Below are 114,517 nucleotides of genomic sequence, written 5' to 3'. Positions count from 1 at the left end.
GACAGAACCAGCCCCCGTCACACAGAACACACCCGGGCCAGACCCGGCGAACACGTCCTCAGCGTGTCCGTCAGGGGCCATCTCCTGAGAGAAAGGCAATTTGTCTGTCCTTGTTGTACTTCGCTGGTGACACCATCCTCCTGTGCCCAGACACGGAGAAGCCTGCAGCTGCCGCAGCTGTGACCCTGGCTCTAACTGGACCCCACACACGCTGTGAGGGCAGAGACCCCGGTTCTGCCTTTCTTAGCCTCCAGAATGGGCCATCGCCGTGGGACCCAGCCCTGGGGCCACGCTGCTGGAGACGGGCAGAGGAAGACATGCCCTGCGGACATTTATCATTATTGGGTGAATAAAATAAAGAAAAGAAAAGACTCCCTTGCACTCTCTTCTTCCTTCCTCCTCGTGCTGGGCCAGTCCTCGGTGTTTCTAAGCGGAGCCCGACCCCTGCTGACTTCTGCTGGAAGTGGATGTCCCGTCAGCAAGGCGTCTGCCCCACGCCCCGCCCACCATATCTGTGGTGCGTCCCCCCACCCCGAGGCTGAGCCTTGCCGCCTGATGTCCCCACGCCATTGTGTGGGTCTTCAAACAGGGGCCGGTGGGGAGGGGGCGGCGGGAGAGGCCTCGGACTGGGCAGCGCAGGCGCCAACACCTAAGCCTGTCTCAGGGCTGCAGCCGGTGATGGGGAGGAGCTTAGGGACAGGCCCGGCCACCCAGCCACCGACCCCAGGCAAACACTGTGCTCTGCTCATCGAGCAGAGAGCATCGTATTTCCACCAAAGCAAGCCCTATTTTAGACTGGATTTTAGACTTTTGGATACGATTCATATCGTTACATGTTATGGGCTGAGTTGTGTCTACTCTTTCCCCAAAATTCTGCCAATTCAATGATTCTGCAGAGATCAGAGGTGGAATGAAAATGAAACTATCCTGGTATCAAGCGGACAGCCAAAAAGCCGGAGGCATCCGTGGTCCCCAGGAGCAGCTAGGGAGGAACTCAGGGGCTGCATTGCCCGTGGTACCTGGAGAGACCCCCTGTTAAGGGCTCAATTGTGTCCCTCAAAAAAGATCTGTCGGAGACCTAGCCCCCGTTACCTGGGAATGTGCCTGTATTTGGAGACAAAGTCTTTGCAGAGGTAATTAAGTTAAAATGAGGCCACCAGGGTGGACCCTGATCCAATCTGACTATTGTCCTTGTAAGAAGAGGAGATGGGGACACAGACACGCACAGAGGGACAACCACTCGAAGACACAGGGAGGAAACGCCATCTGCAAGCCAAGAAGAAACCGGCCCCGGTGGCACCTTGATCTCAGACTTCCATCCTCTAGACTGTGAGACAATGAACGTCTGTTGTTTAAACCCCCAGTCTGTGTGTTCTGCTACGGCAGGCAACCAGCACAGCATGTAAAGCCATGGGTGTGAACACTAAACGGTGCACACCTGCGGGGCTGGGTAGGAGGCGTGTCGTGCAGCTCAGTAGCAGACCTGGGCACCATCAGCTGCACCTGCCTCCCCTGCCCTGCATGCACGTGTGTGCATGTGTGTGTGTGCGCGTGTGTGTATCTGTGCGTGTGCGCATGTGTGCACTTATTTTCAAACATTATGCCTAGAAATCTGACTCACCGAGGACAGGTTTTTGTAAGGAGTAAAGGAAGGATGCAGGAACCCCAAACGTGCCCCTGCTTCCTGCCTTGGGGAAGAGCAGGATCCTACAAACATGGGTTGCTGAGCGCCCCAAACTCCTGTCTTCTCACCCCCACACATTTCCCAGAGTCCCCAGCAGAGGCTCGGGGGGCTCAAGAAGCAGCTGCCCTCACAGTCCCCAAGTCCCTCACATAGCCCACTGCCCTCAGCCCCTGGACGCAGAGGCCTTGGGTGGCCTTGCCCAGCTGCCTGTCAGGGGAGTCCAGGTCACCACCTGGCACTCCCAGGGAGCCCAGTCCTCAGGGCGCAGAGCCTGGCTGGGGGTCTCCATTCGGAGCCACACTTTGGCCCCGGGATTCCTCAGGGAAGGTCCTGCAAACAGGTCCCACTGCTCCCTCCCACTAATTCCGGCCTCAAAGGAGCCCGGGAGAGGTAGGTGGGGGTGGGGTGACAGTGGGCGTCCCGCCCCCGCAAAGTCAAAGCCTGGTCTCCTCCAGCCCACCCATCGGAAGCCAGTGGTCAGTACCTGTAGGCGCCAGGACCAGGCACCTGGAGCCCCAGAAAATCACTGGAATATTAATGCTAGTGCCACGGGAAAAGAATTCGGCCAAGTGTCTGAGCACAAGCTTAAAATCCAAACATCAACAGCTTTCACTCACACAAACATCATTAGGAGATCCAAGGACAAAAAACAGCGCATTTACAATGGCCACGGGACAGGAAAAGCCTGGGAGTCCCCTGGCAAGCTCCCAGGAGAACCTCAAGACACCGCGGGGCAGACGGGGCCGGACGGGCGCCTGGATTCATCAGAGTCAGCCCCACGGAGACGCGCTCTCCCGGTTATGCCGCAAACCGATCGCGATCCCAGTAAAGTCGGGAAAAGGGTTTTTAGGGAGGGATAGATGGATTCCGAAACAAACTTCTAGGGATAACTAAGAAAGCCCAAGAAGAATACTGGGAGAGAGGGAGAGCACAGCCCAACAGGGATTAGTTTAATCTTCGAAGGCCATGGTAATTCAAGAGGAAGCAGAGCCTACTTCAGACAGGGAGCTAAGGGTGTGAATGCAAAGACCAGAATCAGCCCAAACAGGTGTGCATGTGTGCATGTCTGTGTGTGTGTGTGTGTGTGTGTGTGTGTGTGTGTGTGTGTGGTAATAAAAGAACACCAAGCAGCCTAACACAAAAATTATTATCCAATTATTTAATTGGAGCTTCTGAAAGGTGAGGCGAGAGACAAAATAAATTGAAAAGCAATGGTCAAAATTTTTCCAAAATCGATTAAAACTATAAAGAATCTCAACAAACCCCAAGCACAAGAGGTACAATGAAAATTACATAAGAAAATTTATCATCCAATTGCTAAAAAACCAGCAATAAAAATAAATTATAAAAGCAGGGAGAGAAAAAACACAAATACCATACAGAGGAGCACATTAAAGCAGAACTTAGAGAGAAATTCATTGTGCATTAAATGCCATTACTAGGAAAGAAGTAGGGTCTAAAAATCTATGACCTTAGCTTCCACCTTAAAAACTAGAAATATTAAAGCAAATTGAACCCAACACATGCAAAAGAAAGGAAATCAGAAAGATCGGAGCACAAATCAATGAAATAGAAAAAAAGGAAAAATAATAGAGAATCAATGAAACCAAAAGCTGGTCCATTAAGAAAAATCAGGAAAATTTATAAAGCTCCAACCAAACTAATCATAGAAAAATAGAGAAGCCCCAAATTACCAGTATCGGGATTGGGAGAAACAGCATCATTACGGAGTTAACAGACATTAAAATAATAAAAAGGCAACATGATGAGCAATTTTATGCAAACAAATTCAACAACTTCAATGAAATAGAAATTTTCTATTTCTATTCTACAAACTGCCAAAGCTCAATCTAAAAATGTAATCCGAATAGCTTTATATCTATTAACAGAATTGAATTTGTGGTTCAAAACTTCCCCACAAAGAATTACAGACTCAAATAACATCACTACCAAACTCTGCCAAACAATTAAGGAAGAAATAATACTAATTCTAAACAAACCTTTCCAGGAAATTGAAGAGAACTTTTACCAGCTGATTCTATGGAGGCCAGCATTACCTCGATAACAGAACTAGACAAAGACATTTCAAAAACAGGAAACTACAGATAACTATTCCTCATAAACACAGATACAAAAACTAACAAAATTTTAGCAAATCAAATCTAATGATATGTAAAAATGGTGACACATCCTTACCAAGTAAAGTTTATCACAAAAAATGCAAAGATGGTTTAACATTTGAAAATAAAACCATGTAATTCACCATGTTAACAACTAATAAAGAAAAACTGATCGTCTCAATAGACGCAGAATTTTTCTTTTATAAAATCCGACATTTTTACCTGATAAAAACTCTTAGCAAACTAGGAAGAGAAGGGAATGTCTTCAATTGGAGAAAGAGCATCTACGAAAAACAACAGCTATCACGATACCTAACGGTGAAAGACTGATGCTCTCCCAAGAGATAGGGGAAAACACCCAACATTGTCTTGGAGGTTCTAACCCATGCAATAAGGCAAGAAAAAGAAATAGCATTCGGATTAGAAAGAAAGTAGTAAGACTGTCTCCATTCATAGATGAAACAATCACCTGTGAGGAAAACCTGATGAGATCTACAAAATAACCTCAGAATTAATGAATTTAGCAAGATTGTAGAATACAATATCAATAATCAAAAATCAATTGTATTAGCAATGAACAATTAGCAATTAAAATTAAAAATAATATCACTTATACTAGCATTAAAAACATGAAATACTTAGGGATAAATGTGACAGAAACATGTAAGTCCTATTCACTGCAACTGTAAAACTGTGCTTAGAGGAATTAAAGATGACCCAACTAAATGAATAAATCTGCCATGTTCATGGATTGTAATACTCAATACTAGTAAAATGCCATGTTTCTCCAAATTGTTCCATAGATTCAACGTAATCCCAGTCAAATTGCCAACGGAAATCAGCAAGCTACTTCTGAGACTCATATAGAAATGCAAAGGACCTAGAACAGCCACACGACTTTGAAACAGAAGAACAAAATTGAAGGACTCATACTCCTTGGCTTCACAACTTGTTAGGAAACTGCAGTAATCAACAAGGTTTGCTGGCACCCAAGAAGAGGCACAGATTAATGGAACAAAACAGCTAGTCCAGACATTACCCACACATAAGGAAAACAGGTTTTCACAAACGTAGGAGGTGACCCACTGGAGAAACGATAGTGTTTTTAACAAACCGTGCTGGAAAAGTTGAATATCCATACGGAGAAAAATAAACTTCAATCCATACTTTATTCAAAGTTATCAAAAACTGGAAACAACCCAAATGTCCATCAACATGAGAGCAGATCAACAACAACAACAACAACAACAACAAATATATATATATATATATATATATCCACAAACTACTACTTACTCAGCAGTAAAAAGGAACAAATTAAATATATGCAACTGGCCAGGCACAATGGCTCACGCCTGTAATCCTAGCACTCCAGGAGGCCGAGGTGGGTGGATCGTTTGAGCTCAGGAGTTCGAGACCAGCCTGAGCAAGAGCAAGACCCCGTCTCTACTGAAAATAGAAATAAATTCGCTGGACAACTAAAAATATATATATAAAAAATTAGCTGGGCACAGTGGTGCATGCCTATAGTCCCAGCTACTCAGGAGGCTGAGGCAGGAGGATCACTTCAGCCCAGGAGTTTGAGGTTGCTGTGAGCTGGGCTGACGCCACAGCACTCTAGCCCAGGCAACAGAGACTCTGTGTCAAAAAAAAAAAAACATACTCAACTATGCAGATGAGAACACTGTGCTGAGATAAAGAAGCCAGAAGCAAGGAGAAGGCACTGGGCAATTCTGTCTATGTGCGCCTTCCAAAGAGACAAATCTGCTCTCTGATGATGGAAAGAACGGTAGCTGCTCGGGGCTGGCAGTGGGAGGGAAGCGGCCACAAATGCACCTGGAAACCTTTCCAGGGTGATGGAAATCCACGTGTTGATTGTGGGGCTGGTCACATGGTCACATACATTTGTCAAAGCTCATTGTACTGTTCACTTAAAAATGGGTACATTTTATTGTCTGTATACTTCGAGAACGTTGACATAAAATATTTTAATTTTTTTAAATAAATTGAGCTGTATGAATATGTTAGGTGGGTACTGGTAGGGACCGCCCCGAGGCCTCCCCGCGGGCTGGGCAGCGGCACACCCACGCCCGCACCTGCAGCCCGCATTGTATCTTTGTGACAGTTACAGGACGTGAATGATTTTCTTCACTTCTGAGTGGTCCTTCTGGAGCATCACTTGGGGGCGACGCTATAATTGGGTTCCCGAGATGCAGGAACCAAACTCTGAAGTGGCACCGGGCATCCGGGGTTGTGACGAACGAACTCCAGGCTGGCTCTCCGTCCTGCGCTAGCACGATACCCGGCCGTGGCGTGGCAGGTGCAACCCGAGCCCCCCCCCATCCTGAGTCTCTTCCACCGGCCTCGCCCATGCCTGCCCAAGCCCAGCTCCAAGCACAGTGTTTTGATCGTAGTTCCTGCTCCACACGCTGTGCTCACATTAAATGCGAATGAAATAACCCCCTGAGTATAAGTACTTATCATTTTATTTCAGTGGTTGTTTTTATTGTGGTGATAAAACTAATATAGCCCAGTTATAGCACCCTTTATAATATTACTATGTCCCATAATTTGTCAAAGTTCTTAACTGGTGCATTTATGAAAACATATTTCCATTGCACTTGCAAAAGGCAGTAGTAAAATCTAGTAATTTGGTGTAATCTGTTTTATGTGCTCTTAAAAATCCAAATTCTAGGCCAGGTGAAGTGGCTCATGCCTGTAATCCCGACACTCTGGGAGGCCAAGGCGGGAGCATCGCTTGAGGCCAGATGTTTGAGACCAGCCTGAGCAAGAGTGAGACCTCATCTCTACAAAACATAGAAAAATTAGCCCGATGTCATGGCACAAGCCTGTTGTCATAGCTACTTGGGAGGCCGAGGCAGGAGTTCAAGGTTGCAGTGAGCTATGATGACACCACTGCCCTCCAGCCTGGGTGACCAAGCCAGATCCTATCTCCCTCCCCCCCCCAAAAAAAAGAAAAAAAAATCTAAATTCTAGAAAATTGTTTTCAGATAAATCTATTTTATTCAGCAGATGTGTTCTGGGTCACAATTGTATGAAGTGAATTTGAGTGAAGTTAGTCCCACAGTGTGAATAACTACCATGTAAGTTCTTCACACGTGGACACGTTGTATTCTATTAAGCACAGCACCTGCACTATCTCGTGCAATCCTCGAGGCAACTTCTGACCTGTACAATAAAGAATTCACGTAACGTGCACAGATTACAACGTAGCTGGCTGTAAAGCTGGTGGCTGCCATGTGGCACCTGGAATTTATCAGCCTTTGCACTTGACCACCGGTACCCTGAGCCAGGTGAGCCAGCGGTTCAGGGCCTGCAGCATCTGCACCCCGGGGACTCGGTATGAATGCACACGCTCGGGCCCCCTGCCCCGCAGACTTGCCGAGTGAGGAACTGCGGGTGGAGCCCAGCCTCTGTGATGTAACAGGCTCTCCCGGTGACTCTGGTGCAGCTCGAGTTGAGAACCGTTGCTCTAAGGGAACAACCGAGCTGTGTGAAGGAAACCGCTGCAAAGCCCGTACAAAGAACGGCCCGTGGAGTTGGCGGGCAGGTGCTCATGCCATGTTTGCTCAAAGGCCGGGCACCCATGTGAAGATGATTCCATGACTCCATAATTACACACACACACACACACACACACGCATGTACACCATTAATATTAGTTAAAATAGGGACAATTGATACAATTTGAACATACAGCATGGATTAGGGAAATTATAACAAATTATATCAATGTGAAATTTCTTAATTTAATTGTGCTGTGGTTATGTGAGAGAATATCCCTGTTTTTGCAAAATATGCAATGAAATGCTTAGGCATATCTTACACTCAAATGGTTGTGAAAAAAATATATATATACACTATATATAGGTATACCCTCTATAGATACTATTCTCTCTCTCCCTCCCTCTGTCCCTCTCTCTCTCTCTAAGAGAGAACAACACAGCAAGTGAGGTAAGATGCAAGCTGTTGCTAAGCCTGGAGGAGCGTATACGAGTTTCTTTTACTATTCTCCCAACTTTCCTGTAAGTTTGAAATGACACAAAAATAAATTACAGGACATCAAAAACACTGAAAGAAATGTAAGGAAGTGTCCGAGGGCTAATGGCGTGGTGTCCAAAGACGAGCGCAAAGATGCCACCAGCCGCGCAGGATACAGCAGAGTGACCGCAGCGGATGGAAACACACTGGCTCAGAGAAGATCCCGAGGCCCCCGGACGCCTCCTCTTAGAAAAAGAGGTTCGGCAAAACATAATTTGTCGCAGTTTGAAGCACCTATTAAACTAACACCTCCTTTATAAAATTGGTGATTAAGCCTTTACTCTGTCTCTCTAGGAGGAAATGTATTTCATGGGAGCCAAATAAATCCAGGCTGATAAATGCAGAAGGGTCAGTAGAGCTAGAAAAAGCCCATTTCTCAAGCCGTAGCTGCAGCAGGCTGCACGGTGGCCCCGTGACAGCGGGCCCCACTGGCTGCAGGGTCAGCGCTGACAGTGGGCCGGCCAGAGAGACTGTTTCTTCCGCTGTAATGGAATAGGGAGTGTGTGACACCACAATGTGAATTCTAGCTAAGAACATCACCATGAACCCCGCAAACTGCTAGCTGTAACTTCTGTGGCGACAAGAAATACGCAGGACCTAGAAGGACAAGCCCCAAGGGCACAGGAGAATCCAGAAGGTGGGTCAGTCTGCCGGCGGCCGGCCCAGGCTCCTCACAGCCAGTGACGTAAGAGGACTTTATGGAATAAAGGACAGAGAGGGTGAAGGGGCTTCCACAAAGCTGCCCAGCCTCAAGCTTCAGAGCCTGCACTGGCACAGGCCCCTCGCAAGGCCCTGACAAGGTGCGCACTCATTCCTGCGTTCTGTTTTGCAGAAGTGAAGCATGTTAACTGTAATCACGCCTCTGCCACTTTCCCCTCTGATTTCCATTGGACACATGTCCCCTCGTGTTGAATGGCATTAACGTGGCCACAGGCATTTTTAGAATCTGTTTCAGGGAGCACTGATTAAATTGAATGAGGGGTAGATGTAGTGGTTTGGGTTTGATAGAGTATTTGTGCATGTCACTGGTTTCCAGTAACTTCCGTGTATAGTTCAGTTATTGCTGTCTGTTCTGAAGTAGGACTCGCTTCCAGAAACACCCATAGCGTGATGACATATAGGTGCAGGGTCAATGGTCAAGTCCTAATCAGAACTCGTCCTGCAGATCCAGCACATTGTGTGCAGGAGAAGAAATGAGGTTGGAAGTGCATGGGGGCAGCTGGTAGCCCATGGAAAACTATCTCAATCATCAGACGTGTAAAATCGTGAGAGAGGATTCTCCCCGATGCCCCATCAAACCAGTATCTCTCCTGCCAGGGATAGGAGGATGCAGCATGTATAATTTTTGACAGGAATCACATGCAATTTGATTTGTCAGAGCACCTGTTAGTAATGCATGCTCCTGTAGCAGCTTTGTAGACAGCAGTAAGTCTGCATGTGAAAATTAATGTTTTATGCCCCTGCCCGTAACTAATAAACCATTGCAAAGGGACAGTGTAATTATGTTACGAATATCCCCATATAAAAGCAGAGGCAACCAAAGAGAATATTGGCCCCCAAAAAAATGTAGAAAAAGAAATATTAGAGAGTTGTATGAGGCAGTGAATTAGTAACAATATTGTGATAGTTTTCTAGATTGTGTGCTGTTTGTTAAATTTTCATTTGTAATTTTATTGACATTTTCTTATTCTAAATATTGTTTTAACATAATTTTATATTCATAACGCTGTATGGTATTTCTTTTTAAAATATTTTAAATTTAATTTTTTTAATTAGAAATGGGGTCTTGCTATATTACCCAGGCTGGACTAGAGCTCTTGGGCTCAAGGGATCCTCCCGCCACAGCCTGTGGAGTAGCTGGGCCCAGCCTATGTGCTTTTTCTTAAAGAGGCCTGGATGTTGTTTTCATAATGTACTGTTCTTGAGGAGGCCCCACGTTTAGGGACATAACCCCCAGATGCAATGTGTGACCTTGACCAGCTCCGCAGAGCATTGTGGGGTGAACTGAAGACGCTTGCCCTCTGAGTAACTCAGGGGAGGGCAGGAAGGGCAAAGCAGAGCTGTGCAAGATGGCAGGTCAGGGCTCCCTGGGAGGTCTGGGAGCCCACTGGCCAGCCTGGTGTCGGGGATGGGAAGGAGAGGCCGTGCCTGAGACAGCACTCACGACGCGAGAACCTGCGCTGGGTGTCAGCCCCCAGTGCACCAAGGAGCCAGAGAGGATACACGGTAGGATAAAGCCTCACCTGTAGACAGCCCTTCCTCAGCCACCTGCAGGGACCCCCATCAGGGAGGGGAGGGGGAGGGGGAACACCCCAGCTGGGGCGGCTGGCGGCTTCCCACTGGAGCCTACAGGGTATTAATATTTATCACGTTGTGTTTTGTGAGAGTTTTACACAGCAATCCTTATTTTATAGGCCTTTCCTAGCTCTCTTGAGGGAAATTTGAGAACAAAGCTTTAGTACACAAACTCTCCAAGCTCAGCCGGAAGCCGGCTCCCATCAGCCACCCTCTGTAGGTCCAGCGGTCCTCAGCCCGGGAGAAAACACCGCTACACACCATGGGGACTGGCCCGGTGACCTCGAGTTTAAAGGACTCGAAGCAGAGGCTATTTCAGAAGCAATAAAGAGATTTATTTGCAACTGTAAACCAGCTTAAACTACTAGGGGAGAAAGACTGGCGTGTGTGATGAGGACTGTGAACTGTCCAGCTCACCGCAGCGCGTGCATGGAGCCACCTCCTGCTCTTTCGGCCTCAGCTCACTCTGGTGCATCCGACTGTCTAGCATCGTCTTCATCAAAATTCACATTTCCTGAGGATGCAAGGACACGTGAATAGATTTCTTTTTTTTAATTTTTTGTTGCATATTTTCCCAGTGAACATACTTCATATTTGCTTGGTGCTATTCGGTAATCCTTTGTTCACTAACATCTTTTGCAACAGAAATTATTATAGCTATGAAGCATTCACCAGGCAAAATGGAATGTTAAATTTCACCTTATACAGACTTTTACAGTCTTCCTTTTGGTACTAGTAATAAAATAAGCAAAAGACTTAGCAAAGTAAACTAGTATACTAAAGCAAAGTAAATGCTAAGACAAGAATATCCAGGTAAGGTTGGTAATTATCTTACGGCTGTATACACGGTCCCAAACAGCCAGCTTTCTGGATGGAGCATGTGTTAATAATTATTTGGCCCTTATAGTAATTAAAAGAACAACAGAAATTTACCACATTCTTACAAGATGTTATATTTAAATGTTTCATAAAATTTAGAAATACTTTTTAAGTAAACTCTGTAATTCTCACAGCTGGCAATGTTAAAAAGGAAATGAATCTCAGGGTAAATCTCTGACGTACGTGAGATTCATGATAAATAGATCTTAAGTTTTTATCATTTTGATAAATCACTTTAACCTCCTAAGCCCAATTTTTAAAAAAAAATTCAGTCCATTTCCCACTTAAGGCACTGCTGACACCTTGGACTGGACAGTGCTCTGTTGGGGGGGCTGTCCTGTGCGTGGCAGGTGGTCACCATCGTCCCTGGCCTCCACCCAGGAAGGTGGCAGTAGCACCTCCCTCACTAGCCTCGCCAAGTCCCCAGACACTGCCAAAAGTGCCCTGGGGGCCAAAACTGCTGAGTAAGGTGATGCTCTTCTGTCCACGGCTGTTTCTCACATCTGCAGTCTCAGGTGCCAGCTGGTACCAGACATCAACAACTCGGCCCAGTCCCTCCTGGCGGGGTGCTCGGGACTGTCCCTCCTCACGCCTGTCCCCTCCCTTCTCCTCCCACTGCAGTCTCTGGTGGGTGAGGTCATCTGAATGGCCCTTGCCTCTGGCCTGGCCCGGCCCGGGCACCATCCTCTGCTGGCCTCAGAGGAGCTCGAAGGCAAGCCTGGCGCAGACCCCCAGAGGCCCCTCAGCACCCCGCACACGCCACCGCGCTCAGGGGCAAATGCAGACGCCGCCCCGTGCTGCCAAGAGAGAGCCCGGGGGAAGGGGCTGACCCCACCCACCTGCTCCCCGTCAGACTCTGCTCTCCGCCTGCAATCTCCCTCATGGTGTCACCCACTCCTTGTCACCTCTCACCCCTTGACTCCCCTGGAGGGTCCCCGTCCTGCCCAGGCGAGTCGTCACCTCTCCTGCCTACGTCACAGCGTGTCCCTGTCACTCCACAATGAAACCGCTGATTCCTCTGTTCCAGCTTCCTGTCCGGCTCCAGAGGATGGAGCCCACCCTCAATTCCACACCTGCCGGCCACACCCAGCGTCTACACCCGGTGGTGCTGCAAGGCTGCCAAGGACCCAGGCACGGAGCACGCTGAGTGCCATGTGCACATTAGCCTTTGTCCTTGCAGAATCCCGTGGGCGTCCTACCTGCAAGGGGTCCCTGCCATCCCCCTCACGCAAATGAGAGCAGCACAGAGGATGCGTGTCACATGGCTGCCAGCTCACAGAGCCAGGGCTCCACCCGGCCCCACGCTGGGCCACAGCATTCCAAGTACAGCATTTCGGCATGTAGGGTGATCATTGCTAACAAGTCTAACTACCTGTGTTTGAGGCATCTACATAGAAAACTGTTTTACATGATTTAATTATTTCAGATATTGATTTCGAATGAATGGGAAATGTTTTCGCTCTCAATTTACAACAAAGACAAGCTGAGTTGAATGGGGCCCCAGACCCGGCGACGGCAGGCGGGAGCCAGGCAGGAGCAGGTGGCACCCCATGCCCCGCTGCTCCCAGACCGCCCTGTCCCTCTCGCCCAAGACACCCGCTTCAAATAAGGTGGAGAAACTGGGTCAAGAGAAGAGACTCCTCTCTGAGCTTTCCGGCAGTGCTCACAAGCTCTTGGGGAAAGATTGTCAAAGATTCTGGGAACCTGAAGCCTCAGTCAGACTTGAGACTGAATCCCTGCCCTGCGACCCGGCAGAGATGGAAGCTTCTAGATGAATCTTATATCCAAACCCACTTAAAAAGCACAAGTTCCCAACACCATTAGCCCTTAACCACACTCCTGCGCCTCAGCCACGGCAAAGCTACGTAACACAGCAGAGCTGCGTTCTTCGTTTCTGGCGGGGCCCGGGGCTGGCCCTCCCGCAACGGCAAGCGTGAGAACCCCACGCCCAGCTGCTCCCCACCGTGCCCCGGCTCTCAGGAGTGCCCAGGAGGGGACCACGTTCCACCAGGGCTCCCACAGGAGCTCACAGTGGGCTCCCGAGACCTTCCCCGAGTCCCACTGCTCAGCCCGCACCCTCCCGTGCGGGGCGGCGTCCTCACCCTGCTCCGCGTCGTAGCGGAACTCGTCTCGGCTGTGCTCCCGGCTCTCGTCCCGGAGCATGTCTGCGTCTTCCTCCCCGAACCTCATGTCCATCTCTCCCTCGACAGCTTCCACCGGAGCCGGAGCTTCATCCCCGGGTTCTACTGTGCCTGAGACATAGCAAAGGACGGGGAGCCAAGGAGCCTGCAGACCTGTGCCAGTGCACGCCCCCGGGTGCAGCACCCCGCCTTCCCCACGCCGAGGGCGCCCCCCCAGCCCAGGCCTGGCCAGCGGAGCAGACACGTCCCTGCAGGGAGTGGCTCAGGGATAACCAACTCCCGAGGGTTTCATGGGAACGTTGAGGAAGAGAAACCTTCTCTCCCCTGCCTGCCCCTGCACTCTTGAGCTAACTAGATGACAATCTGGTGAGACTGGTGACCTTTAGTCTCCAATAGGAAGAGAACGCTGGCCAGGGGAGGCCTGGCCCAGCCACGCCAGAGGCTGAGTCTCTGTGTCCCTACCTCGGAGCTTCCCTGTCACAGGAACCAATAGATCGTTAGTAGCGTGAGAGTGGTTTCACTTAGGCTGGTTTGCGTTGGCTGTCAACCACCTGCAATGGGGAAACTCTCACCCAGCGAAACTTTTCAGCTTTCTGCGGCACGTGCATGCCTTCCCGGCAAGGACCCGGGAGGGGCGTGGAGCAGCACTGCGGGTCCTTCTCAAGGAAGGACTTGTCTCCCCGGCTGCTGGCAGTGCCTGGCCTGAGGTCACACCCACACCCAGTCACCGGGCAAGGTGAAGGGACAAGGTCCCACGGGAAGGACGCCGTGGATGTTCAGCTCTGCAGCGCCCATGGAATCAGCCAAGGCTGCAAGGCCTGCGTGTCCCTCTGGGCAGGCAAGCTTGTGTCTCTCCCTGCGCTGCCCTCCCTGGGGGTATGGGATCCCTCAGGACTGACTCGAGTCTGGTTCCCAGAGAGTCCAACCTATAGCCAGCCTGAGAACAGGATTCCCACGGCCCGCGCACCTTCAGGTTTGGGGGCCTCCTCCCGGACAGGCGCTTCTGTGGGGGGTGGCTCCTCGGGCAGGGTCGGCGTCCACAGGGCCAGTTCCGTGATTTTGGTAGCTTTCCACTTTGGAATGACAGTTACTAATGTCTCCTCCTCCTCTTCCTCTTCTCCTCTTTCCTATTTTAAAAGCAAAAGTGTAAACTGACCAACATTTTTGTCACCTTGGCCAGGAACATTAAAAAGCAGGGAAGGAAAGACAGGTTTTGACTGCCCTTGAGCCCTCTGATGACACTGCTCAGTGATAAGACCAACTGACTACCCAGAGAACCACGATGCCAGTGCTGCAGGACCGCAGTGGCACTCAGTCCTGACTTGCTCCGGACCCTCCCGGCAGGCCTGTTACAGCACAGATGACCGGCCCCACGCCCAGGGTTTCTGACTCAGTAGGTCTGGGGCGGGGCCCAGTAATTTGCATTTCCGGCAGATTCCACACTGAGACACACCCCCACACCCGGAGGATCTGTAGTCTGGGCACCCAGAGGCACCAGCAGGTCCTCCCCAGGACGGGGGTGACTGCTGGTCACTGAGCCAAGGGAGGCCTGAAATGGGCAGCCTGACACAGGTGGGGGTCAAAGGTCCCTGCCTCCATTCAGGGAACTTTGCAGGCCTATCCTAGCTCCCCAAGAACCTTATGTGCATACCTCAGTGTCACTGGCTGAAAAGTGTCCCCCTCAAAGCAGATATGCTAGAATCCTAACTCCTGGTCCCTCAGAACGTGACCTCAGCTACAGATGGGGGGGGTGGTCTTTATAGAGAAAAGCAAGTTAAATGAGGTCACTAGGTGGGGGCGGGGGGCCTAACCCAATATGACTGGTGCCTTTATACAAAAGAGAAATGTGGATGCAGAGATGGACAGGAACGGTGGAAAGGCAATGTGAACAGACAGGGAGAAGACAGCTATCCACAAGGCAGGGAGCGAGGCTGGGAACAGACACTTCCTCACAGCTCAGCAGGAGCTAGCCCGGCAACACCTTGATCTTAGACCCCTGGCACTGCAGGAGACCTATTCCCGTGGTTCCAGCTGTCGTCTGGGGCACTCTGCTACAGCAGCCCTGGCAAACTAACACGCCCAGGAGCCCAGCCTGAGGCATATCATACCATTTCACGTAAAAGAAAAGGGACGGATGCTATTCAGAAAGTACCCCCCAAACACAGGACTGTGTTACAGTTGTTTTTCTTTGTAAAGTTGTTAATAGTGCAAAACTTAAAAGCATGTCACCTTTCTCCCCAAGAGGGCCAATGGGCCCTTGGTATTTGTGAGTTCAGCATCCGTGGATCAAAAATACTCAAGGGAAAATAAATGGATGTTTGTGTCTGTATTGAACATGCACAGATTTTTTTCCCTTGTCATTATTACCTACACAATACAGTATAACTACTGCTTACATAGCATTTAATCATACTAGACGTTATAAGTAATCTAGAGATGATCTGAGGTACACAGGAGGATGTTGCAGGTATTTGCCAATGCCACACCATTTTATGTCAGGGACTTGGGCATCCATGCATTTTTGGTATTCAAGGGGGGGAGTCCCACAGACATCGAGGGACAGCTGTACTGGCAAATCGGCACAACTAGTGCCAGGTGATCCAAAGACAGGTGGTCGGGGCGGTAGCTTTGGACACTGCCACCCACAGCAGAAACGCACCTTACGTCATGGCCCAGCGCCCATGTGACACATACACACCCAAGATGGAATCCGCTTGAGATTTTCTATTCTATTCCATTGCATTTTCTGAAATGTTGCTCACAATCTATTAAATTAATTTTACAACCCATTAAAGGGAACATGCACTTGGAAAAACATTGCTCTAGCCAAGGGTTGGCAAATTTTGCTGTCAGCTATTATATTTTAGGCTTGGCCAGCCACACAGTGTCTGTGGCAACTACTAATTCTGCTGTTGCCGTGTAAAACGAGCACAGACAGTACTTAAACAAATCAGCATGGCTGTGTTCCAATAAAACTTTATTTACAAAACCAAGAGATGAAACTCTTGTACATTGCTGATAGGGATGTAAAATGATGCAGGTACTGTAAAAAATATTTGGCAGTTCCTCAAAAAGCTAAACAAAATTACCATATGAACCCCAGCAATTCTACTCCTAAATACGGACTCAAAAGAACTGAAAACAGAGACTCAAACAGATACTTGCACATCAATGTTCACTGCAGCATTATTCATAATAACTAAAAGGTGGAAGCAACCCAGTGTCCACCAACAGACAAGTGGATAAGCAAAATGTGGCCTATCCCCACAGAGGAATATTATTCAGCCATAAAATGGAAAGAAATTCTGACACAGGCTACAACATGCGTGAACCTTATAACATCATGCTAAGAAAAAGAGGCCAGATATAAAAGGACAAATACTGAATGAATCCATTTATATAAAATATCTAGAATAGGCAAATTCATAGGGACAAAAAGTAAGTTAAAGGAGCGGAGAAAGGAGAACAGGGAGTTGCTGCTTAACAGGTACAGGGTTTCCGTTGGGATAATGAGCAAGTTCTAGAAACATACCGTGGTAATAGTTGTGCAACACCGTGAATGTGCCTAATGCCGCTGAACTGTACTCTTTAAAATGGCAAATTTCATATTATATAAATAAATAAATAAATATATATACTACAATTTAATTAAAAAAGAACAGGCCGTGGGCAGTTAAGGCATAAAGATTCAAAGACTCTTTCCAATTTTAGAAACTGAGAGACTTCAGGGAGAAGAATGAGAAAGGTTTTAAAAATGTCTGGAGAGCACAGAATAGAAAAACCAGTGAGGAGTCAGCCTTAGGATTCAAGGCCGCACAACATGGCAGTGAGCAGGTGCGGCAAAACCCTTCGTGAATATTCATGAACATCACCCCCTGCACATGTCCCAACTCCCTCGGCATGCTTCTACCTCCTGTGACCGAGGGCAACTTTCCTGAGCTCCACAGCTGCCCCCAGGTGATGAGAAGAGTGGGATTGAGGCAGTCCCCTTGAGTGGTGCGAGGGGACTGAGAAGAGACAGCAACAAAAATAAATCAAAAGGAGATGGCTCCGCTCAGGTTGAAAGAGCACTGCTCTGATGACAGCCCCAAACAACTGGGTTCCTGGCTTTCTTCAGGAAAAAAAAAAATACATAGATACAAGAGAGTTTGTATATAACATATTTTTAACTAACTAGGACAGGATTCCCAAAGAATTACAGAGACCAAAGAGAAAATAAAAGCACAATTTTTTGCCAGGCTCTGGCTCCTCCTTAAAACTCAAAATTTCTTATAATGAGAATGATTTTGGGTAAAATAAATGAGTCAAAGGCTTAAAACTAGTGCAAAGATTAGGAAATTTTACTAAAATGCCAATCAGTCAGAAATTAATAATGACAGGAATATAAACACAGACATCTCTACCCCCAACACACATATACATATCTGGATGCCTAATGGCAATATTAGCTGGCTAATATTAACCAGGAAATATCAATTTAGTATTAATATTGATGTTAAATATTGGAAAAGAAATTATTTACCACCTAAGCTTTAAGAAGTGCAAGTCACACACCCGACATGCTGACAGTCATCATTGGATAAATTTTGGTGACACCAGTTATAGACTTCAGCCGTCATTTCTCTGACTTAACTCTGTCTAGAACTCCCCAACTCAGGATTAGTTGGTTTCTATTGACAAAAACTAGGACCAGACTCCTGCAGTAACTGTGAAATGATACTGTTTACAGATAGACCTTTTGGCAATTTAGCTCTATACTAGCACATGCAAATAAGGAAAATGCAAATGTGAACGTTCCCCAGACTTGGCCTAACTTTTTAGGCAAATCATCTCTAACCCTGTAGGATCAATATGGCCAAGCAGCTCCTTTGCCTATGAATGTAGAAGACGATACATACTCCGCAACTTACCACGTCTGTTAAGCGATATTCACCATGTTGTTCACATCCGATATCAAATACATACTTCCCAGGGCCAACAGGCTATGAGCAAAGAGAAACCAAAGGGTAGTTTACTCCTAAGTGTCAACTCCCAATAGAAAATACAGATTGCTTTATAAATGTTACCACCATAAAACCTACCCCCAAATCATAAAATTGGGTGAAGTCCAATATGGGTTAAAGAATGCTCGTATGAACTAACAGCTAATGGAATTGCCAAGTATATGAGGTCTGTCCAGAAAGTACGCAGCCATGTAGTATGAAAAACAGAGATATTTATTGAAGAAGATACAAGATGTAAAAAACATTGTACATAGGACAATGATACCTCAGTCCCCTTCAAAGAAGGCACACTGGGGCCTCACACAGTTCTCCCTGTGTCTCTTAACCCAACCCGTACACATTCAACATGCTCAGGTGCTCTGCTTGTCACGAGCCTTCTAGAATATGCATTGCTTTCAACAGATTCTTAGCTGTCTTTGAAACGTTTGTGCCACACTTTTATTTTGCACTGTACTCACTGCATCGGCCCTGAAAGCTGTCTGAATGATCCGAATAGTTCCCACAGAGGAGTGTTCAAGCTTAACGCAAAATTTGCTGCAGATTCGTGCTCTACTTGCTCAGTCATTTTGGATGCGACGGCCACACAGCACACAGGCTCGCTCAGCGGCCTGCAGCACCCCACTGACTAGCACAGTGACGCTGTCATTGTTCACGCAGGAGCATCCCAGCCCACTGCCCTGGCTGCCAGGTCACATTGACGTCTAGTCATACCAACGATGGCTGGATACTTTCGGATAGACCTCGTACGTCCTATTTTGTTTTCTGAAACTTTAAGCACATTTTTCTTCTTTATAAAAGTGCTGTATTCACTATAGAGACCTGAATAAGTCAACACCCATAGGTAAACCAGCTAGAGATAGAACTGCTACTATTTTGATGTATTCTTTGTAACTTTGTTTCTAGTACATACTTTTTACAAAAATCTGGTCATAAATGCACAAACTGTAATAGCTCATGCTCTATTTTTACTTAGAAATATGACATGAACTACTTCCCACATTTACAAATATTATTTCACAACACCAATTGTCAACCTGGTATTTTATTTCATCTATGTCTTATCATCTATTTTACTCATTTACTATTGTTGATATTTGGGATGCTGATTTTTTAGAATGCTATAGTAAACATAGTCTGAATTAAACTTTATGTACGCCCTTGATATTTTTCTTAGGGCAAACTGCCAGAAATTCTGGACAAAAGTATACATGTATTTTGACTAGAATGAGGCTCTAATAATTTCCATTCCTACAACAGCACTTAAAAGTCTCCATGACCTTAAACCCGTTGTTTTTTAGAGCATATTTTGTTCTACTTTTACAGTTTTATAAAAAAAAAAAAAAATGAGAGCTCACCATTTTAATTCACATCTTTTAAGTTATTAGTAAGGTTGAATTTTTTTTCCAAGATTTTTGACCATTTAATCACATGAAGTTCTTTATATATTAAATATTGCAAATATCTTCTCCACATTTAACATTCATCTCTTAAATTTTCTTTATAGTGTTTTCTAATCTATAAGAGGTTATTTTTATAAAGTTAAACCTACTGGCTTTCCCTTTGTGCTTCTGTTTAGAAGTCCTCTTTTCTCATTTCAAAGTTAATAAATATTACCTATATTTTTTTCCATATGTGATTTTCTTGGTTATGTATAAATTTTAATTTTTGCTGCAAAGCACCCTCACCTACATGCTGAAGGAAAGCCTGTGATTTTCCCCCAAATGATCGAGGTATCCAACACTGTTCCTCGACAGGAACACATCTGCATTAATTTGAAATGACATTCTTACCAAGCCTTCAACTACTGTCTCCACTTGGATCTGTGTCTAGACCTTCTAATTTGCTTCACTGATCTGTATATTGCAATCCTCGTATCACACTGCTTTCATTACGTTAGTTAATGTACAGTGTGTTTTGATAACTTGTCCATAAGGCCATGAATAGGTAATTTTCCAGGGAAGAAATACAGACCAGCAATAAAAGCATGACAAGATTCTCGACCTCACTAGTAATCAGGGAAACACACCTTAAAACAATAACATTTTTTGCCTTTCAGATTTGAAAAGACTGTGAACTAAAATGCTCACCACCACCCCCACACACACCAGCTGACTGAATGGACCCTCTTGTGGCCAAAGGAATATTCTAGGGCAAAGGTGCCTGCCAGGAGGAGGGGGGTCTGACATGCCTTATCATGCCCCCCTCCCTTCTTGGAGACTTCCTTTGTAACCCATTAACAGGCCTAAGGGTATGTAAGACAAACCTGCAGGTCCTCAATTTATGCAACAAATGGTGGCTTGTCTTTGGTAAACAGTTTATGTTAAAACATTCCAAGTCTTTAGACAAAGCTTCATGTCTTTAGCCAATTACAATCTAAAGAATCAGTAAACCCATCTATAACCTGTAAGCGCCTGCTTCGTGATGGCCCTCCTTTTTGGGCCAAACCAATGTATGCCTCCCACGTATTGATTGATGGCTTTAAGTAACCTTTGTCTCTGAAATGTATAAAAACCAAACTGTAACCCAGCCAAAGTCCACTTGCCCAAGGCCTCATGGCAGTGGCTCCAGGTCATGGTCTTCAAATTTGGCTCAGAATAAATCTCTTTAGAATTATTTTGCAGAGTTTGGCTTTTTTCCGTTGACAAGACCGATAACATCCAGTGTTGGTGAGAATATATGATAAACAGACTCCAGTTCTGTTGGCAAGAGTATAAATTGACACGGCTTGTTGGGGCAACTGGCAGATACATCACGATTTAAAATGTCAGTCCTCACAGGTTCAGCAAGCCCAGCACCCTCATGATCTAACCTACATAATCACTCTCAAATATGCACAATGATAAAAGACATATCTTTGGGTATATTTTGTGTCCTGATACAGTGTGATCCTACTTAAGTAATTAAAACCCCCAAACTGTAATTCTGTATAAGCTATATGTACAAGCGTGTGCGCACATGACACATGAAAATAGTGTGGAAGTGGGGAGAATTCTAGTGTTCAAATGCTTTATGTGAACTAAAATCCTCAACCCCTACCGGCTGACTGAATGGACCCCCTCGTGGCCAGAGGAATATTCAAGGGCAAAGTTGCCTGCCAGGAGGAGGGAGGTCAGACAGGCCTTATCATGCCCCCCTCCCTTCTTGGAGACTTCCTTTGTAACCCATTAATAGGCCTGAGGGTATGCAAGACAAACCTGCAGGCCTTCTATTTGCAACAAATGGTGGCTTACCTCTGGTAAACAGTTTATGTTAAAACATTCCACCTCTTTAGACAAAGCTTCATGTCTTTAGCCAATTACAATCTAAAGAATCTTTAAACCCACCTATAACCTGTAAGCCCCCCCCCCTTCGAGATGGCCCTCCTTTTTGGGCCAAACCAATGTATACCTCCCACACATTGATTGATGGCTTTACCCATAACCCTTGTCTCTAAAATGTATAAAAACCAAACTGTAACCCAGCCACAGCGAGTCCACTTGCCCAAGGCCTCTTGGCAGTGGCTCCGGGTCATGGTCCTCAAATTTGGCTCAGAATAAATCTCTTTAAAATTATTTTACAGAGTTTGGATTTTTTCCGTTAACATTTATAATCACAACGTACTGGTGCGCTATTCGTATAATTTTAAAGTTGTTCACTAGCAGGCAGATCAAAGGTTCCACTCTCACCCTTATTTTTCAGATTGGCCTAGGGGCTGTTAGAGTTTATTGATTCTTCCAGATTAGTTTTTGTCAAGTTCTCTTCTTCTCCACCCACCTTTCTATATGGACAAAATCCAGGGGAATTTTGCCGGGCATTACATAAACAATGTACAGATCTGAGGAGAATGTGTAAATTATATGTAACGAAAACTGGGTTTCAAGAGAGTCTGAGTAGACTTCATTAAATCAGTGTCAGCTCCCCACACCATCAATCTGCTCAGCCTGAGTGGTCACTTCTGAACTATTCACATTTCTCTGCATTTCACAGGGGCTCTGCAGAAGGGCAGTCGAAGCCACAGGGTCCCCCACAGTGAAACCAGGCCCATGGCAGGCTAGCACCCACTCCAGGCAGGAGCTCCAGCACCAGCCCTCCTGGGGGGAAACAAAGCCCATGCACTAAGTGCTAAACTGTTGAGAAATATGATTGAGGAATTAATGAGATGTGGCTCATAAGATCATTATTTTATTGTATCGCCCAATATTGCTATGTTAAAGACAGAAACAGGAGTTTGCAGGGTTTTGCCCCAAGGAATATGTGAACTCCTTGGTTCGCTGATCAAGGGCTGCCTCGCCTTGGGAGGGCTCCCAAAACTCCGATGTGGATGCATTCCAGGAGGCTTCTCGCTTATCTCAGGTCTGTGAGCCTCCCTGATCTTGAAAGACAAGACAGGTGAATATCTGGCTCACAGAATGGGAGCCAGAGACAATGAGTGCCCTAGGCAAGAGACACACCCCTGTGGTTATGAACATTTTGTTATGTGGAGATGGGCTTCCTGCTCTCTCCTAAGTCCACAATAACTAGATCAAAGAAATACAGAGCCACTATACCTCTTTGTTATTCCTCTGTTAATTGATAATTATCACTTAGAACTTAGAAGTTAGTCCTTGAAAGATTCTGTAGCCATTTGTTCACTTGGATAGAATACCTTAGAATTTGTTAGAAGCCCTTTGAAAAAACTTGTAACCCTAACCAACTACCTGTTCACATGTAAATCTGTTCCCATAGCAACCAAAATTATCTGATATGTAAATCTGTTAACCTGGCAACTAATAATTGATATCTGTGACTATAAAAACCTATGTGAATCTTACCTCAGGGCTGCACTACTGATGGAGGGTAGTGTAGACTCCTGAGTACCCCTGCTTTATCTAAATTTCTTTATATAAACTTATAAAACTATACGTTCGTCTCTGTGTATTTTATTTTCTCTATTTCCTAGTAATTTCTTATCCCCTATGGCTACTGCTACCTAAGGGACCTGGCTTTCACAGGGAGAAGCAGCCGATCTCTCCGCGGCCTGCCCCACATTGCGCCCCGCGCTGAGCTGCAGGAAATGGACGCCTGACTTCTGGTTCAGCAAGGGGAAGGGACACAGCAAGAGGTAAGTGCCTTCCTTGTGCCACAAATGACACAGCAGGCCACTGCTGGAAGAAGGCAGGAATCTCCACAGAGATACAGAGAACTGGGCCAAGGTGCCCCCCCCCCCCGCCCGAGAGTCTGCCCTTCGTGAGTGCCAGAGAGGCTCAGAGCGAGGCACAGCTGCCCTGCCCCCACCTTTGGATGGGATGGGAGGGCTTCCCTGAGCTTTCAGTATTTTCTAGTCACACATTTGCACAGGTTGGTAGGGGGGTGGATCACCGTGCACTTCAAATGTCGCTTCCCGCTGACTTACATTTTTGTTGAAGAACTTGCCCTGGTACCTGTGGTTCAGGTGAATGAGCTCGGCCGCTCCCTCCTGCTGCCCGTTCACCCAGGTGCCCACGTACTTGCTGCCCGTCTCTGCGTAGAAGTAGGTGCCTTGCCCGTGCCTGGTTAAGACAGGGGCACATCACATTTTGCTCCCACACAGTGAAAAACCTCCCGGGTTTATAACAAAGACACTGAAATTGCAGGTGGCCTAGACTGATGCAGGCTCACAGCGACTTGGCTTCTTTATCTGTGTCCAATTAAAAGATGCCTCAGCTCAGCATGCCCCAAGCACCGGACATGACATTAGCAAGCGCACAGAGAAGGGCCTCACCCGCCACAGAGCCAGCGTCCTGTGGTCAGCCGTGGCTCAGGCCCCCACTGGGTCTTCTGTGCCCTCCGCTCCCAGAGGCTTTGGGTTGAGGGCCCCACGTGTTCTGCCCCCTTGAGGAGAGACGCCAGTCACACGAGCTACACCTGCTCAGTAAGGCGTCCTCCGTGGTGCTTGCCTTACCGCCATGCAAAGATTCGAACCGCCCGCTCAGTTGGTAAACGGGCTTTCATCCGGACTCTGTTATTTAGTAAGCGTAAGCAAGCTGACGACATCAGCATTCTCATCACACACACAGACTGCGGGACTGAAGGCGGAAGGCGAACCTTTGGTGAGCAAACCACTCTCCGGTGTAGGTGTCGTTGTTGACGTAGTAGTACACGCCGTGGCCGTGCTTATGGTCATCCGCCCACTCCCCTGAGAGGGACGACACAAGAGCAAGCCTGGGTGAGAAGAAGGGACGGATGCCTTGACAGCGTCTTCAAACTATTAATGACGGCAGAGGCGGATTTGCTGTAAAACAAAAGCTACAGCTTCAGGGCCCCCAGCACACTCGGGCCCCTTCTGAGGCCCAGGGAGGGGCTCTCACAATGTGCTCAAGAAATTCTGAAAATGAGATGTATTTAATTGCACTGCTAAGGCCACCAGCTCTTGCCACTCTGATTCCCTCCATCCCCCTTCCTTGTGCCCGCTGGCATGGAATGGCTGACCCATTGTGGAGAGTGGGGAAGGAGGGTGGTGTCGGGGGATCACTGGCCCGGGCAGGGCAAGGTGCTCATGGTTCACAGTCACCTCCGTGTACGGGCAAGCAGGCGTCATGGTTGGTCCGGGGCAAAGTGATCCTTCAAACCAAGGTTGTCTGATCCCTTGCCAGTGGTCCCGACACCACACTCCATTGACCTGCCATGTTTAGTGACCCAGCAACCACTCCGAGCCTTGGCAGTCAAGCCCCAGCCACTGCCAGCGTCTCCCTCTTTCCCACCTAGCCGCCTGGCTCCACACTCCATTCCAGCCCAGCTGCCACCGCTGCCCCACCTGCACGGCGCCTCGTGCCACCAGATGCCACCTCGTGCCACCAGATGCCACCTCGTGGCTGGCCCCTGCCTCTTTGTGGGCTGTCCCCTCACCTCGGTGTCCCTGCCTGTTCACTTTCACATAGGTTCCCACTATTAATAATTTCCTATAGAAATTATTGCAACTGCAGTATTGGTAGGAATTGCAGTATTGCAATTGCAGTATTGGTAGGAAATACTGCAACTGACGAAGAGATCATAAAATTCATAGCCTACCTCTACAATGAGGACCACAGCAAACTAGTGTTGCCAATCAAAGGGCATTTGGAATTAATCCCTGTGCTAGAAAACTCCAAATGTCCTCAAAAACTACAGCTCACGTATGAAGGAAACTTAACAGAGGTTTCTCAAAGTTGACAACTAACTTAAAAATGTATGTATTACGAATAACAAGTCATTAAGCTGAATGCCACTTTTCTAGACTATGAATAACAAAAAGCAAATTTGATTAATTTGTTCATTAAAAAGAAAGGGAGAAATTACCTTTCTTTCTATAGAAAACATTATAAAATTGCTATCGTATAGATAGACATTCAAAGAATATTAGCTAACAAAGGCAGAGAAAAACTATTCTAGAAGTGTGTCAGATGTTAATTATAAAAACTTGGGGCCGGGCGTGGTGGCTCATGCCTGTAATCCTAGCACTCTGGGAGGTCGAGGCAGGCGGATTGCTCTAAGTCAGGAGTTCGAAACCACCCTGAGCAAGAGCGAGACCCGTCTCTACTATAAACAGAAAGAAATTAATTGGCCAACTAATATATATAGAAAAAATTAGCCGGGCATGGTGGTGCATGCTTGTAGTCCCAGCTACTCGGGAGGCTGAGGCAGGAGGATTGTTTGAGCCCAGGAGATTGAGGTTGCTGTGAGCTAGGCTGACACCACGGCACTCACTCTAGCTGGGCAACTAAGCGAGACTCTGTCTCAAAAAAAAAAAAAAAAAAAAAAACTTGGGTTAGTTCCTTGGATTCTGTTGATGCTTGTGGTATTTTAAAATTTTTAATTTATTATGGCTTTTCCTTACAAATGAAAATTAACTTTTATACCAACTTTATATATTTTTTTTCTAAAAAGAACCTCCAAAACTCATATAAGCTTCTGGCTTATACAAAAACTGAATCCACTTCCACACAAAGATAAAGAATACCCAATATGTTAATAAAATGTTAATTATCCAAGCACTATGTGTTTATGGGAATAAACTCCAAAATTTACCTACAAAAGAATGTCTACAAATTTCCTCCATCTCTCCAATATTTATCCGGCACCTACAATGTCCTGGGCACTTTGCAGAATAGGCAGACGAGAAGCTGTGCAATTGACACTGCATGCCCTCAAAGACCCTGCACCCCGCCTGGGGCAGGAGCGGGCAGGGGTGCAGTCCACAGAGGACAGCGGGGAGCAGCACAGAGAGCTACGCTGCAGGATTTCAAAAGGTGGACAATAATTTGGAAAAAGAGCAGCTTACCAAAAATTCATGAAGGGAAGAAGGGTGGCAAATGTTAGCAATTAAGAAAGAGAGTTAGGTCCCAGGATGCGATACGTGACGGAGACAACGTGAACAGGCGAGATGGAGAATCCCAAAACTGAGATAATTCAGGGAAGACACTTTCAGTGCCTGAGCCTACTACAGTAACCATGAGGATATGCAGAACGTGCAGGGACACACCTTGGAGGATTTGTCTGGACCTTAGGGGGCCAGTGATGTGCCTGGATTTGTAGCATTTGCCAATGTCCGTGGTGCAAATATTCTCACTACAGCCAATTTCGAGCTGCGTTTGGAAGTGGGGAAAGAAGTGCAGAACTGGCTTCTGTGAGCTATTAGGAGCTGGCTCCAGCACACCCCTGGGGCAAAGAGAGCTTAGCTGAAACATTTATATCATCTGGTTTCTAACAAAAGACCAGGACAAAATCTCTTGACAATGTGATCTGGTCTCCAGGGTAGTGTGGCAAGAAGAATATATTACATACTTTGCAGAAAATTATCAAAATGATAGAGAACAATTAAGTTGCCAAAGACACTAAATTTCACACCAGTGAGGGCTGGTCAGCAAAGTTTTTTAAGTCCCAGTCTACTTAGATAACTGTCAGAGACTCTGCCCGGCAGATTATAATGCCACCACAGGGGACCCTGCACAGCTGAGAAGGTATTAATAATTCACAGAAAAGTCACCTGCTGAGGCAAGTCTGTAACAGCCATGAGCCAAGCTTTCTTTTTTGAAGTGGATGACATTTAGAAACTGTATTATGGTTGCTTTAAATTTGTACTTAACTTTTTTTTAAAAGATTTTCTACCCTTAATCCTATACTTTCCTCGTCATTCTTGATCTTGTCAACTAAAGTTTCTTCCAAGCACATTTCTTTTCAGGAGTAATTCCTGCAAGTGGGTGAGTGGGTGGGTGGGTGGGTGGGTGTTGTGAGGTTGGGTGCTCCTGTGGAGGGCACTGTGTCACTCAGAAAGCTCTCCACAGGTGTCAACCCTGCCACTGTCACCATGGCTCCCAGCTCTGGCACTCTAGGGACGAAAGGCAATTTAAAGTGGAAGCTCTCACAAGTGGCGCTCCTCCCAGCTAAATGCTGGTCAGTCATCACCTTGCCTTGCTGGGCACTGGTCTTACCAAGCTGGCTCCCTGCACCACGGGCTCAGCCAAACGCAGAAGGAACTAGCACTATGGGAGACATGGTGCCAGATGCCAGCCAGGCCCTTTGTCCTTGCCCAGCAGGTGGCACTCGTAATGACTGACATGCTTTACAGACGCAGACAGATGAGGTGTGCTGGCCAAGGTCACAGAGCTGGCAGGCAAATGTCTGGGATGAAAATCCAGGGTAGTCTGATTCCAACGTCAGGCCTCTTCTCACACCAACAGCAAGTGCTCACTTCTTCCTCCAGCTCCTGCCATGTGCAAGCTTCCAGAAAAACCAACTTTAAGTCATCGTATCACTTTTGTTTCTCCACAATTTCATTATTGGACTTCATTTTGATTCGTTCTACTCGGCAGGCAACAAGACCAGAAAGTAATGCTCTCTCTCTTTCCCCAACCTCACAGCCCTCGCACGGCCCTCCTATCTGCATCCCCTAACTGCAGAACCTGTAGATGTGGTCCAAAGGCCTTTCCAAAACCTGGCACCCCTCACCCCTCCGCCCTCATCTCCCACCACCCCTAAACACCTCCACTTCCCTGCCCCTGCTCAAGTCACCCACCGACCCAAAAACACCTCCTAGCCCCCCTCCCCTGGCAGCAAGGTAGCCTTCTGCACACTCCTGGGCTCCGAGTGGACATGGCTGTGCATCTGGGAGGCCCATTCAGGGCCTGGAGTCCTGAGGCTGAACACACCACCCACATGAAGCCACTATGCCCGTTACCATGGCAACCAGCCAAGATATGCTATTATGAATAATTTAGCCACCCATTAACTCAGGTTTTGTGATCGAGGAACATTGACTTGCTGAGCTAAAACTAATATTGTAGCTCTGACCTCAGTTTCCATTACTGCCTTAGGGAAATAAGACACATTTAAGTTTCAGTCCGTGAAGAAATCTCTGATAGTGATTATACCTCGCACCCTTTAAGATATGAAGCCATCTGGAAAAACAAAAATTCCCAACTGTTTGAAAACGAGTTTTATATGTTGGTGTGGTATAATTAGAAATATATTAGGTATTTATTTATGGAACCTGGCACAAAGCTCCTAAAACCTTTAAAATTTCCTGAGTGATAGGCGTGTCTCTTGTTATTCATAATGGGACTCTCTTGATCAAATCTGAGTTTATGCAGATGAGGTGACTCGATGATGGGGCCCCAGGACACCCTCAAGATGAGGCCGGTCACCAGAAAGACCCAGTGATGGGAGGGGGGAACTTTCAGACCCGCCCACCAACCTCTGGGAAGGGGAGAGGGGACTGAAGATCAAACTCTACAAAAGCCCTGGAACAAGACTGATGAGCTCCTGGGTTGGTGAAGGCATCACATGCCAGCAGGGTGGTGCTCCCCAACTCCATATGGACAGAAGCTCCTGTGCCAGGGAACCTTCTGGACCATGACCCAGGCACCTCTTCATCTGACTGTTTACCTGTGTTCTTTGTTTTTGTTTTGTTTTTTGTTTGGTTTTTTTTTTTTTTGAGACAGAGTCTCACTCTGTTGCCTGCCTGGGCTAGAGTGCCATGGCGTCAGCCTAGCTCACAGCAACCTCCAACTCCTGGGCTCAAGCGATCCTCCTGCCTCAGCCTCCGAGTAGCTGGGACTATAGGCATGCACCACCATGCCCAGCTAATTTTTTCTATATATTTTTAGTTGGCCAATTAATTTCTTTCTATTTTGAGTAGAGACAGGGTCTCGTTCTTGCTCAGGCTGGTCTCGAACTCCTCAGCTCAAACGATCTACCTGCCTTGGCCTTCCAGAATGCTTACAGGCGTGAGGCACCGCGCCCAGCCTACCTCTGTTCTTTGGTAAGTGTAAGTTGAGTGTTTCCTTGAGTTCTGTGAGCCATTATCCAAATTGTCAAACCTGATGAGCTGCAGGAACCCCCAACTTGTAGCCAAGTCAGACAAGTGTGGGTAACCTGGGCCCAGTACTTGTGATTGGCATCTGAAGTTGGGCAGTCTTCTGGGACTGAACCCTTAACCCCAGTGGGGTCTGACATTAACTCTGGGTAGTGTCAGAATTGAGTTGAACTGTTGGAAACCCACTTGGTATCCACAGAGAACTGGAGACTTGTTTGGTGTGGAAAATGTAATGTGACATATACATTCGGTGTCAGAGTTGTTAGTAGAGAAACAATTTTCCCTTTAGTTAACCTACATATTAAAAATTCCTTAAATCCCTTATTTAGTCTGAATATCATATATATACACATATATATCAAGAATATGGACAGGAAAATAAAAATCTCACCCCCCAACCCCTCATACAAAAGGGAAGGTCAAACCTGGAGGCAGAGTCATGCAACACCCCCGTGAACAGCTGTTACTAACATTACACATCAGCCAGATCCCAGATCCCCTTGGAAAGGTAAAAGGCCTCAGGCATCTACAAGAACTACCCCCCATAGATCACTCATAAGGAAATTTCTTGCTGACCTCTCATAAACAAAGACATACAGATTGTAACTTTAGGTCTGCAGGCAAAGTCTAGTTCCGAAAACTAAAGCATTTGATTCCACACTAATAATGTTGATTACAAGTTTATTTTCCTAGGTGTGGAACAGAAACAAGACAAGATCAATCGTTCTTCCACCTCCCCAGAGACATGTGTATAACTGATCCCTCCTTCACTCCTTTTTCTAACATTCACCTGATCTTATGTAAAATATAGATTTCGTAGGCCTCACAAGAATATAACAATTTATCTCACTGACCACCCCCTTCTTCCTTTTTTCTTTCTGTATGCCCTAATTCTTTAAAAACTGAGTTCCCAAATCCCACTTCAGAAAAACAGGCATAAATGCATCTGTGGTTTGTGTTTTTCCCAGGCGCATCCTCAAACTTTGGCCTCAGTCACTTGTTTTGGATTGTCATAGATATGTTGTTCAAATTGTATCAACATCTACACTGAAATCAGAAGTGACGACGAGATTAGGCTCATAAGGATTTGGAAAGAATTAAATTAAGCCCTAAATTAAATTGTTTAAAGTTAATTTAAAAACCTGATGGTGCTTCTTCTGGAGCAAGCCTTCTAAGAGTGATGAAACAAAACAAATTCTGTCTCTAACAGGAATGACATTAGCACTTTTGCTCTTGGTCTCTGAATTAGACAGAATCCCCCTCCTGTAATTCTTTGACATCTATTATTACTGGTTCCTTTTTATCTGGGAAGAAAGCATGTAACTGTAGTTTGCACTTTAAGAATATGTCACCCTCATTAGGAAGTGATGCTGTCGCCATGGTAAACTGTGGTCCTAGCTGACGTGTACTGAGCACTTACCATGAGTTAGGCATGGTTCTAAGTATTTCATGTGTATTAATCCATCCTCATACTACAGACGAGAAGCTGAGGCAAAGAGAGGTAAAGTCATGCATTCGAGGTCACACCTATTGTCACCAAAGTCCAGGGTTTGAGTCATAGACCTTTTTGGATATCTGCCAAAAACTAGATAACTTCTTCTAGGGGAAAAACAAATGCCCAGAACCTAGAATTTCACATATAGTTTCTGAAGGCTCACAACCCACTCCCCATGCGTCTGTCTTCCTAGGTTTGGGATTGGATTAACACTGTAGTCACATCAGGTGACAATGGTATGTGGGAGCAGCAGTGAGGTTCCTGGAAATAAAGGAGCAAAGATCTTCCTGAGATGTAACATGGGTAAGGAGTGACGCCAGAGAAGCCCTCACTGAAGAAACCACCAGATCTAAAGAAAGTGCCCACCGGAAGAGGGGATGGTCAGAAGTGAAAAACAGCAAAGACACTTTCAGGGAGATGGATGCTGCCACGGGTCCCGCCAACACTGAGGCCTGTGCTCACCCAGGCTCCCTTTCATTTGCTCCCTTGCAGGGGTTCCTGGGGGGATTACTTAATTGTCGATTAATTACAAGGCTTTCTGGTTTCTGTGTCAACACTGTGAACACAGGGAATACAATTTGTGTTTGCTGAATGACTGCCTAATCTGAAGAACTTTAAGCTTTCAAAAAAAACCTCTACAACACAAAAATCTGCTTTGTGACAATATCTTACCTTCGTATCTTGATCCATCTGGATATATAAAAATGCCTTGACCATGCTTTTTATTTCTAACATATTCTCCGGTGTATCGAGCACCATTTTTAAATCTGTAGACCCCCTGAAACACATTAATTATATAATTCATATCATTACTGAATGTAATATTAGCCAACAGGGTATTAAATAGAGAAAACGGCCCAGTCAAGTGACAGGTTCTGACCTGGCCATGTCTCTTCCCGAATTCGTAGCTCCCTTCGTAGGTGTCCCCGTTGGGCAGCCTGGCTTTCCCATGCCCATGCCGTTCGCCTGCCTCGTTCCGATCCCCCTCATAGTCCTGGGTGGAAGATGCTGAGATAATTACAGCTACCAGGCATTAAGCGCTGAGCATGTGCTAAGCATTTTATAAATATCGTACCATTGAATCCTCTCCATCCTAGGTGTCACATTCAATTGCCCCATCTTGCAGGTGAGGTGGGTAACCAAGCCTGGGAAAGACAAAGCACTGGACCAAAGTGACACACTAATACATGTCCCTGGTGGGAGCCTTACTCTCTCCCTCCAACATCTGAGCTTGCAATTTATTATGATAATCCTTTACGCTATAAACAAAACCAACCAGTTCGCTTGAAAATTGCTGGGTACTCTAGGCTATGTTCTTTATAGGAATACAACTGCAATAGCACATACAGGTGGAGCAGTCCAAGCCCACACAAATACCTCCTGCTTTGCTTCCTTTGATGATCCAGAACTTCAAAGGCAAATGCCCTGAGAGAAGTAACTCTTCCTTCAAATGATCCCTAAGTGTCTGGGGCCTGAAGAGGCCTTTGCAAGGAATTTGCAAGGAATTTCCAACATGACAAAGAGGGGTGGGAGGGTGCTGAGGAGTACATGGGACTCCACTGTCTACTAAGTCGGCTTAGTTTATTTTATTATTAAACTCCCAATCAAGAAATTTAAGGTTCAAACACTCACAGCCCAATACTGAAATAATTACATATCTATCTTAAAAGTAAATCAATAAACTATGGTGGCAGAATCCTGCTATTTCCCTATTTTTCCTATCCTTGATAAAATAAATGTTGTTAGCACCTAATACATGAGTATAGAGTGCATATAATAAAATGGCCAAAGCATATAGTAATGATTTAATATGGGTATCTCATAACATCAAGTTGCATACTTTAAGTACACAACAAAATTTATGAAAATTAAAAAAAAATAAAAACTACAAAATTGGCTCCATCCAGTTTTATTTTAACACAAGTACAGATACACTACATTGAGGACTTCAAAACAAACGTCTGTGCAATTCTTGCCCTTTTCTAGCACTGTTTGGCCCAGAAATTCTTGCCTAGACTATAAGGTAAAAAAAAATTGTGACCTTACAGAGATTTGCTTTAGGGTTAGTGTCAATCAAAATGTATAAATGGCCCCTCCTCCCATCCAGAGACCTCCCAAAACACCCAATACTGAGCCACTAGGCTGGCTGAATAAGAGAGCAATCCTTTAAAATGATCCCAAATGTGATCTGAACCTAAAAACTATGGACACTTCATAGTTACAAATAGGGCCATTTGAGGAGACTAACTAGAAAGCTTGCTGAGCCGGTGTTGCAGGTTGCCTTCACCCAGAAGCATATCCTTAACAAGTGATTTTTTTAAAAGTGCTCTTCTGGGAGAAACTTGTAAAGGGGGCAGGGCAGTAGATAAGAAAGAGGCAGTGGCTAAGCAAGGATGCAATTTCAGGTGAAGTCCCACATACAGCCTGATCTCACAGGGACTCTGGAGCATGAACTGCACTGCAGAGTTCACCCTGCTTTTTGCACTAGCTACTGGCTGTCAGGAGGAGATGGAAATCCCAGGCACCATTCTGGCTCTCCCTACTGGCCAAGTGGTTCCAGTGCATAGAGGTGCTAGCCCTGTGCAGCAAGTCCGGCAGAAGCTGGGAGATGAGTGCCCAGAGTTAGCAAAATGGTCTGAGCAGGCACTGACACAGCACCACAGCAGAGATGCTAGATTTTTCGGTTAATTCTGAAAAGTGTCTCAACTCTGTACTGTGCACACACACAAAAGCTGAGGTTCCCAACCTGTTGGCCAGGGAGTGTCATCCTCTGGCTTGGGGAGGAACTACTGTCTGGGAGGTACAAATATGCCCACACAGACCCCAGCTCACTTCTCTGCTGCCTGAACCAGGAAATGATTCCAACGACCTGGGTCAGTTCAGAGGAGGCTGAAGAAAGCACATGTGAGTACAGGCCTATGTAGTAATATCTCCAGGAAACCTCATCTGAGCCCAGGGCCTCCTCAGTATTTCTTGGAAGCTGCCAGCAAGCAGCTTTCCTCCACCAATCTCAATTCTGAGAGAGCAAGACTCAGTTACAGAAATGGCTTACTCAAAGGGTAGGCGGGCAGGCTGGGATGCTCTGATCATCCGAAAAAACCGCCTCAGTGGGGGTTAATACAGGGAAGAGGAAACTTCCAAAGCTGTTCCCATGGAAACCTTCACCTTAGATGGGAGGCGGGGTGGGAGTGGGCGGAGAGCAAGGAGGGATGTGGTATCCAGACGTCATTGCGTGTCGTCTTTCACTTTCAGCTTCCAGGACGCTGCGCCCTGAGGGGCCGGCGTGGTCCTGGGCCCCGGCTGGGTCTCCTGCGGGCCGCGGCTCGGTCCTCGGGTCTCCACGCCTGCCGGCCCCGCACCGACCTCCGGAGGGTCCCCGCCGCCGCGCACGCCCTCCCTCACCCGGCGCTCTCACCCCAAGATCATTCTCTCCCTCCTCCTCCAACTCCTCAGAGCCCAGGTCCGACATGGTTTCGCCCCGGCCTGGATCCCCGCAGCAGCGTCTCCAGCAGGTAAGTACCAGCCGCCTCTACCGCCGCGTCCGACGTCGCCATGGAGACGGGGCAGCCGCCTCCCTCCCAGCCCCGAAGGTGGGGTAGGAAGGGGCGGGGCGGGTGGCGCGGGGCGGAGCCACTGGCAAGCCTTCCCGTACGGTCATGGCAACAAGAAGGCGCCTCGACCAATCGCCGCCCGGGAAGAGAGAGGGGCGGGCAGGAGGGCGGGGTGAAAAGCGTGGGTGGAGCCGGCTGGCGTCGCCTCGGCCAATCGCCGCCCGGGAAGAGGGAGGGGCGGGGCCTGGGGCAGACTGCACACCCGGCTGCCGGCTGGCTCCCTAACCTGGACTCCACGTCGCAGGCCCGGAATCCCTTTAGCGCGGCTGCTCCGTGATGCAACCGCGAGGAGTCACCCTGGAACTGGGCCCTCAAGAGGAAGGGCGCACTACCGGGCACTACCTCCTCCGACCCCGCCGCTTGGCCTCTCGGGCCCCTTCGGGCGTGCTGCCCGCCCCTTCTTACCTTTCTAGGCTCTTCTGACCCTTCGGTGTTGGCGGTTCAGAGATGTGTCCGCCGAACTCTTTTCTCCTTTGCAAACTTCTCTCCCGAGGAGGCAGTTCTGGCCTGCTGCTGGCCACACTGATGTCGGTCCGAGTTTGACATCCCTCCCCGACCCCTCCGGGCCTCTGACTCTCAGGTGTCCCACACAGAGCTCCGCTCCCCTGCTCTCGCTCCTGGCACCCCTCCACTCTCCGGTGCCCACACAGTCACACACATTCCCACTCGCACTCGCACATAGACCTCCAGTCACCTGACACACCCCACCTGCCCCAGGCCCCAGCTTGATCTCCTTCCCTTTTCCCCTGTCATTACCCCAGGCTGCAAGGATATGTTACTGGTTGTTGCTAAAGGGGGCTGCGGAGGAATGGCTAAGTAAAACATGGGATTTAGTCTTGCTGGCATGGCAGTATCACATGCCAAATCCTCGTGGTGAACAGCACACTGATTGTTCACAGCACACCTCCCCTGCAGGCTTCCCTCAAAAACAATCCTATATGGAAGGTTACAATCTTAACCAATCCTCCAGCAGGAGTATATCACTTAACAAATAAACAAATTACAAGCGAATTATTAATAATACATAAGATCCTAAAATTATACTGTTTGCTAGTTGCAAAGATAAAAAGACTGTAAACACCAAAATTTAACAGCTTTTCTTGTGGGGAAAACTGGAGAGTTTGGGATGACAGATGATCATTATTTTCTTCTCTGTGCTTGGCAGTTTCCACATTTACTACAACTGAGCATGTCTTATTTTAACAATAAAATGTCAAAAGTATTTTAAATGTTAGAAATTTAGAAAGGTAATGCAATCAAGTATATGCAAATAAATGTTAGTTTTTCTACACATAAAAATAGGCCGGGCGCTGTGGCTCACGCCTGTAATCCTAGCTCTTGGGAGGCCGAGGCGGGCGGATTGCTCAAGGTCAGGAGTTCAAAACCAGCCTGAGCAAGAGCGAGACCCCGTCTCTACTATAAACAGAAAGAAATTAATTGGCCAACTGATATATATATATATAAAAAAAATTAGCCGGGCATAGTGGCGCATGCCTGTAGTCCCAGCTACTCGGGAGGCTGAGGCAGAAGGATCACTCGAGCCCAGGAGTTTGAGGTTGCTGTGAGCTAGGCTGACGCCACGGCACTCACTCTAGCCTGGACAACAAAGTGAGACTCTGTCTCAAAAAAAAAAAATAAAAATAAATAAATAAATAAATAAATGGAAATTCAAGCTTCAAATTTGCCCTAACAATGACAGTAACTAATGTTTGTTAAGTTCTGACCCTGTGCTGGCAATCTTTTAAGAGTTTGATACGAGTCATCTTATTAAATCCTATCATTTCCCCAATGTACATCTAAGGAAAGGGAGATATAGGGCAGTAAGATTATTACCCAAGATCATAGAGCCAGTGGAATGCAAACCAAGCCACCTGACCCATGAACAATTGCTGCTCATCACTATACTATCTCCTAGATCTGTGATTTAAAGGGCAACTATAGTTTTCTGGGAGTGACCGTAAACACTCTACCAAGCAGAGAACCACTGGTTCCATGAACCTTTGATTGCAAACACCAGAAAGTGGCTTAAGCAAACCTCATGGTTAAACAAAACCTGTTCTGCATCAGTCATTAGCAGCTGGGCGCCTAACTATGGTGCTATTGAATCCTAAGGGTTTACAATTTATGTCTCATACAATCAGTCAGGATTCCCCACAGATATTTCAGTCGACCTACAGTAATTCCACTACATATATGGCGGGTTTAGCAATTATGCAAATAATGGATACCAAAGGCAAGATGGTGTAAACAACAGGATGGGCCTCCCAGCACCCGCACAGCAGCAGCTGGGCCAGGCTCTAAATTCCTCCTTCCAGAAAGAAGCTGCTGCCCAGTTCAGGGCCGGCGGAAAGCCTCAGCCGCCTGGAGGCAGCCAGGGCACTGGGCACCTACCTCTCCACGTGGGCTCCGGGGAGCCCCAGGAAGACTTCCTCAATCCAAACTGATGACCCACTCAGAGCCCCAGAATCCCTGACCCCTAATCCCCCAGTGACCCGGAAATGCTTGATCACAGAAGCAGCGCTTTCACTCTCTGAAGGCCCCCAAAATGCTCGCTTGGCCCACCCTCCTTTTCTTTGGGGGAATGAGATGCAGAAAGGTAAGGACATTCCCAGAAGGTTTTTCCTCACTAGAAAACGGGAAGATATTCTCTTCACCGCTTAAAAACCTCATCAGGGAGGACGCCCATGGTGCGCCAACAGGGGCTTCCCACCACCCACGGCAGGGGTGTCCCAGGAGGCCCTTCCCATCATCCCCCGGGAGGCACTTCCCATCATGCCCCAGGACACACTCCCATCATCCCCAGCGGCAAACTCCAGCAGGTGCGGCCCTTCGGGGAGCCGCAGCAAGGGCCAGGTGGCAGGCTCTTCGGTGAGTGAAGGTGCGCACAGTTCCTCTGCGCTTCATTTCCCCAGTAAGACATTACCTTCTTGTCCTTCTTAGTTTCAAATGGAGAGAATCATCTCTACCCTTCCCACCCCTAAAATAAAAAAGAAGAAGAAGAACCGGTCCCAGGCTGGCCATGTTCGCCCCTGCAGAGGGGCTGCTGAGGGTGCTTCTGCCGCTCGGTGAGATTAACCCAAGGCCAGGAAGACTCCTTGAAGCCACCCTGGGGCTGGCATCTGACTCTTCAGCAACCTGTGGGCCCACCTCCCGGCTGGAGGCAGCCGGTGGGCCTGGCAGTTGCCATGGCGACCGACTGAGCTCTCCAGGACAACGTGGAGAAAGGGCCTTAAGAACTGAGGGGGTTCAGTAAAATGCAAAGAGATTTTTTTTTTTTTAAGTTTGTAGCCACTGCTTGGATAAAAATCAGGGACTTTTAACAAAATGTGTTCAAGCCTATCCTAAGTATAGCAATATGAGATTATTTATGAAAATAATTGTACTCTTGTGAGTTTAGCAATTTTATATATTATATCTATTAGGATATATGGATATTTTTAAAAAACATATCTATGGATAGAATTGAAAACTTCTTTTTAAAAAACAGTTTTTGTAGTATCACATATTGGCAGACTCAGGGTTGGAGTCCTGGCTCGATTTACTTCTTTCTGAGGTCAGTTATCTCGTCTGTAAAATGGGGATAATGGTATAAGCCCTCTTAGGGCTATTGTGAGGTCAAAACGAGATATTTATAGTGAGAGTAGCACAGTGCCTTGCACACTGCAAAGTGCTGAGTAAATGTTAGCTGCTATTATTAATTATACTGTTGTTGCTCTTACAGGCTAAGCGCCTTTTGTCTCTCAGTAGGTCTTTGAGGAAGATTTAACCCGTTTATCTTAATTCATTTTCAATCGTGTTTTTTTCTTGAAGAGGATCAAGCTGCCAGAGATGAGTCAGCGAAGTAATTGTGACAATCTGAAGTTAGTCTGTGATGAACAGATTACCTGTAATGCTCCTTCTTTTGCACTAGCATACATAAGAGTGAGGGGAGACTGAAGCTTCTAGAAATGTATAGAAGTAGATTCTTAAGTGGAAGTAGATATTTCAACTATTTGAGAATTATCTCTTATAAAATTGGCAGCCAACAAGGAGGAAATTACCAGATACACACACACCCCTACCCCTGCCTGGGGTATGCAGTTTAATGGAAGGATACTGAAACACAGTGGTCGAGAGAGAGAGGTAAATTATTTTCCAGCCAGGAAGTAGGATTATTCAGTAATGTATCACAACCAGCAGGGCAAATGGTTTCGTGGAAGTCAGCCAATGTGGAAATGAGTTGTCATAAAACGGGGCAGACTTGAATTTCATGTTGGGCAGCGACTCAAGGACTACCACATGGCACAGTGGCTGGCACACAGTAAGTGCTCCGTCAAAACAGAATATCAAACCGAATATTAGATATTGTTTTGAAACAAAGCTGTGCTTTATGCAGAAATAAAGAAACAAACAATAAAATATATCACTTTTTTTCCTTCAATTTTTTATGCCTCTTAAATCAGACTCCATCTTTCAGGCTCTCTCAGTCTATCAGTGGCTTAAGTATATCTGTGTCTGCTGGGTCATATACTAGGGTATAATGAGGAAATGAAAAATAAGTTGCCCATTTGAGGGCAAATTCTACATTAATCCATACTGTTAAAGAAATTACCAAAACTATGATGCCTTCTGACTACATGTTCATCCTTCCTTCTAAAATGCATGTCACTCTTCCCTACTGGTGAATGTGGAAAGTTCTAGTTCTGATACTGCAGATAACCTCACTCTGGCCAACAGTGGTGGTGGGAGGTCCCGTGGTTTGTGAAGCTGCACCCTCCAGACCCTGAGGATGGATCAGGTTCTCTGAGAAAGGGGCAGAGAAAGAGGTAGCAACTGAGCAACATGTCCCCCATTTTCCCAGAACAAAGCTCACCCTGTCCAACTGACAAGAAGGTCATGAGAATGTGGAACTGTCAGATGCTATAAAAATGTGATGTGAATATTTAGCTCTGGTTTTTAAGTCTTTTAATTATATAATGTTAATATATTACAACATATATTATTAACTTATATATAACATGTATAATAATTATATATGTTTGATGCATACTAAAGAATATGTGCTCACATAGCCTGCAGTGGGGCAAAGTAATGCGATGAACACCTGTGAACCACTGCTCCAAATAAGTGGATGAATGAATGAATACAACTACTATGAACATCTGAGTGCATAGATCTTTGTCCACATCCCAAATTCAACTGTATGTAATTCAGCTTTATAGAACTGAGATGTACTGGGACAGTGGGGAAGAAAATTAAGACTCTAAATACATATTATTGCATTGCCTCCTAGAATGGCCATGCCCATCGTACTCTCACCAGCACAGAGTATGTGACTCGTTGCTCCCTCACCCACTGTAAGTCATTTTTCTTCTTTACTAATCTGATGGGCAAAGCAGCATTTCATAGTGGCTTTAGTTTGTGTTTCCGTGGTTATTTGTAAGGATAAGTATTTTTTCCTCAAACACTTATTTTTCAGCTATGGCAACTATTGTTAATTATTTAGATTATTTTTCTATAAGATACTCTCATATATCTATATATGTTGTTCTTTCTCTACCTGTGAACAATTCTTGAACTTTAATACCTTACTCAGATGTAACATTCCCAGCGATGCCTTCTATAGCTGTTTCCAGCCTCCTCTTACCATCTCCCTGGTTGTGCTTCTATTCTCCCTACACGATTGTGACTGTGTTTCCAGGTCAGCTTCCCTAAGTGCTTTCAGGACCTCCACCCCACAGTCTAGCACAGAGCCTGACACATAACAGATGCTCAAATTATTAAATATTACTGAATACCCTTAGAAAACTGGGAATACTGTAAAGTGTAATGAGGACAGTAAAGATGTCCAATAATCTCACTTCCCAGAGACAGCCATTACTAACATTTTCCTTTTTTTTTTCCCCTTATTTTCTTTCTTTCTCACTTTTTTTTGAGACAGGGTCTCACTCTGTTGCCCAGGCTGGAGTGCAGTGGCATCATTCATAGCTCACTGCAACCTCAACCTCAACTCCTGGGCTCAAGCTAATCTTGTTGTCTCAGCCTCCCAAGTAGCTGGGACTTCAGGCATGTGCCACCACACTCAGCTGATTTTTCAATTTTTTGTACAGACAGGGTCTCACTATGTTGCCCAGGCTGGTCTTGAACTACTGCCCTCAAGGGATCCTCCTGCCTTCACCTCCCAGACTGTCAGGATTATAGGCATGAGCCACCAATCCTGGCCCATTACTGGTGTTTTGGTGTGAATACTTCCAGGCTTTTTAAATGCATACATATTTTTACTTCATTGGAATCATCCCATTTATCACTTACCATTATCACATATCTTTATGTAGTGAACATGTCTAAATTTTTTCAAAAGTATAAAAGACAATAGTATTTCACCTTGAGGATATACCAAAATTATTATGACTCAGTGTTGGATAAAAGAATGGATGAATATGTTTAACATAAATTTAAAGAAAGTAGGGTGTATTACTTAAGGAAATGATACTCCATTTTGCTTTTAAGAAAATGTTTCAGGGCTGGGCGCAGTGGCTCACGCCTGTAATCCTAGCACTCTGGGAGGCCGAGGCGGGTGGATTGCTCAAGGTCAGGAGTTCAAAACCAGCCTGAGCAAGAGCAAGACCCCATCTCTACTATAAATAGAAAGAAATTAATTGGCCAACTAATATATATAGAAAAAAAAATTAGCCGGGCATGGTGGCGCATGCCTGTAGTCCCAGCTACTCGGGAGGCTGAGGCAGGAGGATCGCTTGAGCCCAGGGGTTTGAGGTTGCTGTGAGCTAGGCTGACGCCACAGCACTCACTCTAGCCTGCGCAACAAAGTGAGATTCTGTTTCCAAAAAAAAAACAAAAAAAGAAAGAAAGAAAGAAAATGTTTCAGGTGTTGTTTCTTAGTATCTCATTCATACTTAAGTGACTACCAAACGTATCCCCTCCGCTCTGGGTGCTGTCGCTGTCCTCTTCTTGTGGCACCAGCATACCTGCTTGTTTGAATTGTCTTTCTCTTCCCATTTTTAATGATCTATTTAGTAGTTGCTAGAACAACCTCAAAGCAGTTGTGGATCAAATATAGTGTCAGAAGAGCTGAACGAATCATTTCCCCCTCCCTCTACAAAGAGGAGAGCCAGGAAGGTTTTAACCACTTCGGTACGAGCATCGACTATAGTCGATAGCCATAGATGAACATGCACAGCCGAGCGTCGGCTTTAGCCAACAGCCATGATGTGACTTTTCTAATTTTTCATTTATCAAAATAAAATTGTGAACATTTAAACATAACGTATTGAAACATACATGTATATGTTACCTATTCTGATTTACATTACAAGTAAAGCTGCCTGTAAAGTAAAACAAGCTTTCAGTGCTTTAAATCTTTCCTCATCACACAAGAGCAAAACAGACTCGTCGTCAATGCACAGCATAAACTATCGTGCGGACTGAGTGCCTGCTGTGGGCAAGGTTTTGCAGCCGGTGAGCGCCATACCAAAGTGGTTAAACTGGGCTGGTGGTTTTCCGTTCCCTAGAACTGGCTTTGCACCATCACTGATTCTGCATTGAAAAGAGTACCAGGCTGGGATCCACTTTGGGCCATGCTGGGCCCCTGACAACCATGTCCTGGAACTATTGGAACAAGCTCAGTGCTGCTGATCTATGACACTAGGGACAGAGTCTCATTGCAGAGACCCTAAATGAGTTTCCCCACTGAACAAGACTGGAAATGTATAATAGAAATATGCATTTACTAAAGGAGACAAGCAAAGATTATTTCATTTAGAATGTGATTTGCCAATGTTTTCCTTTGATTACTTGTTCCCTCGGTATGTGGGAAATATTATGACTTTCTTTTTAGCAATTCTGTGTATTGACACATTTAAAGAGGGTCCTCACAGAAGGGCTCCAGGCTTTAGAGGGGCTAGAAATGGGGGAGCTGGCCTGGTCATCTTGACCATGGACTCAGTTCCAAGGATACGTTGGAGGAGAGAAGCCTAGGGGTTATGTCTTAGGAAAACTCTCTGGAGTAGAGAGGTGGTTGGGCTTTACTTAGGTTGTTTTCTTCTCCTTAATCCTGAACATCTCTTCAAGCTAAATGGCAGAAACTGGACATCAAGGTATGTGTCTAGTTCCAGAGACTTCTCTGTGACTTTCCCAGGATCCCAAAATATTTATAGTAAGTTTGGAATAAAAATTTGAGCCTGTATCTTCATATTCCAGATCTTATGCCTTGTTTTGTTGTTGTTGTTCTGTGCTAGGCCAGTATTCACTGTGAAATCTTAACTAGATGCTCAAATATATGAGCATGAGTGATATTAAAGAAAAAAAATACCGTATTCAAGAAATTGCATTTATTACTGAGTTACAGAAGTCTATTTTTAGAAAGTATTTCAAGTATAAGGGTTAAAACAAGATCTCAGCTATAGAAGTTAAAGCTGTAAGTGAACGGGAAAGGCATAGCTGCCTGTAGGAACCCAGGGCTCCTGCCTCCTGACAGCCACAGCGAAGGCCAAGGCCTTCGGGGCAGGCTGTGTGGGACTGGCGTCATCAGCTGTCCCCCCTGGGAGTGAGGGAGGAGCCTCTCCATCCAAAGCCACCATCTCTCCCTGACTCTGCCTTGGGTGGGAATGGATGGGCAACCCTGGTGAGACCACTGAGTTTTGGTGTAGAAGATAGTTGTAATTCCATTCTCCCACCAGGCTATTGCACACTGTTTAAAATAGTGCCCTCTCTTTATAAATTGTCAAATACAGGCCCGGAGGTAACTTTAAAGTGTAACCACACTTTGATTTCAGCCACATATTTTACCAAACCAGGACTGCACTGAAAAATGTTGAGTCTTTTTGAAAACTGCATAAAATTTTTCCAACTTACCACATTTATCTGTACTAGCTCAGCTGCAGGAATGACTGCTTAGTCGATGAGTCCAATTTCCAATTTCCGTGAACCTGACTTCACACTACCTATAGGCTTAAAATCAAGAGGAATTTATAACAGATGGGCCCAGGCAAGAAGTTAGCCCCAGAGTGGAGCTTGACTGTGGAGGAACACTTCACTGAAGGAAATATAAGTCTCTGAATTCAGTTCAAGGCTTTATACAAGCCCCACTTCAGTTAGAATCCAATCACTCCCTAAAGACACTTGAGTACTCTCTCAGTAACTGCTTCACTTACCACACACAGAAGAAAAACAAGAAAGAGACTACTAGGAAACATTGCCAAGGAGTCTTAGAAACAGGAACATCTGTCAACCTATCATATACAGATAGTTTAAGGGGGGCTGCACTTGTAATTGGGCAGTTGCCTCTTCTTTATTTCAGGACACTTGCAAAGCTCCTCTCCCCAAAATTGAGGTATCACAGTGTCTAAAATTCTACCACCAAAAAGTCATTACCTAAATTAAGCACAGCCCTCTCTCTTATTTACATTGTTTCTATATTTTATTTACAAATACATCCCTATAGTTTTATTTTATTTTTTTTTTTTTTGAGACAGAGTCTCGCTTGTTGCCCAGGCTAGAGTGAGTGCCATGGCGTAGGCCTAGCTCACAGCAACCTCAAACTCCTGGGCTCAGGCGATCCTTCTGCCTCAGCCTCCTGAGTAGCTGGTACTACAGGCATGCGCCACCATGCCCGGCTAATTTTATATATATATATATTAGTTGGTCAATTAATTTCTTTCTATTTATAGTAGAGACGGGGTCTCGCTCTTGCTCAGGCTGGTTTCGAACTCCTGACCTCGAGCAATCCGCCCGCCTCAGCCTCCCAGAGTGCTAGGATTACAGGCATGAGCCACCGCGCCCGGCTTCTATAGTTTTAAAATCAGATGTTACTAAAAGGTATATTATGACAAACCACTGGGCCTGGTGTCATCTCTCCAACTCCTCTCATTCCCCAACCAATTTCTATTTTCACCCTTTCCTCTGGAAGTTCCATATGCCAGATTTAGAAAAATATTCTGAGTATACAATTATTTTCATGTCCAATTTTAGACTACTTCTATGGACCTCTTGTTTTTTTTTTTGTTTTGTTTTTTTTTGAGACAGAGTCTCGGTTTGTTGTCCAGGCTAGAGTGAGTGCCGTGGCGTCAGCCTAGCTCACAGCAACCTCAAACTCCTGGGCTCGAGCGATCTTTCTGCCTCAGCCTCCCGAGTAGCTGGGACTACAGGCATGCGCCACCATGCCCGGCTAATTTTTTTTATATATATATATCAGTTGGCCAATTAATTTCTTTCTATTTATAGTAGAGACGGGGTCTCGCTCTTGCTCAGGCTGGTTTTGAACTCCCGACCCTGAGCAATCCGCCCGCCTCGGCCTCCCAAGAGCTAGGATTACAGGCGTGAGCCACCGCGCCCGGCCCGGACCTCTTGTTTTAAAGATAGGATCCAGTGCTCTTACATCCCTGCCACTTCCCCTGACCCAGTGGGACCAACAGATGTAGCCCACTCCGCATGACTCTTTTGACGGTTCATGGCCACTGCCTACTCCTTCTGATCAAGAAGGACAGTGCTTTGGGGTAAACAGAGCTTTCATACATGAATCAACTAGGGAGATAATTAAGAGTATTGCAACTGACATAGGGCTGGGGGCATTGCCAGTCTCTTCTCCGGGCTCCTTGGGGACTGGGAAGGCCTGCTACTACACACCTAGTCGTGTGTGTGTGTGTGTGTGTGTGTGTGTGTGTGTGTGTGTGTGTCTGTGGATTGGGCTATGGTTCCTCACTATGTGGACACTTGTCAGTCTTATGACCATAGGCCTAGCACATTGCCTAGAATACACAGCACACTTAATAATGGGAGGCTTTGTCATCTATTCATTATCAGTAACCCTGGTAATTGAACATAGATCTTCCCTGCTCACCAGTTAGCATACCATATGGCTAGAATTCTTGCTTTTTGGTCAGTGGAGATAAACATGAGCTTCTTTTCTCCATTTTAAGTAGTCGGGTTCTGATTTTCCCTCTTCTTATCTCTTTAATAATGTTTAATGCTTTTGTGCTTTCTAAGCATGAGGCATTTTCTTGAGCTGTGAAACCCAGTATCCTCAAAGTGCCCTTCAGGGAAACCTGAGTCCTTTGTCAAGGAGGGGCTGCTTTGGCCTTGCCCAGCCTCCTCTGGGGAATGTGCTCCTCACCTTGGTGGCACACTCACCCTGCTCTTGGTGAAAAGAGTGAAAAAAGCCTATGCAACTTGTAGGACTTCATCAAGCAAACCAAAATAGGCATTATGGGCTTCCCAAAAGGAGAAGAGAAAGAAAAAGGGGCAGAAAGGTTATTTAAAGAAATAATGATAGAACACTTCCCAAATCTGGAGAAGGAAATGAATGTTCAGATCCAGGAGTCCCAAAGAATCAAAAATAGACTAAATATAAAGAGAATTGTTCGTGGTCATTTCATTAACAGAAAGAAAAAGGAAAAAAAAAGAACTTGGCCAGGTGCAGTGGCTCACACCTGTAATCCTGGCACTTTGGAGGGCTGAGTTAGGAGGATGAGGAGTTCAAGATTAGCCTGAGCAACATAGTGAGACCCCATCTCTACAAAAAATAGAAAAAGTTAGGTGTGGTGGTGCACACCTGTAGTCCAAGCTACTGGAGAGACTGAGGCAGGAGGATCACTTGAACCCAGGAGTTTGAGGTTACAGTGAGCTGTGATGATGCCAGTGCACTCCAGCTTGGGTGACAGAACAAGACCCTGTCTCAAAAAAAAAAAAAAATCTTCACTAAGATACATTATAATCAAATTCTCAAAAGTCAAAGGCAAAAAGGAAATTCTAAAAGCAGCAAGAGAAAAGCAATTTGTGACCCTACAAGACTGTCAGTGGATTTCTCAGCATAATCCTTGCAGGCCAGGAGGGAATGGGATGATATATTCAAAGTACTGAAAGAAAACTGCCAACCAAGAATATTATACCCATCAAGGTTGTCCTGCAGACATGAAAGACAGATAAAGACTGTCCCAGATAAAAGCTGTGGGAGTTCATCACCACTAGACCTACTTTACAAGAAATTCTAAAAAAGTTCTTCAAGTTGAAATAAAAAGGATGCTAACTAACAGCATGAAAACATAGGAAAGTCTAAAACTCACTGTACAGGTAAAAATACAGTCAAATTCAGAATATGCTAATACTGCAATGGTGGTATGTAAATTACTTTTAACTCTAGGATAAAAGTTCAAAGACAAAGGTATTAAAATAATTATAGCTACAAGAATTTGTTAATGGATACACAATTGTAACATTGTAACATCAATATAAAATAGGAGGAGAAGTTAAAGTGTAGTATTTCAGTATATGGCCAAAGTTTTTATCAACTTAAAACAGAGTAATATAAGATGTTTTATGTACACATCATGGTAACCACAAAACAAAAACCTGTGATATATACACAAAAGATAAAGAGAAATGGATCCAAGGGTACTACTATCATAAAAAAAGATTGTCACATCATAAAGGAAGATAGCAAGAGGGGAAGAAAGTGTCAATGGAAAAAAAGCCAAACTCTATAAAACAATTTTAAAGAGATTTACTCTGAGCCAAATTTGAGGACCATGACCAGGAGCCACACCCAAGAAGCCTTGAGCAAGTGGACTCGGTATGGCTGAGTTACAGTTTGGTTTTATACATTTCAGGGAGACAGGGGTTACAGGTAAAGTCATAAATCAATTATATGGGAGGCATACATTGGTTCGCCCGAAAAGGTGGGCCATTTAAGATTCTTTGGCTTGTAATTTGTTAAAGACATGAAGCTTTGGGCTTGGAATGTTTTAAGATAATGAGATCTGTTAATCAGAGACCAGCCACAAGACACAGATTTGTTGTGTAAATTGAGGACCTGCAGGTGTGTCTTGCAGACCCTTAGGCCTGTTAATGGGTTACAAAGGATGTCCCCAAGAAGAAAGCGGGGAAGCATGATGAGGCATGTCTTGTCTGACCTCCCTCCACCTGGCAGACAACTTAGGATATTCCTTTGGCCACCAGGGAGTCCATTCAGTCAGCCAGTGGAGGTTGAGCCTTAAGATTTTATTTTAGTTGACAAAAGCAGCAAAGGAACAAAAAAGCAGCCAGAAGATAATTTTGATATGGCAGCAGTAAGTCCTTACCTATCAATAATTACTTTAAATGTAAATGGATTAAACTTTTCAATCATGTTAACGGAAAAAATCTAAACTCTGTGAAATAATTTTAAAGAGATTTATTCTGAGCCAAATTTGAGGACCATGACCCGGAGCCACTGCCAAGAGGCCTTGGGCAAGTGGACTCGCTGTGGCTGGGTTACAGTTTGGTTTTTATACATTTTAGAGACAAGGGTTATGGGTAAAGCCATCAATCAATGTGTGGGAGGTATACATTGGTTTGGCCCAAAAAGGAGGGCCATCTCAAATCGGGGGCTTACAGGTTATAGGTGGGTTTAAAGATTCTTTAGATTGTAATTGGCTAAAGACATGAAGCTTTGTCTAAAGAGGTGGAATGTTTTAACATAAACTGTTTACCAGAGGTAAGCCACCATTTGTTGCAAATAGAAGGCCTGCAGGTTTGTCTTGCATTCCCTTAGGCCTGTTAATGGGTTACAAAGGAAGTCTCTAAGAAGGGAGGGGGGCATGATAAGGCCTGTCTGACCTCTCTCCTCCTGGCAGGCAACTTTGCCCTTGAATATTCCTCTGGCCACGAGGGGGTCTATTCAGTCAGCCGGTAGGGGTTGAGGATTTTAGTTTACAATCAAAAGATGTAAATGGCCAAATGGATTAAAAAAAAAAAAACAAGATCTAACTCTATGCTACCTACAAGAGACTCACCTTAGCTTTAAGGATTCACACAGGCTGTAAATGAAGGGATGTAAAAAGATATTCCATGCAAATGCTAACCAAAAGAGAACAGAGGTGGCTATACTAATATCAGATAAAATAGACTTTAAGTCAATAACTGTCACAGAAATAAAAAAAGATTACTATATAATTGTAAAGGAGTAGATCTATCAAGAGGAAATAACAATTGTAAGTGTACATGCACCCAACATCAAAGTACCTAAATATAAAGCAAATACAGCATAGTCAAGGAAGAGATAGCAATATGGCAATAGCAGAGAATTCAGTACTTCCTTGTCAACCATGGATAGATCATCCAGACAGAAAATCAACAAGGAAACAGTGGACTTAACATTACAGACCAAATGGACCTAGCAGGCGTTTACAGAACCTTCCCTTCAGCAGCAGCAGAATGCACATTCATGTGTACACACAGCATTCTCCAGCACAGATCATATGTTATGCCACAAAAAAAGTTCTAACAAATTTAGGAATATTGAAATCATATCAATTATCTTTTCCAACCTCAATAGTATGAAACTAGAAATCAATAACAGGAGGAAATATTGGAAAAGCAACAAATATGTGGAAATTAAACAACACACTCTTAAAACAGCCAATGGGCCAAAGAAGAAATCAAAAGGGAAATCAGAAAGTATCTTGAGACAAATGAAAATGGAAACAACATTGCAAAAGGGAAGTTTGTAAAGAAAGTGTGTTGTACATCCACAGAATGCAGTGCTATTCAGCCTTACAGAAGAGGAAAATCCTATCATTTGCAGCAACATAGATGAACCTGAAGGACATAAAGCTAAGTGACATAAGCCAGCCACAGAAAAGCAGATACTGGGTGATCCTACTTACCTGTGGAATCTGCCACAGCCAGACTCAGAGGCCGCGCATAGAATAAATGGTGTTCACCATGGCTGGCGGGTGGGGGAACTGGGGTGCTGTTGGTCAAAGGGTATAAAGTTTCTCTCAGGCAGATTCAATAAGTCTGGAAAGCTAAGTGACTGCACGGAGTGAATGAATGCAGTATGAGATAGTACAGAGTTATCCTGATGTTTTTCATAACATTTTCTCCCATAAAAATCATAATATTTGCATGGCACACTGGGGTAGAACCTGTGACTAACATTAATACAGCATTAATACATTAATACATCTATACAGCACAGTGACTAACATTAATAATGTATACTTGAAATTTGCAAGAAGAATACATCTTAAATGTTCTCACTACCAAAAAAAGAAAAAATACCTGTGAGGTGATGGATATATTAATTAGCTTGATTGTGGTAATCATTTCACAGTGTAGACATATATCAAAAATCACATCGTACACCATAAATGCATTCAATTTTTGTTAGTTATCCGTAAGTAAAGCTAGGAGGAAAAGAAACTGTCTCCGTGATGGTGGTGTCCAAGATCCCCCAGCTGTTCTGAGCTCATTTGATAGCCTCTCAAGCACAAAACCCATACGTTCACTGGAGCAACCCCAAGTTTTCATTCCAAAATGTGAAATGTTTTCCTTGGACATTTTATGCAAATTTTTAACTTCTTTAATAGATTTTCAAATGTTATAATCATATAAAAGATTACTATAAAAAGGCTAATATTTTATAAAGATTAATATTCTTTATAAAATTAAAACATTAATATTTTCAGCAAATATATAGCCCATTCAGATCCCCTCTGGTCTACCCCAGTGTGCCATGCAAATATTATGATTTTTATGGGAGAAAATGTGAAAAACATCAGGATAACTGTGTACTGTCTCACACTGCATTCATTCACTCCGTGCGTGCTTCTGAGGAAGGGCAGGATACTGGATCCCTTGGGCCCAGTTCACTGTGGTGAGTTGGGATGAGCTGATACAAGTGCAGTGACCCACGAGCAGAGGAACATTCGAAGGGGCTCTCTAAGTTTGAGCTGCCTAGGAGAATCTGAGGTCGGGAAGGCCAAGGCAGGAGCATCAGTGAACACACACATTCTTGGAAACTAAAGAGCTATCCGAAGCTCTCCCAGTGTACTTCCTGAGCTGTCACCTAGTGTGGAGTTGGCAGTCGTCCTATCTCCGTCCCAGGATGCGGAAGCAGGTGGGCTGCCCTCTTCCAGCTGCAGTGGAGAAATCTCCCTCTGGGAGAACCGTCACACACGTCCACCACAGCCAGCCTGCCACAAAGCCTCCTGCGGACCTCCAGGGAGGCTAGGCTGAGGGACTGGACGTTAAAACGTGACCTGGGGTCTTACCGTGGCTGAGCATGGGGAATGGCTGTGTGTGTTTTCTCTCTGCACAAGAGAGCAATACAGTGAGGGGCAGCACAGAGGCCAGGCTGGGTGTGGCAGTGGACAGTCTGCTGGTGAGCCTTGCTGGCCCTGGCGTGGGGAGGGCAGGTGAGCCCAGACTTCCATCCCAATGAAGCCACTGCTGTGCAGGAACTTTCCACCTCTGCTGGAGTTCTGGTACTGCCGTAGTTTGCAGTGGGCCTGACCACATCTGATCAAATAAACATGTGTAGCGCTGGAAAAAAAAAAAAAAAAGGGAGAGATTCCATTGCAAAAAGTGCTTTCAGGCCTTGTTTCTCACTACTGAGAAATTTGGTCTTATTCCTGTAGGTGACAGGATGCCCTGGAGGTTTCTTATCAGGAAAGACAAAACCAGATTTTGCTTCAGGAGGTAGGAGAGCATTTGAGGCAGCTCAGGGTGGATTGCTTGAGGAAGAGCTTGGAAGTGAGAAGGCTGTTGCACAGGTTAGGTGAGAAAGGAGCAGCCCCGAGCAGAACCAGTGGCTAGGGAGGGGAGATGGCTTGGAGAGCTAGATGCCAGCCGTGGTGTTGGACTGGTTCGGGGTCACCAGGAATGGAGAGTCAGAAAGGAGAGGTCTAGGAGAGTGGAGCCTAGCAGCCCTGGGCCTTCTCACTGGTAAGATGCAGGGCAAAGTGGGCAGGTTTCCTTTGGGGATGCGGAATGCCTCTCAAAAGCCTAAAGAAGTTGTGGATTTGCCGCTACCCAGTTCACCAAAATAAAACAGGCACAGATATGAGTGTTCCAGAAATGGAGCAGGGCCCCAGGGGGAAACTGTGAGGCCTGCAGGGGAGGGAGGCCTTCTCCTGCCCCTCTGAAGAGGGGGGCTCAAGGTGCCTGAGGGGAGGGCCCTGGGGTGCTGTCCAAACAGATCTGTTTGGGCATTTACAGCCAGGCCTTGGCCAGGTTTTATCCTTAAGCATTGTTTTAACCAGGGGCAGTTTCCAGGGAGGGGCCCTCCTGGAGGAGCTGGCTTTGGATGCTGTGCCCTGTGTCAGCTGTGGTGTTCTGCGGTGCCCCTAGGAGAATACTCAGGCCCCTCTCAGGAGGGGGCCCAACGTCAATTTTTGAAGAGAGGTGAGAGTGGGACTTGGAGAACAGTTGTTCCTGGGGGAAGTGGGGCCCCATGCTGGCTTCTCCAGCCTAGCCATGTGAGCTGTACGTGTCACACAAGTACAGGTGCCACACAGGTCGGCTCAGCACAGCCACATCCGTGAGCCCCATTTTCCCTCATAGAATGCTAGCATGGTTCTGACCCTTGGCAGAACACAATAGGAACCAAAACCAGGAGTCCAGGAAAGACCCTCTAAAGCGGGAGGACACTGAGGGGCCAGTCCTTCCTGGGGACGTGTGGCGATTTGCCGCTGGGTAAGCTCTGCCTTGAGGACAAAGGGCCTGCGGTGCCAAGGTTGCGGGGGAGCTCTGCGCTGGCGGCTGGGGTGCTCCCCGGAGATCAGCAAATGCTCCTGCGCCCTGCCGAGCCGCGAAGGCGCCTGCGATGACCTGGGGGCGCCCCGCCCGGCGTCCCCCGGGCGTCTGCGACCTGGGGCGCAGGGGTCGGGCGCACCCGGGTGGGGCGAGCGGGAGGGGGAGGAGCGCGCGGCCGGGCCGGCGCCCCGCAGGCCGGGGAAAGCGAAAGGGCGGCGGGGCCTCCAGCGCGCCGCTCCAGGAAGTCGCGAGCAGGAAGCGCCCGCGGCGGCCGGTCTGGCTGCGGTGCGCGAGCCTCGGCGGCGCAGGTGAGGCGCGGGCCCGGGCCGGAGGCGGCCGGGCGGCCGGGACCCCCCAACGCCCGCACCTGCGGGGTCCGCAGCACGCGGGAGTTGCACCTGCTGCCGCGGGCGCCGCCCCCGCACCCTGCGCGCCCCGAGCTTGGCCCCTCTCCGCCTTCTCTCTCTCTCTCTCTCTCTCTTTTTTCCGGTTTGGTTTGGGGTTTTTGGAGGGCCGGGGCTGGTCTCAAGCTGCTTTCGCTGAGGGAAGTCTTTGAAATTCGGGATCTACGAGAGTGGCCCTAGGCGACAATGCCGGCACTCGCGGACCCGGGCGACGCCGGCGCCCCGGCAAGCAGAGGCAGAGCCGGCGGGTGCTGGCCGGCGGCCGCTCCCCGAAGCCCCGGCGGGGCCGAGCTTAGCTGCCTGCCGGCCCGCGCCGCGGTGACAGCTGGGGTCTAGGGCCGGCGGGAAGGGACCCGCGCATTGTCTCCGCGAGGGGACGTGGGCGTGCCCGCCGAGCTCGCCTCCTCCGGGACGGCCGCGGGGAGGGGCCGCCGCAGAGCGACCTCCGGCGGGCTCGGAGCGCGCGCCCTGGGCCTGCGAGGTGCCTGTCTGCCGAGCGGCTGGTTCCCGAAGCCCGGGGGCCTCCGGGCGGCGCGAGTGACAGCGGCCTTCTGGGGTTTGAATTAAGGGCTTAAAACGCCAGAACGTGCCCCTGCCGCTGGCCACCAGCCCTCCAACCCCAGCAGCCCTCGCCCCGATCCCAGTGACCCAGGAGGCTCAGGCCAAGGTTTGCTTTTGAACGGAGGGTGCTGGGAGCCCTCCCCCCACCCCGCCCCCAGGTTTGAATTTCTGAGGGAGGGGTTCCAAAGCCTGTCTTCTCCTGGTCTCCGTAGCTCACTACCTGCCTGATTGCCTTTGAACTTCAGTTGTCTGCAATTGTGTGACTGGGTAAATAGACTTTCCCCATCGTCTCTTCGCTAATCCCCTTTTAGAGCAACCTGGGAAACCCTGGTCCCTAGACCCGTTTCGCCTTGTAGTTTGGGGACTGCATTTACAGGTTTTGTTTTGAGGAGACCAGGTTAGATGTTCTGTTTGTTGTGGGGAGGAGGGAGGTGGTGTGAATGGAATTCACATTCCTTGTTGTACCTAAGCCAAAGAAAAGTATATTGACCATTCCCATTGATGTTTAATATGGAGCAGAGCCTTTAAAAGCACAAAGCCATAGAAAGTGCTTACTCTGGGAAGGAAATTGTATTCTGTCTCTTGATTACAAAAAAGAACAATGCATGGCAACTTTTTGGGGGGACATGCATTCCTCACTCATCTTTGCCTTTAAAAATGAGACCCAGTTTAAAAATTTTGCCATTAAGTAAATTTAAAATCTCTGCGGTGCTGCTTGGATTAGGAGCAGTGGCACTTCGGCCCTGGAAAGACCCTTTCAACATTAAATGTCTTGCTGTTTACTGACTTTTTAGCCTGATTGTTGAACCTCTGCAGAGTGGAGGAGCTTATCTAGGGGGGCACATCATCACATGGGTGGGTCTGAGGGTGTGGCTTTCAGATGTGTGTGTCCCTCCACTCAGTCCACATTGCAGCTGCCTCGGTTGGGCTTTTTTAAGAAGACAGGTGCCACATCATGTGTTTTACAGATTTTAATAGAGATGCTCAACTGAGATGCTTCCTAAGTTGCTCTTTGACAGTACAGTGAGATCGGACATTCTGACACTTTTCCCCAGTGGGGTGGTAAGTTCCAGGGGAGCCTATAAAGAGAGACTTTTAAAACGTACTTGGGCTGTGTGTCAAAACCAGGGTTTAAACCAAGTGACTTGCTGGAGTTCTGCTGCCCTCACTCTGCAGGGGAAGGGGAGGAGGAAGGGTGGCTGGAGAGAGGTGACTGAGGGAAACAGGACAGACTGGAATTTGCCCCAAGGATGATGGAGCTGACCTGGGCAGGCCGCCTTGCCTCATTTTTCTCCCCCATAACCAGCCCTGCACCACGTTGCTTTGTGGGTGCTGCAGACGCGAGGGAGGAGGGGCCTTGCTAAGCTGAGCTCTTAAAGTCCCAAATGTAAAATCACTATCTTTATGCATCTTAATTGCACACTGAGGATTTATAGCACTTTACTTTCACCCATTTTATAGGGGAAAGAGCTTGTCATTGTTTTAAAAGGAAATCAAGGAGGTTTTATTTTTCCTGTTGATTTTTCAGTACCTTCTGTGTCTTTTGTTGTCATAGGTGTTACCAAAGTTGCATTGAGGTTTTTATTTATTGAGTAGATGGCAATAGAGTATTTCCAGACAGGCTGGACACAGAGAAGCAGCATCTAAAAGGAAGCAGCTTTATTCTGACCACCCATTTGCAGGCATCATAAAAATTTAAACCAACTCTTTTACTCTAAAGTCATCATCACAAAATTGTTACTCAAAGTGTATCTGGGCCCAAACCAGAGTCCACTGATTTTTGAGCAGAATTTTAGCAAAACGTTTTTTTAAATCTAGAGGCTTCAGCAAAAGCAGTTTTGAAGCATCTGTGGTCATTTGTTGCACACGAGTTTCTTGAGCACTTGCTCTGTGCTAGGTTCTGAACTAGGAAATGGGAATAGGACAGTCACCTACTGTCCTGGGCCTTCCTCTCCTGAATTTACAAGAAGCGTAATGTCAGCTTGTATTAACTGAGCATTTGCTGCATTCCAGGCTCTGGGTAAGTGCTTTCAGCGGATTATCTCTCTGCAATTTTCTAGCACTGTAGGCACCATCATCGCAGCTGTCTAGCCCTGCAGGTGAGAGAGCAGAAAGGCTGTGAGTTGCCTGGGCCCACCCAGCCCAAGCTCAGCCTTGGGGGCAGGAGGCGTTCTGAATCGCACATGTTAAGGCCCTGTGGGGGCTTAGGAGAAAGGTGTGATTCTCCTGGCTGAAACAGACAGAGGAGATGGGGATGGCCTCTGGGATGAAGGACTTTGAATGTTTCTGTATAAGGTAGTATAGAGGAAAATCATCGAAGTGTGTGCGTTTTTTGAATGCTCACCCTGGAAGGAGGGCAAAGGGAATGTGGAGAACCAATTCTATTGTGGAAACACAGTGACCTAGGAATATGTCATGAACTTGGCTTTGGGGACAGGAGACCAGCCCAGCCTGGTGTGCTGGGCCCCTTCATGATTCTCAGGCCTCTCTACCCATTCCTTCCCATATCGCCCTGCCTTCACCCTGACTGCAACGAGGTGATTTTCCACAGCCTCTGAGGTGAGCACAGGCAATGACAAATGAGACAGACAGAGGCAAAGTTCATTCCAACGGCTTCAGGTGCATTTCTACTCAAATGGCAAAGCCACAATGAAACGATTGCCTTGATCTGCCCTCTTGTCCAGGCCTGCATTCTTCTGTCACTGGGCTCAAAGGTGGCCTGGTCCACTCTGGGCAGAACTGAGCAAGTCTGGTGCCCTGGCCTGCCCCGATAATTGGGCACACACTTGATCTTGTGTGAGTGTTTGTTCTGTGCAGTGTCACATTCAAGAGTGAGTGAGCTGCTCTCTGGATGCCTACCAGGTGAGCTCTATGGTTCCTTTTTAAAATTTTTTTTGAATTGACAAATTATAATTATACATATTCATGGGATAGGTAGTGATATTTCACACCTATAATGTGCAGTGATCAGATCACAGTAATTAGCACATCCATCCTACCAAATATTTTATCATTTCTTTCTGTTGGGAACATTCAGTGTGCTCCTTCCAGCTATTTGAAACTATATATTACTGTTAACTGTAGTCATCCTTCAGAGGTATAGAACACTGCAATTTATTCTGCCTGTCTAGCTATAGTTTTGTATCCTTTAATGAATCTCTCCCAATCTCTCCCTATCCCCTCCTCTTCGCAGCCTCTGGTGTCCTCTGTCCTACATTTTACTTCTGTGCATCATCAGAACATCATTTGAAATTCATCTCAGTGATCTTCGAGCAAACCGTGCTGAGGGCAGACACTCTGGTGGCACTCGCGGTGGGAGCCCCTCCTTGGCGGGAGCCCCTCCTTGGCAGGAACCCCTCCTTGGCGGGAGCCCCTCCTTGGCGGAGCCCCTCCTTGGCGGGAGCGCCTCCTCGTGTTGGAAGTCCGTTTTTGATCTGAACTGGTGCCACTGCTGCACAACCCCGTAGTTACTTCTGCCGGTGACTCTGACAGTGTCATTGTCAGAACACTGACTTTGGATGCCTCTCCTTCTCCTTATAGAGAGCAGAGCCACTGCCGGAAGGAAGAGGGGACGAGTCCCAGCGGGACGCTTCTCTGTGCGCTTTCCAGCCCGTGTAAGCCGCAGGTGCAGTTGAGGGCGAGCCTGGAGCCAGGATTGGTAACCTACATGTGAAGCATCTTATTTTGTGACGAGGCTCTATGGTCAGTGGCACCGTAAATGGCTCGACTCCCCGCCGGCATCCGCTTCATCGTCTCCTTCTCCAGGGACCAGTGGTAAGTGCTGGCAGCCCAGTGGCCTTTGGCCTGGTGCTGTGTGTGGGTGAGAGCCACTGTGCAAGTAGTTTCCTTGCCCCAATGTCATTGTGAAACACGTAAAAATTGGATCGGTGGCATCCCCCGTAACTGTTGAGTGGCTTGTTGGTGGTGGGAGTGGTGACCAGGACCATTGCTGAGTTGTCTGTCATCTTGGTGTTGACAGATACCGTTTGGACTCCCATGTGGCCGTCAGTAGTTTCTGTTACAGTCACGGTCCCCACAGAAACGTGGCCACTGACGACCAGCAGGATTATAAAACGGCTGTGGGTGAAATAAGTACATAACTCTGAGCCCAGACATGGCCTCACTGGGGCAGAACTTTCAAAGAGAAAATGAACTCGCAGCAAAGCTAGATGCAGACCGGAACACCATGTTCTGTCCAGAGAGCACCTCTCCTTGCATGCGCTGAGAACTCTTCTCTCAGGTGGATTTGTTAATCCCACACTCCTGGAAGGAAGCAGGTGCAGTCTCGAGCTGGGCTATCTGGCCTCTAACCCACCCTGCTGGTCTTTGTTGGGGAAAGAAACATATTTTTCTACTGTCAGGTCCAGTATTCGAGGGCCTGTGAATTAAACCGACAAAAGATAAATTAGCAAAAGAAAGGACAGATTTAATCAAGTATATATGAAAGGTGATAGGAAAACCTGACTCAAAGTGGCATTTAGAATTTGGGACTCATCTACCATCTTTAACAGGGGAAGGGGAGTGGGGGAAGGACAGCTAAGGGAAAACAAAGGGCTTTTTAGAAAGGTGAGTGGCTCCTAGGGGAACAGTCGGTGCTGTAATAATGTGTTTCTGTGTGGGGCAGGCTTCTCCTCTTCCTGGCGAGAGTCTCCTGGGTCCAGCGAGAGGGTTGATGACGGCTGAGTTCTCTGGGGAGGCTCTGCTTTTAGGCACGTACAAGATTTCAGGAACACAAATGCCTTCTGCTCAAAATGAGTTTGATGCCACGTGGCTTTCCTGGGCCGGTTTCTCTTCTTCACACCCACCTAGTCATGGCTTCCACCCCTTTTGCAGCTCCTCGGGCCCCACTGGGCCGTGGAGCTTCCCGGGCTCTCGGTCTCAGGTTTGACTTAAGGACATCGGGGCTATCTAACCAGTCGGCTTCCCTTCTTGACTCTAGTGTGCACTGGGAATCAGCCCCAGGTGCTAAATACTTAGGTTGTATTTAGTGAGTGTTTAACTTCTCTGTTCTATAACTTTTTGTGATATAATGTTAAACTCAGAGAACTTACTATTAATCACATTTGTACGGATGTTACACAGAACTCTGTAGAACTACTGTATATCAGCGCTTGCTAACGCTGTCCCTCATTTTGCTTCTCTCCCTGTCCCCAACTGTGTGTGTAGATGTTTGTACACACACACACACACATACCTGGCTTTCAGGCCCATTTGAGAGTAAGTTGCAGACATCATATCCTTTTAATTTTAAATACTTCTGTGTATATCCTGTGAACAAGACATTCTCTTACATAACCACAGCGTAACAATCAAAATCAAGAAATCTGACACTGACACGACACTGTTATCTAATCCACCGTCCTCACTAAAAACCATGTCGAATGTTCAGTAATATCTTTTATGGCACTTGCCCCGTCCAGGATCGGTCCAGGCTCATGCGCTGCATTTAGCTGCCCTGTGGGTTTAGTGTCTTTTGATCTAAAAGTACTCTTTGCCCCCTTTTTTTTTTTTTTGTCTTTCATGCCTTGACAGTCTTGAAGAGTTCGAGCCAATTTTTTTACAGAATGGCCTTACTTTGGGTATGTCTGTTACTGCCGCATGATTAGGTTCAGATTACATTAATGCATTTCTGACAGAAATCCCACAGGAGGGAGACAGCTTTCTCACTGATGGAAAAGGAGCCACAGATGTGGGGAGGGGAGAGAACCGGAATGAATCGTGTGGCCTCCTCTCAGGAGGAGCTGGTGGCAGTAGATGCAGAAATATTTAGGGGAGGCGTGTATAAAATGTACCCGCTGAGAGGTCCCGGGGCAGGATCACCCACAGAGAGCAAACCGGCCCCAATCCTGGTTTCTGTGTGCCACTTCCCACCCAAAGGAACCAGGGGTCCTCGGAGACTTGGCTAATGCCAGGACTGTGGCAGGGAATGTCAGGGTGGGCCTGAATGTCTTGTGCCATAAAATAAGGATGTGCTTAAAAGTAAAAGGCCTCTCACTGTCCAAATCCAGGACAGTTTGGGATTTAAAATAAATGATACTAATGGAGGATTATAGCTCATTGAGCAGAATGTAGTGAGTCCACACTGATACAACTAAATAACTAGAGGAAAGGAGAGCTCCCCCATGCAGTTGGGGCCAGCTGCTCGGCAGGGAGGGACGCCGCAGCTAGCAAGCCACCGCCTGGAGCCAGAAGGGCTGCGTGGTGCAGGCCTGCAGACTATGTGCACGCATACCACGGGGGGAGGATCTCTGTGTTATCTCAGAGTAGGTCCCCACAAACTCCTTATTCATTACTTAGAGGGAAGCAATAAGAGAAGTACTAAGAAGAAGTAATAAGAATAAATGGAAAGCTGTAGTTTCACCAAGGGACAGCGTGGCAGACAGCACCTTAACCGGTGACCAGCGTTAGTGTCACCAACGCCGCGCCTCCTGACAGGATGCTCTGAAAAGTACATGGCATCACTTCTCTGGTTTCATGGTTTCTAAATTGAGGATGTCTCAGGACTAATTTCTACACCAAATCACACTGCGCAGTGATTCCCCAAAGCATTTGTTTATTCCTTATTCACATATGACTGAAATGTAACACTCAAACAAGGAGACAGACATTCTGCATGGAGAAGGTTGCTGCTCATCTGAGAACATGATATCCAAGAATATTTCTAAGGAAACTCTGCAGGTGCATGCCTGTCCTGTGTTGTCATTGTTGAGGCTGGCTTTTTTGCTAGAAACTTGGGGTTAACCCAAACACTGTGCTTCTTGTATTGGTGAATGCAACGAATACTACAATTAGTTACAAAAAATAAATTAATTACAATTTATTACAAATTTATTACAATTAATTACAAAAATAAATGAAATACTGATGAGTAAAAGGATTAGACTATTTCTATAAATGTAACACAAAACAAAAACAAAAGGACTGTATTAGTTTCCTAGAGCTGCTGTAACAAAGTCCCACGCGCTGATGTCTAAAACGACAGACATGTAGTCTCTCCCAGCACTGGAGTTCAGAAGTTCGAAATCGAGGTGCCAAGGTATTGGCAGGGCCACCCCCGCTCTGAAGGCTCCAGGGAAGGGTCCTTCCTCGTCCCTTCCCTTCCAGCTTCTTCAGTTGGCTGTGGTGCTTGGCTCACAGCTGCATCCAACCAGTCTCTGCCTTCAGGGTCACAGGGCCACCCTCCTGTGTGTCTCTGTGTCTTCACGTGGCCTCTGTGTAAGGACACCAGTCCTTGGAATCAGAACCCACGCTAATATAATGCCACCTCACCTTAAACAATTGTGTCCGCAAGACCCTATTTCCAAATGAGGTCACCTTGCAAGGTTTTGAGTGGGCATGAATTATTAGGGGACACTGCTCAACCCAGCACAGGATGGATAAAAGGAAACAAGTATCATCCAAAACTTTGCTTCATAAATGCTAAAGAAAATGAAGACAGACCTACAAAATAGGGCAAGGCTTCTAGGAGGATTGTTTGGGACTCAACCCCATCACCCAGGACACTCCTGCAGAAGCAGAGTGTCCACTGGCTCTGCAGGCCCGGTGAGTTGGGACAGCGGCTGCGGTGTGACAGTGGCTGGTGGGAGCTGGGGTTGGACCTTCTTAAAGGGAAAACCAACCTCCACTGTGGGCTTCTCCCTTCCCCCGAGACCTATGCAAAGAAGATGAGGAAAATGAGGGAGGAAGGACGGATCTGCAAACAGGAAGTAGAGTTGGCCTGATACTGGCTGAATAAAGATAGAGCCTTCCTCTCCAGTCCCCAGGAAAGTGGCAGTGTGCTGTGCAAGCTGACCCTTCACCCTGGCTCTCAGAACAGCGTCTCTCAGAGAACCCGCTGACCTGCAGGCTGTTCCTCTTCCCACCCAAAGGGGCTCATCCTTAGGGGTTTCGTTTCCACGCAGAACTGAACTGAAGATTTCTGGAGGCGTGTGCCCCTCCCCTGTGTGGTCCTCGGCATTCATGGGGTCTCCGTGGGGGTGCTCTAGCCCAGGCACTAGCGGGAGGCTTGGGAGGCCGCCTCAGCCTGCAGGGCACTGCCTGCTGAGCACCACTGGGAGCTACTGCACAGGTGAAGGGTAGGGCCCTGGGGTGGTGCCCAGGGCCTGATGGCCCACACAGCCCTGGCGGTCTATGGCACAGCACATGTCCGGGCCCTAGCATGCTCAGACCCTGTCCCGACAGGGGGAGAGTGCGTTGCTTCTGGGCCGTCTGGGTAGAGGGGAAAGCACGAGCCTGAGGCCCCGAGAGTGTAGCTGCTGTGTGTCTCATGGTCCTTAGCTGCTGCTTGTGGAATTCACACGTCCCAGCCGGTAACACACCTGGGAAACTGTGGCACCTACATAGAGTCCTCAAGGGTGCACAAAAGGTGCTCCACATTCTTCTCTGAGACAGGGGGTGCTGGGGCTTGCTCTCGCTGAAGGCTTTGTTCATGCTTCCCATGGAGGTTGGGACAGGAACCCTGTACCCACGCGGGCACAGATCAAGGTCATCACAGGCTACACATGCTCTGTTCGTTCGGGTCAGGTGAGGACATAAGGGACCAGCGAGTCTGGCTGTGGGCTGGAAGTTTGAGCGTGGGGCTGATAAGCTTGGGTGGCCTGGAACCGCATAGGAGCAGAGGGTGGCATAACAGAGCATCAGACAGAGGGCAGGAACTGTCATTCCTTGATTTTCAGAAACAAGGACAGAGGTGTGGGCTTTTACAGTAAATACACTATACCTGCATAGCCTTTGTTCTTCGGGCTTTGGGATAAGTTACACACTCATTTTTTAGAGTTTCACTTTTTTCCCATCTGACCGTTGGCGTGGCCTCGGAGAGGCAGAATCCAGACAGACTATCAGCATTGATTTTCCTGATGAAGAAGAGAGCACTGGGGCATTCCTTTATCATTTGGCGAGTATTCAGCAGATTGCTTTGGTTTTTTGCTTTCCCTAAGGCGCAAGCATTCCAGGGGTCGTAGGTTTGAGTCCCACAGTACTAACAACTCTTCTTCCCTCCTGAAATATGGTCTTTTTTTTTTTTTAATCTAGAAATATTTATTTGACCCCTACTTTTGCTGGTGGCCAGAGAGGCAGGCAGCCTTAGGATTCTAGGATTCCACGTGTCATTCACAGAGAGCTTCCCGTGGGAGTAAATCCCAGCATTGAAGTGCGTCATCCCGGGGCCTCCTCTGTCCAGGTAGACCTGGCAGATGCCGCCTAGGTGACTGGCACACAATTTGAAGTGGGCAGGCTCTCCAGGCCAGAAACAGGACAGGTTCTGCAGGGCTAGCGGTTGCGCCTCAGGACACAGAAGAGCTGCTTCCTGGTTAGAGTCCCTCCTCTTCATCTCTTGTCAAACTCCTCTTCCTCCAGCCTGTTTGTTGCCCTAAGAAGTATTTTTCTATGTGGTGGTTCAGAGTTTCAGGCTGGAATTAACTTTTGTCTCCGTACTCGAGTCACTTCTTTTCTTCATTCGCCAGCACTTTCCATACTTAGTCTCGAGCTACTTTTCTCACAGCCAGACAGAGCCCCAGGGCTGTGTGCCAGTGTTTTTATGTCGTTGGCCCTATTCAGAGCCTGCCAGCGTCACTAACTTTTTCTCATTGAGGTCAGTGAAATATTTATATGTCTGCCTTGCTTGTGTGCTGTTGAAAAGTTGCATAGAAACTAAAAATCCAAAAATAAATATGATCTTGAATGCCCAGATAGCAGACTACACAAAGAGCTTGCAGTTAATTTTGTTGCAAACTAGATAAACATTCCTTCTTGTCTGCTTTGTAAACATGTGTACCTCTTAAGTCCCAAATTTCTCTTCGGTTATAGTTTTTTAAAAATGAATGTCTGCAATAGTGTGGTATAATAATAAATACATATTTAGTCTTTGCCCCTGGTTCCTGGCACACAGCTCCTATAATGCTTGCACTTTCTGAAATGGTGGGTGTTTTTTTGTATGCTAATGAGATGGCTGGTGGCTGGGGCTCGGGACACCTCAGGATGGGGACTGGTTGCCAGGGGGACCAACTCAGCCCCACCCTCAACCTCTGGGGTAGGGAAAGGGTCCCCTAAAGGTTGAGCTGATCACCAGTGTCCAGTGATGTTATCATTTGTGCCTATGTAATACAGCCTTTTGGGAAACCCAGAGGACGGGTGGGAGAGCCTGCAGGTTGCGGGACAGGTGAGGACATGGGTGTGATGAGCCCCTCCCCCATACCTTGTCCTATGCATTTTTGCATCTGGCTGTTCATCTGTATCCTTTGTAGTATCTTTTCTAATAAACCAGTAAACATAAGTAAAGTGTTTTCCTGACTTCTGTGAACTGTCCTAGCAAACTAATCGAATCTGAGTGGGAGCCCCGATTTATAGCCAGTGGGTCAGAGGCCGGGGCCTCCAGGCAGATAGTATCAGGGTTGAACTGAATTGGAGGACACATGATTGGTGTCTGCTGGGGAATTGCGTGGGGTGGGGGCACCCCTCACATCTGGTGTCAGAAGTTTTGTGTGCTTTGTGTCAGAGTAGGAAAGACAGTTTGGTTTTTCTTATCTCTTAACAATGTTGACGTAGTTTCAATTTGGACAAAGCAAAAAGGGCAAAATTGTGTCACATTCGAATATCATAGTGCTAATGTAAGTAAGGTGGATAACTGACTCAGGACTGAATGCATAACGTCCAGCGTAAGAATTTAAGAGCACAGTGATACTGTATTGTTAACACACCTTCTATTACTTTATCTTCTGCCACTGTCTGTGTTTCAGGTACAGAGCCTTCATTTTTATTTTGACATTTCTGCTGTATGCAAGTTTTCACTTATCTCGAAAGCCTATCAGCATAGTTAAGGTAAGAAATCCTAAAAAGCACTCACGTTTATGTCCTGCCTGTAATCTCTGTAAGGAACGAATTACTCTAAGAACCTTTGGGCAAGGGGTGGGGACAGTGGCAAAAGAAATGAAGAGAGTGGATTGTTTGGAAACAAGTTATTTTGCAGCTTTGGTTTTTTTGGTTTCTCTTCTCTGAAATTATACTTTTTAAAATGTTTTTAGGATAAATTCATAGGTAGTATACTCTCACGTATATTAGTTGACATTTCCAGAATTCTAAGGCTTAATTGTTTATTTTTATCTTGTGTGAATTTTCCTTCCAAATATATCCAGTCTTAGATCATCCCCCAGTTGCTTCAGCTGTTACACGCCCTAACCCTAAGCCTGGCTGTGGAGGGGGTTCTCCTTATTCTTAGGAGGCTGAGTTTTTGTCCGAGTGATGGGTGAGCAAGAAGCTTGTAAGTCAGGTGTTTGACTAGACTTTGAGAAAAGAAGATTAAAGTAGAAAATCCTACATAATAACCAGTTATAACTTGGAAGAAAAGCAGGATAATTTTCTCACCCTCGTTGGAATCGCATCATCTTGCCTTCAGACTGTCAGCAGGTCAGCAGGCTCGAAAGGCTCTTGACTATCATGGAAGGAATGAGGAAACTGCAGTACCAAAGATAACTCATTACGGCGCGGCGAGCGAGCGCTGCGTGCTCTCCAGTGGTCGGCAGGGACACACAGGCAGCGCTGCGACTTCGTAGCTGCGCCTCCTCCTCTCCCGCAGGTGGCTGAGCACTGGACACAAGTCCCGGGGAGGAAACACTGTGGACAGCTCTGGGTTCCCCGTTCTCCAGTAACTAACTCCCAGTGCAGGAAACATTCTTTACTCAAAAGATTCTAAAATTCCTCCCCGACCCCTGGTAAGCAGCAACTTTCCATGCCCTTCAAGTCACTGACTGTGGAAATATTTGCAGACCTTTAAAAATGTGGTTTGCAAAAGAGAGATAAGGATAGGAAAAGAGGTGACAGACCTTAATAAACACCCAGCCATGCCAGCCACTGACAAGGAAGGGACTCTAGATCAGTACCAGTCACCAGCCACCGTAGGTCTGACTACTGCTACCTCTCGTCTTCCTGGTTAGGGCAATGCACAGATGGCTCAAGAAAATGGCAAATTGTAAAAATGGAAGAGACTCCTGAAGAGACTTAGGGAGCGCCTTGGGATTGAAGGGCCACGTGTGGTCAGCAGAGCCTGTGTGGGGTTTCAGGACTGACCGGGAGAGGCTGGGTTTGAGTTGTGTGGGGAAGAGAGCGGTCCAGGTGGGCTCTGCCTTGAGTGCCAGGTGGAGGGATGAGCGTCACCATGAAACTGCTACCCAGGGGGCTGAGGGGCTGCCGGGACAGATGCAGCGTGTAAGGTGGGCTGGCCCTGGGGGGTCCCTGCGGCAGGATCCAGCCCCCGTAGTCCATCTGACAACCACGAGGGTCCCTGTTAGCCAGGAAGGGATGTGAGCATTGTTCCAGGTCACCCTCCCGGCTTCCCTGGGGGTCCTTCTGAAGGCCCCCGTCCCCCACTCCCGTGTGTGGAAGCGTCCATGCCACTCGGAGCGCAGGGCTTACTCAGGATGAGGTCTCACGGCCAGCTCTCATTTCAGTGTCCCAGGTAACAATACCTGCCACTTACTGAACCCTGTGGGGTGACAAGGGGTGCTCACATTCGTTATTTAATATGGTCCTGACAGCAGCCCTGTGGGCGTCCTCAAGAGGAAGCCAGGTGCTGCGGGGAGCAGAGCGTGACTCCAGTCTGCGTCTGCGGGGCTGGTGCTCACTCACCCAGGTGACTCCCCTCTGAGGGACTGGCGCTCACTCACCCAGGTGACTCCCCTCTGAGGGACTGGCGCTCACTCACCCAGGTGACTCCCCTCTGAGGGACTGGCGCTCACTCACCCAGGTGACTCCCCTCTGAGGCACTGGCGCTCACTCACCCAGGTGACTCCCCTCTGAGGGACTGGTGCTCACTCACCCAGGTGACTCCCCTCTGAGGGACTGGCGCTCACTCACCCAGGTGACTCCCCTCTGAGGCACTGGCGCTCACTCACCCAGGTGACTCCCCTCTGAGGGGCTGGCGCTCACTCACCCAGGTGACTCCCCTCTGAGGCACTGGCGCTCACTCACCCAGGTGACTCCCCTCTGAGGGGCTGGCGCTCACTCACCCAGGTGACTCCCCTCTGAGGCACTGGCGCTCACTCACCCAGGTGACTCCCCTCTGAGGCGCTGGCGCTCACTCATCCAAGTGACTCCCCTCTGAGGCACTGGCGCTCACTCACCCAGGTGACTCCCCTCTGAGGGACTGGTGCTCACTCACCCAGGTGACTCCCCTCTGAGGGACTGGCGCTCACTCACCCAGGTGACTCCCCTCTGAGGCACTGGCGCTCACTCACCCAGGTGACTCCCCTCTGAGGGACTGGCGCTCACTCACCCAGGTGACTCCCCTCTGAGGGACTGGCGCTCACTCACCCAGGTGACTCCCCTCTGAGGGACTGGCGCTCACTCACCCAGGTGACTCCCCTCTGAGGCACTGGTGCCTGTTTTTCCTAGAACATTATAAGTAAAACAAAAGCAAAATATATTTGCTTACTTGAAATCAATCACCAGGGTCACGAATTATAAAGTGATTCCCATTCTATACTGACATTTATAAAACAATGTGGCCTAACAGGTCAGATTTAGGTCAGTCTTGAATTGTTTAGGCTTACCTTTCATCAATGTTGACTAATTTTATTTTATGCTTATCAACAAAATGTATATTTAAAAAGATGATGATGAAACCAGGGCTGGGAGGATGGTAGTGTTTCAAGTGCAACCCCCGTGCCCTCTCCCTGCTGCCCCCACGTAGCCCAGCCTCAAGGTGTGAGGCAAGTGTCTGCCTGGGGGGTCTGCACCCTCCTAGGGGAGCCCTTCTGGGGGCTCTTACCCGCTGGCTGGGCCAGAGCAGAAACCGGGAAGCAGGGGCTTCTCAGAGCTGAAGCTGGCAGGGGGTCCCTGCACCAGGGGGTGGCGACACTGACTGATGGACTTGAGTGTGGGCGTGCCTAGCCCTCTCTGGACTCAGTGCCCAGGGCAGATAGAAAACAGTGTCTGAAACCTGGCAGTGCGTACCATGAGTGGGAAGCTTGTTATTTGGAAAGGTCCAGTGCTCCCGGTGTTAATATTTAAATAGAATGCAACTTCAATGAAAATCTCAGGAAGGTTTTTTCTTAATTGAATAAAATAATCTTAAAGTTTATATGAGAGAATTTCCAGGAATTATCAGGGAAAGTGTGAAAAAAGATAAATTTTTATGACATGAAATGAAACAAAAATATGAAAAGATTAATGTATTTTAAATATCATAATCAAATTATCGTATTGCATGAGAATAGGCAAAAAGGTCAGTAGCATGGAATAGAAGATGTAGACTATTTGACAGAGATAATGGGGAAAATACAGCGTTTTTAATAAATGGTGCTGGTACTGCTGATTATCAAGAATAAAGGTTGAATGCCTATATTGTAAAAAATCAATGGATGGATTAAAGACTTAAGTATAAAAAATAGAAAGTAAAATCCAAGAATAAATTATGTGTATCTTAGGAACTTAGGAAATCCAGAGGAACAGTGGACAGAGGGGTGGATAGGCCATTCACAGACAAGGAATCCACGTTTCCAGGAGGTACAGGAGCTGTGTTCAAGTTTACTAGTCTCGTGTTCACAAATGCGAGTTAAGGTAGCGGTATGTCCTTTGACTGGCACAGCATCACAAAGAGCCGCGGCCCCTATCACTGGCCCCGATGGAGGAGAGGACCTGCAGGTGTCAGTGATGGGGATGTCGAGTGTTAGTGCCTTTTGAAAGGTATTCTGTAACACCTGACAAAATAGAAAATACACGTGGCCTTCCATCCTACTTCTGGGAATTTCACTCATAAAAATAAAAGCACCTATACTTAGGGATATCTGCATAAGCATCTTTTTTTTTTTTTTTGAGACAGAGTCTCACTCTGTTGCCCGGGCTAGAGTGCTATGGTGTCAGCCTAGCTCACAGCAACCTCAAACTCCTGGGCTCAAGCAATCCTCCTGCCTCAGCCTCCCGAGTAGCTGGGACTACAGGCATGTGCCACCATGCCTGGCTATTTTTTCTATATATATTTTTATTTAGCCAAGTGATTTCTTTCTATTTTTGGTAGAGACGGGGTCTCACTCTTGCTCAGGCTGGTTTTGAACTCCTGACCTCGAGCGATCCGTCCGCCTCGGCCTCTCAGAGTGCTAGGATCACAGGCGTGAGCCCCTACACCTGGCCTGCATAAGCATCTTGATTGTGCATTATTTGCAGTGACCAAAAAAGGAAAAAAATACTGGATATCAAATGAACCTAATCAGTAGGTGAAAGTTTGAACAAATTATGACAAATCTGTATTTTGTACTTTTTTTTTTAGTTTTTTTCTTTTTATTTATTTTTTTATTTCCCTTAGAGAAATTCAGGGGTCTAACAAATCCATATTTTGAAATGTGCAACCACCTAAAGGAATTAATTCATGCCAAACCAGTTGAAAGGAATTAATTCATGCCAAACCAGTTGACTTAGAAACATCTCCAGGAGGTATTTTGAGTAAAAAGTTAAGATGTTCATAAGTATATGTAGAATGATTCCATTTTTAAAAAGTAAACAGTGACTAAAAAGCTTCCCTATGTATTTCTAGTATGTATTTCTATACACCTCTGTGAGTGGAGTATGCTGCCACCTGCCCAAGTATGTTTGGTCCCCTCCTGTGTGCCACCCATGATCCATTCAGCAAACTGGCCACATGCAGGTGCTGTCATACATGAGCACAGCTCATCTCGTCTTCCTACTTTTGGTGCCCAAACTTTAATTTCTCTCCCAGGTCTTCTTTTGGATAATGCTTTGGAGACTACTTTTAGCCTTGTATAAGGAATATGAAGAACTAGTTAGAATAAACGAACCCACCCTACCTAATGAGCCACAGGAAGCTTCCTGAACATATCACTAAATATAGACTATGTATACACACGCATGCACACTCATACACACACACTGGGTTGTCTGTAGGTGGACGGAAACTGACAGAGCCCCACTCTCCTCTGGGGGAATTAGTGAGGCCCGAGCCCTCCCCACTGTCCTGTCCCTCTTGTCCCCTCTCAGCAGTTCCTGTACCCTTCCTGGTTCCCTTCCCCTGCAGGGAAGGTGCATCTTCACTGGAGCCTTGGAGCCACACAGGCCCGAGAGCCTCGGAGGCGACTGAGGCTCAGTGTGGACAGTCTTCCCTGCATGTATGTTAGCGTGGTGAATACTTGTACCTAAATGACCATGGGTCTGCGCTAGCATAGAACTGCGGAGGTCCAGTCTTTTCTAGTGTCATCTTCGGAAAAAATTCTTGCTCTAGCTGCCTCCCACTCCCTGGGAGTGAGTTCCTCCAGCTGCCAGTGGGGGATGGGGGTGGTTAGGGTCTGGAAGAGGAATGTGTAGACAGATGACAAATCAGAGCACCTGGCACCCCCGTGCCTCACGCCTGTTTTCTGTGTTCTCCAGCAAGTTGGCACCTTTGTTCTCCCCTCCCCTCTTCAAACACGGTGGCTGTTTGCTGTCTGTTTTTGTTGCTGTTCCATTATGTGCTACACAGACACTTTTAAAAATAGTGACAATGGTGTACTTACAATGGTCCCTTCTTCTTTTCCTCCCTTGCCGTATGTAAGTGTATTATTTGGTTGCCACATGGTCTTTTGACTGACCAATTGTTAATAACTCCATGATGTAACGGGTTACTTAATTCTACACGCGACTTGCTGGAAGGCAGGGCTGTGGGAGGCTGGTGTGTTTCCTGCTTTCACCTGGCAGCTGTTTGCTCATCAGTTCATCTGAGTTTAATTAGGCCTTCCGTGCCCCTCACACAGCAGGTTTTGGGGATAACACTTGTTAAAATATAGCAATATTGTTGAAAACTAACCTGTGGCCATTTAGATATCCTGGAGCCCTTTCTGCTGGAGCACTGCGAGTCCTCTGTCACTCTGGCTGCAGCCATCCAGCAGGGCTGAGGCCACGGGTGCAGGGAAGGAGAAAGGCGGGGAGGGCACAGGGTGGAGGGGGCAGAATGAGGTTCCGGGAGACGTGGAGGTGAGCTCCTTACACTCACGGCTGCCAGACCCTGAGCCCTTTTACTGTCCATCTCCACACAGCCCTGCGACTCAGGTGTTATCGGACCGACTCTGTAACTGCCAGCCAGGGAGCGGGAGTGACGTTGCCAAGGTGGCCACCCACACAGTGGCACCAAGATCTCAGCCCAGGCCTGTCTGCAGCCAGTGCCTGTGTCCCTAACCAGGGTGCTGGGTCCCACTCATGATGTAGCAAAACTAGAAAACCTTTTCTGCTTACTTATGGGGAAAACCTATTCTGTTTTTCATGGATGGTTCCTCCTCAGAAATATCAAATGGTGAAAGAGGATGTGAGCGTTCTCTTATAAGTGGGGGTCTGCAGCATTCCTTTCTCCTAGCTTCCCTGTAGGCTACTGCCAGAAACTCAGTTTAGCCCTGCCAGCCCTCTCAGCCTGGGGTGTCCTTTCCTGTCCTACCCATGGCTTGCTTCAGTGACAGGTGGATCAAAGCAGCGACACCCAAGCCTCTTGGGTGTGGCCAGGCTGGCTTCCATGAGAGGTAGCAGGGAAAGGTGGGCAGAGACACCTGGCTGCAGAAGGCACCAAGGAGGAGAAAAGTATAAAATTGGGAGGCAGCTGAGTGGGGAGAGGCTGCAGATGCCAGCTCCACACGGAGCGGAAGGGCCGCAGGCGCCCTGCCCGGGGCCTCCCCCATCACATGGTCTCCGCGGGTGGGCACTCAGCCCTGCCCGGGCCTCCCCCATCACATGGTCTCCGCAGGTGGGCACTCAGCCCTGCCCGGGCCTCCCCCATCACATGGTCTCCGCGGGTGGGCACTCAGCCCTGCCCGGGGTCTCCCCCATCACATGGTCTCCGCGGGTGGGCACTCAGCCCTGCCCAGGCCTCCCCCATCACATGGTCTCCTCGGGTGGGCACTCAGCCCTGCCCGGGCCTCCCCCATCACATGGTCTCCGCGGGTGGGCACTCAGCCCTGCCCGGGGTCTCCCCCATCACATGTTCTCCGCGGGTGGGCACTCAGCCCTGCCCGGGCCTCCCCCATCACATGGTCTCCGCGGGTGGGCACTCAGCCCTGCCCGGGCCTCCCCCATCACATGGTCTCCGCGGGTGGGCACTCAGCCCTGCCCGGGCCTCCCCCATCACATGGTCTCCGCGGGTGGGCACTCAGCCCTGCCCGGGCCTCCCCCATCACATGGTCTCCGCGGGTGGGCACTTGGACACAGGCAGCAGCAGCCGGGCTCTGAGAGGCAGGGAGCATGTGACAGCACTACCTTCCTAAGCTGCCGAGAGGCCCGTGCTGGTGCCTCTGGGGAGGGCAAGCTCTGCGGAGAACTGCTGGGCAGATAATGACTTGGCAGAGCCCTTGGCTGGTTTTTAGGGCAGTGTTTAATTATAGCAGAACAGCCAGTGATGATGACAAAGCCACATGACCGCAGAGCAGCTGTGTCCTGTGTACCATATCAGGACTCAGTGACATGTGCCCAAGTGCAGCCGCTGTAAACCAGGGTGTCCAGCCCAGGCTGACCAGGGCCCGAGCAAGGACAGCCTTCTGGAGGTGGCCAGCCTCTTGGCCACTCCCTCTTGAAGAAGGGACAGGACTTATGACCATTGTCCTCCTGGTGACTGGGCTGGCTCCTTGACCACTGAGCGGTGCCCTGACCCTGGAGCCAGCTTTCTGCATGGCTGTCCAGGCCCCTGGCCTCTCCCAGATTCCAAACCACTAAGGATGCCCTCTGATCCCGTGGTCCCCTGAAGGACACTCCTGACCACGAGCACCCCTGCTGTGCGCCCTGCTCACACCTGATGGCCAGCTCATCTGTGTGGCACGAAGCCTTTATGAAAGAGGCCCCATTTCTCGAGGGTTGCCCTGTCCCAAGCACTGCAGGAAAAGCCTGGCATTCAGCATCCTGGGTCCCAGTGATGGTTCTGCAAGTGAGCAGGGAGGGACACTGAGGCAGGGACCGTGAGTAACATGCTCACACAGCCAGTCAGCCCTCCAGCTCCCGGCCCTGGGCTTTTCCTTCCACACCTCTCAGATGAACTCCTCCGACCCGGCCCCACTAGCTGGCTCTGTGACCTTGGCGGGCTGGTGGTCTCCTGCCCCAGGTACTGTTTTTAAGTTGAGGCATAATTTGCACTTAGTAAAGCACACAAATCGTGTCTCGCGTGGCAGATCTGTACGTGCACCATCGTCTAGGTTAAGGCACGGGCACTTTCCAGCTCCCGAAGGTGCTTTGTGCCCTGTGGTTACCCCCGTAGGTAACTAAGATCCCTGCCCCCTTCACAGGCATGTGTTGGCCTGTTCTTGAACTTCTTGTAAATGGAATCGTGCACCCTGGACCCCTCTGTGTCTGGCTTCTTTGGTTAACATTATGTTTGTGAGATTCCTCCCCAAGGTTGGGTGGAGCATTGACTTGCTCTTTTTCATTATCGTGCACCGTGCAACAGTGTGCACCTAGGAAGGTGTGCCCATCCTTCCCTGTGGACAAGCATGACAGCTCCCAACCTTTGTCTCTTGATGGCCACCTGAACGTTCACGTTAGCTGTGCGTGCGCCCGGGAATGGGGCTGCCGGAGAGTCCGTGGAAACATCACCTCACCAGCAGGCGCACATGCTGCCCTCGTCTGCATCGCCCTCCTCCAGCGCAGGGGCCCTGGCGGGCTGGGAGAGGAAGGCGGCTGCCCTCGCACGCCCCCAGCCTCCCAACCCCCCACCGAGCCTCACTGAGGGCACCTCCTCTCCTTGCTTCTGTCCCCTGCGCGTCCCAGGGTGAGCTCCACAAGTACTGCGCTGCGTGGGATGAGGCTGAAGTCAGATTCAGCAGCCAGAGCAGCAAAGCTGGGTATGTCACCCCACACCAGCTCCTGGACAACAAGACGGACTGCGGCTGGGCGCCGTTCGGTGAGTTGGTCATCAGGCCATCTGTGCTCGTCCAAGCTGTCCTTTCCGGGTGCTTCTGGCCTTGCTACCTTTAGCAGCAGTTATGCTGTTCTCGGATATAACTGGATTTCCGTGACAGCCGTGTGCTGTCAGGCAGGGATCATGCCGTCTCCAGGGCCCATGTGCAGAGCTCCCGAAACAGGGGTCTACTAGCGGGTAAATCTGGGGACGGTCATTCACGTTTTGTGTGCCAGACGTGGAAGTTAGGACCTGCAGAGCATAAATGTGGGTGGGATAGGCACTCGTGCTGAAGAAAGGCCAGTGTCGCACGGAAAACAAATGGAATAAATCAAGTGCCTGCCCACTGTGAGCAATGGGAACGATGTGAGTATTTAGCGATGATTTGAAAATATGGTGGCTTTGTTCTCTTCTGCAAGAAGCTGACCAGAGGATGTGCTTCCGTATTTTCTATGCTCACAGCCCTCTCTTTCCACTTTCTGAGGATACGCAAAGTTAGAGACCCGGTGTCTTTACTGAACTTTTCCTGTTGATTTTCCACTCCACGTAGATAAGGACAACTATCAGCAGTTGCTGGGGGCCCTGGACTACTCCTTCCTGTGTGCGTACGCCATCGGGATGTACCTGAGGTAGGTCTGCTCGAGGTCCAGGTCTTCCTGGGTACCAAGTCCACTCAGTGCAGAAAGGACCGAGGGCATGCCATGTACACAGGCGTGCGTGAGACACGGCCCTGCGCGTGGGGTGCTTCCCTCGGCTCTGTCCTTAGTGTTGACGTGTAATGGGCACGCCGCCGAGCTGTGTGCACCTAGCGGGATGTGGACGCAGAGGATTTAGGCATCCCGGCCATTCTGCTCACTGGACACAGGCTGCCCTCAGCGCCCCTGGCCCTGGGGTCCTGGGATGTGGTCATTTAGGAGCAGGGGAAGAGAGGCTGTATGTGGTGCTCAGAGCCCACCCTCTCCTGCAGTTGCCGTAGCCACCATCTGTTTACACGTCCCAATAACGAACTCCAACAGCGGTCAGGACGGCTGAACCAGTACGTGCTGGACGTCCCCACCTAGATGCCCACCCGGGCCCCACGCAGAGCTCTGCGTGCAGCAGAAGGAGCACTGCGTGGCAGGTGGGGGCATGAACTCCAGACACGGTCCCTGACCTACCACCTGCTGGGGGGTGGCCTTGGGAAAGTCACTATACCTCTTTGGTCCCATTTCCAAAATGGGGGAGATCGTAGTTCTTACGTCGCAGGATTGTGGTGAGGATTAAGCGAGTCGATGCACATAGAAGCTCAGAGCAGTGCCCGGCACATGGTTCACACCCAGCCCGTTCTTGATCCCACGCTTAGACTGACCTGGGTGATGGGACATGAGGCTGGTCCATTAAAAACTGGTATCATGTCAGTCCAGGTTTTTTGAAAAAGGCATTATAGAACTATCTTAGTCTGCTTTCTGTTACTAGAATGGAAAACCCAAGATTGGGTAATGTATAAAGAAAAACGGTTCATGTAGCTCAAGATCAAGATCAGGCGGCTGCATCTGGCAGGGGCCTGATGCCGCATCGTGACGTGGTTGAGGCATCCGTGGTGGGACTGCGTGGGAGAAGGGTGCTCGGGCTCACGCGGAAGACACACAACGCAGGGGCGACTTTGTAACGACCCCTCTCGCGGTGACTAACCAGTCTGGAGAGAGCGCACGCCCCCAGAGCCGAGCCCCAAACGGCTCTAGTAGGTAAGGCTCAGGAGGTTAGCTCTTCACTGAATCACACTGCTGTCCAAAAGGAGCGGAGTGATCCTGCCCCAGTGTTTCAGGCCTTGCCTTAAAGCAAAGCTTCTGTCTTTATTTTTTTTATTTTTTTTTTCTTTTATTGTTTCTAACATACCAAACATCTGCTTCAAAGCTTCTGTCTTTAAAACGGTGAAAGTGCTTGCGGCAGGAGTGGTCGCTGGGGGAGCGGCTGGATGTCATTTCCCGCTGAGCCCGTCCAGTGGGCGCTTTAACACGATGACTTAGTCACAGCTCGCGGGGCCAGCGACTTGCCCAAGGTTATACGTGATCCCTTTCCATGACATCTGCCTGTAGTTTGACAGTTGAAATTTAAAAATACTCTATACATTTACTGGATATTGGTTAAATAAAAGCAGGATTAACTAGCAGGACAAGTTCTTGTTTTCTTTGATAAGTCCTAGTGTTTGAATTTTATTATTTAAGTTAGCGACTTTGACTAGAAATAAAAGTCTTTTTTTTTTTTTTTTTTTTTTTTTTTTTTTTTTAATACAGCTCTAGCTGGTGTAGAAATAAAAGTCTTGTAAGATGTTACCAGCTGCTGGTTTCTCGTGAGTCAACGCTCTATAGGGAAATAGCTGCATTGAATCTTCCTGGAAACTATGCCTTAGAGGTCTCAGAGTTCAGAGAACAGCGTGGAAACATCCGGAAAGAAACAGCCAGCCGGTTGTTTACATTCTGGGTGTGTTTGTTTTCTCATGTTTGTCTTTCCTTTTCTCCACCCGCAGCGGGATCATAGGGGAGCGCCTGCCGATTAGGTATTACCTGAGCTTCGGGATGCTGGCCAGCGGCGCCTTCACCGCCCTGTTTGGGCTGGGGTATTTCTATGACATCCACAGTTTGGGATTCTACGTGGTAACTCAGGTGAGGGCTGGGTCTACGGCCCACATTTGTAGGCTTCCGTGGTGAGTGGGTAGGTGCCTAGGATTAGGTGAGGGGAAGGGTCAAGACTGTGTCCTGTCCGAGGTCAGGGGCAGCTGACATACAGGGTCCTTCCTTTTTGTTCTGCTCCAAAATTCCATCTGCCAGGAGGATGTCTTAGTTTCAGGAGTTGCCTCCTGAAGAATCCTGTTCATCAGTCCCCAGGCGGGGGCCGAAGCTCCAAGCTCTCATTCTGACTTACCGTGGATAAGTTTGGGACATTCTGTCCCGAAACAGATTTGACCACTCAGGAGCTGGAAGTTGTTGTCCAGCTGAACTCCCAGCTGGAGTTGCCCCAAAAGCTGTGGCCAAGGAGTTCCCGACAGGGAGTGCCTCAAAGTGTCCCAGGAATGGCTGGTTTGGATTCCAAAGAAAGAGGTACTAGGTGCCAGGAGCCTTTATTAGGAGAACTCAGGTGCAGAGGGAGCTACGTGTGTTTTCTCAACAGACAGCAAGACAAGGAATATTCTACCTGGGTCTGTGTGCACTGAGGGGTGGGTATGGAGTTGGTGGGTCGTTTTTTTTGTTTGTTTGTTTTTTGAGACAGAGTCTCGCTTTGTTGCCCAGGCTAGAGTGAGTGCCGTGGCGTCAACCTAGCTCACAGCAACCTCAAACTCCTGGGCTCAAGCAATCCTCCTGCCTCAGCCTCCCAAGTAGCTGGGACTACAGGCATGCGCCACCATGCCTGGCTAATTTTTTCTATATGTATTAGTTGGCCAATTAATTTTTTTCTATTTATGGTAGAGATGGGGTCTCGCTCTTGCTCAGGCTGGTTTTGAACTCCTGACCTTGAGCAATCCGCCCGCCTCGGCCTCCCAGAGTGCTGGGATTACAGGTGTGAGCCACCGTTCCGAGCCTGGAGTTGGTGGGTTTAAGGAATTTGGTTCAGAGCCAGGGCTCCTTCAGTGTTCTGAACAACAACCTAAACACCTTTATCAGTGCCTGGAAATGTTCGCGAACAGCTTGGGTTTAAGCCTACAGAGAAACCATGCAGCTGGCCGGGTCACAGAGCATCAGGACAGAGAAAAATGTGGGGGGACTGGGGTACCTGCAGATAGTGGTATGCAAGGGTGCAAGGAATGGCTGCCTTTGCAGGCACTGGCAGCAGAGCGGGGCAGGAGGCAGTCAGTGTGGAGGGAGGGTCGTTGAAGGTGCCAGAAGGTGGGAAGGCCGGGGACAGCCCTACTGGCTTTGCTCTTCGCGCTGGGCCCAGCCCTTCAAGAATCGCTTGTCTTGAGCCCTTCCTGTTTATTGTGGGTAAATGTTGACCAGCAGTGGAAAATGACCGGAAGTAATGATGCTCAGCTCTGGTTGTGTGATGCTTCTGAGGCTCCCCAGATAGCCCTAGGTGGGAGAGGGAGTTACAAAATCACCAAAGCATATTGTATGCAATTTTGCTCTTTAAGATTTTGCCATAACACTTGAGAAAGGTTGGCTGTTTTGATTATAAAAGTGATTCGTGCTTGTATAGTAATATAGAAAATGAGAAGGAAGGAAGAAACAATTTTCTGGACTCCCAGCAAGCTCCCGGGGTGAAAGCCAGGCCTGCTCGGCCCAGAGGCAGAGCCAGGCAGACCAGCAGCCCGGTCATCGCTAGAGGCCCGGCTTAGCTTGGCTAGGCTGTCACTCGCACTAGGCTGGCCCTTGCCTCCTGTAGTCTCGCAGAGTTGCCCCCAGTTCCCAAGACACCAAAGCAAACCCACCCACCAGTGCATTCCCTGAGCCCTTTCCTGAAACGCGAGGTGTTCTTGGAAAGCCCAGGATACTTTCCTCGGGCGCTGAGTCAAGACTGTGTTTGTTTCAGAGAAGGGTTAAGGACAGTGCCTTCTTCACAACGTCGTGAGCGAAAACATGCAGTCTACAGGCCCTAGTTACAGTACAATTCTATAAACAGTTCTATAAAAGGGAGAAAGACTTTCTCTCCATCACGTTGTGAGGTTCGGCAGAGATGGGGAGGCCTGGCTCCCGGCTGCGGCTGGGCGTTGTCTCCTAGTGGGCGTCTCGGCTGGGCTTTCTTTTCTTGTTCTTCTCTGCTTTAAAATTTCCATTCTAGGCATGCATTCCTTTTGTATATATGGTTAAAAATATACACGTATAGTTTAAGTTTCACATAACTGTACAATTTAAAACCAGTCTTTGGCTGTCGAGGCTCACGGAACACAGCGCTGTGCTCCTTTTTGAGAGAGTCCCAGCTCTGCCCCGAGCCTGAGCGCAGGGACCAGCTCCGGAGCCTCCCGGAGACGCGTCTCTGGGGCGCGTTTTCCGCTCGCGCTGAGCTCGTTTTCCGGCCTCTCCCGCAGGTCATCAACGGGCTGGTGCAGACCACGGGCTGGCCCAGTGTCGTCACCTGCCTCGGCAACTGGTTCGGAAAAGGAAGGTGAGAGAAAGGAGCCCCGTTCCAGTAGCATTTGTTTTCTAAAAGATTCTGCTGAAAACGAGACCACTTTACTTTTAGTTCTTCTTTAGACTCATTGCAGCAAAAACTCTTTAACTAGTCTCTTTAAGATGATTGAAACTTGCAGGGCTTGGAGTTCTGAAATTCGGACGCCCGAGCCCAGCCCTCTGTGTGGTGGGCAGGGTTGGTCTGTGCCCCTCAGCTGTATCCCCGACAGCTGCTCTGTCTGCCCTGGCCCCGGGAGCCTGTAAGAATGTGGAGTGCAGGCCTTGCCCAGGACTTTTGAAGCAGAAGCTGCATTTTAACATGGAAGTCTGAGAAGTCCTGACCGAGGGAGCAGAGCTGGGACCAGCTCTGGTGATGGGAGCGCAGCCCCGACTCACCTGCAGATGGCTGTGTAAAAATGCAGCTCAGCCTGGCCAGAGCTCGCGTCGCGGCGGAAGACGGCAAACGGACGGGAAGCCGAGACTGGAGGCGTGCCGTGGGGCCTCTGTCTTAGGTGCTGGGCCCCGTGTGCGTCGGGGCCCTTTTCCTCTTTTTAAGTATAAGATAATTAAGCTCTGAGGAAAGGAATGTGTGATTATACAGCCTGAGGCAAAATAGAAATACCTGTGGCTCTCCTGTGGCCGGGCCTCGTCTTGCGGAAGCAGTGTCTGTCTGCGAGCTCCCTTGCGGACTTCGATGCTGACCCTGGGACGCCGTGGCTCTGCTGCGCGCACCGAGCCACCCAGGCTTCTGGGCGCCACCGTGCTGTGTTTGTTGCGTTGCAGGCGAGGTCTGATCATGGGCGTCTGGAACTCCCACACCTCTGTGGGCAACATCTTGGGCTCGCTGATTGCTGGCTACTGGGTGTCCACCTGCTGGGGCCTGTCCTTCGTCGTGCCCGGGGCCATCGTGGCGGCCATGGGGATCGTGTGCTTTCTCTTCCTCATTGAACGTAAGTACGTGAGGCCTCGGAGACCACCCGGCGCGAGAAGCCGTGGGCGCCTTGGCTTGGGGGCGGGAGTGGGCCACCGCGTGGTACCGCGTGTGCACGGGCTGCTCTTCCTCTTCCTCGTTTGTGTGAGGTGGCCAGACTTGTGCAGGTGGCCAGGCCGGCTCTCTCCGTGTCTCACTGGACTTTCTGCTGTTTCCAGATTCTGAAGTGACCAGTGTCTAAATTCCCGAAAGACCAGTGTCTTTCCCATTGTCCTACCCCCACCCTTGCCCAGGGCGTCAGGCGTTGGTGTGTGGGAGTCTCGCAGCTTCCTCCCACCCAGGGTGCGGGCCCAGCCGGGGCTACCCCTGCTCCCCCGTCTGAAACGTACCTGCCGGCTTATTTGCTTTCTGTTAAGATACACCTCAGACAGTGTCATAAAGCCAGGGCATGACTGAAGACGTGATTAATATCTTAGGTAAAGCGTGTCTACCAGAAAATCACATTCCTTGTTTCATTTCAGATTCAATACCAAACCTTTGATTTAATTGAATTAGAAATTAATTTTTAAAGTTGCGGTGCGAGGCCCTGATTTTGAAAGTATTACTAACAGTCGCATGAACGGCAGAGACGCTGGCACTGCCCAGCCGTTCTGTCTGGGGCTCTGATCCCACGAGCTGTTCTGATAGTGGTGTTCCGGGAGAATCGTGAAATCACGTGGGGCCAGGTAACGCCCCACTGCTGACCTCGGGGAGGAGAGCTCCAGCGTCAGCCCTCCGTCCACTTGGACAGCAGTTATATTCGGCTTTGCGTTCAGAACTGAAAAGTGAATGTGTGTTCTATTTAGTTTCTCACTTTTCTCTTCTTGCTTAAGCTAATCTTTTAATTTTTAAAATAACTGCATCTAGCCAAGCTGTGAGGTTTGAGGCCCTCAGGCCCGTCCTCTGTGCCGGCACAGTGGAAATAAGCATTCAGGTGAGGACTGCTCAGCACACCCGCTGCTGGGAGCAGAGGGAGGGCCCGGGCTGCTCAGCTCCCTCTCACCGCGTCCACAGGGGCGGTTCCCGCCCGGCAGCGTCTCATGGTGCCCTGCGCAAGGGCGTTGTCACCGGCAGGGGCTCCCTTGCCAGCGTGCCACGCTGGCTTTCAGCTCCAACTGGCGCATGTCACTGGCGTTCAGGGAGAGGCCACTCCTGCCACCTGTCACCTGCAGAACAATGTGCTTCCTCTTCCTGGTGCCCAGGGGCCCCTGGGTGCGTCCTGCCTGAGGCCAGAGTCCACGGGGGACTTTGGTTCCCTTCCTCACCTGGTAAAGGGCTTGGCTCTGGGGCAAAGAGGAAATGCGGTGGAGGGCGGAGCGTGTGGGACAAGGCGCCTGCTGGCGGGTGGGATCGTCAGCTCAGTCACCCAGGAAGGCCGTTGTCCCACTCGGCGCGGGGTTTCCGAGAACAACGCAGCTCTGGTCTTCTGGGCAAAGTCAGAGCCTCCCTCCCCCAGCCGCCCTAGTGCTGCTGAGGGGATGCGGCGTGGGTCACGCTGAGAGGTCTGCCCGGACGGGCGCTCCTGGGCCTCCCTCCTGCCCCAGGGCCACCTGCTGCTGTGGCCTCGGGGCCCTGTGTCCCTCCTCCTGGTCCGCTTGGGGACAGGAATGCAGTCTCAGCTTCAGTCTCAGCTTCCTGGGGCCACCAGGCCTGGAAGACTCTTCTGGACGTGTCACCAGAACTGACCCAGGGTCAGATGGTGCCTTCAGAGCTTCCGGCCTCCTGCTTGCTCAGTGCGTTTCCCCCAGCTCTGAACGGGGAAGGGGCTGCGTTGCAGGGGCCGGTGCTTTGGAACCAGAGCCTCAGTGTTGCCCTCCCCACCCCTCTCCTCGCCGCCTTCCTCCAGTCCTGGCAGCTTTTCTTATATGTATTATTGCCAATAAGTATGTTTAAGATTACTCCTGTTCCTCACGGTACTGCCACAGATTTCCTCTCCCCTCTCTTCCTTTCGTCCCCACCCCACACCTGCCCTCCCTCTGCCTTCTTCATGCTTCGAGGGACAGGGTCCCCAGTTCTCCCGTCCTGGCTCACTCACGTGGGCGGATGCTCTCTCACCTGCCACGGAGCCTGGCCGTCCTTGTCGTGAAACTCTGGCCGCTCCTGCTCTCTCCCCGAGCTTCCCTGAGGCTGTCCCAGGGCCTGGTGCTGCCGTCCAGCTGGCATGTCCCACAGGAGCCCCCGTCGTGTCCTCCCACCAGGCGCTGGCCATGCTCCGGAGGCCGAGTCCACGGCTTGTATTGGAACCTGCAGTTGCTCTGTGCCTGCGGGGACTGGAGACGTCTCTCGGGCTGTCTGAAGGAGCGGCAGCACCTGCCTGTGCACTGCTGCCTCCCCCTCGCAGTTGGGAGTCTGTGGGGTGGCTGGGCAGTGAATGTCAGCACCCCCGTGGAGTGCCAGGTGCTGTGCCCAGCCTGGCCACACGGCTCTCCGAGGCGAAGCGCTGGTCCTGTGGACGGGGCCGGGCGACCTGCCCGAGGTCAGACGCTGGTTGGGAAGTGGCAGGTACTGGCTCCCCCACTCAAGTTCTCATGGACTTCGGCCCCGGACACCTTGGGTCCTTAGGATGGGGCTTGTGGGGTCAATTAACATTTTTTTTAGTTTATACAATTAAAAAACAAAATTTGTTAATGATAAATGGTATCTTCTCTTGCAGAGATAATCTCATTTGAAACATATTTTTCCACAATGGGAGTTTAGTTTCTTAAGTCATTGTTTCTCAAGTCTGCGTCCCTGGAGCCCTGGGGCTTGAAAGACTATCTTGGGGACTGTAGGAACTCTCTTCTTTCAAAAGCATCTGAACACTATTCAGTTTGGGAAACACTCACTGCCCACTGGTGTCTTCTCAGTAGCTGTCATTCTGTCCTACAATGGGTGAGTAGCCAGTCTCAGAGAGCACCTGTCCCCAGCCACAGCCCACCAGGCCACGTCTCAGCCCAGTCCAGACACTCTCGTCCTCCACTCCCCCTCCTTCTCTACACACCCAAGCACCCGTGGGAGATGACGTGAACGTGCCCATGTCCCAGGTCCCTCTCTTTCCTGCCTAGGACTCCTGGGCACTGGGGAGGCCCCCAGCGGCCCAGAGGAGGTTGGCCAGGCCTGTGGCCTCCCTGTCACTCTGGTGTTTGGCTTCTGAAAGCCACCAATTCCCACTGTCGGCTCCCACCCCTCGGCAAGGAGGCCCTGGCCCCCACTACTCAGATCCGCCCCATGGCCAGGGAGCCCAGAACCTTCAGGGACACCCATGCATCCTCTGTCTCTAGGGCTGTGGGCCTGAAGGGCATCTCCACCCACGTTCCTGGTTTTTATAGGGACCCCTAGCTATTCTCTCCTGTGTGTTTTGCCTCTGGGACTTCCCTTTTGAGCAGCCTGTCCAGCCAGTCCCCCTGGAGGAGCCTCCCCTCGTGCTAGGCCCAGCTGTCCAGCGCCCCAGTGTCTCTGCTTGTCTGCACGGGCAGGGAGCTCGGTCTGCAGGCTCCGGACCCCTGTTCTGCCTCACCCAAGCTGGGCTCTTGTCAATGGTCTGGGGCAGGCACGATGATCCAGATGTCCCCCATGCCCGGGTCGGCTCTGGCCAGAGGGCATGCTGAACTGCAGAGGGCTGTGCAGGACAGAATAAGCCCACTAGAGCCTCCTGCCCAGGGAAGTAGCATGGTATCTTGCCCCTGTGGCTGGGAGGTCGACTGTGTCTGAGTGTCGAAAGAGCTGTCAGCAGTGATGAGCAGTGCCGCGTGCAAGAACAGCTCTCTGCAGGCAGGGAGAAGTGTCGGGTGTGCCGAAGTTTGTTTCTGCTCCCTCCTTGTCCCTAGTCACTGGCCCTGATTGGGCTCTAAGGACACAGGTGCCCTGTTCTTGTGGCCAGAAAAGGTGGGCTCTCCTGCTCCTTCACTCCTTTCTCCAGCCCAGGGAGAGCCCCAAAGACAGGTGCCCTCCGAGACACCCACCCCTGCTGTCTCAGTCTCTCTGGGTGTGTTCTGTGAAGCTGTTCTCAGGCGTGTCCCAGCCGGGGGACATGCGTGCTTGTGCCCTGCAAGGCAAGAGCTTAGGAAGAGCCATATAGTGGGACTAGCCACACCTCACAGCAGTGGGGACCCCTGGCTTACCCCTGGGGGGCGTCACAGGCTGGGTGAGTGACCTCACTGGGGAAGACTAGGTGAGCTGGCTGGCGTCACTTTACAGTGGTGCCTGGACCCCACAGGTGGACCGTGGAGACTGCCCAGCACACCGACCCCGCGTCCCTGGTGAGTGACCTTGGCCCTTGGGCTGTGCCCAGCGGGGAGTCTGTGTTTCAAGGTGGTAAACGATTTTATCAAAAGCCTTGAAAAGCCCAGGACTTCGGGTGGGCGGAAGGACGGGAGCAGAGGCGTTTAAACACAGCCTTCTGGAGTCCAGGGAAGCGGCAGGGCTGGTTCTCGCAGACCCGCAGGGTCCCTCGTGCAGTCTCAGGTTGCTGGCTGCATTTTGAAGTAACAAGGTAGAGCCTAGATCTGTCTTGTTCTTCCCGCATTTCCTCCCTTTTTCACATTTACAAAAGACTTTTTGTTCTGTATCAGGGTAGATGTTTTGTCTCCACTAATTTTCATTTCCAGTGAATTCCATAACATTAAATAACTCATTACGGTGTTACTCTAACCTCACTACTCTGATGTGCCTGTCCTGTTTTTGTGTTTCCTTCTGTGCTTTAAGCGTGTGCAGAGTGGCCTGTCAGCACGGCGTGCCCGTGCGCTGCCTGAGTTTGTTGGCCACGCTGTGGAAGCGGTTTCCGTATCACAGCGGGGTTCCTTTCATGGTCTTTGGCACGTGCTGGTGGTGACCTGCCGTGTCCTCCTGCTTCCGTGGGGGGTGATGGGCTGGCCCAGTGGTGCCCTCACCCCTATCTGGTTTGCTGTGGTGACGGCTTTTTTCATAAATGTGTGCCAATTTAGCAAAAGTGTAAGACGGTAACTTGTTTCTCTTAAAAATAAATGTTGTGTCTATTTAAGGTGTGCAACAGGGTGTTGTGGGACGGGGAGTGAAAAGCTACGACTAAAGTGAACAAGTTAATGCAGCCACCAACTCACAGAGTTTCCCTTTTGTTTCTCGTTTTTGTTGTAAGAGCAGCTAAAAGCTATTCACTGAACCTGAGTCCCGAATAGAGCACGGCGTCACCACCTCGAGCCGTGCCTAAGATCTCTGGGCTGGCTTGGCGTCGCGTTGCCGTGGGTTTCCTTCCTCGCGTTGGTGACCGAGTTCGGCATCCGACTCCCATTTCCTCTTTCAGATCCCAAGGACGTCAGGTGCTCCTCCACGCTGTCCACGGTAAGGACCTGCCCTCCCTGTGTTGCCGTCTCCCGGGAGCCGTGCCGGGCGCTCCTCTAGCCTGGCTTTGTCTGTGCAGTGTCGGTGGGAATCAAAGAAAGTGTGGACAAGTGTCCGACCCTCCAAATACTGGCCATTCCCGGAAAGGGTTGATAACCTTATCAACAAAAACCGAGATGAGGTTCGACAACCATCCAGGTGGAGGACTTCGGGCCCAGGGTGACCAGAGGCTGGGCCTGGCCAAGTGAGGAGCTCTGGCTTTCCCCGGGGGTCCCAGCGTGGCTGGAGAGAAAGGTGTGGGTGAGCAGCTGCCGTCCACCCAGCGCGCTGTTCCCTCCCTCCTCCCTCTGCTCACGCCCAGCCGGGGAAGGCCCTGAGGTCGGGACTGCCCACAGCGTAGCCCCATGGCAGAGCGCTTGCCCTGCCACCTCCCCACAAGGCCAGCCCTCCACTTGGCACCAGTGCCCTCCCCTCCAGTGGCCTGTGGCCCAGGCTCCTGCGTCACCCCTGCCCTTCTCCCCTCCAATACCACTCTGGTGCACATATAGCATTCACCACCATCTTGGAAGAAAGCCTCTCTGGCCCTCACACCCGCCCCAGGCGGCCCCTCCTCTCCACAGGCCTCTCCATCCCACTGAAACAGCCTGTCCAGGTGCCCAGCAGTTTCACGTGCACATGCTGTGGGCAGCTCCCCTGCCTCATGCCACTCAACCTGCCACCTGCACCGACAGGGTGGTTTCCTCCCGCTCTGTGCAGTCCTCTCCTTGGGCAACACGCCGGCCACGCCTGCGCAGGGGGCTCGCTGGCGCCTTCTCCTCTGCCCGGCCCAGCGTGGGGCACCCCCGCCGCTCTCTGCCAGACCCAGCGTGGGGCACCCCCGCCGCTCTCTGCCAGACCCAGCGTGGGGACACCCCCGCCACTCTCTGCCAGACCCAGAGTGGGGGCACCCCCGCCGCTCTCTGCCAGACCCAGCGTGGGGCACCCCCGCCGCTCTCTGCCAGACCCAGCATGGGGACACCCCCGCCACTCTCTGCCAGACCCAGAGTGGGGGCACCCCCGCCGCTCTCTGCCAGACCCCAGCGTGGGGACACCCCCGCCGCTCTCTGCCAGACCCAGAGTGGGGGCACCCCCGCCGCTCTCTGCCAGACCCCAGCGTGGGGGCACCCCCGCCGCTCTCTGCCAGACCCAGAGTGGGGGCACCCCCGCCGCTCTCTGCCAGACCCAGTGTAGGGGCACCCCCGCCGCTCTCTGCCAGACCCAGTGTGGGGGCACCCCCGCCGCTCTCTGCCAGACCCAGAGTGGGGGCACCCCCGCCGCTCTCTGCCAGACCCAGTGTGGGGGCACCCCCGCCGCTCTCTGCCAGACCCACCGTGGGGGCACCCGCCGCTCTCTGCCAGACCCCAGTGTGGGGGCACCCGCCGCTCTCTGCCAGACCCAGTGTGGGGGCACCCCCGCCGCTCTCTGCCAGACCCAGCATGGGGGCGCCCCCAGCTGCTCTCTGCCAGACCCAGTGTGGGGGCACCCCCGCCGCTCTCTGCCAGAGCCCAGTGTGGGGGCACCCGCCGCTCTCTGCCAGACCCAGTGTGGGGGCACCCCCGCCGCTCTCTGCCAGACCCAGCATGGGGGCGCCCCCAGCTGCTCTCTGCCAGACCCAGTGTGGGGGCACCCCCGCCGCTCTCTGCCAGACCCAGCGTGGGGGCACCCCCGCCGCTCTCTGCCAGACCCAGTGTAGGGGCACCCCCGCCGCTCTCTGCCAGACCCAGCATGGGGGCGCCCCCAGCTGCTCTCTGCCAGACCCCAGCGTGGGGGCACCCCTGCCGCTCTCTGCCAGACCCCAGCGTGGGGGCACCCCTGGTCACTCTCTGCCAGACCCCAGCGTCAGGGCACCCCTGGTCACTCTCTGCCAGACCCCAGCATGGGGGCACCCCCACCACTCTCTGCCAGACCCCAGCGTGGGGGCACCCCTGGTCACTCTCTGCCAGACCCAGCGTGGGGGCATCCCTGATCACTCTCTGCCAGACCCCAGTGTGGGGGCACCCCTGGTCACTCTCTGCCAGACCCCAGCGTGGGGGCACCCCTGATCACTCTCTGCCAGACCCCAGTGTGGGGGCACCCCTGGTCACTCTCTGCCAGACCCCAGCGTGGGGGTACCCCTGGTCACTCTCTGCCAGACCCAGCGTGGGGGCACCCCTGGTCACTCTCTGCCAGACCCCAGCGTGGGGGCACCCCTGGTCACTCTCTGCCAGATCCCAGCGTGGGGGCACCCCTGGTCACTCTCTGCCAGACCCCAGCGTCGGGGCACCCCCGGCCGCTCTGCAGCCTCTCTTCCCCTTGCTGGCTCCCAGGCCAGGGCTCCCGCACTCCCGTAGGCGTGGTCTCCCCCATCTCCAAGGTCACAGACCCTCCGCCCCTTGACCTCCCCGGGACACGCCTGGCTGTCCTCAAATTTAACATGACCAGAGGAGACTTTTGATTTCACCCCTAAACCCGTGATCCCCTGGCATCCCCATTTTAGACAAGGAGCTGTTGTCACCCCACGGACAGCCAGGCCCACGGGTCACCCAGCTCCCCCGTCCCTCATTCCCACACCCCGTCCTTCTCCAGGTTCCCTCTGTTCTGCTCTGGGTTTGGGCTGGGGCTGTGGAAGGGAGACCCTCTCACCTCCCCCTCCATGGTCCCAGACTCCACCTCCCTCTCTCCTGCGAGCCGCTGCTCATCAGCCTCCTGGGGCAGCCGCTCTGCACCGCTGACGTCCCTTCTTCACACGTCACTCACAAAGACTTTCTTGAAACAGCAGTCAGAGCGAGCACGGCCTTGCTTAACCGTAAGGTCATCCAGCGGCTCCCACTGCATTCAGCATCAAGTCCCCTTTACCTGTCTGCGGCGTCTCCCGCTGACCTGTGAGCCCAGGGGCGGGCCCTCTGGGCCTGCACTGAACCCGGTCCTGGGCACTGCCCGGGGCTGTCGACAGAGGGAGCCAGAGAGCTCACTACCTGGGCCTCTCCGAAGATTGTTTTGTTATGATTTAGACCAGTGTGAATAAATAACATCTTCCTGAGTATAGAATCTTTATTTCAAAGGAAGTTCGTATTTCATAAACAAAGAACAATGAAAATCTTACTGTTACAGAATTTCAAGAATCATTTTTGACACTGTTAATTATCTTCAAAGGGCTTTCAGCATCGAGACTTTTAGGAATAGTGACCAGGAAACGGTACCTTTATTTAGCGCCCAATAAACTGCCTTCATTTCTTCCTCTTTCCACTTGGAAACGGGAGGTAATTTTTGAAATGACTCTCTGAGTTTTGGAGGCAGCGGTGTCACCGTTTCTCGCTCCCTGCCCCTAGCGGTGAACTGCCTTCCATGGTGTGTCCTTCCCTCCGCATCCGTGGGCTGACTTAGGAAGGCCTGTGTCGTCGCTGGCTAAAGGAAAGCCTCGGTCTGTTTTACTTTTAAATGCCTTTTCATTTCAAAACCATTAAAAAGTTTCAAGGCCATTAAGGAAAGTTAAGTTACCTCAATCAGCATTTTTACTTTCGTTATACCTTGGTCTTGGCTATTCCTCCAAGAAAATGTTTTATATTCACATTCTGTTATCTGAGAGTCTGGGGCCCTGAGATGAACCTGATCGGCCCACTGTTTTATGTAAATCATTTGTGTTATTTTCTCTTGGTAGCTTTTTTTGTGGAGATAGTATCCTTGCTGTAGTAAAGTTAGGTTTAATTTCTGGTTGTTGATTCAGTAATTGCTCTAATTACATTTTTTTCTCCCAGCATTCCAAAGGCTATGAGAATGGCACGAACAGATTCAGACTCCAGAAGCAAATATTAAACAGCGAAAAGAACAGGCCTCTGGTAAGTTTCGAGTGACTTCCACCTCCTAGCATGTCAGAGCGGCAGGAAAAGGCCTTCAGGCCACGTCGGCCGTCTGTCCCTCTGCCTTGGTGACATGTGTCACAGATATCTAGAGTCTCATTGCATTTCTTCAGAAAATTTTGAGTTTGCCCTTATTGACTTTCTTTGCATGGCAAGATGACTGACTTTATGTTTTGTAATCACATTTGAAAGTGATTCATTCACGTAACAACTATCTGCACTTGTCAGTGTCCCGAGCACCGTTCCAGGCTGGTGGGGGTCGGGCAGCAGGTGCAGACAACGAGCAGAGATGATGTCGCGTGGCACCACGTGCCAGGAAGGCAGGGTGAGCAGGCGCTGTTCCCAGCGTGGCCTCTGCCCAGGCTCCCCCAGCAGGTGACGTCGGGGCTGAGCTGTGCAGGAGGGGAGGGAAGAGCACAGGTGCCGGGCGGAGGTGGGAGGTGCCCACAGCATTGACATCGTAGACCAAGAACAGGTGAGGGAGCAGCAGAGAGCATAGAGTCACCTTCCCCCCCTCCTCTGTTCGGCAGACGAGGAAGTCAAGGCGCAGAGATGCCTTGCCATCTGCGGTGGTGGGGAGGCCGCCTGCAGGCCCAGCATCGCCGCCCACTCTTCCTGTTCAGGATACTTCTAGAAGCGCCTCACGTTACTTCTGCTTAGCCAACTACACTAAGCCACGAGGGACATTTTAGATTTGGTTTTAATCATTGAAATGATAAGCTATTTTCTTTTCTCTTTTAAATCAAATAGCTGAAAGGATAAATGTACTAAATGTGCTTCTAACTTTTTTCTTTATTGCCTAGGGAAATTTATTTGTGGTGGTTGAAGTATTAGAAGAGGGAAAAATGATGTCTCATGCATCTGGGTCCTTGGATGTTGGGGAGAATGTAGGCAGTGACTGATCCAACCAAAATGCTTTAAAATCTGGACTCACTTCTGAGTTTCGTTAAAAAGAAACATGTCTAACTCAATGCCCACACGGCTGTGACTCCTCTCTGACGATATTGAAAGCGTACCTTTTCCTCTGAGTCAAGACCACAGGCCCTTTGTCCTGCTGTGGTTACTGACCCAGAAAAGCAGGCCTGGTTTCTAAGTATAGCTCCCTCTTTCCTCTTCTGTCCCTTCCATGAACAAAAGCTTGTCACTCACGTGCCGCCAAAGAGCCAGGTGCATACTTGGAGGCCCTCTGGGTCTCATTTCAGATGACCAGGACGAGGCAGGTGCTACCTTGCCCCCTGGATCTGCTTTTAGCAGGCCCCTGCCGCTGGCCCTTGCTCTTGGGTCAGGGTCAGCAGGCAAGTGTCCCACGAATTTGGCCGGACACTCTGGCTGTCCCTTTCCTGGAGTGACCCAGCTCAGAGGCACTGGGCTCAGAGTGGGGTGTTGCCCCTCCCCCAGCCTCTCCCACTCTTCAGACAGGCCCGATAAAGTCTCTCTTGCTAGGCATGATTCTGAACCCCTTAGTGAAGAAATGTGTAAAGAAAGGGAAGGAGGGAGCAAATCCGAAAAGGAGAAAGAGGTTCTGGGAGCACATGGCCATATAGCGAACCCTCCTCAAGCCCTCGTGGGATTTTTAGATGGTTTCTTGAGATGGTCGTACTTGCCCTCCTCAGCTTCTCTGAGGATCCCCTGATGGGCTGAGGCCCAGCCCCTGGTGGGCCACCAAACACCGAGCACTGCCTGGGCGCTCTGATGCCGCCGGCTGTCCAGCTGGCTCGCTGCATGCCAAGTGGGAGTCCCCCATCTCCTCTGGGACGGCTTTTCCCGCAGTGCAGCTGCAGACAGCAGGGGCAGCGGGGCGGGCTTAGCACGTCCAGATCAGAGCAGTCATGGCACACACGGCCCGCGTGCTTCAGTGTGTTTGCTTTTTGCTGTTTGCTTGTGTGCGCGCATTAGTGGCCGGAGCCCTTCTGCTCTTTGAAGGTGTAAGCCGCAGGGTGGAGAGCGCTGGCTGCAGAAGCCCCGCCCCCACGGAGGCTCCACGGATCCTGTGTGGGCTTCAGGGCTGCAGGTCGCCTGGTGTCTTCGCCCGCCAGAGGTTCCCTGTTTGCTGTTGAGGGGAGACAAACGTGCCCCCGTGTTTATTTTGGAAAACCAGCCACGACCTCACACTTTCTTTCCCATCACCTTTAGGAGCAAACTACTGGGATTTGGTAGCTGTGAGCACAGGGCCCATGCTCCAGAAAAACAGCCTTGCCTGTCTAGGCGGCTTCTTACTGCTTAGCTCAGGAGCAGAGGTTCTGGGTCTGTGGCTTTGAACCAGCCTAGCAGGCAGGTCCCTGGAGCACTTTATAAATCCAGGAAGGGCCATGAGTACACCCAGGGCACCTGGGCTTACCTGTGGCCAGGTAGGTTTTCCGTGGTTGGCCTGTGGTCGGCCTGTGGTCATTGTTGTCTGGGTCACGATGCTCCTGTCCTGGCTGAGCAGGCTCTTTTCACTTTATTTGTCCTCCCCACTGGCCCCCCTTCATCCCCTGCTTGGCCTACTTCGAGCTTGGTCGTCTATGAGTCCTGCAGCTCTCCGCTTGGTGCACATGGGACGGCCCTGGGGCTGCTCCCTGAGGCTGCTGTAGTTGGGCTGGGGACAGCCGGGACATCAGGGCTTCTCCAAGTCCCCCAGGAGACTCCACTGTTTAGCCATGGTTGAGAATTACCTATTTGGTCTCCTAAACTGGACAGCTAGCATAATGCATGAGAGAATAGTTTATTCCCAAACTCAAATCATGGTTCTTTGTTGTCATATGCCTTCATGGAATTGTCACTGGGAAGATATCAAGCTTTTACACTAGAGTTTTGTCCTCTTCGTGCCGAAACATCAGAACATATGGTTAAATGTGGAGGTGTTCATCAGAGATGAGCTCTTGATGCCTAGGTCCTGGTCAGGAAGCCGGGCTTCGCGGGGACACAGGTCCTGGGCTGCCCCGGGGTCACGCGCTGGGTGCCTGGTGCCCAGATGGGACGGCACTCACCACCTGGTCTTTGAGATTTCTGTTTCCACTGTAGGAGAATTCTAAATATCAGGAGGAAGGGATGTGGAATGCATTGCCATTTTCATTTTCTTTTTTAAAAATTTAACTGCATTTTGAATCCAACATATATAGGTTATGGTGAGATAAACACAGTAAAACCTTTTTGGGTTTCTGGAAAGTCTGAAATACATAGAGGCATTTGTCTTTAAGTCCTTGAGCTTTGTAGTTCATTCAGAAAGAACACTGCTCTGACTCAAAACCCCACCCTGACTTGAGGAGTTACTTTCTTTGCTTTAATGAATGCAAACTTTGTCCTTAGAAATGTCCAGTCTATCAGAATTCACAAACATTGGAATTGGTTTGGTGAATTTAAAATAATGGTGTTATTTCCTATAATGTGTATCCATTGTGAACTCCTAAAAGATATAGGATCTTGTGAAGAATTTCTTATTGGCATTTACATAAAAATTACACATAATTCCACCACTCAGTTGTAACCACTGTCAGTTTAGATATTAGCTTGTCTGTAGAAACAGCTCCTATAGTTACCCACTTATATAGGTAGGTATGTAAACATTCTTTGACATTATAATGGACATACAATTTTGAATTATGTATTATTAATATTTAATGTGTCATAAGGATTTCTATGTCACTAAAATATTTCAAACTTTTTTTCCAACTGCAGTATGTCATTTATATGGATGTATTTTAATTTTCCGATTTTTCTCAATAGTGATGTAACATCCATTTTATTGTGTTTTTTCATTTTTCAAAAATAGATTCCTAGAATTTCTGGATCAGAGGATTTTGTGTGTTAATGGTATTTCACAAAAACGCGCGAATGCTAGTGATTATAAAGCAGTGACTGTGGTGAGGGTTTATCCAAGGTGTCCCCAAGATGCTAGTGGAAAACGGAATCGTCCAGCGACTTAGTTTCAGGAATCCTGGCCTCACTTCAGCCGGGTGGCCCGCTGGTGACACTGATCTGTCTTCTTTTCATGGGTCCATCTCCAGGACCCAGAGATGCAGTGCTTGCTGCTGTCGGACGGGAAGGGCTCCATCCATCCCAACCACGTCGTCATCGTCCGGGGCGACAGTGGAGGCGGCACGGCGGCCATCAGCTTCACAGGCGCCTTGAAAATCCCAGTAAGTAACGGCGCCTTCAGAGAGTGTCAGAAAGAGCTACTGGTGCTGGCTGCGAGAAGTCTGTTCCGTTGATGATCAAACTTAGAAAAAGAAATCTATGATTACAAACTCCGTGGATTAGAAATACATAGCTCAAACCATTGGGACTGAATATGGCAGCAGTGATGTTTTGTTTGCCTCATACTGTGCTTAAATGTTTTTTAAATTAGTTTTCTCCATTTAGAAATTCAGAAGGTGCATAGAATTTCTGAAGTAAGGCTTCCTGCCTTCACTTGAAAAACAGACAATCTGGCTGCACTGGGCCTGCACCCCATGTGTCAGAGGCTGGGGAGCCCCGTGCCTCCCTGGTGCACATGCTCCCCTCCCCCCTCCTGAAGGCTTTGAGTGTGAGCTCCGAGAGGCCCCGCCACTGGGTCCTCTTCTGTGGCCTTAGTTTCCCAGCTCAATTTTCTTTTCCCTCTGAAGTGCTTTGGTCACACAAACTGTGGTCTGATTGCCCCGGGCATGTAAGGGAAAAATATAAGCAGCTGCAGGGAGAGAAGCAGTAGGACCCAGGCATTTGGCTTGCTGGTCCCCGGTGGGCAGCTGGCCCTGCCCCTGCGTGGACAGGCATGCAATGGGTAGGGGGCGGGGTGTGCGATACTGAGATTTCTTGCTGCTTTGGATTTCTCTTGTATTAAATCCACGGTCTCCCTGGGCAGTGATTCTGAAGAGCTAAGCACAGGACGTGGAAAAGCAGCATTCTCTGACAGGGTGAGCCACAGAGGGTGACAAAGGCAGGGCCAAGAGCCAGAGCAGGTGGGGGACAGGCCCTGCTGTGTGGGCTGCACTGGGCTGTCCAGGCCCTTGTGCTGCCAGGCCCGTGCCCGAGGGCACCGACAGCCACACGTGGCTCTGCTCACAGGTGAGACCGGCAAGAAAGGCAGGGCCTCGGGACGGGGGGAGATGCTAGAAGTATAAACATTAAAATAACATCACAGAAATGAAAGGGCTGCGAACTTCTGCTTCAGAACAGAAACCACCTTCCATGCCCAGAAGAAACTGGGTCTGCAGAGGCCGCCCCTGGAGCCGTCTCAGCCGGGGCCGAGCGGTAGAGCCCAGGCCCGGGCACCAGCACCCTGGGGAGGTAGCTGCGGGTTGGCTGTGGATGTTGCTGGTTTTAAATGAGACGTTATTTTTAAAATCATGTTCTTCATAACAACTAGTAACCTTTGCTGTACCTCACTCCACAGCTGCCCCGAATCCTTTTGCTAAAGTAGGATGCATACAGGCTGCATAAATGCAAGTTCCACAGTGGGCGTGTGGACAGCTCAGGTGTCACTGGCTGGCCTAGCTTAACCCTCGCCCTGCCACTGCAGAGAGGGGGTCCCAGGCCAGCATGGTGCGGGTCTGGGCCACTGTCTCCTCACCTGCAGTTCCTGCTCCGTGCCCGGTGTGATCCTTTGTGCTGTGAGGAGGCAGCGTGATCACAGTGCCAAGCACAGTGCCAGGCACGGGCACGCGTGCAGGAGATGGCACACGCCCTCATTCTGGCGCGTCAGCGGGAGGACAGTGAGGCGCTCAGTTTTGGCATGATGTGGGGAGATTGAGTGCTGTGCTCCCGGCCCAGTTCTGATGGTGTTGCTGTGCCCAGACAGCGTGGGGCTGGGCAGGGGCAGTGCCGTGCCTCAGTGGCACTGGATCTTCTCACTCAGAGTTTCCAAATGCAGTTGTCATCTCACAAGTGCCACCTCCTTCTAAAAGCAGACTAACAATGAAACACAAACAGGCATTTCGCAGAACTCACCAAACTCCAAACCTCATCCCCGTTAATCCGTTTTCTCTTCTCGATGTTCCGGCGCCGGCTGGTTTGTTAGGCACAGTGGGGCACAGGGCAGCGCCCAGGCCCGCGTGTCGGACAGACGGGCGGACTGAGTGCTCGGTGTGTTTCCAGGTCACTGACCACTTGCAGTTTCAGTTCCAGGGAAAAAGAAATGGCCATTAAATGCTTAGTAACCAGGTGACTCCACCATGGCTGTGAGCCACAAAAACTCCTGGATTAGCTAAGTTTTCTGAGTGATGCAGGATAAGAATCAAACCAGTACATTTTTACTGACTTTAATCTGATGCAGAGACGTTCGGTTTCAATCTTAAAAGGCAGCCTCCATTCAGAAATTCACAGATTTCTTAGACAAATAGAGTTTCCTGTCTTCACTTGAAAAAAGACAATCTGGCTTTACGGGGTGTCTCCCCCATATGACAGCAGTAGGGGGCTGAGTCTGTGACCCCCAGACCTCTTAGGGCAGCGCCCCCCACCCCACCCCCCACCCCACCCCCCACCCCCATGCACCTGGCGGCCATGGGCTTCCCTCTGTCGGCCCCTCCTCCGTTCCACGTCCTCGCCGCACCGTGCGGCCATCCTCACCCTCTCCCGTGCGTGTCTGTGTGCGGAGGCCAGGCCAGACGCAGGGTGCTCCCATGGGGACGAAGCGTCTGTAACACTTGTGTGTGCACAGACACCTGCCAGGTGCACGTGTGAGGGGAACACCGGCTCTCCCTTCCAGGGCGTGATCGAGTTCTCGCTGTGTCTGCTGTTTGCCAAGCTGGTCAGCTACACGTTTCTCTTCTGGCTCCCGCTCTACATCACGAACGTGGGTGAGTGACTGCCGCTGGGACACACTCGGGACGTCTGGGCAGCGGCTGTGACCCGCGCTGTCTTCCCTCTGCTGGTCTCCGTAGTCTTGGGAACGCAAGGCCACACGTGGTGATCTGGGAGGCATGCTTCTGAATTAAACACATGCCTGAACATTGACAAAGAGAATTTGGATATGCAAGTTTTATTGCCATAGTGATAACCTCTATGGTGCTTAAAGGTGGACTTGTCATGTCCCAGCCATGGCTGCCAACTCCATGGGGTGCTTCCTATAACGGGACAGCCTGAGTTTGAATTTGGGCCATGCTAGACTTCGGATCACAGCAACACAAGGCCTCTGGGGTCTGAGCTAATCAGGCCTGGAAACTGCTTCTGGGAAATGCGCCCTAATTTTAGGGAGGCCTGGTGGTTTGTCTTACATTTTGAAAGTCCCACAGTGGCTGTAGCTATAGACTATGACAGAATATACTAGTAAAATAATACAGGCACACCCCGTATTGTGTGCAACCACAACGGGAAAGACAAGAGGCCATGGGCAGCTCTCAAGCGAAGGGGACATGAGTGGAGGAGGCTGAGGGGTGGGACAGTCAAGGCACACGCGGAGCCTCCCGGCCCAGGGAGCAAGGAGGAGAAGGGACCGGGGTCAGCAGGGAGGTGCAGGCTCTGGCGACGCAGCTGGGACGTGCACAGACCACATGTTCCCCATGGGAGCAGAGATTGACGGGCGCCCGAGGCTGGAGGGCTGGACACCCAGGTGGAAGTTGAGGCGGTAGTGAGGGGACCACCTACAGGCACCCCCAGCAGGGACAGGGCGGGCAGGTAGGTGGCAAGGAGTGCCCTGGGGTTCAAGGTTCCTCCCATGTCCAGCGGCCCCGCCTCATTTCGGCAGGTGAGCTGCACATGGTCTGGGCTGGGTGGGCCTTGGCAGACAGGCCGTGTGCGGTCTCTCTTCCTTTATTCCCCAGGGATGACAAAAGAAGGCGTTTTTAGGACTCCAGGCTCGAATCACTAGCATTCCCAGTCTGAGTGAGTGAGCGAAAAGAGCCGCGCTCCCTGTGTGTGCGGCTGAGGTTTAGGCAGGACCCGTTGACGGACGGCCCCAGCTGCTCCCCAGAGCGCAGTTCTCATGTGCGGGCCGACCTCAGTTCAGCTGGGAGCTCAGGGCCTGGGCCGGATCTGGTGCAGAGTCCCGCCAGGGTGTCCTGAGGCCGGGCTTTCCTTATGTATAGCATGACCAGGTCCCAGTCCCTTCTGTATCTGAAGTCTCCTGGTCACACGGTGTGTCGAGGCGCCTGGGCTTGTTCTCCAGGCGGGTTTCACGGCCACTCTGTCCTGTGTCGATCTAACTTGGGCACTGCCCGAGGGGCCGCTGAACCAACCTGGGTGGTAATTAGCCTATTGGGTCCCCACCCCGGTCTGGGTTTAGAGCGTTTCATCCTTTCTGTTCTCCTCGTTTTTCTAATCTGAGTTAACCGGTGATTGCTACTTGGTGTAAATCATGCTCATGGAACAAGAGAGCCTTGCGTGGGTCTCATACTACCACGAGGGGGCGCCCTCCCTGACGCTCAGGGAAGAGCGTGTCCTCGTGAACTCACACTGTGCTGTCTGTCTTCTTAACAGATCACCTGGATGCCAAAAAAGCAGGGGAGCTCTCCACCTTGTTTGACGTGGGCGGGATCTTCGGTGAGTTCACGGCCACTCGGGCAAGGCTTTAATGGCACTGTAAGCACCTGTGGCCCCCGAGCTCCCTGAGTTGCCTGCTGCTGAGGGGGACCGGTGTTCCCCAAGTGCACTCAGCCCCACAGTTAGGCCATCACTGGGGCGGGGGTTCCTCCCTCTCTTCCTGGGCTCTGCGTCTTCATTTGAGTGGCTTCCTCAGGGACAGCACACCTCCCCGGGAGGTGACAGGCTGGCCGTGTTCAGACCCTAACAGGCGAAGGGGCTGTGGGGCTGGCCTAACACCCCAACCCCAAGGCCACCTGCTCCGCTGGGCAGGGCCTCCAGCCCCGCACCTCTGACCACAGCGAGGGCGCCTGCTGGGCAGTCAGGCCTGGGAAGGCCGCCCACTGGTGGTGCGCGAGAGAAGGGTTGGGAAAGGAGACGTTCCCCGGCTCCTGCGATGGTTCCTCCCGATGGGCTCACCCCAGACAAGGCACCTGAGCCTGCCCCTCTCCCTTGCAGGTGGAATCCTGGCGGGTGTGATCTCAGACCGGCTGGAGAAAAGGGCCTCCACCTGCGGCCTTATGCTGCTGCTCGCAGCCCCCACGGTCAGCCCCCATCTGCGCCCCGACGCCACACACAGCCTCCCCACTGTCCTCCCTGCTGGTGGCACCCGCCTCCATCTGGCCCACACTCTGCTTTCCTGGTGGCTCCTACCTCCTGGCCTTGAATACCTCCCTGGGCCTGGTGGGGCTCCCTCCATGCCACGCCCACCCCTGCACATGCGGACGTCCACCGTGGGCCATGCACAGGCTGCTCCTGTCCTTGGGGCGCCCCCTTGGGGCCCCCCCTGCCCCGACAAGCTCGGGCTCTGCCATCCTGTGGGATGCCTGACACCCACCCAGCCCCCAGGCTTATGGACCCCTCCCACCGTGACACTGATTCCTGCTACTTTCCAAGCTCATGACCTTGGGCAAGTCACTTCCCCTCTCTGTGCCTCAGTTTCCTCATATGAAAAACGAGAATGACAGTAGCACCACCTTATAGTATAGCCGTGAGGATTAAATTAAATAATAGCAGCTCATTACTGTCTTTATCCTGACACCTTTAGAGGTAACCTCATTGTGCCTCACCTTGCGTTGTCTTGTGTGCACATCTGCTCTCCACGAGGCTGTGGCTGTCCCCGGGGCAAGGCCCAGTTGTCAGGCATCTTGGGGCCTTGGATGCCGCCTGACACAGGCACGCAAAGGACATTTAGTAAAGACATGACTGAGCGGGCCCCTTGCTGTGAGGACTCTCGTGCCACCAGGCGCAGCCGTTCAGGGCAGACGCACACCCGAGGACTCCGCAGTGAGACTGCAGATGAGCTCAGGGAAGGCTGCCTGAACCGAGCACGTCAGTGTGGTGGGTGTGCCCCGCAGGGCCCCCCAGGTCACCTGGGGCACTTGGTCAGAACCCGCACTGCTGGGACAGGGCCCAGTGCCTCTTTGCCAAGCACCCTCTGGTGCTGTCTTCAGACAGGCTAGGCAGGGGATGTGGCCTGTGCTCTTTTTTTAGGGGTTTTCACTCTCAGTGGGCTGTCAGGAAATCGCCTCCCTTCTGCCAGAGTGTAGCTTTCTGGGCCCTCCTGCTGCCCAGCGAACCATCGCTTTGCCGTGTTCTCGCTCTCTTCACAGCTCTACGCGTTCTCCGCCATCAGCAAGATGGGGCTGGAAGCCACTGTAGGTGAGTCCACGAGGCCTTTCTTTCCTTTCATGCGCATTTTTTGTTTGCACAGCTTGGTGAGGTGAAATATGAAAATCAACAAAGAAGCATTGAGCTGGTATAACTGGAGACATGGTGTGGCTGAAATTGGCCCCATGCCCCTTTTTGGGGGAGGCCATCAGAAGAGGCTGGGGGCTCCTGCTCCCAGGGGAAAGGCCTGCTAGTCTGCAGGTGTGAGGCCGAGCGTGGCAGAGTGCAGGCCCGCCGGGCAGGGGTGAGCCTGGGCGCCTAGGGGAAGGAGCCGCTCAGAGGACCCAGGTGTAATCTGGAGGGCAGCCCCTCCTGTGGTCTCTGCAGGGCTGGCGGGGCTGCAGCAGCCCGAGACCTGCACCCCTGGTGGTGAGAGCAGCCCAGACTAGCTTCTGGGCCATGGCAGGTGGCCAGGAACCTGGCGGTGTGACTGAAGCAATGTCCAGCCAGGAGCCAGGGCAGAGACAGGCTCCCAGTCCACCTCTTTCTACCTGGCTTGTCAGCCACCACTTGCGGAGTGGCTGCGTGATGTCGGGGGACTGTTGGTTTCCTGCAGGCAGCGATATGGAATCATGCCTCCAACACTTAGCAGACGTCCCTGCTGTCCCCAGCAAGCCGGGAGCGGGGACGTGTGCAACCCCACTAAAAGTTATCCGGAAAGCAGTGTGCGAGGGGAGCAGGGGCTCTCCTGGGACCCTCAGGCAGAAGTTTCCTCCCAGGAATGAACTCAGAGCTAGTTTGGGAAGGCCACCTTGCAGTTCACAGAAAGGGGGTCTTCCTGCTTGTGCAAGTGTGATGCAGCGGTGATGAGGGGAAGTCCTTTCTGCTGCAGTAAAGCTGTGGCTGGTTTTAGCATCCGCTGGATGCAGGCCCCAGGTCAGGGTCCCTGCTGCTCCTGGGCACGGCTGCTGCCTGCTTTGGGTCCGTGGGAGGGTGCACCTGGACCCTCTAGTCTAGAGGAAGGCGTTTCAGCCGCACCCCGCCCCCGCGATCCGTGGGCCGCCTTTCCAGCTCCTGCCTGCGTTCCGCTCAGGCCAGGATGCGTCCGCCCTGGGCGTGCTGAGATGGGGGAGGACACGGTTCCATCTCGGCCCCTTCTGCTTCCCACAGCGATGCTGCTGCTCAGCGGGGCACTGGTCAGCGGGCCCTACGCGCTCATCACCACCGCCGTCTCCGCCGACCTGGTGAGTGGACTGCGGGGAAACGCTGGCGCCACAGTCTCCCCACCTGAGACAGGCACCGGCTCCGCGAGTAAAACCCTGTGCTTGTGCAAGCACCTCTCTGGCAGACAGCCTGACTGTGGCCTCCAGAGTCTCCCCACCCGTCCCGCTCCCACCCTTCTCGCACGGTCGTGGGCAGCTGGCCCGAGAGGCCCGCCGTGCAGAGCCACAGAGGCCCCTCTGTCTCGTCATCTCGGCTCCTTCTCCCTCCCAGGAGAGGCAGAGTCCCCCGAGGGGTCAGCAGAGGGAACTCGGGGAGGGGCTTTTCTCATCTCCATGTCCCCAAAGCAGAGCAGCGGCAGACCGCCTCTGTGTGGGGCAGGCACGTCCTTGGGGGGCATGGAAAGTTCTGGACAGATCCACACCAGGCCCTTAACAGCGGTCAGCCCTCATGGGCTGGAGGTAGAGAAGGGACTTTCGCTTCATTTTGAGACTCCAGAAATGGCAGATTACGGCTGATTGTCATAGTGTGTGTATTTTATATTATATACGTATCACATACACACACGCACTTAATTTTTCCAGCTCTGGTTTATTTTTATAGTTTTAGTCTTCCAGGTGCTCCTTTTCCTGATTTTTTTCCCTTTCATTGTCCTCCAGTTGTGTTTTCTTCCTCCAGCCTCACCTATGCAGGCGGAGCTCCTGTGGGCAGGACTTGCTCCCCTGCCACCCGCCTAGGTTTCTTGGGTTCTCCACACGCCCCCTCCCCTGGCGCTGCTGCTAAGCAGTTGGTTGTGGATGCTGCATGGACGTCTGGCCCCGCGTTGAGGGGCACAGCGGCTGTTCGCTGCTCACACTGGCACGGCTTAGGGACAGGGACGTGTGTCCTCCACCTTCTCACCCTTCACACCGCCGTGCGGTGCCTCCGTGAAGGCTGTGACTGTGCCGACAAATATTTATCTGAGGACAATCCGAAGAGTTCTTTTAACTAGAACGTGCTTGGACATGCATTTCTGATGACTTTTGACTCTTAGAAACCCTTGAAACTTTGCCTGCCTTGGAGTGAAGTTTAAACTTCCCCTGGAAAACACCCCCGTGGAACTGTTCTGCAGAGCGGTCGGAGCGCGTTGCCACGTGGGGGCACGGGTCCGTGTCTCACTTCCTGCGCTGCTGGGACCGGCTCACGTTGGCCTTTCCCTCTCTCCTAGGGGACTCACAAGAGCCTGAAAGGGAACGCCCACGCCCTGTCCACTGTGACCGCCATCATCGACGGGACCGGGTCTGTAGGTGCGCAGAGACACCTGGCGCCGGGGTCTGGGGAAACCCGTAGTCACGTCCCACCCAACGGGTGCCCGGGTTCCCAGTCGCCTTGGTAACGCCAGGATCGGCTGGCCCCTGAACCGTGAGCAGATCCGCAGGGACACTGGAGCCGACTGTCCAGTGGCGCCGGGTGGCGCCAGAGGGAGGGGTGCGTGAAAGGAGGCGTGTCCCGGCTCAGCCTGAGCAGCAGCTGGCAGACTGCAGCCACGGGCCACATCTGGTCCACTGGCTGTCACTGTCGTTTCAGAAAGGACAGAATCTTACTAAATCTAAATCATAGGAAAACTAGCGGGTCCAGAAACACACAGGATTCTGAATGTCACCCGCCTCGTTGAGGTTCCTGAGGAGACTTCTGGGGAAAAGAAAGGCGGTAAAATAAGCAGCTCAGCCCAGGTGCAGACAGGCGGAGTCGGTGACAGGCTGAGCCGCCTCTTGTCCGCAGTCAGCGGCTGGCAGCAACAGCCGGGGCCGTCCTTGAGCCTGCATGCAAGTGGCCACCCCTGCCCAGCAAAGGCCAGGGCGCTGCTGCCCCAGGCGCTGGTGGCCACACAGCCCTGCCAGGAGCGAGGTGCCTTGATCGCCCTTTCCTGTGTGTGGGAGGCCAGGCTCAGGAGGCGGCCTGGTGCGGCTGCCACAGCTGGTCAGGAGGGCCATGGGCAGCAGCCTGGCGTGTCACCCACTACCCAGGCTCAAACCCAGGGGACGGAGCGAGAGAGGGCCGGCAGGTGGCAGGGACTGGGGGTCCCACGGCAGGAAAGGAGAGCGTGTGCCGGACGAAGGCAGCTCGGGAAGCAGCTCAGCCAGAGCCCAGCACTGGGGCTTCCTGCTGCCCGCATGGGAAGCCAGCGTTCTCCTCCTGTCCGGCCCCACGGCCGCGGTGCTGGCCGGGTGGGAGGCATCAGAGCATGTTTCTGGGCCCCCACTGCCATCTCCTTAGTGCAGAGTCCAACGTCCTTCCCACCACACGGCCTCTCTGCTGCTCCTCGACACCAGCCGGCCCTTGCAGGGCTGCGCAGGGCTGGCCCCGTCCCTGAGAAGGTCCCCCGCCGGCAGCGTCAGGCCACACTTGCTCCCGCCCTCAGAGGCTTTGCTCAGATGCCGTCCTCTCGGTGAGACCCTCTCGGGCCAGCCCGGTGAGAACGTGTGTGCCCTGTGAGCCCTCCTCGCCGGACCCCAGCCCTCTCCTGAGGCTGTTCTTGTGCAGAGCACGTCCAGTTCCAAAACAGCGCACAGCCGACTCCTCTGCTCTGTGCCGCCGGTCGCCCTCCGCTCGGTGGGAGCTGCTGGAGGACAGGACTTTGCTTTGCTCTCTGCCGTAGCCCCGGGGAGCCCGATGCACTGGCTGGGCCCAGACAGCGGGAGTCGCAGGCAGGGCCCTGCGGCCAGGCTCACGGGAGGAGCGGGCTCAGAGAGGCCCATCCCGGTGCAGGAAGCCCAGCCCCACGCCCTCGCCCCGTTTCCAAGGCTCCACGTGATGGACCCGCCAGTTCCTAGAAGCGCTGGGCAAGGCCACTGTTGTCCAGAAAGCTGGGCTTGGCCTTCGCTGCTCGCTGGAGTAGGACCAGCCCCGTTTTTGTCCTTAATGTTGGTCCCTTCTTTTGTTGGATGTGTTGGGTGGTGGTGGTGGTCACCCCTCTGCTGTGCCTTTTCGGGGCTCCTCTTGGCGCCTGGGGGCATGACCAGGGAAAGAGAGGGAGGGGCTGAGGTGCGGTGCCTGGGGACCCTGCGCGGAGTGGGCCAAGTCCCCACTCACGTAGCGCGAGGAACTTTGGCCTGGAGAACACACCCAGCGGCCAGGCGGGAGAGCTGGGCTGAGCTCGGTCCTAGTGGACCCTGGGATGAGCGGCCGTCCTCGGCCCTCTGTCCAGGAGGCCTTTGTGAGTCATCTGACTCCCACCGGGAAGCTCCCTCACAGCTGACCTGGAGCTCTGCAGGAGGCCCTCGTTGCTATTTTAAAGCAGAGAATAGGAGGGGAATTAGGTTTAAAAAAAAAACCCCACAGTTTTCTTTACATTTTGCTCAAATTGAGAGGGAAGCAGAAGCCTGTGGCTGAGAGTGGGGACGCTGTGTCTTTGAACGGAGGGCCATTGGCCACTGCCTCCAAAATGTCTTTGCCCGGCCCATGAGGAAGGCAGCGTCTGGCTGGGACCGTGTGACCATGGGCGGGGCAGCTGCAGCCACCTTGGTTTCTGCAGTACTTACATGGGGGCAGGGGTGTGATTGTGATGGGGCGACCTCGCCAGGCTGTGCCAGCCATCCGGCCACTCTGCCCACCAGCGAATGGTCGCCATGGAAACACCATGCATGTGTCCACCACTGCATCCCAGCAGTTATTTCTGCCACGAGTACTGCCCAAGCAGAGGCAAAAAAAAGACCCCAGTGGCAAGGCACACCATCGCAGGTCCTGGTGTGCTTGCTCGGTGCTCACATCCGTAGTTGGCGCGGGCGTGGGCGGAGGCAAAGCCTGGCTAGTGGGAAGGCAGCCAGCCCTTCCTGCAGAGCGCAGGTGCCACGCAGCTCAAAGGGCTCGAGTCTGTGTGTCCGGCGGGTTCGCGGTGCTCGGACTCGCCTGCGGGAGGGACGCAGGTCTCGCCATTTCTATGCGTTTTATGCAGAGCAATTAAACGTAGCCCTGCATTTTCCAAGTTAATCTCTGTCTTTTCAAAGTAAAGCATAATGTATCCTTAGAAGCCAGGTGGTCCTACCAGGAGCTTATGGTGCAAAATGGCACTCCCGCGCGCCCCGCGGCCGCTCTGGCTAGAAGCAGTCAGTTTCAGCAAGTTCCTTGCATCTCACCGTGTGCCCGCTAGATCCCAATCCATCAGTTTGGACCTTACCTGCTGTCCTCCTGTGGCAAGACGAGACTGGGCTCCTCTACCCCCGCTTTCCCTGCCCTCCTCCTCCCCGGTGGTGCTTTGCTAATGACGGTCACATCCCAAGGAACAAACTTCCATTACACATCCTTGGGATACACACACCTTCATTTTATCCCTGAGCTAACAGTGCCTCTTCTTTCCCTTTTGTTTGAGTTTCCTGCACGGCTGTTCCCACCCTTGGCACCACCACCAGGTTCCGCTCATCTCGCCCTCCCGCCGGGGCCTCCCACCACCTGCTGCACGGCTCTTACGGGGGGACTCTGTCACCACCGTCCCACCGTCCCATTTCCTGCCTGCATGGGAGGCTGGTTTCTAGATGCCTGTGTGCTACTCTTCTGTGCTGGACAGATAGATATTCTAGCAGCTTCCTGAGCTCAGGGGGTGAATTCTGAGAGCTGCAGGTCCCTCACTCGAGGCAGTTTGGAGTCCCAGCATCCCTGGATCCCACTGCCATCACGAGAAGTCGCTCTTGCCTCGTCCTTCACTGCTGGCCTTTTCCCTTCTCTCTGGGAGGCCTGCAGGGTCCCTCCTGTGTCCCTGGAGCCTTCCTTCATCCACGTGCCCTGGCACCTGCCCGGACTGGAAACTCCTGCCCTTCACTTGGGGGCTCGGGCTCTATTATTGCTTTGATAACATTTCCCTACCTTTTTCTATTTTTTTTTTTTTCTGGAAAACTTATTAGTCAGATGTTGGACTTTCTGGATTAATCCTTCAATTTTCTTTTCTTTCTTTTGTTCTCTTCCTGCCTGTCTCCTTGTTCTTCTGCTTCCTCCGAGATGTTCTTGTCTTTATTCTCCACCTCTGTATTGACCTTCTTACTGTTCCCGTTGTGTTTTCAGTGGTCATTGATGTTTTTCTGACCTTTTCGTGCATCCTGTCTTGCCTCTTGGGCACACTGTGTGTGAGACGGAAGTGTGCATAGTTGCTGGTGATGCACGTTTTCAGCTACAAAATTGAGAGTGTCACTCGGTTCAACCTAATCTCTACTGGCTCGCTGAGGCATTGTAATTTCCTGGGAATCTTCTCCCCCGTGTGCTAACTTCGTCTAGGTTCTCCCCCTCTCCCCGTTGGCTTCCACGTGGAGACACTCCTCAGACCCAGGGTGAACCTCGCCGTCCCTCCATAGGCTCACACTTAAGAACAAGCCACTGAGTCGTTACCTGAAGTCCTATGCCCACAGGAGAGCGTGCGGACTGCTGGCCTTCCCGTGGTGGGTGCAGCTGGGAGCTGGGGGCCACCTTCACCTGCAGTGCCCGAGGGGAGTGTGGCCCTGCAACTACCCTCTTGTCATTGTGGGGCCGGAGCAGCTGCTGGGTGGCAGCTGGTGTCTTTCCCTGGGTCCCCTCTCCTCACCCCTGCCCTTGGCTTGGTGTCACTAAAGGTTAAATTCTCCAAAGGTTAGGCTGCTGCTGTCCTTTGGGTGGGGTGGGGTGGCGTGGGTGGAGGGGTTCGGGGTGGAGGGTGGTGGCTGGGGTCACTGGATCAGTGAGGGCCGGGAGAGTCCTGGGACCGGAGGAGGGATAGAGGGACGTACCTAGCAGTGTGTTATAAAAGATTCAGCCAAGGCCCCTTTTTCTTCTGCCACCGCCTCCCTTCTGTTCTCCCCTCCCCTGCCTCGTGTGCGTGGCTGGGCCCGGCTCTGCTCCAGGCGTCCTTGTGCCATCTCCCTCCTGGGACGGGAGCCCAGCAGGGAGCAGTGGAGCCTGTGTCGGTCGTCAGCCCTTTTAAGTCCATCTTCCAGAAGCATGCGCCTTCTCTCATCTGTACTTGTCTCTGTGATTTACCATTTTAAAAATGCGATTATGGTCCATTTCGTGGTGTGTGGGAGGTGTGGGGATAACACACAGGAACAGTCTGCCATGGGTTTGGGTTTTTTTTTTTTTTTTTTTTGAGACAGAGTCTTACTCTGTCGCCTAGGCTAGAGTGCCGTGTCGTCAGCCTAGCTCACAGCAACCTCAAACTCTGGGCTCAAGCGATCCTCCTGCCTCAGCCTTCCGAGTAGGTGGGACTACAGGCATGCGCCACCATGCCCAGCTGATTTTTTCTCTATATATTTTTAGTTGGCCAATTAATTTATTTCTATTTTTAGTAGAGACAGGGTCTCACTCTTGCTCAGGCTGGTTTCGAACTCCTGACCTTGAGTGATCCTCCTGCCTCGGCCTCCCAGAGTGCTGGGATTACAGACGTGAGCCACCGCACCCGGCCTATCATGTTTACCTGGAAGTTCTTCTGAGAATTAAAAAAAATACTTACAGGTGCTTCTCAGACTATGAGACTGGTGAGTGTGCTTTGTAAGCAAAATCAGTACAGAGTATGAAAGACCCTAGTAAGCCCACCTCTCAGAGATTAAATTGCAGTTAATAACTTGGTGACAATTCTTTGTGCTTTTTACCGCATATTTATTAATTCCAAAACAAGCCAGCCTACACGTGTATCAGAATTTATTCTGATCCGTCTTAGGTAAATATACCAAACTCCTGCAACAAACATTTTTATACAGCTGTCTTTGGGCATTTGGGGAGATACTTGCTTTCTTTTGTTTTTATAGTTTTTAAAAATTATTTTGACATAATTTCAGACTTGGCAGAAAAGTTGCAAACCTAGTACAAAGAATTCACAGGCAGTTTAGTTCATGTACCTGTCATGTATTTTACACATACATATGTGTACTTATGCGTGTTTTCTGAGCCACTCAAGAGTGAAATGCAGACATGCTGCCCTTTTACTTTTAACTATTTGGTATGTGCTCCCGAAAACAAGGAATTCCCTGATGGGACCACAGTGCAAGGGTGGGAATCAGGAAGTGAACGTTGATAGAGTTGTAGTAGTAGTATCTACAAATCCTATCCAAATTTTTCCCAGTCACATTTTTTATAGCACAAAGATATCTAAGATTGTGCATTGGATTCAGATTTCTTTACAATACCTTTAAAATAATAGGAGTATTGGATCAAAACAGTGAGCATTTCAAACGTCAACATACGTTTTTAGGATTGGTTCCAGAAAAAGGCTGTGCCAACTATACCCCCAGCCTGAGTAGTACCGGGTCCTGCTCAGTGTCCTCTATCTGAAATGCTTGGGCACAGAAGTGTTTGGGATTTCAGATTTTTTTTCCTTTTTTGATTTTGGAATATTTGCATCATAGCAGTTGAGGATCCCAAATCCAAAAATCCAGAGTCTGAAATGCTCCAGTGAGCACTTCCTTTGAGTGCCATGCCTGTACTCAAGAAGTTCCGGTTTGGGAGCATTTGGGATATTTGGATTTAGGATGCTCAACCTATGTTCAGCTTTTTACCCCTTACCAATCTGATAGGCAAAAATGAGGTAGTGTTGTTTTATGTGTTTTTCTTTAGTTATGAGTGAGATGTCGAGCACCATTCTGTGCATTTATTAAACCGGCATTTGCCAGAGTTTCCCTGAACGGCTCCGCGCGTGTCTGTTTGCCTCGTTTCAGGAGCGGCCCTGGGTCCCCTGCTGGCCGGGCTCATATCCCCCTCGGGATGGAGCAACGTGTTCTATATGCTGATGTTCGCAGACGCCTGTGCCTTACTGGTGAGTCTTCTCGTTTTCAACCCAAGCCTCCTTTCCTGAGCATCTCTGTGGTTGTTGGCCAAAGACTGGCAGACTTTTTCCTGTGGATTCCTGCAGTTCTCAGAGAGGCTTGGGTCTTCCTGTCTTTCCCAAATATACCTAGTCCAAGGCCTTTTCTCTCTCTAGTTAAAAAAAGAAAAGAAAAAGATCAGAAGCAGATCAGCCAGTTGCTCCATAGTTTCAGACAGGATGGGACAACGGCCAAGCACATGGAGCTCTGTTCTGTGGCTCTGGGTCCCCCCGTCACCTGTCGTGTGGGCCCTGTGTCAGGGTTTTCTCAGGACGGGGAAGACCAGTGCTGATGCGACAGTCACACACGTGACTCCTGCAGGGTGGCTGTCATGTGCTTGCCCTTACAAGTCACCTCGTGCAGAGTCCCCAGACCCTGAAGCCGTGCCTCTGCTCTTGCTTCGCCAGAACAAACCTGAGGTTGGCTCCAGTAAAAATGAGTTGAGAATTTTAGAGATATCGACTCCACCAATTAAGTGAAAGTCTTACATTTTAATTCCAGGACCTCTAAAACACAGCTTCCCCTACTGCATACAGAATCAAATACCAACGCTCAGCTTAGGAACTCCGTAGGATGAAATGGCTGTTCTTCAGATCATTTCGCTCTTTTTAAATGCATGGGGGCATTAGTTAAGTCTCCAGATGTATTTCCACTAAGTAGCAGTAAAATTTCTGTTATTACGACTATATAGAGAATCTGAAAACTCTTCTACTTCAGCAATACCAGGTAATTCGTATTGAACATTGTTTTAGATGCATAGCCGAACTCCTAAGACAGTAACGGAGTTCCCCAGGAGCCAGCAATGTGGAGGCAACATGAGACACACAAGCTGAGATAGGGCAGGGCAGGGCTGAGTTGCCAACCCCAGGAACCGGGGCCGGGTGGCCGTGCCCATGCCGAATGAGAGACGAGGCGTTAGGCTGGCACAGGATGGGGAGTTGGAGCCTGAGACTTCCTCCTACGCCATGACCCTCACAGGCTGTGCTCGCAGTGCGAGTGTGCCAGAGGGCCCGGCAAGACGGCAGGGTTCAGTGCCCGTCTCAGCCTGCTCACCACACTGGGTGGGCGGGGAATTCCCTGAGAGTTTTTAGCCATAGACCTGCCCACGGCAAGCTTATTTTTGAACTTATGTAAATACCAAAAATAGATAAATAAAATTGGTCCTTGGACAGCGATATACCTGGTTATTAGGCGAAAGCAAGCAGGGACAGTCTCGACCCCGCGGCAGGAGGCTCCTGCGGCTGACGCCCTGGGGGAGGTGAGCACACAGTCCAACACCGTGACCACAAGGAAGCAGTCCACTCTGAATGACGGGAACAGACGCAGCACGCAGCAGAATTGGACCCCCAAAACCTACAGATAAACGTTCCCAAATAAACTAAAAATAAATAGATTCAACATTACTGAAGATATAAAAGAAGGAACTGCACTCATGAAAAAAGAGCAAACAGAAGTTCGAGAAATGAAAAATGTGGTGTTTATCTGGGAAAAAATTCAGTGAATGGGTTAGAAAAAAAAAATAAAATACAGCTGATGATAAGATTACTGAAGTAGAATATAGATATGAGGAAATTATCCAAAAAGAGAAAGAGATGAAAAATATTAAAGAGAAATTAAACATAAAATGGAGAACCAAATGAGTTGGCCTAATAATATCTACTAGGAATTTCAGAAGAAGGGAATGGATTGGTATTGAAGCAATATTTGAAGAGACAATAGCTGAGACTTTTCTAGTCTAGAAAGACTCATTCTTAGATTCAGGAAATCAAACAACTTAGAATTCTATACTGAGCTAATCTTGCATTTTTTTTTTTTTTGAGACATAATCTCGCTTTGTTGCCCAGGCTACAGTGAATGCCATGGCATCAGCCTAGCTCACAGCAACCTCAAACTCCTGGGCTCAAGCAATCCTCCTGCCTCAGCCTCCCGAGTAGCTGGGACTACAGGCATATACCACCATGCCCGGCTAATTTTTTCTAAATATATTAGTTGGCCAATTAATTTCTTTCTATTTATAGTAGAGATGGGGTCTCGCTCTTGCTCAGGCCGGTTTCGAACTCCTGACCTCGGGCAATCCGCCCACCTCAGCCTCCCAGAGTTCTAGGATTATAGGCATGAGCCACCGCGCCTGGCCCTAAACTTGCATTTAAGAGTCAGGGTGAAGTGAGAACATTTTTAACCAAAGATGCTCTCCCAAAAAGTTGTTAAAGGATGTGTTTAAAGAAGAAAGAAGTTAGATCCAGAAGGAAAGTCTGAGATGCCAGGAGAAATGTGAGCAAAACAGGTGATATTCCTAAGGATGAATCTAAGTGAGTATTGACTATGTAACACAGGTCAGCCACCTGTGGCCTAAATCTAGCCTGTTGTCTGTTTTTGTATGATCCTCAAGTCAAGAATGGTTACATGTTTGCAGAATTATTTTTTAAAAAATCAACAAAGAAGAATATGCAGCAGAGACCATATGGCTGCAAAGCCTGAAGGACCGTTACAGAAAAGGCTTGACTCCTGGTTTAAACAACAGCAACGACTAATCTGGGCAATATAAAAAAGAACTTTCCAAATGCTAGACAACCAAAACATAAGGCACAAGTGGGACAGTCAGTCGCAGCACTCTGCGGTTCTCGTCTTGTCGGCAGAAACAGAGCGTGGGACTTTCACCGCAGTGTGGGGAAGGGAAGACTCCATCAATCCCGGAGAACCTGGGGCGGAGGGAGCGGCTGCAGGCTGGGGAAAGCAGGGCAAATGCGAGACACGGAGCGAGACGGATGGAAATGATCCCGGCTTACCAGTAACCACGGTAACTATAGATGGTCTAGATTCACCGGTTAAGAGCAGAGATTGTCAGGCCGGCTTTAAAAATCCAGACTCCGATTATTTACAAGAGACACACCTGACACGTAAGGATTCAGAAGGAAAATTCACAACAGGTGAGTAATAACCAGAGGAGGCTGGCCTGGCCGTGTTGGAGGAGAGAGACGTAAAACCCAGCAACGTGGGGAAGCCCTTCTGTGGGATGATGTCATGCTTGAGGAAAGACCAGATCCACACTTGAAAATGCAAAACGTTAGTTAAATTCGGCGTGCCCTGGACCATGATTTGTAAGCTGAGCCCTTTGACGTGTAAAGGGCGAGAAGTGAAGGCCTCGGGCCAGCAGGGCCGGGACGAAGGCAGTGCCGCCGGGAAGGTGCGGCTCGGCGCGCTGGTCCCGGGAGGGTGGGCCTCCAGGGCTCCCGGTGAGACCGGCTGTGCCAGGGCAGCCCCGGACTCACCTGAGCAGCTCGCACGGCCTCCCCCAAGGCCACCCGGATTGTGAGTCACCTTGTGTTCATTTTCTGTCTTTGTCCAGTTTGGACATTTATGATCGGACTAATTTTATTTTAGATGTGACTCGAACCTAGAAGCATTTCAGGCGGAGATGTGTCGCAAAAGCCTTGTTTTCAGGAGCACGTGCGGACCGAGCCCTCAGGCCGTGGGAACTGGCCGGGCTACTGCTCCTGCCAGGGGGGCCGCCTGGCAGGTGCTGCGGGAGCCACCAGCCCAGGCCCCACGGCGACCACAGCGTGCGCCTGCCGTCCGCTCGGTCCCCACCAGCAGTAACCGGCGGGCTTGTCTTTGTTTTGGGTGCAGTTCCTGATCCGCCTCATACACAAGGAGCTGAGCTGCCCGGGGTCAGCGGCGGGGGACCAAGTTCCGTAAGTCCCCACTCGGGCCTCTGCAGAGCGCCCTTCCCTGAAGGAGGAAGGGGACTCACTGCTTGTCCTTTCAGGGCACGCCTCCTCACTCTCGATTTTTCTTTTCTAATAAATGCCTCTGTGTGGATATGACGGTGGTAATCTCGTCTCAAAATTGGACTGGAAAGTGCTAGGGAAATTGCCTCCTTTGTCATCGCTTTGCGCTGCAGCTCCCAGAGCTCTGCTCGCTCTCCCTGCCCTCCGGGTCCCCTCCCTCCCTCCCTCCTCTCCCTCCTCCTTGGTCCCCTCCTTCCCTCCTCCCTGGCTCTCCCTGCCCTCCGGGTCCCCTCCCTCCCTCCCTCCTCTCCCTCCTCCTTGGTCCCCTCCTTCCCTCCTCCCTGGCTCTCCCTGCCCTCCGGGTCCCCTCCCTCCCTCCTCCCTCACTCCTCCTTGGTCCCCTCCCTCCCTCCTCTCCCTCCTCCTTGGTCCCCTCCTTCCCTCCTCCCTGGCTCTCCCTGCCCTCCGGGTCCCCTCCCTCCCTCCCTCCCTCCTCTCCCTCCTCCTTGGTCCCCTCCTTCCCTCCTCCCTGGCTCTCCCTGCCCTCCGGGTCCCCTCCCTCCCTCCTCCCTCACTCCTCCTTGGTCCCCTCCCTCCCTCCTCTCCCTCCTCCTTGGTCCCCTCCTTCCCTCCTCCCTGGCTCTCCCTGCCCTCCGGGTCCCCTCCCTCCCTCCCTCCTCTCCCTCCTCCTTGGTCCCCTCCTTCCCTCCTCCCTGGCTCTCCCTGCCCTCCGGGTCCCCTCCCTCCCTCCCTCCTCTCCCTCCTCCTTGGTCCCTCCCTCCCTCCTCTCCTTCCTCCTTGGTCCCCTCCCTCCCTCCTCTCCCTCCTCCTTGGTCTCCTCCTTCCCTCCTCCCTGGCTCTCCCTGCCCTCCCTCCTCCCTGGCCCTCCCTCCTCCCTGACCGCCATGAGTTTGTGGGTGGTAGGGGGCCTTTTCTGCCTTCCAGTTCCCTGCAGGCGAAGACCCTCTGGTGCAGGGGGAGAGGCTGCTGGCCCTCCGTGGGGTTGCTGGTCGTGGATGAGCTGTTGGACCCGCTGAGTTCTGTCCTGTCTTCCAGGTTCAAGGAGCAGTGACCACTCACGTCCCACGGGGGGAGTCTGGGCTCGTCCTCCACAAACTGCCATTCAAGGAAAGTTCAAATAAAGGATCCTGTGTTGACAAGAACGGTTTACTCTTGCCTTTTGCACACGCACCTGGAAAAGACACAAAGCCAACCCGAGAATTCCCGGTACTATTTTAAACAAGACGGGGGCCAGAGCAGGCTGAGGAGGTCCATGGGAGCCGCTGTCCAGCCGCCCGCCTGAGCGGAGAAAGGTGACCCAGCCGGACAAAGGCCGCAACGGCGTGTGCCCATGCGGCCACCCGGATGCACGTGTGCCAGCGACGCAGGGCAGACAGGTGACACCCAGACACCCAGGCCGGCTCCGTCTCGCTCAGGGACTCCAGCAACGGAGCGCTCCAGCGTGTGAGCTCTGGGCTCCGTGCCGTCGTTTCCGGAGAACCTGAGCGCGCCATGTGAGAACGCAGGGCACTGGGACGTTGGAGCGCACGCAGCCAACGGGGCCGGCCTCCACGTGCCGTCAGGAAGCCGGACAGCCGGGTCAGAAACCAAGACCGCACTTGGACCCAAAACGTCACCCCCGAGATTTTCCCAGCACTTTCCGTATCCTGTACTGACTTCAGCACTAATTGTCTAGTGACAAATGGCAGCGAAGCAATACACCTGCCTACGGATGGACGGGGCACCGGGAGTGCCAGCCCCAGGGCACGCCGTGGCCCCTGTCCCCCAGCTCCTGGGAGTCCTGCGGCCCTCCAGGCCGCGCCTGCGGGGAGTGGCGGGTCACGAGCCCGCAGCGGAGCCACTCCAGCACACGCACAAACACCGGGACCTCGTCTAGATTCAGAGCAGCAGAGCGGATTATTTATTTAAAATGCATAATGTGTTATATGAAGTTTAAGGAATATAAATGGCATTTTGTTATTTATTAAGACAAATTCCAATTGTTCTCTGGCCGTTTTTCTCAGTTGTGTCTCGCAAAATACTTATCTGCCCTTTGAAATAAAATGGTTTTTCAAAAACACTCAAGCAGGGCTCTCAGAGAACGTCAGTTATTTCTGCTCACATTTCCATCGTGCTGAACAAAGGAAACTTGCAAACAGAGGTGACTGGGGTCTTCTCAGGCCTGGCGCGTCCGGGGTCTGGCAGCTGGAGGCTCACGCTTCGGCAGGGGCGGCCCCTCCCCCGCACGGCAGCCAAGCCCGGCCCCGCAAACACGGTCTGGGTGTTCCGTGGCCGTGGCCGGGTGACGCCGCAGCGTGGGCAGCGGGCAGGCGGGCGCTGCGCCTGGCGTGGCTGGTGGGGCCAGGCCCCCAGGCTTTCCGAGGGCAGAGATGGCCGGAGTCCGAGTGCTGTGGGCTTTCTCAGAGCTGCGCTGCTGTGTGTCCTCCAAGCCGGCCCAGACGGGGCCCCTTCCCGCAGCAGGGCTAGGGTCAGAACGCACCCCCGGCGCGTCCAGGTTCTCGGGGGCCTCGCCTCGGGGCCTCTGCCCGCTGTCCTCACCAGATGGGCTTCCTTTGTTTTTTAGAGACAAGTTATTTACACATTTAAATTTTTTTCTACCACTAAACATGCAGTTCCATAAACACTAAACGGCCGTCTGTGTTCCCCACACATATATCTCCCTCAGCTCTTTTTCCTCCTCTTTCCACCTCCTTTCCTTCCTCGGGGGCCACACTCTGGGGGAGCCGCCTCTCCTCCTTCCCTCCCTGACCCGGCGGCGGCAAGCACCAGCACAGGCCCCCGCCCTGGAGCCGCAGTGGCCGGGCCGCCCTCGCCCCTGTGGCCGCCGTCCCCATGCTCGCTGTGCGGCTGCCGCCCTCGCCCCTGCGGCTGCCGTCCCCATGCTCGCTGTGCGGCGTGTCTTTCTTTCGGTTTTACAGTAAACTGGATAACGGAAGCAGAAGGGGGACAAGGCAGAAAGAAATGCCGCTCGGTAGTGCACAGGGGACTTTTGCACACACGTCTTTGGAGCTCCCTGCTCCCTGCCTCCCAGAGCTGCTCCCTGGGGCCTTGTCCAGTCGGGGCCCAGGGAGGTGGTCCCGGGCGCACCCCCACCCCGTGGCCCCCGCCACGCGTTCAGCAGCAGTCTGTGGCGGTGACTGTCACTTTCCCAACTCAGCGACCCAAACTATTAGAAGAAAATCTCTCATAACCCACGAAGTCAGAGAAGTTTCACATCTCGGAAGCTTCTAAGCTCAACATGGATCATGCCTTTTGGAACGGATGGCCAATCTTTCTGAAAATGAGGATACACGCAGCTTATTTTGTAAGCAGTTTAGCTGAAACACATTCTCAATTCTTGAGTGGAGGATTTCATCCTGACGTTGAAGGGAAAAGTGCATCATTCCATTATTAAAGCACAGCCTCACTTCACCCGGCGGTGGCCGAGGTCACGTCCGTCCGCAGATGGCCGGCGCTGACGCACGCACAGTTGCCTTCACCCGGAAACACAGCTGTGCCCGGCGGGGACACACACAGAGTCACTAACTTTACCGGTCAAGTGGGCAAGAAACGCC

General features: G+C 50.5%; 2 protein-coding genes across 8 annotated transcripts; one reads left to right on the top strand and one right to left on the bottom strand.

Moving 5' to 3' along the window:
• Window positions 1-10,474: 10,474 nt before the first annotated feature.
• Window positions 10,475-34,540, bottom strand: RSPH1 (radial spoke head component 1). Its single transcript, XM_012779143.3, has 9 exons — window positions 34,382-34,540; window positions 31,847-31,960; window positions 31,639-31,744; window positions 24,227-24,317; window positions 23,556-23,691; window positions 18,092-18,163; window positions 14,149-14,308; window positions 13,143-13,292; window positions 10,475-10,675 (listed from the first exon to the last, which is right to left on the bottom strand). Exons 1-9 carry the CDS (start codon window positions 34,433-34,435, stop codon window positions 10,623-10,625), a joined length of 936 nt encoding a protein of 311 aa, XP_012634597.1. The 5' UTR covers window positions 34,436-34,540; the 3' UTR covers window positions 10,475-10,622.
• A 2,800-nt stretch (window positions 34,541-37,340) lies between these two features.
• Window positions 37,341-112,114, top strand: SLC37A1 (solute carrier family 37 member 1). Of its 7 annotated transcripts, none has more exons than XM_012779135.3 (22): window positions 37,341-37,445; window positions 39,850-39,913; window positions 51,593-51,734; window positions 56,591-56,824; window positions 63,784-63,865; window positions 72,764-72,896; window positions 73,444-73,522; window positions 75,400-75,535; window positions 77,893-77,969; window positions 78,758-78,924; window positions 84,202-84,239; window positions 88,013-88,093; window positions 92,101-92,232; window positions 94,776-94,866; window positions 96,485-96,547; window positions 97,046-97,131; window positions 98,200-98,248; window positions 99,368-99,441; window positions 100,626-100,704; window positions 107,068-107,165; window positions 110,842-110,906; window positions 111,999-112,114. In XM_012779135.3, exons 4-22 carry the CDS (start codon window positions 56,769-56,771, stop codon window positions 112,012-112,014), a joined length of 1,602 nt encoding a protein of 533 aa, XP_012634589.1. In that variant the 5' UTR covers window positions 37,341-37,445; window positions 39,850-39,913; window positions 51,593-51,734; window positions 56,591-56,768; the 3' UTR covers window positions 112,015-112,114. The 7 variants fall into 7 exon arrangements, with proteins under 7 accessions (XP_012634589.1, XP_012634585.1, XP_012634587.1 ...); XM_012779131.3 differs by having other exon boundaries at window positions 37,341-37,488; XM_012779133.3 differs by lacking the exon at window positions 51,593-51,734.
• Window positions 112,115-114,517: the final 2,403 nt, after the last annotated feature.

Source organism: Microcebus murinus, chromosome 1 (genome assembly GCF_040939455.1).
Source record: "Microcebus murinus isolate Inina chromosome 1, M.murinus_Inina_mat1.0, whole genome shotgun sequence".
NCBI lineage: Eukaryota > Metazoa > Chordata > Mammalia > Primates > Cheirogaleidae > Microcebus > Microcebus murinus.
The sequence above is the reverse complement of the archived record's forward strand: the minus strand, read 5'-3'. Positions and strand labels throughout refer to the sequence as shown.

What these genes read in the sequence shown, in the direction of transcription:
- RSPH1 (XM_012779143.3), bottom strand. Translation starts at nt 34,435, where the DNA reads ATGTCGGACCTGGGCTCTGAGGAGTTGGAGGAGGAGGGAGAGAATGAT. An exon ending in AGGGAGAGAATGATCTTGGG is followed by an intron (nt 31,961 to 34,381) that starts GTGAGAGCGCCG and finishes TCTTCCACCCAG; the next exon opens with GACTATGAGGGGGATCGGAA. An exon ending in GCAAGTTCTTCAACAAAAAT is followed by an intron (nt 18,164 to 23,555) that starts GTAAGTCAGCGG and finishes CTTTGCTCATAG; the next exon opens with CCTGTTGGCCCTGGGAAGTA.
- SLC37A1 (XM_012779133.3), top strand. Translation starts at nt 56,769, where the DNA reads ATGGCTCGACTCCCCGCCGGCATCCGCTTCATCGTCTCCTTCTCCAGG. An exon ending in CTGCGGCTGGGCGCCGTTCG is followed by an intron (nt 72,897 to 73,443) that starts GTGAGTTGGTCA and finishes CACTCCACGTAG; the next exon opens with ATAAGGACAACTATCAGCAG. An exon ending in GGGGCTGGAAGCCACTGTAG is followed by an intron (nt 98,249 to 99,367) that starts GTGAGTCCACGA and finishes TGCTTCCCACAG; the next exon opens with CGATGCTGCTGCTCAGCGGG.